Below are 144,179 nucleotides of genomic sequence, written 5' to 3'. Positions count from 1 at the left end.
AACCCCACCCCCCACCTCCCAACTACAGCTCTCACAACAGCAACTTAAGAATGTACCTGCTGTACGGGTTGATGACAAACCACCCAGAGAAACAAGTAAATATGCAGGACTTGCACAAAACTTAGATTTTATATGCATTCATTTTCCAGATTTACAACATTAATATAGAAATATAAATTTGGACACTAGTAAAGTTGCTTTGTGACAACAACTGTTGTAAAAAGCACTATATAAATACATTTTGATTGATTGATTGAAATTCAGATTACGAGTTTTCTTATTAGAAAAAACCTTGGACATCAAAAATGTACAATTACTATACCTGTGTTCTTTGTAGGAGTAGTTGTACTTGTGATTCCTAAACAAGCCATCAACAGAGAAACGTCAGTGTCAAGGAAAGGCGGGCTTATGGGTTAGTTCACGGTTTATCAGTAATGACAAACAAGTACAGTAACCTGTAGTCGATGTTGGGGTAATTGTTGTCTCAGCAGAAGACATTTTCATGACTAAAACATCATAAAATGGTGTGCTAGTGCATCGTTCAGTGTTAAATCACCAGCAAAAAAAGTTCAAAACTACCCACTGCACATTTGATAACAATTCATGAATGTACCTGCTGTACTGGTCGATGATAAACCACCTAGAGAAACAAGGAAATGTGTAGGACTTGTATATGTAGAAAGAAATATTTCTGATTGACAGCACATAAATTAAACTATACAAATACCTTCAGACTGCCAGCTTTGTTATATTTACGAAAAAATGATGTAACAAGACAGAAACTAACAAAGAGAAACAGACCGTCTGAGGACTGTTTAAAACAAAATGACTACATACATACTGTATGTCTTATTATGTTATATTCATAAAAATGATGTAGCAAGACAGAAACTACCAAGAAAGGAAGACATACAATCTGAGGCCCCTTGAAATGATTTTGCTACTAATAATTGCTACTTATTATTTTGCTTATTATATGCTTCATATACCTGTAGTGGTAGATGTGATTCCTAAACAAACCAGCAACAGAAGTCAAGTCAGTGTCATGTAAAAGGTAGGCTTATGGGTTTAATGTGTTTAGTGGATATAGTATAATAGTAATAAACTACCAAGAGTAACCTGTAGTAGTAGTAGCTGGGGTAGTTGTTGTCTGAGCAGATGATGATGTTATCATGACTAAAACAACATAATGAAATTGCATAATGGTTAATAATATTCAGTGCTCCATCACCAGTAGAAAATATTCAACCCCACCCCCCACCTCCCAACTACAGCTCTCACAACAGCAACTTATGAATGTACCTGCTGTACGGGTTGATGACAAACCTCCCAGAGAAACAAGTAAATATGCAGGACTTGCACAAAACTTAGATTTTATATGCATTCATTTTCCAGATTTACAACATTAATATCGAAATATAAATTTGGACACTAGTAAAGTTGCTTTGTGACAACAACTGTTGTAAAAAGCACTATATAAATACATTTTGATTGATTGAAATTCAGATTACGAGTTTTCTTATTAGAAAAAACCTTGGACATCAAAAATGTACAATTACTATACCTGTGTTCTTTGTAGGAGTAGTTGTACTTGTGATTCCTAAACAAGCCATCAACAGAGAAACGTCAGTGTCAAGGAAAGGCGGGCTTATGGGTTAGTTCACGGTTTATCAGTAATGACAAACAAGTACAGTAACCTGTAGTCGATGTTGGGGTAATTGTTGTCTCAGCAGAAGACATTTTCATGACTAAAACATCATAAAATGGTGTGCTAGTGCATCGTTCAGTGTTAAATCACCAGCAAAAAAAGTTCAAAACTACCCACTGCACATTTGATAACAATTCATGAATGTACCTGCTGTACTGGTCGATGATAAACCACCTAGAGAAACAAGGAAATGTGTAGGACTTGTATATGTAGAAAGAAATATTTCTGATTGACAGCACATAAATTAAACTATACAAATACCTTCAGACTGCCAGCTTTGTTATATTTACGAAAAAATGATGTAACAAGACAGAAACTAACAAAGAGAAACAGACCGTCTGAGGACTGTTTAAAGCAAAATGACTACATACATACTGTATGTCTTATTATTGTATGTCTTAGTATGTTATATTCATAAAAATGATGTAGCAAGACAGAAACTATCAAGAAAGGAAGACATACAATCTGAGGCCCATTGAAATGATTTTGCTACTAATAATTGCTACTTATTATTTTGCTTATTATATGCTTCATATACCTGTAGTGGTAGATGTGATTCCTGAACAAACCAGCAATAGAAGTCAAGTCAGTGTCATGTAAAAGGTAGGCTTATGGATCTAATGGGTTTATTGGATATAGTATATTAGTAATAAACAACCAAGAGTAACCTGTAGTAGTAGTAGCTGGGGTAGTTGTTGTCTCAGCAGATGATGATGTTATCATGACTAAAACAACATAATGAAATTGCATAATGGTTAATAATATTCAGTGCTCCATCACCAGTAGAAAATATTCAACCCCACCCCCCACCTCCCAACTACAGCTCTCACAACAGCAACTTATGAATGTACCTGCTGTATGGGTTGATGACAAACCACCCAGAGAAACAAGTAAATATGCAGTACTTGCACAAAACTTAGATTTTATATGCATTCATTTTCCAGATTTACAACATTAATATAGAAATATAAATTTGGACACTAGTAAAGTTGCTTTGTGACAACAACTGTTGTAAAAAGCACTATATAAATACATTTTGATTGATTGATTGAAATTCAGATTACGAGTTTTCTTATTAGAAAAAACCTTGGACATCAAAAATGTACAATTACTATACCTGTGTTCTTTGTAGGAGTAGTTGTACTTGTGATTCCTAAACAAGCCATCAACAGAGAAACGTCAGTGTCAAGGAAAGGCGGGCTTATGGGTTAGTTCACGGTTTATCAGTAATGACAAACAAGTACAGTAACCTGTAGTCGATGTTGGGGTAATTGTTGTGTCAGCAGAAGACATTTTCATGACTAAAACATCATAAAATGGTGTGCTAGTGCATCGTTCAGTGTTAAATCACCAGCAAAAAATGTTCAAAACTATCCACTGCACATTTGATAACAATTCATGAATGTACCTGCTGTACTGGTCGATGATAAACCACCTAGAGAAACAAGGAAAGGTGTAGGACTTGTGGTATATGTAGAAAGAAATATTTCAGGGGTGGGTTTCCCGAAACGTTCGTAGCGCTAAGTACTTCGTAACCTCGTATGAAACGTACGAGGTTAAGAAGTACTTAGCGCTACGAACGTTTCGGGAAACCCACCCCTGATTGACAGCACATAAATTAAACTATACAAATACCTTCAGACTGCCAGCTTTGTTATATTTACAAAAAAATAATGTAACAAGACAGAAACTAACAAAGAGAAACAGACCGTCTGAGGACTGTTTAAAACAAAATGACTACATACATACTGTATGTCTTATTATGTTATATTCATAAAAATGATGTAGCAAGACAGAAACTACCAAGAAAGGAAGACATACAATCTGAGGCCCCTTGAAATGATTTTGCAACTAATAATTGCTACTTATTATTTTGCTTAATATATGCTTCATATACCTGTAGTGGTAGATGTGATTCCTGAACAAACCAGCAATAGAAGTCAAGTCAGTGTCATGTAAAAGGTAGGCTTATGGATTTAATGTGTTTATTGGATATAGTATATTAGTAATAAACAACCAAGAGTAACCTGTAGTAGTAGTAGCTGGGGTAGTTGTTGTCTCAGCAGATGATGATGTTATCATGACTAAAACAACATAATGAAATTGCATAATGGTTAATAATATTCAGTGCTCCATCACCAGTAGAAAATATTCAACCCCACCCCCCACCTCCCAACTACAGCTCTCACAACAGCAACTTATGAATGTACCTGCTGTATGGGTTGATGACAAACCACCCAGAGAAACAAGTAAATATGCAGTACTTGCACAAAACTTAGATTTTATATGCATTCATTTTCCAGATTTACAACATTAATATAGAAATATAAATTTGGACACTAGTAAAGTTGCTTTGTGACAACAACTGTTGTAAAAAGCACTATATAAATACATTTTGATTGATTGATTGAAATTCAGATTACGAGTTTTCTTATTAGAAAAAACCTTGGACATCAAAAATGTACAATTACTATACCTGTGTTCTTTGTAGGAGTAGTTGTACTTGTGATTCCTAAACAAGCCATCAACAGAGAAACGTCAGTGTCAAGGAAAGGCGGGCTTATGGGTTAGTTCACGGTTTATCAGTAATGACAAACAAGTACAGTAACCTGTAGTCGATGTTGGGGTAATTGTTGTCTCAGCAGAAGACATTTTCATGACTAAAACATCATAAAATGGTGTGCTAGTGCATCGTTCAGTGTTAAATCACCAGCAAAAAAAGTTCAAAACTACCAACTGCACATTTGATAACAATTCATGAATGTACCTGCTGTACTGGTCGATGATAAACCACCTAGAGAAACAAGGAAATGTGTAGGACTTGTGGTATATGTAGAAAGAAATATTTCTGATTGACAGCACATAAATTAAACTATACAAATACCTTCAGACTGCCAGCTTTGTTATATTTACGAAAAAATGATGTAACAAGACAGAAACTAACAAAGAGAAACAGACCGTCTGAGGACTGTTTAAAGCAAAATGACTACATACATACTGTATGTCTTATTATTGTATGTCTTAGTATGTTATATTCATAAAAATGATGTAGCAAGACAGAAACTATCAAGAAAGGAAGACATACAATCTGAGGCCCCTTGAAATGATTTTGCTACTAATAATTGCTACTTATTATTTTGCTTATTATATGCTTCATATACCTGTAGTGGTAGATGTGATTCCTAAACAAACCAGCAACAGAAGTCAAGTCAGTGTCATGTAAAAGGTAGGCTTATGGGTTTAATGTGTTTAGTGGATATAGTATATTAGTAATAAACAACCAAGAGTAACCTGTAGTAGTAGTAGCTGGGGTAGTTGTTGTCTCAGCAGATGATGATGTTATCATGACTAAAACAACATAATGAAATTGCATAATGGTTAATAATATTCAGTGCTCCATCACCAGTAGAAAATATTCAACCCCAGCCCCCACCTCCCAACTACAGCTCTCACAACAGCAACTTATGAATGTACCTGCTGTACGGGTTGATGACAAACCACCCAGAGAAACAAGTAAATATGCAGGACTTGCACAAAACTTAGATTTTATATGCATTCATTTTCCAGATTTACAACATTAATATAGAAATATAAATTTGGACACTAGTAAAGTTGCTTTGTGACAACAACTGTTGTAAAAAGCACTATATAAATACATTTTGATTGATTGATTGAAATTCAGATTACGAGTTTTCTTATTAGAAAAAACCTTGGACATCAAAAATGTACAATTACTATACCTGTGTTCTTTGTAGGAGTAGTTGTACTTGTGATTCCTAAACAAGCCATCAACAGAGAAACGTCAGTGTCAAGGAAAGGCGGGCTTATGGGTTAGTTCACGGTTTATCAGTAATGACAAACAAGTACAGTAACCTGTAGTCGATGTTGGGGTAATTGTTGTCTCAGCAGAAGACATTTTCATGACTAAAACATCATAAAATGGTGTGCTAGTGCATCGTTCAGTGTTAAATCACCAGCAAAAAAAGTTCAAAACTACCCACTGCACATTTGATAACAATTCATGAATGTACCTGCTGTACTGGTCGATGATAAACCACCTAGAGAAACAAGGAAATGTGTCTGACTTGTGGTATATGTAGAAAGAAATATTTCTGATTGACAGCACATACATTAAACTATACAAATACCTTCAGACTGCCAGCTTTGTTATATTTACGAAAAAATGATGTAACAAGACAGAAACTAACAAAGAGAAACAGACCGTCTGAGGACTGTTTAAAGCAAAATGACTACATACATACTGTATGTCTTATTATTGTATGTCTTAGTATGTTATATTCATAAAAATGATGTAGCAAGACAGAAACTATCAAGAAAGGAAGACATACAATCTGAGGCCCCTTGAAATGATTTTGCTACTAATAATTGCTACTTATTATTTTGCTTATTATATGCTTCATATACCTGTAGTGGTAGATGTGATTCCTAAACAAACCAGCAACAGAAGTCAAGTCAGTGTCATGTAAAAGGTAGGCTTATGGGTTTAATGTGTTTAGTGGATATAGTATATTAGTAATAAACAACCAAGAGTAACCTGTAGTAGTAGTAGCTGGGGTAGTTGTTGTCTCAGCAGATGATGATGTTATCATGACTAAAACAACATAATGAAATTGCATAATGGTTAATAATATTCAGTGCTCCATCACCAGTAGAAAATATTCAACCCCACCCCCCACCTCCCAACTACAGCTCTCACAACAGCAACTTATGAATGTACCTGCTGTACGGGTTGATGACAAACCACCCAGAGAAACAAGTAAATATGCAGGACTTGCACAAAACTTAGATTTTATATGCATTCATTTTCCAGATTTACAACATTAATATAGAAATATAAATTTGGACACTAGTAAAGTTGCTTTGTGACAACAACTGTTGTAAAAAGCACTATATAAATACATTTTGATTGATTGATTGAAATTCAGATTACGAGTTTTCTTATTAGAAAAAACCTTGGACATCAAAAATGTACAATTACTATACCTGTGTTCTTTGTAGGAGTAGTTGTACTTGTGATTCCTAAACAAGCCATCAACAGAGAAACGTCAGTGTCAAGGAAAGGCGGGCTTATGGGTTAGTTCACGGTTTATCAGTAATGACAAACAAGTACAGTAACCTGTAGTCGATGTTGGGGTAATTGTTGTCTCAGCAGAAGACATTTTCATGACTAAAACATCATAAAATGGTGTGCTAGTGCATCGTTCAGTGTTAAATCACCAGCAAAAAAAGTTCAAAACTACCCACTGCACATTTGATAACAATTCATGAATGTACCTGCTGTACTGGTCGATGATAAACCACCTAGAGAAACAAGGAAATGTGTCTGACTTGTGGTATATGTAGAAAGAAATATTTCTGATTGACAGCACATAAATTAAACTATACAAATACCTTCAGACTGCCAGCTTTGTTATATTTACGAAAAAATGATGTAACAAGACAGAAACTAACAAAGAGAAACAGACCGTCTGAGGACTGTTTAAAGCAAAATGACTACATACATACTGTATGTCTTATTATTGTATGTCTTAGTATGTTATATTCATAAAAATGATGTAGCAAGACAGAAACTATCAAGAAAGGAAGACATACAATCTGAGGCCCCTTGAAATGATTTTGCTACTAATAATTGCTACTTATTATTTTGCTTATTATATGCTTCATATACCTGTAGTGGTAGATGTGATTCCTAAACAAACCAGCAACAGAAGTCAAGTCAGTGTCATGTAAAAGGTAGGCTTATGGGTTTAATGTGTTTAGTGGATATAGTATATTAGTAATAAACAACCAAGAGTAACCTGTAGTAGTAGTAGCTGGGGTAGTTGTTGTCTCAGCAGATGATGATGTTATCATGACTAAAACAACATAATGAAATTGCATAATGGTTAATAATATTCAGTGCTCCATCACCAGTAGAAAATATTCAACCCCAGCCCCCACCTCCCAACTACAGCTCTCACAACAGCAACTTATGAATGTACCTGCTGTACGGGTTGATGACAAACCACCCAGAGAAACAAGTAAATATGCAGGACTTGCACAAAACTTAGATTTTATATGCATTCATTTTCCAGATTTACAACATTAATATAGAAATATAAATTTGGACACTAGTAAAGTTGCTTTGTGACAACAACTGTTGTAAAAAGCACTATATAAATACATTTTGATTGATTGATTGAAATTCAGATTACGAGTTTTCTTATTAGAAAAAACCTTGGACATCAAAAATGTACAATTACTATACCTGTGTTCTTTGTAGGAGTAGTTGTACTTGTGATTCCTAAACAAGCCATCAACAGAGAAACGTCAGTGTCAAGGAAAGGCGGGCTTATGGGTTAGTTCACGGTTTATCAGTAATGACAAACAAGTACAGTAACCTGTAGTCGATGTTGGGGTAATTGTTGTCTCAGCAGAAGACATTTTCATGACTAAAACATCATAAAATGGTGTGCTAGTGCATCGTTCAGTGTTAAATCACCAGCAAAAAAAGTTCAAAACTACCCACTGCACATTTGATAACAATTCATGAATGTACCTGCTGTACTGGTCGATGATAAACCACCTAGAGAAACAAGGAAATGTGTCTGACTTGTGGTATATGTAGAAAGAAATATTTCTGATTGACAGCACATAAATTAAACTATACAAATACCTTCAGACTGCCAGCTTTGTTATATTTACGAAAAAATGATGTAACAAGACAGAAACTAACAAAGAGAAACAGACCGTCTGAGGACTGTTTAAAGCAAAATGACTACATACATACTGTATGTCTTATTATTGTATGTCTTAGTATGTTATATTCATAAAAATGATGTAGCAAGACAGAAACTATCAAGAAAGGAAGACATACAATCTGAGGCCCCTTGAAATGATTTTGCTACTAATAATTGCTACTTATTATTTTGCTTATTATATGCTTCATATACCTGTAGTGGTAGATGTGATTCCTAAACAAACCAGCAACAGAAATCAAGTCAGTGTCATGTAAAAGGTAGGCTTATGGGTTTAATGTGTTTAGTGGATATAGTATATTAGTAATAAACAACCAAGAGTAACCTGTAGTAGTAGTAGCTGGGGTAGTTGTTGTCTCAGCAGATGATGATGTTATCATGACTAAAACAACATAATGAAATTGCATAATGGTTAATAATATTCAGTGCTCCATCACCAGTAGAAAATATTCAACCCCAGCCCCCACCTCCCAACTACAGCTCTCACAACAGCAACTTATGAATGTACCTGCTGTACGGGTTGATGACAAACCACCCAGAGAAACAAGTAAATATGCAGGACTTGCACAAAACTTAGATTTTATATGCATTCATTTTCCAGATTTACAACATTAATATAGAAATATAAATTTGGACACTAGTAAAGTTGCTTTGTGACAACAACTGTTGTAAAAAGCACTATATAAATACATTTTGATTGATTGATTGAAATTCAGATTACGAGTTTTCTTATTAGAAAAAACCTTGGACATCAAAAATGTACAATTACTATACCTGTGTTCTTTGTAGGAGTAGTTGTACTTGTGATTCCTAAACAAGCCATCAACAGAGAAACGTCAGTGTCAAGGAAAGGCGGGCTTATGGGTTAGTTCACGGTTTATCAGTAATGACAAACAAGTACAGTAACCTGTAGTCGATGTTGGGGTAATTGTTGTCTCAGCAGAAGACATTTTCATGACTAAAACATCATAAAATGGTGTGCTAGTGCATCGTTCAGTGTTAAATCACCAGCAAAAAAAGTTCAAAACTACCCACTGCACATTTGATAACAATTCATGAATGTACCTGCTGTACTGGTCGATGATAAACCACCTAGAGAAACAAGGAAATGTGTCTGACTTGTGGTATATGTAGAAAGAAATATTTCTGATTGACAGCACATAAATTAAACTATACAAATACCTTCAGACTGCCAGCTTTGTTATATTTACGAAAAAATGATGTAACAAGACAGAAACTAACAAAGAGAAACAGACCGTCTGAGGACTGTTTAAAGCAAAATGACTACATACATACTGTATGTCTTATTATTGTATGTCTTAGTATGTTATATTCATAAAAATGATGTAGCAAGACAGAAACTATCAAGAAAGGAAGACATACAATCTGAGGCCCCTTGAAATGATTTTGCTACTAATAATTGCTACTTATTATTTTGCTTATTATATGCTTCATATACCTGTAGTGGTAGATGTGATTCCTAAACAAACCAGCAACAGAAGTCAAGTCAGTGTCATGTAAAAGGTAGGCTTATGGATTTAATGTGTTTAGTGGATATAGTATATTAGTAATAAACAACCAAGAGTAACCTGTAGTAGTAGTAGCTGGGGTAGTTGTTGTCTCAGCAGATGATGATGTTATCATGACTAAAACAACATAATGAAATTGCATAATGGTTAATAATATTCAGTGCTCCATCACCAGTAGAAAATATTCAACCCCACCCCCCACCTCCCAACTACAGCTCTCACAACAGCAACTTATGAATGTACCTGCTGTACGGGTTGATGACAAACCACCCAGAGAAACAAGTAAATATGCAGGACTTGCACAAAACTTAGATTTTATATGCATTCATTTTCCAGATTTACAACATTATTATAGAAATATAAATTTGGACACTTGTAAAGTTGCTTTGTGACAACAACTGTTGTAAAAAGCACTATATAAATACATTTTGATTGATTGATTGAAATTCAGATTACGAGTTTTCTTATTAGAAAAAACCTTGGACATCAAAAATGTACAATTACTATACCTGTGTTCTTTGTAGGAGTAGTTGTACTTGTGATTCCTAAACAAGCCATCAACAGAGAAACGTCAGTGTCAAGGAAAGGCGGGCTTATGGGTTAGCTCACGGTTTATCAGTAATGACAAACAAGTACAGTAACCTGTAGTCGATGTTGGGGTAATTGTTGTCTCAGCAGAAGACATTTTCATGACTAAAACATCATAAAATGGTGTGCTAGTGCATCGTTCAGTGTTAAATCACCAGCAAAAAAAGTTCAAAACTACCCACTGCACATTTGATAACAATTCATGAATGTACCTGCTGTACTGGTCGATGATAAACCACCTAGAGAAACAAGGAAATGTGTAGGACTTGTGGTATATGTAGAAAGAAATATTTCTGATTGACAGCACATAAATTAAACTATACAAATACCTTCAGACTGCCAGCTTTGTTATATTTACAAAAAAATGATGTAACAAGACAGAAACTAACAAAGAGAAACAGACCGACTGAGGACAACAAAATGACTACTTACATACTGTATGTCTTATTATTGTATGTCTTAGTATGTTATATTCATAAAAATGATGTAGCAAGACAGAAACTACCAAGAAAGGAAGACGTACAATCTTAGGCCCTTTGAAATGATTTTGCTACTAATAATTGCTACTTATTATTTTGCTTATTATATGCTTCATATACCTGTAGTGGTAGATGTGATTCCTAAACAAACCAGCTGTAACGTTGCATGCGCAACGGAGCGAGGAGACGGACACAATCGCTGAGATGAGCGAGATTTAATACGGGGAATACCAAAAGCAGAGTTAAACGGACAGGCATGGGTCAAACCGGGAGGGCAGCCAGAACAAGAAAGGATAACGGGCATAATCAGACAGGGAACTAAACCGACGGGGAAACACAGAACAGGCAGACGAACACGGATGACGGTAAACACTAAGCGAACTCACAAGCGGGACCAAACAGCGAACAGGGAAGCACAACCAACAGCATGAACAACTGGATAGACAAAATCACGGATGACACGACTGGGGAATGACGGGACTTATATACATAGAACCAAACTAGGGACAGGTGATGGCAATGACACTGGGGCGTGGCAACAAACAAGGAATAAACGCGACAAACGAGCAGGGCGGGACAAACAGGCAGGGAACACGGACATGAGGGAACCCAGAGTGACAGCTACGAGAGGGGGCGTTGCCCTACGTGACAGAACCCCCCCCTCAAAGCGTGCCACTCTGGGGCACGCAAGGGCAGACAGGACAGGGACAGCGGACAGGGGACAGACCGGAGGGACAGGACCAGACAAAATAGGACGAGGGACCCGGGACACGGCAGGGACTGGAGACAGGGAGACAGGCCAAGAGCTGGGCCGGGACACGGCATGACACGGGACACAGGGAGACCGGATAGGGCCAGGGCGAGGCACAGGAGCAGGGCTGGACAGGACAGGACCGGGGACAGACACTGGAGCGGGGCCAGGGGACAGGGCAGAGGTAAACACTGAGGCAAACACGGCTTGGACGACGGCGACAGGGACAGGAACAAGGTGGGTAACAACTTGGGGAACAGACACGGGGACCGGGACAGAGACGACACCACCAGAAACAGACACGGGAACAGGAACACAGACCTTGACAGACACAACCACAGGGACAGGAACCAAAACAAAACCAGGGACAGGACTGGGGAACATGGGGAACCCGGGCACAGGAGCAGGAACACAGGGCGGAGCAGACAGTACACAGAGTCCATGCCCAACAGGGGGCAGCACAGTCTCTTGGGGCACAGGCGCGGCCGGGCGGCGGGCAGCGGGCACAGGCGCGGCCGGGCGGCGGGCAGCGGGAACAGGCGCGGCCGGGCGACGGGCAGCAGGCACAGGCGCGGCCGGGCGACGGGCAGCGGGCACAGGCGCGGCCGGGCGACGGGCAGCGGGAACAGGCAGGGTCCGCTGGCGGGCAGCGGGAACAGGCAGGGTCCGCTGGCGGGCAGCGGGAACAGGCAGGGTCCGCTGGCGGGCAGCGGGAACAGGAGCCGGCGTGGACGACCTCTCCTGGGTCGCGGGGACAGGAGCCGGCGTGGACGACCTCTCCTGGGTCGCGGGGACAGGAACCGGCGTGGACGACCTCTCCTGGGTCGCGGGGACAGGAACCGGCGTGGACGACCTCTCCTGGGTCGCGGGGACAGGAACCGGCACGGACTGCCTACGGGCAGTGGGGACAGGAACCGGCACGGACTGCCTACGGGCAGCGGGGACAGGAACCTGAGGTGAGGAGATGCACTCGGGGGGCGGAGCCACCAAGCCGACGTCCTCGGGGGGCGGAGCCACCAAGCCGATGTCCTCGGGGGGCGGAGCCACCAAGCCGACGTCCTCGGGGGGCGGAACCGCCATACTGACGTCATCGGGGGGCGTGTCCGCCAAGCCGACGTCCTCGGGGGGCGGAGCCACCATACTGACGTCATCGGGGGGCGTGTCTGCCAAGCCGACGTGGCTTGTACTCCCCCCCAAAAAATACTTGGGGGTGTCGTGATGTGTAGCTGGCAGGATCAGCGGCGGTAGGTCCTCTTCCTCAGGGTCTGGGTTGAGCCTGGAAGAACACACAGACACACACGCCCCTCGGTGGCTCTCTCTGCGATGGCTCCGCCTCCTCTGAGGCGTCGGGAGCTCGCAGCCGCCATTGAGAGCCAACCGAGGGTTAAGCCACGGCTCGTCTGTGCGCTCGTTCCGTCTGCCCGTTGCTTGTACCACAGGTTGCTCACCCCTGTGGTGTTCGCCAAGCAGGGCAGACTCCCAGCGCTCAATAGGAGTCTCGCCGCGAAAGCCAGTAGTGAGAGACTGCGCTTTTTTTGGTCTGCGACGAGACTTCCTTGTTCCCACAGCGCCAGGGGTATTCCTGTCTCCGGCTCGTTCGCGCTGTAACACATGAGAGTTAAACTGCACGGAAGCAGCCAACAACTCGTTACAGCGACCAAAGTCACCGGAGTCTCGCTCTCTCGCTGTGTCCTCGTTTGATCCGTGATTATGTAACGTTGCATGCGCAACGGAGCGAGGAGACAGACACAATCGCTGAGATGAGCGAGATTTAATACGGGGAATACCAAAAGCAGAGTTAAACGGACAGGCATGGGTCAAACCGTGAGGGCAGCCAGAACAAGAAAGGATAACGGGCATAATCAGGCAGGGAACTAAACCGACGGGGAAACACAGAACAGGCAGACGAACACGGATGACGGTAAACACTAAGCGAACTCACAAGCGGGACCAAACAGCGAACAGGGAAGCACAACCAACAGCATGAACAACTGGATAGACAAAATCACGGATGACACGACTGGGGAATGACGGGACTTACAGTTGTGATCAAATTTATTCAACCCCCACTGAAATAAAGTGTTTTGGCCAGTTTGACATTGATTTTGATCATTTCAGTCATCTTATTTACAATTATATCAAAGAGGCACTTATCCACCTTTTTCCTGGAATCCCAATGGGGGTTGCCATGACGTCTCACTATTTCCGTTCCCCGGTTTATTAGTTCCGGTCTCGCTAGCGTTTCAGCATCGCTAACCAAAACATTGCTAGTGAGACGAATAAAACTGGCTTTGATACCGATTACGTGCTTCAAGTATGAGCTCAGGCTCGACATGTTCCCTTGTCGGGTGCCATAACAACTCAAAAAATTTAAGTTGTTGTTGGAAAGTATATGCTTTGAACACCAGCAGCTTCGTAAACACTGTCCGCGTCCGGCTCCTTTTGTAGTAACTTGGATATTTTTTTCAACATTACTTAATCACATTTAAAATAATTTTATTAGATGCAGTACAATATAACAAAAAAGATGCCTTAATTGTCAAATTTGATCAAGCCAGTCCAAAAATATTCAAATTTAAATCGTCTGTAGTTTTTAATGCAATTAACCTACATCTTGTGATCAAGAAATGTGCGCTAGTTTTACCATGTGGCTAGTGCCCGCCGTGATCATGGTTCATCGGACCAACACGTTGTCTTGGGACCCTTAAAAACTACCTTAAACTGTACAGACTGGGATGAAACGTCAGGAAACAATAAACAAGAATATAATGTAACGGTCCACGTATCTATTAATATCTTTTGAACAGTCCCACAATGTTTTTGAATGGTCCAAATGCGAAGTTAAAATTCAAGCAGGCTCAAAAAGAAACAGGAGCACGAAATGCGAGTTCTTCTAACGGGATGAGAGAAAGTGGACATTCAATTATGTCATATTACCAAAACTCTGGGAAGAACCTCCTACAAACCGATTAAAACAGCGATTTATTTACAGCGCGCTTGCGATCACTGACCTCGCTTATGCCCGGTTCACACTACACGATCTTAGGCTGGTTTTTCAGTCGCCGACTGTTTTTTGTAGATCGCCGACAGAAACTGTGGTCGGAGGCAAATCGGCGATCACTCGTCGCTCGCTCAGTTCTGTAGTGTGAACTGCTGAAAGACGCTCGCCGAGCCATCGCCGACGACCGGCAGATATCTAGCATGTTTAATATCTAGCCCGGTCGGCGACTGAGAGTCTTTGTGAGCCCGCGTCGCCGATCAGTCATGTAGTGTGAAAGCCACAACAACTGAAAGACTCGCGATTACAGCACAACCAGTCATGTAGTGCGAACGGCACAAAAACCTGACGACTGAAAAGTCGTGTAGTGTGAACCTGGCATTAGACAGCGCGACCGGAGAAAAATGTCCGCGGCTCAATCATGATCATGCGGGGATATCCAAGTAACTACGTTTTGCTTTGCATTCCATACCGAAGGGAAGGAGCCTAGCGTGGCTTGCAGTTTTAAAACTGAAATACCATCCGAAGAGGATATATGTTTGCTCGTTTCACTTTGTTGAAAAGAAGCCTATAGGCTGTATACAGAGCTGTATACAGAGCTGCATCCTGACCCGGAGCTGTATTTGGGTTACGATAGACCACCCCAAAAGAAGAGACGAATAGTTCGCATGAGCCAAACGGATCTACAAACAGTTATAGTAAAAGTAAAACTACAAACAAACGAGATATTATACATATAATTTATTGTTTTTCAATGTTTCACAACATACGTTCTGCAATGCACGAGTAACCCACTGTCTCCACTACTCCACTCTCCCTCAGCATTACCCACGCCTGATGTTTACCTCGGCTCACGGTCTCACTTGGCTCTACCTCAGCTTTAAAAAAATGAAATCACCATGTTTTTTATACAATACATTTCCTATTTTGTTGCTATAAAGGTAGTTGTATGCCTCTGTTCTTTTATAATTCCGTAGCTCTTCGCCATCTACGCCTTCGGGAAAGACGAAGTAATTGACTATATCAATATCGCTAACTTCAGGCCACAGCTTCATGTTATCAACCCACTCTGAGAGCGCGGAGGGGTGGGGCACTGTTAAAACACAGTCACCACAACTTTTTAAATCGCTCGTACTGTGCAGCCACCTAGTATTCTTGGCCATGTTTTATTAATAAATCCGCAACGAACGTCCACTTTCTGATTCACTCTTAACGTAAACACTACAACCGGAAACCAACAACCGGTTTCAGCTACGAATCATGGGAAAGGTTAAAGTTCAGGAAAATCGTGGATAAATTAGACAAACATAACATAATATTTATGATGGAATAACCACTCTTTACTGTGCTCACATCATTATCAGTTTTATTCAACCCCCTAGTGACATTATTTTTTAGTACTTAGTACAACATCCTTTTCCAGTTATGACAGCTTTCAAGCGTGAAGCATAGCTTGACACAAGTGTCTTGCAGCGACCTATGGGTATCTTAGCCCATTCTTCATGGGCAAAAGCCTCCAGTTCAGTCACATTCTTAGGCTTGCGCACTGCAACTGCCTTCTTTAGGTCCCACCAGAGGTTCTCAATTGGATTTAAGTCTGGTGATTGCGATGGCCACTCTAGAATGTTCCAGCCTTTCATGTTCAACCATGCTCTAGTGGACTTGGATGTGTGCTTCGGATCATTGTCCTGTTGGAAGGTCCAACGTCTCCCAAGCCGCAGGTTTGTGACTGACTTCATCACATTTTCCTCCAAGATCTCCTGGTACTGAAGGGAATTCATGGTACCCTGCACACATTGAAGCTTTCCTGTACCATTAGAAGCAAAACAGCCCCAAAGCATAATTGACCCCCCGCCATGCTTCACAGTAGGCAAGGTGTTCTTTTGTTCATAAGCCTGGTTCTTCCTTCTCCAAACATAGCGCTGGTCCATTGTCCCAAACAGTTCTAATTTAGTTTCATCTGACCACAGTACACTGTCCCAAAACCTTTGTGGCTTGTCCACATGACTTTTGGCATACTGCAGTCGACTTTTCTTGTTCTTTGGAGTCAGCAAGGGGGTGCGTCTGGGCGTTCTGGCATGGAGGTCTTCGTTATGCAGTGCGCGCCTTATTGTCTGAGCTGAAACTTCAGTGCCCACATCTGACAGGTCTTTTTTCAGTTCCTTAGCAGTCACGCGGGGATTTTTCTCCACATTACGCTTCAGGTAGCGCACAGCAGTCGCGGTCAGGATCTTCTTTCTGCCACGACCAGGTAACGTTTCCACTGTGCCCTTTAACTTGAACTTGCGAATGATACTTCCGATAGTGTCTCTTGGAATATTTAACAACTTCGCAATCTTTTTATATCCATTGCCATTCTTGTGAAGAGCAATAACCTCTTCTCTTGTCTTCTGGGACCATTCTCTTGCCTTCACCATGCTTGGAAACACACCAGTAGATGTCTAGAAGGAGCTGAGTATCACAGTCCTTTTAAATCTGCCTAATTGGTGCTTATCATGCTTGATTGCTGCTCGTTGACATCCACAGATGTTTTCAATACCTGATGGAAAACACTGGAATGAACCTCTGTTCTTAGGAGTGGTAGTCGTAAAGGGGTTGAATAATTGTGTCAATGAAGAAATCACAAAAAGGCCATTTAATACTTTATGACAAAAAAATTGATGCTATCTTAGTTGCATTTAGTTCTTTAACAAGTCCTTGTAAGATTTCATTATGAACACAATTACAAATGTGCACTGAATTCCATAAAACCCTTCGCAGCATTGGGGGTTGAATAAATTTGATCACAACTGTATATACATAGAACCAAACTAGGGACAGGTGATGGCAATGACACTGGGGCGTGGCAACAAACAAGGAATAAACGCGACAAACGAGCAGGGCGGGACAAACAGGCAGGGAACACGGACATGAGGGAACCCAGAGTGACAGCTACGAGAGGGGGCGTTGCCCTACGTGACACCAGCAACAGAAGTCAAGTCAGTGTCATGTAAAAGGTAGGCTTATGGGTTTAATATGTTTAGTGGATATAGTATATTTGTGACGATGGGGTCGTGGTGAAGGATGAGACACGAATCCCTCTTGTGGCGACAGACGTCACTTTTATTTTAAACAGATATTGCGCAATAGCGCACGATAAACACTCACACAATCAGCACAACGTGCAGACATAGACAACGACGAGCACAGGACACTGCGCGAGCGCACATTAAATAGACAAACCACATTAGCCCCACGTGATCACGAGACGATTCACAGGTGAGACTTATCACACAACAAAACCCTAACCACGTATATACACGGACGCAGACAAAGCACGTGGACAACGTTTACACACGCCCAAAAGGGAGGGGCCGGGGTCCTCAACGTGACAATATTAGTAATAAACAACCAAGAGTAACCTGTAGTAGTAGTAGCTGGGGTAGTTGTTGTCTGAGCAGATGATGATGTTATCATGACTAAAACAACATAATGAAATTGCATAATGGTTAACATATAATGGGCTTCGTCCCACTTACATTACAGATATCTGTAACTACATTACAGATATCTATATATTTAAGATATCTCTAATTATATTTTAACTAGGCAAAATGTCAATATGAGATATCTCCTATTACATTCTGACTAGTATACATTACGTAATATTCACCATTGATTTGTATGGAGGCTCAAGTTCAAGATATCTGCAATTAATTACTGACTATCTGAAACGTACATTTCAGATATCTACAATTAAATTATTACTAGTCAAAAAGTCCATTACAGATATCTCGTTTTTTGCTCTGACTAGTCATTATTCTAATTAAAGATATCTTAAACATGCTCATTATTTAAGATAACAAACATATTTTTAGATATCTGAAACTAAGATTTGACTAGTGTAAATTAAATATCAGATATCTTGAAAGTAAGTAATGACTAGGCAAAACAAAGTTAGGGATATCCAGAACTGCATTTCTGACTAGTCAAAAGTCATTTAAAGATATCTACAAATAAATTACAGATATCTTGAACATTTTGATCTAGACATTTTTTAAAATTCCTGTTATCTTGAATAATTATTCTGACTAGTCGGAATGTGTTTGTAGATATCTTCAATAATCATTCTGTCTAGTCAATACGTCCCAGATTTACGTAGCATTTTGGCGCCAAGCTTGGCACTCTTTGTATTTGCTAATCAGTGGTCTGCATACGATGTCAGGACAGTCGAACTCGCATTCTCGTGTTTTTAACACGATTTTTAGTGCCGCATAATCCATACTGTTGAGCTCTCAAGATTGTGGCGTTTTTCACGACGCTGAAGTTGGTTACTTATTCGCAGTTTGAGATTCGTTTGGTTACTTATTCGGCGGCTGAAGTTGGTTCCTTATTCAAAAAGGGTGTGTTCACGATGCATGTTTGCTGCGCACTTTTTTTAAAGCGATAGATTAAACAAACGAGAGTAGGAGCAAACATTTAAGAGGTTATTGTTTCCCATACTGATTTTGTGAATGTAGAAAAAAATAAAAATATAATGAAAGCATTCCTTTTGTAAATGGTTTCTATTTCAAGTCGTTCCAATTGTACGGGATTTGTACATGATGATTGAATTCGTCAGCATGTCTAACGTAAGGAAACATATTCTTAGATTTAAAAACTAAAAACAATGAAATGCTGTTCTAGAACACAAATTAATCGAAAGAAGAAATACCAGCACACAACATGGCATATTGAGCAGTGGGCATATAGGTGAACGCGTTTAAAGGGGCAGTTTCAGAGGCTTATTGAAGGACTTATTAATGGTGGGCCAGAGAAATAACAAATGCATCATTAAGAACAGGTCACTCTCTAAAGCCTGGTTTATACTTGACGTGTCGCGAGCGGCACGAGGGTCCGCACGGCGAAAATGACGTAATCGCTGTGGCTCCGCCCATGCACGAGGGCCTCACGCGCTGTCGATTTGCGAGGTCGTGCACCTCTCGTATTTTGTAGCTTCAGCGCGATGAACAAAGTCATGTTTGCAGGGTTCATACACCTTTACAAGGTGGAATTAAAGCACTTGTACGTCACTTTCAAGGTCCATTTCAATATTTCCCAGCATGTTAAACTTAATTAAGTTAAATATTTATACATATACTCGAAATGATTCGCTTTTTATCACATTATTTAATGGTTGTTTATTTTCAAAACGCCCAATCTTAACATCTTCACGTTCTCTCATGTTTCGTCCTGGAGTTACAAGAGGCTCGTATTTGTTAACGTAATATAAGAGAACTGTTCAGTCAGACAGATATTTGTTGTGAAACGAAGTAGTCTTTATTTATTATTATTTAGTCTAAATTCCAGCACTTTTCAAACCTGAAACACAAAGCAACATTAAAATTTGTCAGGTAAATGTTCATTCCCCTGTTTTTGAGGGGTGTTTCTTTATACTACCACATATCGTTACGGACAACACCGCAAAGCCATATTTACGTTTGATGCCTGGTGTAGCGTCAAGTAAAAATGTTCTTTCACCAGTTTTGCAGGGGTTTTTTATTCTCCACTGCCACCTATCGTTTCAGAGAACACTGCAGTGAAACTCGCAAAAGTATAAACGCCTACACCGTTCGCGCGAGGTGGGCGGAGTCACGTGCTACGGTCACTCGAGAAAGTATAAACCAGGCTTTAGAGAGGAACCTGATTTACCTCATTTAATACCTCAAATCTATCTGGAAACACGGCATATTGAATAGTTAAGTGCACAGAAAGTGCACTGAAATGATTCAGAGGGGCACGTTCAGAGGCCTGCTGTATGCCTATAAGGCGTCAGGCCAGACAAGCAACACATGCATCATACGTAAACTATTGTTACTATCTGTAAGAGAAACCTCATTTTGGCCTGGCCCAGCATCATTTTATGTCTCAAATCTATCAGGAAACATGGCATATTGAGTAAAGTGCATAGGCAAAATAGTTCAGAGGGGCAAGTTCAGAGGCCTGCTGTATGCCTGTAAGGTCTTGGGCCAGGCAAAACTCAATTGTATCATACATAACTAGTTCCTATATGTATGAGGAGCCTGACTTTGGCCTGGCCCAGCGTCATTTTATGCCTCAAATCTAACTGCAAACACAGCATATTGAGTAAAGCGCACAGGTGGCACGTATTCTGCATGTTTGTATGGAAAAGCAATGCATTTTGTGGATTGCATTTCCATTTTTGCCTCCATTTTTTGTATGGTTTCATCACCATACATGTTGTCTCCGCATTAATCCTATAGTCAACATTAAGTCACAAGAAGTCATTCCAGTAGATGATTTGGATGATTTGGGAAACTGTCCAATTTCAAATGCAATTTTGTAATGTCAGCAGTCAGAGTCTGCTTTTAATTTTGTGAGTGTTTTCCATGTATTCCACTTATGAGACCACATCCAGTCATGTAGAACAAGGTGTGGAGTATTTAATGGAAAGCAGACAAAGTGAGAAAAAAAAAATCCAATGTCAATATTCCTAGGAGCAGAACTCGAGGCGGTAAGACAACAAGATAAGAGGGACAAAGCAAACTTGTGAGAAATAGACAAAGCAGGTTGCACCTTGCTGAGCTGCTGTGACACCCTGCCTGTAGTTTCCTCCATCTGTCTTGTATCTCCTCTTTAGATTGTTTAAAAAGACTCCTTGTATTTTGGTGTGTGGTTGCTAAGTCTTATGCCTTAAGTTCTGAACTTTGTTGTTGTTATTCTTCATTTTGGTGATGTTTATATGAATATTTACACTGCTGCTTCATTTTTTTGCTTGTTCTGCTTCCCTCCCTGTGTTTTAAATCCTGCTGTGTTATCTGGCATGTATTGCATAAATACTCAGAGAAAGCAATAGAAAGTTACATTACTGTATGTACTGAATTCTTCTTAAATGATCAAAATAGACCAAATAGACAATATAACAAAATGATCAACAAGACAAGTATGTAAAAAAGCAAGAAATACCCAAATGTATCAACTTTTAAAATCAGTGGACAAAGTTATTGTACCTGTCGTCTCCATAGTCACAAATGAAGTAGGGATTCCTAAATAAACCAGAAACATACATTTCAGTGTCAAGTATTAAAGTTTAGGATAAAAAAGATTACTATATTACAAAAATAGTAATAGACCTAACCTGTAGCACTTAGTGTTGCATTGTTTGTTGTCTCAGTTGCAAATGAAGATCCATTAATCTCTAAATGAACAATGTAAACAGACATGCAAATCAATGCATCAACCACAGCAAACTAAATATTTTTGTCCATGCAGGAAAAGTTGTACTACTAATTATTCCAAAAATTACAAGTTAGTGTAGTTTTTAGAAGTTTAGTAGAAGTTTTACATTTTAAAGCTTTTATGAACATATTAAGTAATTATGTATTGTAACGCGTGGTGGAGGAGGCAGGCACAATGAAGTTTATGGTGAACATACACTGTGCGAACGCACATTATATAGGTGATTAACACAGACCCTCGTGATCCACAATGCAGTAATTCACAGCCCTACCAAGGCAATTCCATTAGGATAGCCAGTTTGACTTAACGTCATGTTCTTGCACTGTGGGTGGAAGAAACTCACACAGGCATGGGGAGAAATTCCACCTAGATAGGGATTCAAACCTGAGTTTCAAACCCACTCAGAAGCAAATGTGCATTACGGTAGGCCTGTGCAATTTGTATTTCTATTTTCAATAAAATAAATAATAAACAAGAAACCAAATAAAATTTTACGTAACATAAACAAGAGTTGGCAATTTTTATATCAGCAGCAGAAAATGTTGGAATGAAAAACATGTATTGTACATTACTCTGAAACTGCAATTGTAGGTATACCTGTTGAATTTGCAGAAAACAACGTAGTTGTTGATAATTCTACAAGGAAACACAGTAACACAATCAAATTATAAATGATGAAATATGTTTATGCCTGGAATTACTGAATGACAGATGATTAATCAAAATTTTCTACAGGGGGATTGGCAAAAAAAATTAAATACTAAATCCTGGTGATCATATTTTCCAAGCAGCAACTCCCAGTGCTCCCAATGCACTAGAAGCCAGATTTCAGATTCTCACAAATTTCAGGTTCATGTGTAACAGAAAACCGCAAGATTGAAGACAATTTGGAAAAAGCAAAGAGGAATGGTGGGCTAGAGGGAAATCTACAGGACAGTCCTTGAACTACACCCAATGTTGCTTAAAAAGTCAGACGTGTTTGCTGATTGTTATGTATTTGAATACTGGTATACCCTATGTACAGCCAGAACGCCTAATATCAGTTGGATGATTATATGTTCTTATCAAGATTTTCTAAACAAGGTATAATGATTCAATTCTAGACAATGACATTTATAGAACACACCTAGTGTCTTAAAGCTTCAAAATGGTCTCATGCTGGTACTACAAAATGTAAGATGCATACCATGTTAACTTTCAAGATATCAGTTTGTTCTAAAACTAGTGCAACCTTCTGGTGGTGAAAAGCATTACCTGGGTCAGACCTTGGAGTAATGGTTCTCACATCTGAAGAAGGGACACATTAAAACAAATGTGATCAAACACTTGGAACATGCTTAAAAATTATAGTACAGGGATTACAAAACAAGCAACAGTACCTGCGCAGTAAGCTGCATAACACACGCCTGGATTGACAAACTGGTATACATAATAGTTGCTCGGACATGCTTTGACTTGGATGAAGGTGGAGCTGAAGATACAGCAGTGGGTCCCTGCATTTGCACAGACCTGGCGAGTGACAACTCCATCGTCTATCTGAGGGTGAGCGCCATTGAGCCACAGTGTGTAATAAGTACCACAGCTGAATACATTCACACAGTTCTCTGCCATACGGATGTTCATCCTGTAATAGAGGAGGCGGTACCAGATGTTCCCATTGAAGTTGTTGTCACAAAAGTTCTTTCCTGTTGCGTTGGTGGCTCTCCAGGGCTCGTCCAGAGAAGTGTAAGAAATGCAGGGATCATAACTGGGTTGGCTGAGAACAACTGACATGAAAAGAGTGTAGTGAGCTATGTGTTTCACAATAATATGCTATCAGTCATCTTGTCTGTGTCTCATATTTGCCTGAACGTATCTATACGTACGTATTTTGCACTGTGCTAGTGAACATGGGTGGAGGCTATACGGGTGGAGCCTATACGCGAGTGTGATGTCACAAACACCTAGATACATGTGCTCCCTCAGGCCCCGTCCACACGACGCTGGAGATTTTTAAAAACTGAGGTTTTTGTCTCCGTTTTCAAAAATATCTACGTCCACACGACGCCGGAGATTTTTAAAAACGGAGGTTTTTGTCTCAGCGTTTTTTTGTCAGCGTTTTCCTAAACATGCGTTTTCCCCGTCCACACGAATACGCCGAGACCGGAGTTTTCAAAAGTCTCCACCTTGGAAGGCGTTTTCAAAAACCTCCATTTTCGGTGACCGAAAACGCCATTTTCGTGTGGACGGGAGGCTGAAACGGAGACAAAAACCTCTGTTTTTAAAAATCTCCCGCGTCATGTGGATGGGGCCTCAGTCATGCCCTTACTGGTGCCTGGTTGATGCCTTATTATACCACAGTTAGTTCCGACCCTACAATGTGATTGGCTGAGAGGCGATCTAGAAGTGCCAATATTACGTTATAGCACTGTAACCGAAGCTCTCCATGTATTACTCCGCCACATACAGGTAACCTAGCAACGAAGCAGCGTTTACAAGCCAAACAGCGCAACTACAAACAAGCAGCAACATTATCAAAATGAATTACAGGGAGTTTGTTAAATCTATTGGCGTTGAAAGCATTTGTTTCGATCTGAAACTGGAGGATGAAGCTATAAATGACCAGCCTGATTCCTCCAATGAGCCAAGGTTTGTCACGCTTACAAACAATGATTTGGATGAGCTGGAAATGCAGAGAAACTAAGTTAATACCGTAAAACAAAAGTCCGGTGCTCTTAATGTATTTACATCCTGGTTAAAGAGCAATGACATTGCTGTCGATTTTAGTATTATCAACAAAAATGAAATGAATCAGCTTTTACGACATTTTTATGGATCCGTCAGAAACGTGAAGGGAGAGTTATATAGCAAGAGCTGGACTGAACAGATACCTGACCGAACTTCTAATCAGCCGTGGATGGTCAATAATTGTTGTACTTTATTTTTAATAAATACAACTTTATCAACAGTTGTTTTTGTGTATATTTACTGCTATAATATTTATTGGGTAAGGCTGTTCCAGTGTTGTGTAAGTTTAGCAGCAAGCCATTGAATGGAACTATTTTAACTGGCGGAGTATTTTTAACCAAACAGGTCGTATTTTCTCGTCCTCTTTAACTCAAAATCTTTCAATAAACAGCGAAAATTGAACTGTGGTATAATCGCAATAATACACTCGAGGTTCGTGCTATAACGTGTAATATTGGCACTGCTGTGCTGATCAACGCAACGCACTACGACCGCAGCACAGCAGTGCCAATATTACACGTTATAGCACTCCCTCTCGTGTATTATTGCTTCATTGTAGTTACATACAGAAACAGTTGTCTTCCATCTTCCACTAAGGAGAAAGAAGAGGACTGAGTGTCTTCATAAGGATTTAGTGTTATATTGATTACTGATTTAGCTGAAATGTGGTAAGGCAGCCTCTATTCCTTATCCAACTGATCCTAATAATCTCCAGCATATATTGTTGAATATTTGTTTCAAATAAGATACTGAACATTTTCATAGTTGTTTCTAGTGAATAATCCAGTTATTAACAGAACACTACACAGGGGTCCAGAGTGCGACCTAATTTCTCAATGGTGCGACAAAAAAAATCTGAGGTCGCACCAGTGCGACTAGCTGTTTGATGGGGAAAAGTCTCTGTGGTCCCTGTGGTTCAACAACAGACCAGTGTTAATTTCATTGACGAATAAATTGTCAGTTTTTTTCATAACAAAAACTAAATAAAAACTATACGAAGGGATTAAAACGATGACTAAATTAATGGACATTTTCGTCAACAAATAAAAACGAGACAAAAATATTGGCCAGCGACGACATCCAATCACACCTGATTTAGTTTAGTGAAAGGTAGGGATAAGTTAAGAAGAGATCCAACTGTAATTTAGCGTACACGGAGAGGCGGGACAAAGCGGGTAACCGTCCAATCAGAACTAACGTCTTCACATCGCTCAGAACCCTGGAAGACCATACCAGCCTGTGAACTGTGGTCACTCATGAAATTCAACTCGAAGTTAACTCGACAATGTCAGCAGGGATAAAGATGAGTGGCGATATATGGACACATTTCTCCTTTGACTTTGAGAAAAACAATTCAGTGTGTAAACCATGTGGGACGACGACGCCGGGAAAAATACGACAAATGAAACGACATCTGCGGGCTATGGCATTGCTGTTTTTATGGCACACTGTTTTATATAAAATGTAATATGTATTGTTCATAACAAACTCCATGTTTTTTCAGGTAGAGCGGGCCTAATGGTCTTTAATGTTTTGTTATTGTTATGCTCAATAACTAAGTTCAGGGGTGGGTTTCCCGAAACGTTCGTAACTCTAAGTACTTCGTAACCTCGTACTTACGAATATTCTTAAATTTACGAGTGTTTCCCGAAACTCTTCGTAACTTACGTCATTCTTATAGTCGTTCGTAAGTTAAGAATCTCCGGACCCATTCGTAACTCACTAAGTACTTCTTAACTCGAAGCTCTCGTGCAGTTCTACTTCAAAAATAATAGAGGCGCTAATTTCACTCGCGCGGGTTTTAATCACGGCATTACTACATTTGCGTTTATGTGTATAATTAGCCTAGTAGCCTATTTTCTTTTGAAGTATTTACATCACATATACCACAATGTGTCAACAGAAATCAAATGTACTACTTTGAATTATTTAGCATTAGTTTATATCTTCCCAATATTTAATTAAATCTCTCCGTTCATCATCGTGCAGTCAACAGCGTTTCAGACTCAAAATTTATGTATTCTTTGCAAAGAAATGGATACAAGTTGGCCTATTAAGCTTGTTTTAACTTAACCAATAAAATTGATTGATTAATCGGTAGCACATATAAGTAACTTGGATTAAGGCTAGCAATTGTGCTCGTGTGATGAACATAGCAGCTCTTCAGAGTACTGGACATAATTTAAGAAGACGACGTAATCCACTAAGCCATGTAGTTCGCCTGAATACAGAATTTTGCCCTTAGTTCCACGACGCAGTTACTGACCGCCCTCTGATTTTATGCCACAGACTGTTCTGGAGACTGTTGGTGATGCCCACGGACTAAGCAAAGCTGACATCTAAATGTGTGCATGCTGTTACTAAAGCATTGCTTCGCCATGCAGCCCCCTGAGTCCTGCCCCCTTATTTGTGACTTGACTACAGTTTTTTTTGTTTTTTTCTGAATTTGATGAACTTCCTCGAGCTATTGAAAACAGTAGGCTATACGTTTGTTTTTGGCTCAGTTCACTCGACAGAAAGTTTCATTTTCTCTGCTTGTTTGCCATGGTTTTGAATAACGTGTGAAAGGTTAATTGTGTGCCCTATTTATAGCCTTGATAAAAGCCTACAATCGCTCAAAATTGCAAAGGTAATAATATGTTCTACTCATTTTTTCCTTATACTTGAAATGTCAACACTTATTAGTTGTTAGTTTTTATGATTGTCATTTTGCCAATGATGCTTTTGCGGCGTAATTATGAAAAAATTTATGTAAATCGGTGGTTCGGTTTTCGACTAGCGGAGATTTTCCAGTGTAGCTGCAGAGGCGGGGTCAACTAAGAACTACTTAGAACTCGTTCGTAAATTTGGAGACTACGAAGGCTTTTGGGAAACACTCGTAAATTTGGCGTTTGTCACGTATGACCGTGTCCCCCTCCGTTAGCTGTCACTCCGAACCCCTCGTGTCTGTGTTCCGTACCTGTTACCCCGCCCCGCTCGTTTGTCTCTGTGATTACCTCGTTAGTTCCCACGCCCCTTGTTATTACCATCACCTGCCCCTTGTTTAATGTCATTGTATTTAAGCCCCTGAGTCTCCCTTGTCCTTTGTCTGGTATTTTGATTGATTTTGATGTTTGACTGTTTGATCGTTATACCTGGCCTTAGTGTGTTCTTGTTTTTTGATTCATTGTCTGTTCTCGTGTTCCCCTGTCGTCGTTATGCCCGTGTTCGCCTGTTATTCGGACTGCCCTCCCGTTATCGACCCGGACTGGCTAAGTGACGACGAGTATGGTATTCCCTTCAATAAATCTCGCTCTTCTCAGCGATTGTGTCCGCCTCCTCGCTCCGTGGCGCAAGCCTCGTTACAGCGTTCTTAAAGTTACGTCGTTCTTAAAGTTGTTCGTAACTTTCTAAGATCGTTCGTTATCGGGAAACCCACCCCAGGTCAATAAAGTTGTTTGGAAATCTGTTTTTGTATATATTGCACATACAAATGATAATATTCTGTAACTGGTTAATAAATTTCATTTTGTGCAAGTGTATATAATGACCATTTATATTTTAGGCAACTAAATTCTAATGATAATTAGTTGACTAAAACTAAAAACAACTCCAATGACTTGTGACCAAACTTATGACCAAAACTAAATTACATTTTAGTCAAAAGACTAAAACTAAATCAAAAATTGCTGTCAAAATTAACACTGCTCCCCTCTGCCTTTTACCGGCAGGCAGCAGCACACAGATCATCAGATGAGACAGAGATGATAATCAAGTTTAACGTTGCCTACAATATTGCAAAAGAAGAAATTCTTCAGAAGAAAAATGGCTTGAACGTAAACCCGACATACTGCAATGATGTCGCGTGCGACAAATTGTTAGTTAATTATTTACAAGTCAATATTGTCTATATGGACAGCAATAAAAAAGTGAAACTGGTAAAACTGCAGTGTTAAATGTGATTCAGTCGAAAATTTGGGTGCACCTAACTTTTGTGCTGGTGCACCTAAGAAAAAAAGTTAGGCGCACCAGTGCAACCAGTGCAAAAAGTTAGTCTAGAGCCCTGCTACATCTTGGTGCATTTTGGCTAGTGTACTGAGACATTTTCAATTTAACAAACACAGCCTGCTTTATACAGGTATAGGTGAAGGTGTAGGTGAACCATATAAGAGCACTATAACACTAACAGATGCGAGTTTCATGATTTGATCTTTCTGTAACTAAATTTGTATATATCATTACTAGGGGTGGGACGCGATAAAAACATTAATCTAATTAATCAGAAGCTTTGTAATTAATTAATCAAAATTAATCACATTTTAATCGCATTTCAGTATTTAACATGAGAAATATTAATTTAAGTTTGAATGATGAATGAATCAATGAACATAATCATAAATTTCAACATCTTGTTTATTTTTCCACCAGTCTACTACACAGACCAATAGATGAGTGCAGAAAACAGTGCAAACAGTTTTCAGAACACTGGAAATTCTGACCAAAAATTTTGTTTAATTTTGGGAGTTTTGCTCAGGATATTGGAAGAATAAGAAGAACTGAAGTAAATCAGAAGATGTTTTTTAATACCATTTTAGATGGTGGACGTTTTCTTTTATTTCCCAGGCCTCTGCTACAGGCATCTCCATAGTGCCTAGAAGTGGTCTTCTGCATGATCAAAGCCAATGACTGGATCTTCCATTCATCATCTATAATATGAGCTGTCACACCGAGATAATTCTTGTTGCTAACAGAAGTCCACTGATCCCCAGTCAGAGCCACATTTGTGGCGCTCTTCACAATAACCCGTTTTACTTCCCTTTCCTCATCATACAGCTGCTGGATTTTCTTCGACATTGTCTTTCTGGATGGCAGTTCATAACTTGCATCAGTTGACGCAATTTGCAGCACTTCTTGTAAGCCTTTATCTTCGACCACAGAGAGCAAACAACACTGCAAATAATGTGACGCGTCAAGTTTAAACGCCTCTGCCGCTCACGCAAGGTGTGTGGAGTCGTGCGCTACGTCCACTCACGGAAGTTTAATCCAGTCTTAATGGTCCAGTGAAGGTAATTTAAAAACCAGGACATTTCCTCACTTAAAAAAACCCGGGACGCCCTGGACAGGATGTGAAATACGGATGTTTGGTCATCCTATTGTACTAGGAATTCATTTAGCAGCTAAGTTATCATTACTGACCTGCGCGTTAGCCCCAACATGTTTTGCGTTGAGGTGATAACAAAGGGTGGAAGTGCTCCTGTGATAAGCGAACTCCTTCCTGCATAAAGTGCACTTTTTGTGTTTGTACTTCCATCTGGAAGTTTCTTATATTTAAATTTCCCATCCTCCAGCGTAGCCTCTTCAGTCATCTCCATCATGCTCATCTTATTGTGCGTCCATATAATCTGTATGTCTGGAACTCGTGCACTGAGAAACATTCCACGATGCGAAAGTGCCTCATGCGTTAAATGGCGTAAATTTTTTTTTGTTTGTTAATTTCCCTGTAATTAATTAATCGAAATTAATGCATTAAAGTCCCACCACTAATCATTACTTATATTATTTTGTTTGATGATGGTAACAAGTTGTTATAATGTCATAATGTTTAATGGGGCTTAATAAATAAGCAACTAGTCAACTGGACTTGTCCTTGTACCTAACATTAAGGACCAGTGACTGACAGAGACCATATAAACTTGCCTTACTGCATTATTAGGTGATAACTTTAATGGGGCTCAGAATCCCTGATGGTGTCTCTAAATGTCCTGCATGCACCTAGATGATTCCTATTTTGAGACAGTCCTTGTCAATGTTGAGCTGGGATGAAGCAAAAATTTTAGCCTTCTAAAAATCTCTGATGACTGAAAGCTGTAACGGCGAGGTGGCAGCACGATGAGGCGAGTGCGATTTGGATAAACAGACGTTTTTTTGGCTGCAGGTTGCGTGGATAGCACTCAATGAACAGCTGACACATAAATGTGTGGACTCCATGGACGTAGTTTTGATTTCATAAGTGGGGGGGACACAACCTGGGGTGGCGAACTGTTGAGCGGGGGGGTTGAATGAAAATTGTTGAGCGCTGTGAACAAAAATTGTTGAGCGGGGGGGGGGGGGGGCTCGGAGCTGCATGATCCTAATGCTAGATTTGTCGCTATTTGGATATTGTTTTTTTAACCGTTAAAAAGTGGGGGGGACATGACTTCGTCGCTACTTAAATATTTGGTTTTAACTGTAAAAACTGGGGGGGACCAAAACCGGCTTTTGAAAAAGTGGGGGGGACATGTCCCCCCCGTCCCCCCCCAAAACTACGTCCGTGGTGGACTCGGATAAAGTTGAGCACAGGACATTGTGTGAACACACTAAACGAGACATGCGTGATGACGAGACGAGCCAGGGGAAACGGATGAACACATGCATGTTGAACCACATAAGGTCAATACACATATGAACATAACCAGATGTAAACTACACCTACACATGCATGTTGAACCACACCCAAGGTCAATACACATATGAACATAACCAGATGTAAACTACACGTACACATGCATGTTGAACCACACCCAAGGTCAATACACATATGAACATAAACAGATGTAAACTACACCTACACAAAAGGTGTACATGCCCAAAGGGAGGGGCAAGGGTCTGTAACGTGACAAAATTTATTAATTATTTATTAATTATAAATTATTAATTTAATTAAAAACTTATTTAATTCAATTTTTAAAACTTGTTTGCATCTTTGCAAATAACACGTATAATCCCATCCAAATAAGCCATATTCTTTGCTCAGTTTTATTTATTTAATTTTATGCAAGTAGAATAAGTTTAAAGAGACTGAACTAAACCTAAAACTTTTAAAACAGAGAACAGAAATAAGCAGACCTTACCTGTACAGTATGTTGGCATTGGAATAGAATTTTTTGGTTTGACAAGTCTGTAAACATAGTAATATCCTGGGCAGGCTTTAACTTGTACTGGGTTTGACCTGTAGTAATTACACTGGCCATCATTAGATCCATACACATCTCGGGTGACAATGCCATCCTGCCGTAGTGGGTGAGAGCCACCCAGCATAAGTGGAGTGTAACCACCACATGAACTGGAGCGCACACACCACTCAGGAATCTGGGCACTGCTTCCCTGAAGATACAGACGATACCAGCCACTCCATTCAACAAGGGTGTCGTCATGACCACTGTAGGAACTGCTGGTGCTTCTCCAGATGTCACCAAGAACACTGTAGTTATAGCAGGGGTCAAACGTGGAATTGCTTGATGTGATTACTGTAAAAACAGCACGGGGAGCAGATTTAGATAACCTCCCTATAATCTACATTAGAATCACCGGTGTAGATGTAATGTTTTTCAGAAAAGAGTATAGAAAAATATGGCAAAAGCCACTGGAGTACAGTGAAAGAAAAATAATTCAGTTATTTTCTGTACAGCTGACACCAGATTACATACAAAGCCCCATTCATAGCAGATAATTTATATCATGCATCATGGAACCAAACTGTATCTACCAAAGTAGCAAGGTGTCCCCCTCAGGCAAGGTGTCCCACCCCCTCAATGTAAATAATAAGACCCATTTATTTTACAAGAACTTACGTTCACCACCACCCCCACCCCCGCTAAACCACTTACGTTCACCACCCACCCCCGCTAAACCACTTACGTTCGCCACCCCGAAATGTTCTGACGCCCCCCCACTGTATATGTTCTGGCACCAGCCCTGCTTGCAATGCTGTTTTGAATGACTTTTGTGAACAGAATGATTAATTAAAGGAAACTCCATACAAAAAGGACATGGAGAATGATAATACAGTTGTAATATGTAAAATTATATCAGGAGTTAGCTGAGGTTTTCACTTCCATGCATGCAATCCAAGTAGCTCATTTATTGTTTGCCTAAATAACAAGACATAAGACAAATCCCTGCTGTTGAAACTCTGTGTCAGACCCCAAATCTAGAATAATTAAACATGTTATACAGAATGTAACACTGAGAAACACTTTCAACCTACACATTTCTGAGTTTCCGCTGAGTTCAGTTGGCACAGTCACTGTGGCAATGGGAGTAATGCTATTCACATCTGAAGATGACATTAAAATTAGCATGAATAAATGAATATTTTGACAATATATGTAAAACATATATAAAGCTTAAATAACACAATAGACAACAACACTACCTGCACAATAGGCTGCATTGCAAAAAGATGGTTTGATAAATTCATAGACGTAATAGTTGTCTGGACAGGCTTTGACTTGTATTGAGCTGATCGAAGAACAACACCCAATCTGATCACTCCCACAGACCTGTCGGGTGACCTGTCCATCATCAATCTGGGGATGAGAACCATTGATCCACAGCGTGACCTCCGTCCCACAGCTAAATGGATGAGTGCAGCTCTCTGGCATATGAATGCTCTTCCCGTAATAGAGCAGTCGGTACCAGCCGTTCCAGTTGAAGTAATTGTCACAGATGTTCAACTGAGTTGAATTAGTGGCTCTCCAGGGTTGGTCCAAAGAACTGTAGTTACTGCAAGGATCATAACTGGGCTGGCTGTACACCACTGTAAGGGTAAAACAGTGTTTCTTAATGCCTTCTCATAAATGTTTTTTTAATAAAATGTGTTGATATCTTATTGCAACACAGTCTTTTTTTTGTATCTATCCATCCAGTGTTACTCTAGTTCAGTAATACTCTACCCTCCTCTGCTAAACCTGTATGATCTGCTCCATGTTATCGTTGTACCTCATGCCTGATATGAAATGATAATTTAGTTTATATAACTGTGACGGGCAGGGAGTGTGAAATAAAATGGAAGCGGTCATGCCAAGTCTCAGGGAAAAAGGAGGGTTTAATGAATAAAGTGTGCAAACCAAAAACCCGTGACTCGATCCGAATTAAGGATATAATAACCAGCAGTCAACTAGTACAAAGACAAGACATATATAGACAGACAAATGACCATCAGGTGAGGCAGATCATAAGCCCCGCCCAACTGAGAGACGAACACAATGCAACAAAAACAGGACAGGACGGGGGCGACCGGCAGGGGGCCCTCCGTACTGTGACAATAACACATTAAGGAACACAATACATGTCAGGAAAGTACTGCATTATAAAATCAACTCATTATAAACACTTAACTTGAACAAAAAGTAAACAAAAAAACTAATATTAAAAACAAGTCCCACCAATAACTACAAAATAAATTTCACTAATCATGTAACAGATAACAAAAATGCCTAAAAGCAACTGGATGGAAAACCATAGTGTTTAAGAGGTGGAATTAAACGATACGAGATCAGAGAAGTAGTTACGCCATATAGAGCTACAAAAACAAATGACGAAACCTTCAATTCAACTCAATAATGCCTGGTTACCAGTGCAGAGAGGCACTTACAGGGGTAATGGTTTGCCTTTTCCTGGCACCTATCACATATTCTTGCAACTACATTTGATTCAGCCACAGGCAGGAAAAGTTCAGCTGACTGGTACCCATGAAAACCTTCATGAGGTCCTCACATGGTTCAGCTGTAGCCACTGCGGTGACTAAGAATCTACTATTGTAACGCGGCGGGTATGGTGACGTAACCACCGCGTGAATATACTGAGAGGCGGACCCAAGTGCCGGCTCGGTCTGGCACAATAATATGCGAGAGTAGTAAATGTGGAGTTAATGCATACACACACAGTGTGGCAAAAACACCAACACAAAACGACGTGGAAAAACAACGCGCAAAATGAAACTAAACCGTAGATACTCGGTAGAAAAAGGAAACAAAAACAACGCGGAAGACTGACGCAAGAAAAGCAAAACTCACTCGTAGCGAGAGGGTGGAAAAAATAATAAAGGCAACTAAAGGACGCGGAAAAAACTCGTCGCGTAAAACCGAAATAAGAACACCAGGAGAAGAATCTGGCTACTGGCAAAAATGCCGCAACAAAACAAAACCTTCCCAAAATAAATGAATAACGGATAGGAAGAGAAACAGATGGAGGAAAACTTGAGATTGGCTAGAAAGCAGCGCAGGAGACAGAGACTCGAATAAGTGAAAGAACAAGAGAGAGGGAGAGAGAAAGAATAAGGTGGCGAGACACCTTTAACTTGAGAATGAGACAAGAGAAAGGGCTGAGAACGTACCGGCATAACCAAAACGAATCAGCAATGATCCGTCTCCAAAAGCTTCCCTAAAAAGCCATGGCAACAGGTGAGACGGATCATTGCTGATTGCGTGGATGTAGTCTAGGGCTGACTCGGGTGCCCCTAGTGGAGGTAGATGGTGTGGAATCCGAGCCAGCCCTGACAACTATAGTATATTACAATATAGTGTGCTATATACCAAATAGTACAGTAACGCTTTAATTGCAATTAAAATAATATAGGGACTGGGATTTAAAAAAATGATTATATCTGCATTATAGAATGTGTGGAATTTATATGGCATGTTTGTAGGATCTGGCGTGGTAATATTAACCAAGCTGGGTATGTGCTCGCCCTGTTATTGTGGGTTTGATATTTTGAGTCCTGATGATGACATGTCCACCCATGGCCAGGAGTCAAGCTAAACATTTTGCTGCAATCAATTAATCAATAAAGAAGCTCTTGTAATTAATCCATCTACCAATAACTTTTACTGTACATGGATACCTTAGGGAACAGCATACATTACCTGTACAGTATGAAGGCATCAGAATGGACAAATCTGGCCTGACAAGTTTGTAGACATAATAATGTCCTGGGCAGGCTTTGACTTGTACTGGGTATGACCTGAAGAAATGACATCTGCCACGATATGATCCATACACATCTCGGGTGACAATGCCATCCTGCCGTAGTGGGTGAGAGCCACCCAGCATAAGTGGAGTGTAACCACCACATGAACTGGAGCGCACACACCACTCAGGAATCTGGGCACTGCTTCCCTGAAGATACAGACGATACCAGCCACTCCATTCAACAAGGGTGTCGTCATGACCACTGTAGGAACTGCTGGTGCTTCTCCAGATGTCACCAAGAACACTGTAGTTATAGCAGGGGTCAAACGTGGAATTGCTTGATGTGATTACTGTAAAAACAGCATGTCAAGTTAAGTCAGTTTATTTGTATAGCACATTTAAAGACAACGAGTGCCAGCCAAAGTGCTGAATGGGGAACAGATTTAGATAACCTCCCTATAATCAGTGGGGAACTGTCAGGGCCCTCTATGCTCTCTCAGAGGGCCTAAAATATTCTTAAAACATTATATATATATATATATATATATATATATATATATATATATATATATATATATATATATATATATATAATCTGTATAATATATAATTATATATATATATATATATATATATATATATATATATATATATATATATATATATAGTGCTGAATGGGGAACAGATTTAGATAACCTCCCTATAATCAGTGGGGAACCGTCAGGGCTCTCTCAGAGGGCCTAAAATATTCTTAAAACATTATATATATATATATATATATATATATATATATATATATATATATATATATATATATATATATATATATATATATATTAGGGGTGGGACGCGATCAAAAAAATTAATCGAATTAATCGGAAGCTTTGTAATTAATTAATCGAAATTAATCGCATTTTAATCGCATTTCAGTATTTAACATGAGAAATATTAATTTAAGTTTGAATGATGAATGAATCAATGAACATAATCATAAACTTCAACATCTTGTTTATTTTTCCACCAGTCTACTACATAGACCAATAGATGAGTGCAAAAAACAGTTCAGAACACTGGAAATTCTGACCAAAAATGTTGTTTAATTTTGGAAGTTTTGCTCAGGATATTGGAAGAATTGAAGTTAATCAGAAGATGTTTTTTAATACCATTTTAGATGGTATATTTTTCTTTAATTTTCCAGGCCTCTGCCACAGGGATCTCCATAGTGCCTATAAGTGGTCTTCTGCATGCTCAAAGCAAATGACTGGATCTTCATCATCTATAATATGAGCTGTCACAGACACCAAGATAATTCTTGTTGCTAACAGAGGTCCAGTGATCCCCAGTCAGAGCCACATTTGTTTCTTCACAATAACCTGTTTTACTTCCTTTTCCTCATCATACAGCTGCTGGATTTTCTTCGACATTGTCTTTCTGGACGGCAGTTCTTAACTTGCATCAGTTGACACAATTTGCAGTGCTTCTTGCAAGCCTTTAGCTTCGACCACAGAGAGCGAACAACACTAAATAATATGACGCGTCACGTATAAACGCGTGCGGAGTCGCGCGCGACGGTCACTCGCGAAAGTTTAATCCAGTCTTAATGGTCCAATGAAGGTAATTTAAAAACCAGGGGTGAGTTTCCCAAAACGTTCTTAGCGCTAAGTACATCTTAACCTCGTACGTAAGAACGAGGTTACGAAGTACTTAGCGCTAAGAACGTTTTGGGAAACTCACCCCAGGACATTTCCTCACTTAAAAAAAACCCGCGACGCCCGGGACAGGATGTGAAATACGGACATGTCCCGGAAAATACGGACGTTTGTTCACCATATCGTACTAGGAATACAATTAGCAGCTAAGTGGCTAAGTGATCATTACTGACCTGCGCGTTAGCCCCAACATGTTTTGCGTTGGTGTGGTAACGAAGGGTGGAAGTGCTCCCGTGATAAGCGAACTCCTTCCTACATAAAATTTAAATTTCCCATCCACCAGCGTAGCCTCTTCAGTCATCTGCATCATGCTCATCTTATTGTGCGTCCATATACTCTGTATGTCTGGAACTCGTGCACGGGGAAACATTCCACGGTGCAAAAGTGTCTCATGCGTTAAAATGCGTTAATATTTTTAGTGCGTTAATTTTCCTGTAATTAATTAATCGAAATTAACGCGTTAAAGTCCCACCACTAATATATATATATATATATATATATATATATATATATAATCTGTATAATATATAATCTGTATATATATATATATATATATACAGGCCCGTTGACAGTCTTGCTGGGGCCCGGGACAAGAAAGATTCATGTGCCCCCCCCCCCCCCCCCCCCCGCTTCGCGAAATTGACGTAATCGCAGTGGCTCCGCCCGTGCACGAGGGCCTCGCTTCAGCGCGATGGACAAAGTCATGTTTGCAGGGTTCATACACCTTTATAAGGTGGAATTCAAGCACTTGTATGTCATTTTCAAGGTCCATTTCAATATTTTCCAACTAATATTGTTAATTAAGTTAAATATTTATACATATACTCGAAATGATTCAAAATAATTCGCTTTTTATCACATTATTTAATGGTTGTTTATTTTCAAAACGCCCAAACTTAACGTCTTCACGAGAACTGTTCAGTCAGACAGCTATTTGTTGTGAAACGAAGTAGTTACAATTTCAAGCATTTTCAAGTACTTTACCCTAAATTCCAGCACTTTTCAAACATGGAACACAATGCAACTTTAAAATTCGTCAGGTAAATGTTTTTCCTTTCTTTTCTGCGCTCCAGATTTCAGTATTTACTTTAACTATCCACCACTGTATTTCCCGCTGTTGGGCGGATACCGGCCCTACAGTCGGTGCTGGATCAAACCATTTTCCAGTGGGAGGCGGGGGAGTATGCACTTAATGGAAAATATGCAGATAGGTAAAAAACATATATATTTGAGCCATTGAGCTTATTATGAGTACATAATTTTATATTAATGAAAGATTTCAAGATTATTTAAAAATTATAGACTTTAAATAAAAAATAAATTGCTGGGCTCTTTGATGGGCCCCCCTGGCCCTAGGGCCCGGGACAACAGACCCGGTTGTCCCCCCCCCCCGTCGACGGGGCTGTATATATATATATATATAATTATCAAATTTTATTTTATCTACTTACAGTTTTACAATCGACATATAAACAATTACAAAAATATAAGCAAATAAATTATTCAACCGTGTCTATTCAATCTGTGTTGGAAGGTGAGGGGTTAAGTGGAAGCCTGTGAGCCTGTGTCTCCCCCTATCAGGACTGTGGTGCCCGCTGTTCGTTTACAGAGGGCCTGGCAGTTATAATTCAGCGCAATACCAGTTTCAAATGACAGTAAAATTGACCAATCATATATTCCCTCTTAGTGCGCGGGCTTAACTGTATGATAATTTCCGCCCGCTGTGGCGATGCTAGCTGTCGTTAGCCTACCGCCGCTAGCTGACTCCTGACTTCCACCAACCCAACTACATGCCCACTGGATCCAATTCCTTCCACTCTGTTCCAGACAATTTCAAGAAGTCTCCTTCCATTTATCTTTGCTATCATCAATAACTCCTTAGTTTCGGTATATGTACCCACTTGTGTTCAATACAGCAAGGATGGTACCAGCGTTGAAGAAAGCAACACTCCACAGCTCAGACATCAGAAACTACAGATCAGTATCACTTCTCTCTTTTCTATCAAACACTCTGGACGAGCAGTCTATGACCAAAAATCTCTTTTCTTCACTGAGAACCATATAAGCTTAAATGACTGTTTTGAATGACTTGTGTAAACAGAATGCTCTAAAAGAATCTCTGTCTAGAAAGATATGGAGAATGATACTAGTTGTAATAGGTAAAAGTATATCAGGAGTGTGCTGAGGTTTTGATTTCCATGCACATAAGCTAAGTAGCTCATCAATTATTTGCCTACACAAGAGGAAATAAATTTACCTACAAATCCCTGCTGTTGAAAGTCTTTTTGTCAAAGACCCCAAATTGGGAATTCTGTAGTACATAATTACTAGTATAGTATATAATTACTTTGAAAAGGTATACTCTTTACCAAAGTGTTTATGATCATTTAATATTAAACCATACATGTTTTCATAGTAACATTTAACATACTTATGTCTAAATTGAACTGAGCACTAACAGTCATTGTGCTGTTGATCTGAGTGATGGTGTTCACATCTGAAAAATAAAACAAATCAGGATTAAAATATAAAAGTATTAAAAGTGATGGAACATATCAGAAATGTTATAAATCAAAGTGGATACCTGCACAGTAAGCGGCATTGCAAAAATTAGGTGTGAGGAACTTGTAGATGTAATAGTTGCCTGGGCATGCTTTTACTTGTATTGAGGTGGAATTGTGGTAACAGCAGTCACCACCTGACTTTCCACAGACCAGGCGAGTGACGACTCCATCCCCTAATTGAGGGTGAGGACCATTGAGCCACAGAGGGATCTGAGTTCCACAGCTGAATATGTTCACACAACTCTCTGGCATATGGATGTTCATCCCATAATAGAACAGCCGGTACCAGCTGTTCCCGTTGAAGTTATTGTCACAAAAGTTCATTCCTATTGCATTAGTAGCTCTCCAGGGTTGGTCCAGAGAGGTGTAGTTATTGCAGGGGTCATAACTGGGCTGGCTGAAGGCAACTGTCATGGGAGACATTTTTTGGAAACCTCAATAAGAGAACAATTGCTCTCTTATAAAAAATGTACACATTTAGTTTTGTAGGAAAGTCACAGGAGTCACTTGAATTCATAGGCTTAAAAAAACAAAAAGGTTGAAGGCAAATTATTGCAGATTTTTAGGTATTGCTTGACATTGACTCATTTGCTGAAGATTATCCCTGGCATTACAGTTCTTTACAATTTTAAGCATAGCTAAACTAAAATTTATCAAGGAGAAGTAATGAAGAAATGTGATGAATTTTGAATGCAATCCCTTGTAATCCCCATGATTAGCAAGCTTTATGTTATTATCCTTGGTTACAAGTTACAGACAGATCTGATGGTCAGTAATCCAGTACACCTGGGTATACAGTGGAGGAAAAAAGTTATTTGATCCCTTGCTGATTTTGTAAGTTTACCTACTAACAAAAATATGAACAGTCTATAATTCTAAGGGTAGGTATTTTAACAGTGAGAGATAGAATATTTAAAAGAAAATCCAGAAAATTACATCCAGAAAAATACATATATAAATATATACATTTATTTGCATTTTGCAAAGAGAAATACGTATGTTATCCCCTACCAAACATAAGAGTTCTAATCAGCTCATTACCTGCAACTGTCTTAAATCGTCATCTGTATAAAAGACACCTGTCCATAGAAATGTGCCATATTTGTCAATTGTGATTTTTCACCGCAATTGAAATTTGTCCTCCACTTTTTACCCATCTGTGCAGTTAGAATACACACACACACACATACACTAGTGATTATCTAGAGGGCTGTGGTACACACGTGCCCAGAGCGGTGGGCAGCCCTAGCCTGGCGTCTGGGAAGCAGTTGGGATTAGGTGCCTTGTTCAAGGGCACCTCAGTCATGGCCTCAGGCCTGGGATTCAATTAATCAGTCAGACTCTAACCTCTCCAACATGGGCAAGACCAAAGGGCTTTCAAAGGACAGGGTCAAGATTATAAACCTGCACAAGGCTGGTATGTGCTACAAAACCATAAGTAAGATGCTGGGTGACAAGGAGACAACTGTTGGTGCCATTATAAGAAAATGGAAGAAATACAAAATGACGGTCAATCGACCTTGATCAGAGGCTCCATGCAAAATGTCACCTCATGGGGTATCCTTGATCATGAGGAAGGCTAAAACTACATGGGGGACCTTGTTAATCATCTTAAGGCAGCTATGATAATAGTCACCAAGAAAACCATTGATAATACATTATGCTGTAATGCAGGGGTCGGCAAACTATGGCACGCGTGCCACCGTTGGCACGTCGAGGCATAATCACTGGCACGTGACACGCTGGACCAGCATCAGCAAAAAAAAATTAATAATGAAAAATCTCAGACAGAGCACGATCCTCCAATCGAAATCGCTTCTCAACGCTCTGCACTCAACACCCGCCACAGACCCATGTTTAACTTTGATTATTTTTTCATTTCTTACTTTTTGAATAAAAACCCTTTTTGTATCACTACCCCTCTAATGCACAACATGGGTCTAAAATGACCCGCATTCATTTTCTATGTTACTTCATGTTTGGCTGAGTGTTTCTATGGTATATGTTTTAAATTAATAAATCATTAATCATTTTCTATACCAATTTTGCAGTAAATATCTTGTTTTTGTTTAATACAAATCTTGATTCTTATTTTCCTTTTTTACTTTCAGAAAAAACACATCTTTTGTATTTATACATCAAGTTTAGACACATGGGTCACAAAAGACCCACATGCATTTACCATTTCATAACTCACCACAGCTCCCATCACACAAGTATTGTTTTTTCAATTGTTCTAACATTACTTTAGAAAATATTTTGATGATCTTTGGGAAAGACAATTGTACATACTGTAATATTTTATTAGGTTTAGGTTACCTTGAGGGTGAGTACATTACTTGTCAGAAGGTCACAAGTAATTATTATTTACTAGCTAACTGCTGAACCTTGAGGAGGCCTGTGGTTCTCTAGTACAACATGGTGGGTGTTTCCATCCTCAATGTCTACACCAACTTCACCTGCACAACACCCTGGTGATATGGGTGGTGTGAATTCACCTGCACAACACCCTGGTGATATGGGTGGTGTGAATTCACCTGCACAACACCCTGGTGATATGGGTGGTGTGAATTCACCTGCACAACACCCTGGTGATATGGGTGGTGTGAATTCACCTGCACAACACCCTGGTGATATGGGTGGTGTGAATTCACCTGCACAACACCCTGGTGATATGGGTGGTGTGAATTCACCTGCACAACACCCTGGTGATATGGGTGGTGTGAATTCACCTGCACAACACCCTGGTGATATGGGTGGTGTGAATTCACCTGCACAACACCCTGGTGATATGGGTGGTGTGAATTCACCTGCACAACACCCTGGTGATATGGGTGGTGTGAATTCACCTGCACAACATCCTGGTGATATGGGTGGTGTGAATTCACCTGCACAACACCCTGGTGATGTGGGTGGTGTGAATTCACCTGCACAACACCCTGGTGATATGGGTGGTGTGAATTCACCTGCACAACACCCTGGTGATATGGGTGGTGTGAATTCACCTGCACAACACCCTGGTGATATGGGTGGTGTGAATTCACCTGCACAACACCCTGGTGATGTGGGTGGTGTGAATGCTGCATGGCTGCTATTCATCAAGGAACTGAGCAAAAATCTTGTCATGCCACATATGAAGAGGTACATGGAGGGCTCACCCAAACTCCAACAGCATGTGCTTGAGGCAATGGGAAGATGTGGATTACAAAAACAAACCACAGCCACCACCCATCCTCAGAAAGACATCCCCAAGGAGGGCCAACGAAAGAGGAAGAGGTGCGCTCGCTGCCCTCTTCCCAAAGACAGAAAGAGGAAAAGGTCCAAAGACAGAAAGGCCAGCCAGCCCAGGGGGCAGGTGAACCAAATGCCTGAACCACCTTAACTGACTCCTCTCTACAAGATGGAGCAGCGAGACTACTCCGAGTCTCTCCCGGAGGACCGTACTCCTCACCTTATCTCTAAGGGAGACCCGAACACCCAGCAGAGGAAACTAATTTCAGCTGCTAGTATTTGCAGTCTCATTCTTTGTCTCATTGTATTCATGATCTCATACTAGCCAAAGCTTACAGTATGACCATAGGTGAGACTTGGAATGTAGACCAGTAAAAACCCTTCACTACAACGGTCCGTTACAGCGTTCGCGACACTGCAGAGGCTGCACCGATCTGCCGGTCACCCACCTGTTTTCTGCTCACTGTCCTCACCCGAGCGTCTTTTCACCTGTCCCTCGTCCCCTTGTCTGTGTTTGTATTCAAGTCCAGTTTTCTGTTCAGCCTTTGTTGCATCATTAGTCTTCCACACTAAGTGTTGCGGTATTTATCTTATAGTCATCATAGTCAGAGTCATAATCTTAAGGTCTTGTTGTCCTGCTTTCCCTATTTGTCTTGTTCTTCCATTTTCTGTTTTTGGATCTTGCCTATACCCTTTATTGGTTATTTTGAAGATGCTTCGTTTAAATTTCCTCTTCCTTTGATGTCTGCATTTGGGTGGTCACTTTGAAAACCTGACATTGTGTGTGTGTGATAAAATGAAAAATATGTGGCAAAAACCAAATAAATGTTTGACCCCACTCACTACTAAAGTAACAGCTTAAAACTAGTTATTATTGGATTATGTTACTTTATTTTATATCACATTTGGATGAAGGGGTCATTTTGACCCATGTGTGTAAATTCAATGTACTATTATAGAAACTATTTTTGTTCAATAAGTATTAAAGTACAAATGAAAATAATGATCACCAGTGATCAAAAACAAGATATTTAATGAATACTTGAAATATTCAATCATAAAAGGAATAGATTCAAAAGACAGGAACACAGAAAAACCCTACCAGCATTATATGACACTGGATATGAATGCGGGTCATTTTTGACCCATGTTGTGCATTAGAGGGGGTATGCATATGTTGCGCATCAAAGAGTTAAGAAGCATTTCGAGACAAACGAAAGACACAACAAGACATATAAAGATCCTGAAGAGCCGAAGCCGTTAAACGTGCCATGGCTAGGTATGGCAAACAGTCCAGCTATCCTAAAATAGGGTGACTAAACGTTCGTATTTCCCGGGACACATCCGTATTTCACATCCTGTTCCGGGCATCCCGGGTTTTTTCTAAGTGAGGAAATGTCCTGGTTTTTAAATTACCTTCATTGGACTATTAAAATTAAAATTTACAGGCACTAAGGCCGCACGGAGCTGCGTGTGACGTAATCTCTGAACCGCGTCAAGGCTGGATTATTTATTATGGATTATACTTTTGCGAGTGACCGTAGCGCGCGACTCCGCACACCTCGCGTGAACGGCGGAGGCGTTTAGGCGTTTATACTTGACGCATCACATTCTTTGCAGTGTTGTCCGAAATGATATGTGGTAGAATAAAGAAACACCCCTCAAAAACTGGGGAAGGAACATTCACCTGACGAAATGTTAATGTTGCATTGTGTTCCAGGCTTGAAAAGTGCTGGAATATATGCTAAAGTGAGGGCAGCGTGAATGCAGACAGCGTGACTGTCAGTACGCAACATGCAATACACCCCCCCCCCCCCCCCCCCCGCTTTATTTGTTGATAGTGGCACATTCATTGTTTAGTAATGTTGAAGTTGGCACTCCATGTCTCAAAGGTTGCCGACCCCTGCTGTAATGGATTAAGATCCTGCAGTGCCTGCAAGGTCCCCTTGATCAAGAAGGCACATGTACGCAGTGTTGTATAAACTATTAGAGGGCCATACTTGAGTAAACGTACAAGTACTCTATCAAAAAATTGACTTGAGTAGAAGTTGAAGTGTTCTTTAAAAAATTTACTTAAATAGAAGTACAGAAGTATTCAGCATTTTTTGTACTTAAGTATTGCAAGTTTATTCTAAAATGTATTACTCAAGTACTGAAAGTAAAAAGTACAAGTATTGTGTTTTGAATTAATTAAAGAAAGCCATCAAAGTTTGATTATTATGTGTTTTATATATCACTTACAAATCAAATATGTCAAAGACCACAAATACAAGCGTTCTGTAGGCCTATGTACTAAAAAAACTGGGCTTAACACTTCGTACACAAAAAACAGATAACCTATGTCCCGCTATGTCGTAGGTTTGGCGCAGAAGTACAAGTTCACCCTAATTTAGCTGAGAAAATGAGGTGTATTTTGGACCTAAAATTCGTCCGTCGGATTCTAAGGGTGAGCCTACTGCCCTGCGTTTACCCTCAATAAATGCCCTTCCCCTATAAAAACACTACACTATAAAAATTTGTCCGCATGAAAAGAGACACGGCTTACTGTTGCTAAAAACACAACTCAGCGTGACATCGCCTTTATGATTGCCAGTTAATGTTAAGTGAAAACTGCAGCACGTCATGAACATAATTAGGTTAGTTAGCTAAAATATCTAACCTAACTAGCGCTTACTGCACTTTTCTGCTGTTACCAAACACGGTACCATCTCTTTTAATGAGATAAAAAGCTAATTATTTGGAATAATTTCGAGTATATGTGTATTTGTATAAATATGTAAATTAAGCTGAAGGTGCTGGAAAATACTGAAAATGGACCTTCAAAGTGCCGTACAAGTGCATGAATTCCACCTTGTAACTTCGCACACACAAAAATCGAGAGGTGCACGACCTCGCGACGCGACAGCGCGCGGGGCCAACGCGCATGGGCGGAGCCACCGCGATTGCGTCATTTTTGCCACGCGGACCCTTGCGGCAGTCATGACGTGTGAAGTGAACCTAGATTACGGAGCTCAAGTGTTCAGTGAAGGCAGCAGCAGAGTAAACGAGACGCGACCGTCTTCTCATAAGACAGTCTTATCGCTTGACCCGGTGACAGCGCCAGCTAACATGTTTATAATTGTAACGAGTAACTTATACAGCACGTAAAATATGTATCGGAGTAAAAGTATTAAACTAATGGAAAATATGTAGTGAAGTAAAAGTGGAAGTAGGAGAAAAAAATAATACTCCAGTAAAGTACAGATACAGCATTTTAGTACTTAAGTACAGTAGTGAAGTAGTTCTACTTCATTACTATACAACTCTGCATGTACGCATGTCTGAAGTTTACCAATGAACACCTGGATGATTCTGAGAGCGATTGGGAGAAGGTTCTGTGGTCAGGTGAGACAAAAATTGAGCTCTTTGGTATTAAACCAACTTGCTGTGTTTGGAGGAAGAGAAATGTTGACTATAACCCAAAGAACACTGTCCCCACTATCAAGCATGGAGGTGGAAACATTATGGGAGAATGGATGGAGCCATGTACCATAACATCCTGAATGACAACCTCCTTCCCTCTGCCAGGACATTAAAAATGGGTCTTGGCTGGGTCTTCAGTCATGTCAATGGCCCAAAATGGGTTTTGGCTGGGTCTTCAGTCATGTCAATGGCCCAAAATGGGTCTTGGCTGGGTCTTCAGTCATGTCAATGGCCCAAAATGTATTCAGGGAGCAACACTGATGTTCGTATTTATTTAGGTGAGCTGTACGGATAGCGCACATTTAACACAATGTCACGTGCGGCTACGCCCCCTCTCCTAGCTGTCACTCTGGGTTCCCTCGTGTCTGTGTTCTTGCCCGTTTGTCCCGCCCTGCTCGTTAGTTTTATGAATCCCTCGTTTGTTACCACGCCCCTGTGTCATTGTCATCACCTGTCCCTAGTTTAGTTCTGTGTATAAAAGCCCCTGAGTCTCCCTTGTCCTTTGTCCGGTATTTTGAATTCATTTGTGATCGTGTTTATCCCACCGCTGTTCTCTGTGCCTGACCGTTTTCGTGTTTCTCCTGTTTTCCGTGCCCCTTGTCTTGTGATGCCTGTCTTTGCCTGTTTTACGGACTGCCCTCCTGTTATCGACCCTGCCTGGCTATCCGACGATGATTACGGTATTCCCCTGAATAAATCTCGCTCTTCTCAGCACTTGTGTCCGTCCTCTCGCTCCGTGGCGCAAGCCTCGTTACATAATACCGGACCCATCAAGGACACAGCGAGAGAGCGAGACTCTGGTGAGTTCAAACACTGTGAATGGATGTCGGCTGGTTTAATCCGGTTCGACTCTCCGGTATTTCAGTGCGAACAAACTAGAGACAGGAATACCCCTGGCGCTGCGGGTACAAGGAAGTCTCGTCGCCGACCAAAGAAAGCGCAGTCTCTTTCTACTGGCTTTCGCGACGAGACTCCATCTGAGCGCTGTGTGTCTGCCCGGTTTTGCGAACACGACAGGGAAAAACCTCCTGTCGTGCGAGCAGCGGGCAGACGGTCTGAGCGCACAGACGAGTTTTCGCTTAACCCTCGGTTGACTCTCTCTGACCACCGTGAGCTCCCGGCGCCTCAAGGGAGGCGGAGCCGCAGCAGAGAGAGCAACCGAGGAGCTTGTGTGTCTGTGTGTTCTGCCAGGCTCACCCAGGACCCTGAGGAGGAGGACCCACCGCCTCTGACCCTGCCGGCTACTCCACATGACAACCCCAAGTATTTTTTGGGGGGGAGTACGAGCCACGTCAGTATGGCGGTCCCGCCCCCCGATGACGTCAGTGTGGCGGTCCCGCCCCCCGATGACGTCAGTATGGCGGTCACGCCCCCCGATGACGTCAGTATGGCGGTCACGCCCCCTGAGGACGTCAGCCCGGTGGTTCCGCCCCCTGAGGACGTCAGCCCGGTGGTTCCGCCCCCTGAGGACGTCAGCCCGGTGGTTCCGCCCCCTGAGGACGTCAGCCCGGTGGTTCCGCCCCCTGAGGACGTCAGCCCGGTGGTTCCGCCCCCTGAGGACGTCAGCCCGGTGGTTCCACCCCCCGAGGGTGTCTCATCCACGCCGGTTCCTGTCCCCGCGACCCTGGAGGGGTCGTCCACGCCGGTTCCTGTCCCCGCTGCCCGTCAGCAGTCCACGCCGGTTCCTGTCCCCGCGACCCTGGAGGGGTCGTCCACGCCGGTTCCTGTCCCCGCTGCCCGTCAGCAGTCCACGCCGGTTCCTGTCCCCGCGACCCTGGAGGGGTCGTCCACGCCGGTTCCTGTCCCCGCTGCCCGTCAGCAGTCCACGCCGGTTCCTGTCCCCGCGACCCTGGAGGGGTCGTCCACGCCGGTTCCTGTCCCCGCTGCCCGTCAGCAGTCCACGCCGGTTCCTGTCCCCGCGACCCTGGAGAGGTCGTCCACGCCGGTTCCTGTCCCCGCGACCCTGGAGAGGTCGTCCACGCCGGTTCCTGTCCCCGCGACCCTGGAGAGGTCGTCCACGCCGGTTCCTGTCCCCGCGACCCTGGAGAGGTCGTCCACGCCGGTTCCTGTCCCCGCGACCCTGGAGAGGTCGTCCACGCCGGTTCCTGTCCCCGCGACCCTGGAGAGGTCGTCCACGCCGGCTCCCGTTCCCGCTGCCCGCCAGCGGACCCTGCCTGTCCCCGCTGCCCGCCAGCGGACCCTGCCTGTCCCCGCTGCCCGCCAGCGGACCCTGCCTGTCCCCGCTGCCCGCCAGCGGACCCTGCCTGTCCCCGCTGCCTGTCTGCCGGCTCCAGTTCCCGCTGCCTGTCTGCCGGCTCCTGTTCCCGCTGCCTGCCGCCCGGCCGCACCTGTCGCCCCAGAGACTGTGCTGCCCCCTGTTGGGCATGGACTTGGTGTTCCCCCTGCTCCGCCCTTTGCCTCCTATGTTCCGTTGCCCGTGTTCCCCTTGCTCCCTGGTCCCATCCCTGGTTTTGTTTTGGTCCCTGTCCCCGTGGTTGTGTCTGTCAAGGTCTGTGTTCCTGTTCCCGTGTCTGTTTCCTGTGGTGTCGTCTCTGTCCCTGTCCCCATGTCTGTTCCCCAAGTTGTCACCCACCTTGTGCCTGTGCCTGTCTCCGTTGTTCATGGTGTCTTTGCCTCTGTGTTTGCCTCCGCCTTGTCCCCTGGCCCCACTCCCGTGTCTGTCCCCGGTCCTGTACTGTCCGGCCCTGCTCCTTGCCCTGTCCGGTCTCCATGTGTCCTGTGTACCGCCATGCCCCAGCCCAGCTCCTGGCCCGTCTCTGGTCCCCCTGTCCCTGCCGTGCCCCGGTCTCCGTGCCCTGCTTTCCCCTGGTCTGTTCCTCCGGTCCGTCCCGTGTCTGCTGTCCCTGTCCCTCGCCGTGTTCCGTGGTTCCCTGTCTTGTCCTAGTCTGGTTCCCTGTCCTGTCTGCCCTTGCGTGCCCCAGAGTGGCACGCTTTGAGGGGGGGTTCTGTCACGTGCGGCTACGCCCCCTCTCCTAGCTGTCACTCTGGGTTCCCTCGTGTCTGTGTTCTTGCCCGTTTGTCCCGCCCTGCTCGTTAGTTTTATGAATCCCTCGTTTGTTACCACGCCCCTGTGTCATTGTCATCACCTGTCCCTAGTTTAGTTCTGTGTATAAAAGCCCCTGAGTCTCCCTTGTCCTTTGTCCGGTATTTTGAATTCATTTGTGATCGTGTTTATCCCACCGCTGTTCTCTGTGCCTGACCGTTTTCGTGTTTCTCCTGTTTTCCGTGCCCCTTGTCTTGTGATGCCTGTCTTTGCCTGTTTTACGGACTGCCCTCCTGTTATCGACCCTGCCTGGCTATCCGACGATGATTACGGTATTCCCCTGAATAAATCTCGCTCTTCTCAGCACTTGTGTCCGTCCTCTCGCTCCGTGGCGCAAGCCTCGTTACACACAACAACGTACTGTGAGACTCTAACAAAGACGAGCAACAGGATGTTACACACACACGCTTTATACACACAGTCTAACAAGCACCACGTGAAACTCATTAGACTAACGACACGAGTGAACACACACACACACCCAGCCACACCCCCCAAGGTACACATACTGACTACGTAGACCAGGGGTACTCAACTGGCGGACCGCGGTCCGGATCCGGACCCGAACGCAGTCCTGTCCGGACCCAATCTCATTCCTGATTAACTGGATACGGACCCAAAAAAACCGTAGCATTTATTTCAGGGCTATTGAAAAAACACTCCGTCACGAGTGTTACGTTCGCCACCCCTCTCAACAACTTACGTTCGCCACCCCCGCCGTACCGGACCTCAGGTCACAGGTATCTGCCAAAATTGGACCGCGGACCAATTTAGTTGAGTACGCCTGACGTAGACACATGCCCCAAAGGGAGGGGTCCGGGGCTATAGCGTGACACAAAACATACAGCAAAGGCACCAAATGAGTAGCTCAAAAAGAAGCACATTATGATCATGAAGTGCTCTAGCCAGTCTACAGACCGTAATCCCATAGAAAATATATGGAGGGAGCTGAAGCTCAGAGTTTCAAAATCTTAATGATTAAGGGATGATCTGCAAAGAAGAGTGGACCAAAATTCCTCCTGACATGTGTGCAAACCTCATAATCAACTACAAAAAACTGATGTTTACCAACAAGGGTTTTGCCACCAAGTATTAAGTCTTGTTTGCTAGAAATAAATAAATACTTATTTCTCTCTGCAAAATGCAAATAAATGTGTATTTTTTATACAATGCAACTATCTGGATTTTCTTTTACATATTCTGTCTCTCACTGTTAAAATAAACCTACCCTTAAAATTACAGACATTTGTGGGAACCACTATCCTTCATCATTAATTGATAAAGACATCTTAGGAAACATCAGACCAGACTTGTTTGCATCTTTGCAAATAACACGTATAATACCATCCAAATAAGCCATATTCTTTGCTCAGTTTTATTTATTTAATTTTATGCAAGTAGAGTAAGTTTAAAGAGACTGAACTAAACAAGTAACTATTAAAGCAGAGAACAGAAATAAGCAGACATTACCTGTACAGTAGGTTGGCATCGGAATTGAATTTTTTGGTTTGACCAGTCTGTAAACATAGTAATATCCTGGGCATGCTTTAACTTGTACTGGGTTTGACCTGTAGTAATTACACTGGCCATCATTAGATCCATACACATCTCGGGTGACAATGCCATCCTGCCGTAGTGGGTGAGAGCCACCCAGCATAAGTGGAGTGTAACCACCACATGAACTGGAGCGCACACACCACTCAGGAATCTGGGCACTGCTTCCCTGAAGATACAGACGATACCAGCCACTCCATTCAACAAGGGTGTCGTCATGACCACTGTAGGAACTGCTGGTGCTTCTCCAGATGTCACCAAGAACACTGTAGTTATAGCAGGGGTCAAACGTGGAATTGGCTACAGGGCAAACAGATCAGTTTCAGATAAGTTACATTTAGAATTCCAAATTTGATATTTGCCATATATATGCCCCATATATATATGGGGCACCGGCTCTGCCCACTGAGAGGCAGGACTGGGGGTTGGTACTTGAAGAATTATGTGAAATGCTGATGAATAAAGAAACTTGCAATGTTAAGCTAACATGGGATGTCATCTCCTTATGTCATATAAAATAAGTACGGACAGTACATGGTGTCAGAAGTAGAAGTTACTCATGTCTAAAGGAAATTTACATCATGGCGAAGTTTAATCCACCAAGCGAATTCAAGTTTCAGAAACAGATTACATTGCGTAGTCACTGATAGCTTGGGAATTGTTGGAAATTAAATTGTGTTTTATAAGATAAAGAAAGCAAGTAAATAAAAGTACTTGCTAACATTTTACTAACATTCCATATGCTGGTTGAAAGTGTGTTGCTGATGTCTTGACAGCAAGTGAATGTTCGGTGACAAAGACGAAGTTATTTTGCATTGTAAATCTTTCTTTTAAATTACGAGTTACAATGTCATGTGATATGTTTTACAAGACTACTGGCTGAGTTTGGATTTAGAGGCTGTGTGATGAGAGCAGTGGTAAAGGAGTTGTCAGCGGTAACTGAGAGATCTAGTCAGTGGGTGTGGCTAAGAAGGGCTGAGGTTAGGTGGGGTAAGGATAGTACTTGAAGAGATAAATTGTTTGATGTGTGTGATGTTGGGATATGGGTAGGATTGTCACTTGGCTTTTCCGATAGCCGTCTGGTAGCAGGGTTGTTGGTAAATCTTGTGATGGGCTACATTGTGAGCTTGGAGGGGGGTGGGTCTGGGACGCCAGACTCTACTGATGAGCCTTCTGGAGGTGTTGGGGGCTCAATTCATCAAAACACCAACGAAGGGAGGTGCCTTCCTGATGACCCCAAGGAAAAGCTTGCAAGGTATTGTGTGTGTCCATGTCACTTTGTTTTGAAGGTCAGTCCAGGTTTGTTTGGTGGTCTGAGTACTTGGCAGTTGAGGCAATGGACCATGAACAGAGTGCGCTTTGCTTCTGGATCCTTGTCGAGCCAGTATCAGATTGTAGCTGCTGCTGTGTTCTGTTCAAGCAACTAGTGTGTGCATAGGGTGTGTGAAATCTATCTTGTCTTCTTAGTAGTGTTGGTAGTTGAGACGATGGGTCATGGGCATAGTAGTAGGTATTATTAGATCATAGTCGTTGGTTGGTTAATACATGCTAGCCAAGCCTGTTGCATGACTCCGGATGTTAGGTGCAGGATTTTATCATCTTCCTGTATTATGTTACTTTACTGTATATAGCATTCAAGGTTTTTGGTATGAGGAAAATATTTAAACTAGGATATCTTACACATATATATAGCAAATTCTTCCTCAGTAGATGCAGTTGTTGTAGGAGTGACTGGGGTTATGGTGTTCACATCTAAGGAGAGAACATGTTAAACAGTGTAACCATAATCAGCTTAATACCAATTAGCAAAACAATATACATCATCAATACAAAAACATTAAACAAAGTACCTGCACAATAGGCGGCACTGTGGAAGTTTGGACTGACAAACTTGTATACGTAGTAGCTTCCTGGACAAGCTTTGACTTGAATTGAGGTAGACCACCAGCAGCAGCTAAATGTAGAATAATAATAATTATAATTATAATTATAATAATAGTCTGTTCCACAGACCTGGCGGGTGATCACTCCATCCATTATCTGTGGGTGAGGGCCATTGAGCCACAGAGGGATTTGAGTTCCACAGTTAGATAAAACACAGCTCTCTGGCATATGAATGCTCATCCCGTAATAGAGCAGTCGGTACCAGCCGTTCCAGTTGAAGTAATGGTCACAGATGTTCAACTGAGTTGAATTAGTAGCTCTCCAGGGTTGGTCCAGAGCAGTATAACTATTGCAGGGGTCATTTAAATCAGCTGGCAATAAAGACAATAAAGAAATACATCATGGATCATGTTGAATAATTCTAGTATCCTCATTGACCAAGCAGCCAAAAGCATTGACTGAGTAAAGTTTTATTTCTTTTTCACTTACATTTCTTTCTTTTTTTAGATTCAGAAATAACCAAGATATAATGATAGAACGATATAACCAAGATAGAACTATTTAATTTCAAAATATTTCACTTGGAACATGGAAGAGACTGTGGCTCAATAATTACATTATTTTACCAGCATTATCAATATGAACAAGACCAGTATTTGTTCTGCTCCATGATTGCTTTACTGGTAGTGTATTGCTGGGTTGGATGGGGTTTGATGCAAACACGCTGTCAAATACAGTGTATTACAAATGCAATAATAAACAAATAGAGAGATAACAAGGACTGCAGGAAATATACATACAGACAGAGGAAAACTAGAGTGAGAGAACCAGGACAATAACAAATGCCAAAGAGTAGAAGGAATGAACCCTTGGTTTAAATAACCAGGCCTAAGGTGCGAGCATAGCACCTTACACCTGCAGGGAATATCTGGGAAGGCAGATGTAACAGGTGGGGGCTTGTCCGGGATATTTTCCTGGGTTTTTTTTTTATGGATGTGTGTTGTTCGATGATTGGTGTTGTTTGGATAGTTGCTTTGCAGTGCACCATGCTATAGGGTTGAGGGTTTGTCGTAGCTGTGTTTAGCAATGTAGCTTTGTCTGTGGTTATTGGACTAGATGGCTGTGTCTGTCTTAGATTTAGGTAGGTACAACCTCTGGACATTCTTTGCCTGGGCTAACACTTTCTTCTGAAAGGGAGGTTTTGCTTGATAGTGGTAGTTGAATGAAGAGCTACTCTGCTACACTATGATTAGAGTGGTGTAGCGCCAGTAAAGTTACTGATTTTGACTCCCTGAGAGAGGTCATTTTTTCTAGAGGGTTAGGGTCTTCCTGAACGGGGTGTGATGTACCTGAATGGACATGCAGTTTTAACTGTGTCTCAAGCTACAGTTGTAGCATTATCACTCATAGGCAGGGTTTATATCCATTAAGGCTGAACAATTGTCTGAAAATAAATTAAAACAAACTACTGATAGTAGATCACTTCTGCGATTGTATGACACTATGGACTGCTGTTACTGTCACCGACCTGGACACATAGCTGTTAACTGCTTTATAGTGAAGAAGAAATGAGAGAGCTGTAAGCAAAATGTTGGTCCTGCTCTTTATGTTCTAGTGCATTTGGCGTTTGTTCATCTGAAGCACTGGGTATAGATCCATGTTATGACCTTTCTTATTCAAAGGCAATGTGGGTTTGGAGGATGACACTAAACTTGAAGCTATAGAAATCTCAAGGGACACTGGGGCTACTCAATCCTTTATATTGGCTGACGTGCTGCCAGTAACTGACTTGTCTTTCTGTGGCTCGTTTACTGTAAGTCAAGGGGTTGATATGGGCTATATTAAGGAGCCGTTACATTTCATTCAGCTGTGTACTAGCTTGTGATCTGGTACCCACAAAGTAGCTGTGCTGTTTTGACAATAGGTCTGAGGTCTTGTGTAGCGCAGTTAATATTAGTTTGTGTCAAGGAGACAAACAGCCTCATCATGATCAGATTGTAAAATCACAGAGGATCATAGTTTACTCGCATTGTGTCCATCCTTCCATCCGCAAACACGTACCACAAGTTACACCCCCTTCACTAGAACATCTATGGGAAGGTGGACGTAACATACGGAAACAAACTAGACATAGGTTAAAACGATAAGAATGGAGAATTTAATAAGGGGTGTGATAACAGAAATCTAATCATAGAAGCACACGGAGACATGAGAACATGGAAGTGAAAACCAAAGGCACAATGGAGGTAATTAATGAACCATAGTAGGGGGGCAAGATTGACTGGTGTTGCTGAGAACACCAGAACCAGGCCATAACACATCTATCTATGTATTGATTTAGGATTTACTTACTAGAATCTGCAGCTGTAGTTAAATGGATCCCAGTGAACCCTGGAAAAAAAAGAGTGCTTAAACACTAGGTTCCAGTGCATGTCCTCTAAAGAGAATTACAAAATTACTGACAATAGAACAATCAGAAATGTGTTTCCTTGAGGTTATGAATAAGTGAGGATTTTACATATAAAGTAAAGCACGAGGTATTAGCATATGAGCCACTGCCACTGTACTAAGAGCACTGTCTTTTAAGTGCATTTTCAGTGTGTTTTAGGCACATCTTCTGTTGGCTATAGGTGTACATAAGAAACAGTTGACTGTTTCCAATAAATGTCAATATGTATTGACCTTAACATTGTCAGGAAGCAATCAGAATAAAGTTAAACAGCAAAAATTGTATTCTCACTTTATTTGATTTGGCATGGAATGATGATTCAGTTTGTGGTTGGGAACTGGTCTTTTGACCAGAGGGTTGTGGGTTCGATTCCCAGGCCTGAGGTGCCCTTGAGCAAGGCACCTAACCCCAACTGCTCCCCAGACGCTGGGCTAGGGCTGCCCACCGCTCTGGGCACGTGTGATCCACAGCCCCCTAGTAATCACTAGTGTATGTGTTTGTGTTCTAATTGCACAGATGGTTAAATGTGGAGGACAATTTTTGATTGCGGTGAAAAATCACAATTGACAAATATGGCACATTTCATGTAAAAAAAAAAGTTGAAGCAAATTAATTTTCTGCTCCTTTCTGAGGATGCTACATGCTTGCAAAACATTTTTGTACCTAAGGATATCAAACTCTGAAATTTATATTTGAAATGCATACATTATAAAAACATCTTATACATTATAAAACTTCATGACACTGCATATCCCATGCACTCATTCTCCAAGTCATGCCTCCCTTTGGTTGATGTCGATGATAGAGCTCTCATCATCATTTCACCCTACCAACATTCATTACTGTTATTTGAGGATGCTCAAATAAGAAACTTCAAGTTCAAGTTCAAAACTTCAAGTTCAAAATGCTGCAGTCAGAGTTCTAACTAGAACTAGAAAATTTGATTATATTAGTCCGGTGTCATCAGCCCTGCACTGGCTCCCAGTTAAATTCCATATTGATTTAAGAAAGGTTTCTATTGCTCTGTAAAGCATTACACGGACATGCTCCATTGCCGATTACCTCAAGGAACTTATCTCCAATTATGAAGCCCCACGTCTACTAAGATCACAGGTGCTGGTCTCTTTTTGTAGTTCCAACAATTAATAAGGTAACATTGTTAGTTCCAACAATTAATAAGGTAACATAAGGTGTAAAATAATAAGGTAACAGCAGGGGGAAGAGCCTTTTCTTATAAGGCGCCCCAACTATGGAATAATCTTCCAGAATGTGTCTGGGACTTTCACACAGTCTCCTTTTTTAAATCTATTTTGGAAACTTACCTATGTAGTTTAGCATTTGGTAATTAATGTACCCCATTAGATAAGAGTTACAGATCCAGGGATTCATGGGCTATGAGTTTATGGTCAAATGGGGCACTGGTGCTGTCGCCCTGTCACTGCACGTGATCTCTCAAGTTTGTTGACAGTGCAGTGAATGGATGCCAATGTCTTAGGATGCTCCCAAGTCTGTGTTACCTTCTTGTTTTACCCTTTTAGTTAGGCTGTAATAATTTAATGCCGGAGTTGCTGCCACACTTCAGAAATGTTTACATTTCCTCTGTCCCACATATATATCCCACATTCCTCTGTCCACACATACAGAACTAATTGTCCCTCTTTTCTCTTTCCAATTGACTCCCCTCCTACCTGAGAAATACTAAGACGAGGAGAGATGAGCCTTTCCACCCTGGGCCAGCTACCTCCTGCCTAACCAACTATGGATGAAGCATCAGCCCACTGCCCTGGCCCCTCTCACCACTCCAAATTCTCCCCTGCTATGGCTGCATCTCCCCAGCCCTGGACTACTATTACTGACCATCAAGAAGTCTAAGACTCTTAAGAAAAAGAATTACACAGAGAGTAAATGTTGTGTGTGTGTGTGTGTGTATATATATACACACACACTCACACACAGAGCCGGCCCTGACCAATGTGGTGCCCTAGGCAAGATTTTGGTTGGTGCCCCCTGCATAATCAATCATCGGGTTGATTGTATCAGTATTAAAGAAATAAATAAAAAGCAAATGAATTATAAATATTACCATATAACAAAAAATAAATATAAAGGTGTTGCACAACATTTTTTTTTTAAGTATTTTACATAAAGTGCAGAGAACAACTTTTAAATATTTTAAATAATAAATAAAAAAATAAAGAACAACAACTACCACCAGTGCAAATCAGGGCAATTTGCCTACTGCAACATTGTTATTATTTCAAAAGTGCATCTGAAATGAACAGAGGAGCATGTGTGTCATGTAGAGCTATGCCCCTCTCTCTTAGCTGTCACTCCATTTGCCCTTTTCCTTGTGTCTGTGTTACCTTGCCCATTTATCCCACCTTGCTTGTCTGTTTCTATGGTTTCCTCTGTCTGCCACGCCCAGGTCAACATTGTGTTCAGCTGTGTCTAGTTTAGTCCTGTGTACTTATATCCCTGTGTTTCCCTAGCCCGTAGTCGGTGATTGTAGTTTGGTGTTCTATTCGGTTTGTTTGGCATTGTGATTATTCTGTTATCGCTGTTCTCGTATTTCCCGTCTCCGTTTTCCCTCAGTTCTTGTTTCCCTGTCTTGTTCATTTTATTTTGTGTTATCATGCCCCTGTATTTGTCATGTCTGAATGGCTCTCCGGTTACGACTCCTGCCTGCCCTGTTGACTTCGATTATGGAATTCCCCTTATTAAATCTTGCTCCTCTCAGCGTTTGTGTCCGCCTCCTCACTCCACAGCGCACGCTGCGTTACAAAATCACCGACCATACAAGGACACAGTGAGGGAGCGAGACTCTTGTAAGTTTAATCGCTGTAATGAGTTGTTGGCTGGTTCAATTCAGTTTAACTCTCCGATATTACAGTGCGAACGAACCAGAGACAGGAATTCCCCTTGCGCTGTGGGTACAAGGGAGTCTCATCACTGTAAAAACAAAGCGCAGTGTAACGCGGTGGGTATGGTGACGTAACCACCGCATGAATAAACTGAGAGGCGGACCCAAGAACAGGTGTTGTGCCGAATTCAGCACCCCCGCTGTGAAATGCATCCCCTTCTCATGAACGCGCACAGTACAGTCTGCTTTCGAAAACGGATACCGGATATTGCTAAAAATAGAGAGAAAAAAATATCTTATTTTTCAGTTAACATTGATGGAAATTGCTGATTTACAGAAAAGAGCTCAATGTAGTTTTATACTATGATTACACGAGAATATGTAGTTTGTGCATGTACAAAATATGTACAAAAACGATGGTTTCAGCGATGTGATTACCAAAAGGTAGTGACTTTAAAATTATTTTACAAAACGTTGGCATATTATAGAGTTTACCAAGAAATGTTTTGATTGATTGATAGCATTAACAACAGCTGCAATCAAGGCATGGATAGTTATGTCCTGTGTTCGACAGATACTGTGTTGTATGTGAGTGCTGTGCTTGTTTTAGTCTGTTAGAAAAACCATGTAGGCCTACTGACGAGGCTTGACAGCAGTGCATCCTGTTATATTTAATACTGATATATAATTATAAAATTATTTTCTAACTGACATGCATATACATTTTATATTAAATTTATGGTGTTGCATCTGTAAAGCTGGTTGGTTGTGTCTATATGGCTACAATGATTTTGAGCTAGAATCAACAACATTCAAACAAAAAGTGAGAGCTATAAGGGGGTGCTTTTTACGGCAGGCCACCTGCCGAGAAAAGCCCCAAATATTGGCTACACTGGTCCTACATTCATGAAACTCATGGAATCAACATGAATTGGTCTCAACTGTGTCATTTTAAAGTGAATTTGACCTACCATCAACACAGACTGAGTTACAAGGGGGTGCTTTTTACGGTGCTTGTGAAGAATTATAACAGCAACAATACCACTCGTGCAGCAATGATCGACACGTATGCAATGACTGCAGTCTGGATGAGGACATTTTCCAGAATTAAGGTGTGTACTGCATTGGTAAACAAATGTAATGTATCTCTTATATCCAAATACAGCATTCACTACCTTTGGTCACATTTACAGATAGACCCCAAGGACTACAAAATTATTGTGGGTGTTGTCAATGAGCACCAGCACTGGATGCTGACGGTAAGAGTTACCATATTTTAAACTCAAATGTAAGTGCTCAAGTCTTTTCAGTTAAGCTGATAATAGTTATGTTCTGCAAGTCAAATTAAAGTTAAGTTCTGCAAGTCAAATTAAAAGGAAAAAGATTTGGCAGCAGCAATCATTCTCCTTATATCATTATATAATATAATAATATTAATATTATAATCATTCTGAAAGCGGAACCTAAGATCAGGTGGAGGAAGTTAAAGGATGAGGACTGTGGTGTAAAATTCAGGGATGAGGTGAGGCACGTACTGGGTAATGGTGGTGGTGTTCTGGATACCTGGGATGAGACTTCAAATGCAGTAAGGGATGTGGCTAGGAAGGTACTTGGTGTAACCTCAGGACAGAGGAAGATAGACAAGGAGTTGTGGTGGTGGAATGAGGAAGTTCAGGAAAGTTTGAGAGGAAAGTGTTTGGCTAAAAAGAATTGGGATTTTCAGCGAGATGAAGAAAGTAGACAGAGGTACAAGGAGATGTGTCGTAAGGCAGAGAGAGCAGTGGCAGAAGCTGAAGAGAAGGCATATAGCAAGCTGTATGAGAAGTTGGACACTAAGGAAGGGGAAAAGGATTTGTACAGATTGGTCAGGCAGAGAAACCGTGATGGGCAGGATGTGCAGCAGGTTAGGATGATAAAGGATAAAGGTGGAAATGTGTTGTCTGGTGATGAGTGTCTTGGGAAGGTGGAAGGAGTATTTTGAGGTACTGTTGAATCAAGAGAATGAAAGGGAAAGAAGGTTAGAAGAGGTAGAGGTTGTGAATCAGGAAGTGCCTCAGGTGGGCAAGGAGGAAGTAAGGGCTGCAATTCGGAGAATGAATTGTGGTAAGGCAGTTGGACCGGATGATATTTCAGTGGAGGCATGGAAATGTTTGGGAGAGACAGCAGTGGAGTTCATGACTGGGTATTTAACAGAATCTTGGAAGGTCAGAAGATACGGAAGAAAGTGGAGATGAAGCATAATGGTGCCGAATTTCAAGAATAAGGGCTGTAATCATTACAGGGGAATAAAGTAGACAGCCTGAAAATCTGGGAAAGAGTAGTGGAAGCTAGGCTTAGAGGAGAGGTAGAGATCTGTGAGCAGCTGTATGGTTTCATGCCAGCTAAGTGCACCACAGATGCTATGTTTGCTTTGAGAGTGTTAATTGAGAAGTATAGGGAAGGACAGAAGGAGTTACATTGTGTGTTTGTTGACTTAGAGAAAGCTTATGACAGAGTACAGAGACAGGAGTTGTGGTATTGTATGAGGAAGTCAGGAGTAGCAGAAAAGTATGTGATGGTAGTGCAGGATATGTATGTGAACAGTGTGACAGCAGTGAGATGTGCGGTAGGAATGACAGACAGGTTTAATGTGGGGGGTAGGTCTACATCAGGGATCAGCCCCGAGTCCCTTCCTGTTTGCAATTGTCATGTCGGACTGACGGACGAGGTTAGGCAGGAGACCCATTGTACTATGATGTTTGCTGATGACATTGTGATCTGTAGTGAGAGTAGGGAGCAGGTGGAGGTGAGCTTGGAAAGATGGAGATATGCTTTGGAGAGCAGGGGAATGAAAGTCAGCAGGAGTAAAACAGAGTACATGTGTGTGAATGAGAGGGCAGACGGTAGACAGGTCCAGTTACAAGGAGTTGATTTGGTGAAGGTTGACGAGTTTACCTACTTAGGGTCAAGGGTACAGAGTAATGGAGGAAGTGAAAGAGGTAAAGAAGAGAGTGCAGGCAGGGTGGTGTGGATGGCATAAAGTGTCTGGGGTGATCTGTGATTGAAGGGTGTCGGCTAGAATGAAAGGAAAGATCTATAGGACAGTGGTGAGACCTGCTATGTTGTATGGACTGGAGACAGTGGCACTGACAAAGTGTCTGGATGGAGGTGTCTGAGATGAAGACGTTGAGATTCTCATTTGGAGTGACGAGGAAGGATAGGATCAAAAATGAGTTTATTAGAGGATCAGCACATGTAGCATGTTTTGGAGATAAATGGCGCATTTCCACACGGGCCTGCTTGGCGCGGTACGGTTTGATACGGATCGATTCGCAACGGAGCGGTACGGTCGCGTTGTATTTCCATTACAATGGTGGACCACCAGAATGTGGGTGGAGTCGCTGTTGGCGCGCGGGTTGTAGTGTTGTGACATCATTTGTATGCGACCACAACACCATACAACAATGGACGAGATGGCGATAGCGGAGGAGTCGCTCTCCTGTGACGCAACCTGTGACGACACTCCCTGGCCAATCAGTGTCATGCTGTTCCTCCACGTCACAGAAGTTTTCCGCTTTGGAACGGTTAGAACCTCGAGCGAGTAGGTACGAAAAAAGTACCTGAAGGTATCGGCAAACTTGTACCTGGTACTAATGGAAACACTCACAAACCGTCGCGAATCGAACCGTACCGCGCCAAGCAGGCCCGTGTGGAAATGCGGCAAAAGTTAGAGAAGCAAGACTGAGTTGGTTTGGACATGTACAGAGGAGGGAGGAGAGGTATATTGGTAGGAGGGTCTTGAGGATGGAACTTCCAGGCAAGAGGAGGAGAGGTAGATCTAAGAGGAGGTTTATGGATGCAGTGGTAGAGGATATGAGAGTGGCTGGTGTGTCAGAGGAGGACACTCAGGACAGGGCCAGATGGAGGAGTTTGAACCCCTAAACGGGAAATGCCGAAAGAAGAAGAAGAAGCGTACATAATGTCATAATATAGCATTTTCTGAGGGATCCTTTAAATCCTAAAAACTGCAAATTATACTCATTTATAATTATACTCAGTTATACTGTGAATTAGACCCATTTGCTCAAATTTCTGTCAGAGACCTTGAAACAGGCTGTCTTTTCTCAGTTTTATTTGTATCTTGAGATGATCAAATTTCTTTAAGTCAACCATCTGTTGTACAGACCAGGGTATTCACTAGATATTGCTGTCTTGTCAATAACAAAACCTCCCCACAAAGCCAGGAAGAGGTTGTCTTCTGTTCTCATCCTTCTAGATTGATCTACTGTTTTTGATATTGTAAACTACTACATGTGAATTTCATCACTTTCTTGTGATGCTTGGTTCTCATCCTACCTTCAGGGTTTATCTGCTCATGTAGCCTGGAATGGCTCACCCACAACCTCACACAACCTCACCTTCAAGTGTCATTGCATGAGTTCATGAGTTTGATCTTTTCTCTTGAATTGCCAAATCAATTGCCAAATCAAAAACATCAGTAAGCTCTAGTCATCTTCAGACTTGACTACTGTAACTCACATTTTGCTGGCTTCTAGAAAGCATTCAAAATACTGCAGCTCATATTGTTTGTCAACATCTGATTCTTGTTGAAAACACCATGCTGGCTTCTTGTTCAAGTAAGGAAGGTTTAACTCTTTACTAGGGTGACTAAACGTCCGTATTTCCCGGGACATGTCCGTATTTCACATCCTGTCCCGGGCGTCCCGGGATATTTTTTAAAACTGTGGAAATGTCCTGGTTTTTAAATTACGTTAATCGGGCCATTAATTCTACAGGCACTAGGACCCTGAGCACGGCGCTGTATGACACGGAATCCCTGAGCCTCATCAGTTGTGGCTCATCATACTCAACTGGCGGAGAACCAACAACTTACGTTCGCCCCCACCCGTCCTGGTTTTCCCAAACAAAAATATGGTCACCCTATCTTTACTGCACTCATTTGCATGTCATTCTCAATCATTTATTTTGTAACATCTTTGCACTTTAGAAAAGCTCCACTTATCAGTAGAGCACTGCATCAAATCTTTGAACTAAAAATGTAAAGCATGATTCTACATTCTAGATGGGCACCTTTCAGTTAGACCTTCTTTTCTTTTGTTCCAGATATACTGTGACAACTGTGAGAGATGTTACCACTATGACTGCATCCAGAAGCCTCCAGTTGATAAAGATTATACGTGTCCAGCTTGTAAATAGAATACATTAGTGGCTGGTTATTATTATGTATTATTATTGCTGATGTTTATTGTTTGTGATTTTAAATGATTGCTTTTTTAATTACTGTTGTTATTATTGTTGTAAATACTTGGCCTAACCTTGCACTGTTGCTGTTTTTTTTTTCTTTTGCAAACTTCTTGCCTTAGGTTCTGCTGTTATTTATTTAACTGTAAAATAAAAAATATTACCAATTATTCTTGTTTTTTTGTTAAAAGAATAGAAAACCAGGAACTAAAACAAAAAACTGTTATTTCAAAAGAAATATAGTAATGGATGGAATTGACTCCAAAACGTGAATCTAAAGCAGTTTTTTGTGAATATATCATTATTTATTAGTTAACTGAATTAATCAGTTTCCCCCCTTTTATCACAGGTGTAACACCAGTGTAGCCAAATTTAGGGGGGGGGGGGGCATTTCTCGGCAGGTGGCCTGCCGTAAAAAGCACCCCCTTATAGCTATCAATTTTTGTTTGAATGTTGTTGATTCTAGCTCAAAATCATTGTAGCCATATAGACACAACCAACCAGCTTTACAGATGCAACACCATAAATTTAATATAAAATGTATATGCATGTCAGTTAGAAAATACAGAATAATAATTTTATAATTATATATCAGTATTAAATATAACAGGATGCACTGCTGTCAAGCCTCGTCAGTAGGCCTACATGGTTTTTCTAACAGACTCAAGCAAGCACAGCACTCACATACAACACAGTATCTGTCGAACACAAGGCATGGATAGTTATGTCCTGATTGCAGATGTTGTTGATGCTATCAATCAATCAAAACATTACTTGGTAAACTCTATAATATGCCAACATTTTGTAAAATCATTCAAGTCACTACCTTTTGGTAATCACATCGCTGAAACCATCGTTTTTTACATATTTTGTACATTATGCACAAACTACATTTTCTCGTGTAATCATAGTATAAAACGACATTGAGCTCTTTTCTGTAAATCAGTGATTTCCATCAACGTTAACTGAAAAGTAAGATATTTTTCTCTCGCTATTTTTAGCGATATCGAAGCGGATTGTATCCGTTTTCGAAAGCAGACCGTACTGTGCGCGTTCACGAGAAGGGGATGCATTTCACGGCACAACAGGTGTTCGGTCTGGCACAATAAGCTGTGATATAAGTAGTTAGTGCGACGGTAAAGCACACACACGCACCAACACAAAATGACACGGAAAAACTCAACGCGCAAAATGAAACTAACCGTGAACACTCGGTAGAAAATACAAACAAAAACAACGCAACGAACTGAAACTCGACCGTAGACACTCGGGAGAAAATAAAAACAAAACCGATGCAAAAAACTCAACGCATGAAAAGCAAAACTCACCCGTAGCGAGAGGGTAGAAAAAAATAACAAAGGCAACTTAAAAGACGCGGAAAAAACTCGTTGCGTAAAAACTAGGCCTGTGTTGAAAAAATCGATTTTCCGATTCAGAATCGATTCGATCTGATAATCGATTCGTACATCCAAAGATCGATTTTTTAAAATTAAAATAATTTTTTACATTTCCCCCAGTGAACTTTTACCCCCGCCTCGTCACTGAATTCACGCAGGCGTGCTTGGTCTAACTAACTGTAAAACAACATGGCGTCGGACAGTGCCGGTAACGACGATAGTCAAATCGGAAATCTAAAAACAGAAGGACAGTTTATCCAGTGTCAGTGACTGTTTACAGTTAGTCCATGTCACTGACAGTTTACCCAGTGTTTTTACAGTTTAAAAAAGTTTAAAATGTTCTTGTAACGTTGGGCGCAAGGCGACGGATGAGACAGAATCCTTTGCACTTTCCAAATCATTATGTTTATTACATTTACCGAAGCACAGACAGCACACATAAAACACGTTTACATAGAACATGTAGGACTCAAACAAGACGAGCACAGGACACTGCGCAAATGCACATTAAGTAGACAAACCACATAAACCTCAAGTGATGACGAGACGAGCCACAGGTGAGACGAATTATCACAAGATGCACCTGCATCCACGGAGATACACAGACAAGTAGATGCAGACGACGTAAATACACACCCAAAAGGAAGGAGTCGGGGACCATAACGTGACAGTTCTGTTCTTATATTCGCACTTTAAAGAAAAATACACGTTTACATTTTATACTTTCAGTTTATTAAGTGTCAGCACTTTTTAAATAAAAATGTATTTGGTAGCTACAGCTTTTAGGTGAATTCTTAATTATTTCAATCATAATAATAATGCACTGGTTAGTGTCCCAGTAGGAGTCCACTGTTGCAGATATAGACACCTCAAAGATGTCCTCTGTTTATTGTCCTGGATTACCTTTCTTGAAGGTAGATTTATGATTACCCTTTTCACCAGTCTTCCAGCCATCAGTAACTACCAACTACCACTAAGTATTTGCTGATTAATATCAATATAATTCTAGTTTTAACATGTTGCTTCTGTACACAGTCAGGAAACAGCTCAAATACATTTTTAATAACACTAAACCCTGAATTGGATCGAATCGGATCGAATCGATTAAATCGAAATAAATCGATTCTTAATTTTCAGAATCGGAATCGGATCGATTCTTGGAATTTGAATCAATACCCAGCCCTAGTAAAAATGAAAGCAAGAACACCAGGGGAAGAATCTGGCTACAGGCAAAAATGCCGCAACAAAACAAAACCTTCCCAAAATAAATGAATAACAGATAGGAAGAGAAACAGAAGGAAAACAAAACTTGAGATAGGCCAGGTAGCGGCGCAGGAGATAGTAACTCGAATAAGTGACAGGATTAGCAAGAGAATCAAGAGAGAGAGGAAGGTGGCGAGAAGCCACGGCAACAGGTGAAACGGATCATTGCTGATTGCATCGATTCAGTCTAGGGCTGACTCGGGTGCCCCTTGTGGAGGTAGAAGGTGTGGCATCCGAGCCAGCCCCGACACGCAGTTACTTTCGGTTTCTAGCTTTACCGACGAGCTCCCTGATGTGTCTGCCCGACTTGATAAACACTACAGGGAAGAGCGACCTGTAGTGCAAGATTCGGGCAGGTGGAATGAATATGCAGACGAGTGTTGGCTTGGCTCTCAGTTGGCTTTCAAAAGCCATTGTGAACTCCCGATGCCTCCGACAAGTCACAGTGAAATGAGTCACATGAAAGCCACAGAGAAGCGGTTGTGTCTGTATGTTCTTCCAGGCGCAGACCAGAACAGGGAAGAAGAAAGACCACACCCCCGAAGCAGATCCCCACCGCCACAGCGTTTCATGAGGTAAGTACCTGGCCTGAGCACACCTCCCTCCTCTGATCCTCCCAGCCTCTCCCCTAGAGACGACAAATAATTTTTTGGGGGGGAGAAGTGGCCAGCCCAGCCCGAGAACATCAGCCCGGTAATCCCGCATCCCGAGGACATCAGCCCAGTTGTCCCGCCTCCCCGGCTTGGCGGCTCCGCCACCCGAGGATGTCGCCTTGGCGGCTCCGACCCCTGGCTCCACTTCCGTGTCTGCCCCTGGTCTGCCCCCCTTGTAGTTATCCGTGCGTGCCCCAGTGTGGCACGCTTTGAAGGGGAGTAATGTAATGTATTGATCCATTCCTAGTGGTAGCCCTGTCCATTTTTTTTTACCCTGGTCTGGATCCGCTTCTCAGTCAGTCCTTTCCGTGTCTTCTGTTGTTCCGTCACGCCCCTCTCGTTATTCGTTCCCAGCCTTGTCTTGTTTGGTTCCCCTGTAGTTAGTGTTTAAAAGCCCCATGTTTGCCCTGTTCCCTTGTTGGTTGTTCTTTATGTGTGATCCTAGTAACTCCATTGTATGTTCCCATGTTTCCTTGTTTCTTGTGTAAGATACTTTGATGTTCTCTGTTCAGTCTGTTTTATATCTGCCTTTTGTTTGTTTAGTTGAGTATTGTTTGGTCTACCTTAATACCTATTCAGTAGTGTTTGCTGTTTTAATAAAAAGACTTCCAGAGTCCGCATCAGCATCCAGCCTCCTATTCCCAAACGTTACAATGTGTTTTAATATATACTTATTGAGCTAAGCTAATAATAGCACCTATTAGGATTGGGCAGTATGATGACTACTGTAAAATTGTGGCAGTATATTAACCACATGACGTTACGCAACGTGCTAAATCTGCACTTTGAAAAATGGGGCATTTAAGACATTTTGCACATTCATTTAAAATATCTGTGTAAGGGGTATGCAGTTGGAGGTCACTGATTGGCTATGGAGTGGCGGTGTTCACTAATATAGAGGGGGGGGGAAAGCCACAATGGCGATGAGTGTTAGTTGTGAGTCAAGCGAACTGGTTTCAAAGAAAACACCACTGCTACAGATTGGCAGCATTTTGGATTTGTTTCAAATAAAAAGGAGAGCCTGCAAACCTATACGAGTCAGTGTACAAGATCTGCTTACAAAAATTCTCAGCCAAAGATGGAAACACATCAAACATGGATTCTCGTATTAAAACGAAGCACCCTTCAATTACAATTCAGCAGGAGCTAGAAAAGTCCCTACTCGGTTGCCACTTTAATTGGAGCTTTTGCCAAATACCAAAAATACAAAAAAGACGATAGAAGGCGATTACACTACCTTTCTGAAGAGGACTTTTACTGTACAACATACAGTATAGTGTTAATTGACCATATAATAATATATATTACTTCTGGTTTTTTCCGCCTTTCTTCCTCCTCTTTTCTCCTTTTTCTGCCCTGGGCACCAGAGGATTTCTGCCTTTTTTAACATCTTTACAGGGAGATTTCACTCACTCTATGACACTGTCATTTTTCCCCACAGAGAAACAGTAACAAAGTGCTCACAGCGCACGCAGTGTTGCCAACTCCTCAGTAAGAAAAGTAGCTATTGGCTGTCCTAAACGTCGCAAAATTACAGCATCGCCTAATTTGCATAATACAGTTTTTTGAAAGAATAACGTGGGAGAGAAAAGTAAAAAACACCATAAATATGTTAGAACTACAAATGAACTCTTTGAAATACGCAGTCACTTCTCAAAAATAACTTCATGACTTTAATGCTTTATATAAATAATTTTTACGTAAATTAATTACATAAATCAATTTGTTGCCATGTTGTTAAATGTTAGCATAAGAGTAGCAGCAGGAACTGCTATTCTACGTTCAACCCTACTCCTTTATCCAGGCTTGATGTTTAGCTTTTCACAAAGAGGCGCACACAGTGGACCAGGTGAGTGACAGGCTACGTGGTGAATGAGGTGAGTGACAGACTGTAAGTTAAATGCAGTGATTTATCATGTCACAATGAAGACGCATTTAAATTTACATCCAGTTGTAAAGACGGGGCAGAGTCAGTCAGCGGCAGCTTTGGGCATGTGCAGTTCATTTGCAGTGTGGACGTGGATTGGTGAGGGTCTGCTCTGAGTGTGAGACTGCACTGAGTGTTGTGGGGCACGGGAGCACCTGCCCCAGAGGACAGCAACTGAAGAGTGTGTGTGTTCAGAGTCTCCAAAAGTCTCCAATAACAACACAAAATGTCGCTAGATTTGTCGCTAGTTGCTTTATATTACAAAAAGTCGCTAAATATAGCGACAAAGTCGCTAAGTTGGCAACACTGAGTGCACAGGCAGGGGGGTTTATTGTGATAGGTATCGTGTGTTGTTATAATATTCATTAATGTGACTAATATTATTAAACAATTAAATAATGATTATCTGGACTTTGCTTATTTTCACATTTATTAATTTGTTTTTAAAAAACAAAACAAAAAAATATATATGCATGCATGCGAGCGCCCCCCTGGACAGATGGCGCCCCTAGCATTTGCCTATATTGCCTAATGGAAGGACCGGCCCTGCACAAACACACACAGATACAACGATGAGAATTACTTATCATTCCCATCAATTCTTCGTTTATGTATATGTCTAATTATTAATGTCATGGTGATCGGTGCCAGCCAGAGTAGGATGCACCCCAAGTGTCTTGGTTCCTTTCAAGGTTTATTCCTCATCCTCTTAGGGTGTTTTGTCTTGCCACTGTCACCCTTTGCTTGCTCACAAGGGGTTTGGACTCGCACACTTGCAAAGATGCTTTGTGACAACAACTGTTGTAAAAAATGCTATATAAATATATTTTGACTGCTTGATTGACTGATATTTCTGATGTTCTAACAGCATTTGTATATATGTTAAATGTTCACATCTCATATACATGGCAAAATCAACATTTACATAACAAAAGGTAGTTTTTGATGTATTCAAAATCAGTAGGTTTTGATGTACTGAAAATTATACCTTCACAGATTTACAGTGAGTTATGTGACTTAACCATCATCAAAACATCCTGTAAGCTCATTAAGCACCTGCCTTTCTCCAATAAGACAACACTATATAGATCCCAAAGGAAATTGCACACTTTTAATTAGCAAGTAGCAGTACAACCAAAAGTCATTTGTGCACTACTGCAGGTTAGTTGCTTTTATGGTCATTAGTAATGACAATAACAAGGCATTAGAATGAACCCTCTTTACTACATAATGTTAAAACAAACCAATTCCAGCAAGAAGAATTAAGAATAAGGCATGTGCAGATTAACTCTTATTACTGGAGAACTTCAAATTCTAACAACAATAAAATATTAATTTCTAAAGCAAGAAGAACTGTTACAATTCCGATTTACAGAAGCAGATTCTTACAGACTCTAATGTACCATGATCCACTATGATCACAAATGAAACAAATACTCACATGTCAAAAGGTGTAATATATTTCTCTTCATTTTTGTGGAACAATAGAAAGATAGTAAGATATTGTTTCCAAGATTCAGCATGTAAGTGATGCTTTTGGATTTTAAATGCAATGCATTTTACACAATAATTTGCATTTTACTGTCCCAAATGTGGGACTTTCCCTATAACTGTCATCATTTGTCCATTTCCTTTTGACTTCATGTGTACAACCATAGAAGACAACAACAACGTCCAGAGTCAGGAAGCATCGGTCCACTTCCTTTTACATAACCTTTCACCTTAGGTGAACGCTGAGAGCAGCTATAAAATACCACCACTGTCTTCCTCCAGACCAGATACAATCCTGTAGGAAACTATTTAAACTTTAATTTATTGGCACCTTAGCTCAAACATTCGGAGCGCCATTTAATCAGCTGTGATGTCTTATAGCCCACTGGAACCTAAATTTTCCAGTCACCAGTATTGTCTTTAGAAATCTGTTAACTCCAGATTACGCCTGACCCTTATACATTGTGCTTGTTGTGTCATGGTATCTAACATATATCATCTGATTTTGAACAAAGGTGTGATTTAGGCCACTTTAATAAAATAAAATTGGAACATTCAGCAGACAATCATGTCCAGAGTGACATACTCAAGTAATTTCTAGTCTCCATGGAACTGATATTAGGCCAGTACATTTAAGCATGTGTCGAAGGATACCATAGAGCACTAGAATGTCCCAAGAGCATTTTTATTAACATATTCATAGTAAGATGACTCATTTCTAGATTGGTTAATCAATTGATCAAGCTACATCCAGAAACTCCTCACAATGCATGGTGCACTGCACACAAGCTCCACCATCCGCAGATCCACTGTGCAGAGTGAAACATGAATGCTGCTTCCCAAAGGATAATTTGAACAGTCATCTGGGGGACATGAAAGACAGCAGAGGATGCTAAGATAAGACCGTTCCACCAAGGAAAGAACATGTTGACTGTGCCAGGAAGCCTCTGAGACAATCCAGCACATAGTAGCTGAATGCAAGATGCTGGCAGGGAAAAACATACTGAAATATATGACCATGTGGCATGAATCACATACAGGAACATATGCAAGGCATGTGAGCTGGACACTCGAGTTCAAATGGGAGGAGCCACAGATAGTGGAAGAGAACAACAAAGATAACATTCTGTCATGCCTCCAGACCCATATCTAAATTAACAATTAGTGCAGACCCAACCAAACATTGTGATAGTGGACAAGATACAGAAAACAGCATTGGTAATAGGTGTGGCAGTCTCAAGTAATGTAAATCCACTAAAGGCAAGAATTTGATATGAAGATGGAAAAAAACAGGACCTAAAAAAAGAAATAGAGCGAAAGTTAAAGGATAAGACCAAAGTTGTCCTGGTGTGCACTTGGGGTGTGACTCCAGCAGATTCAAGGAATGACAAAATCAGTCCAGTAGAGTACAATTATGCTTGAAGGCCTGAATGTAAGGTAAAAAAGGAATGGTGAGACACTGTGTGCGTGTGTGTGTGTGTGTGTATGTGGTTTTTATTGTTGAGGAAATATACTCTTAATATTCTGAAATATCATTTAAAGTTTGGCACATGGTAAACACAGACTAGCAACATTGTTAGAGGTTACACTGGTTTTTAAAGTATATTTTAATGGTATAAAATTAATACTGGAAGTCATTTGCATAGATTTTCCTTATTCTTTTCCTTATCTTCTTGATGTTATTCACACCACAGCAACAACACTGAGTTGGAGCAGCATGGTAAGCACTATTGTGCTGTTGAGAGTTTTATATACACTCCAGTGTTGAAAGGTTGAGAGAGATCTGCTTTTCCAAGCTAACATCAGTTCAGGAGTGAATTAATATGTTTCTTTCAAATGTGAACTGGAAAAAAAGGCTTGGACACTTAAATTTTTTATTATTTACCTGCTGAAATGTCACTGTAAACAGTAATATTTCCCTGCCTCTCCAGGAAAACCTTCCAGGAAAAAGTGTCATATGCAAAAAAGAAAACAAATTTAGGGGTGGAATAATTTGGCACAAACTGTGTCTACCAAAGAGAATGAGAGTGATGGAAAAGTGCACAAAAGGTTACCCTGTTCATTTACTCGGTATGGCACATTGTGCCATGAGGAACTGGATGACGGAGATCATTGAGTGGAGCCAGACGTGACACACACCGACAGGAAGTAGGCCTACATAGACACAAACTACATGTAAACACATGAAAGGAGTGTGTCCAGGGCTGTACAGTGACAGTATAGCTTCCAACAAAATAAGGTTCACAGCTCTGTGTTCCTTGGAATATGTAAACAACGCGCACGAGGGCATCAAAGGACTGAGTCGAAACTAGCTAGCGGTGGTACGCTAATGACAGCTAGCGTCGCCACAGCAGGCAGAAATTATCATACAGTTAAGCCCGCCCACTAAAGGCCCATTCACACCCTACGGTAATTACGGATATGGACCCTTTCGTCCGGTTCCGGAGGTCGTTTCATCCGTCAGTGGGTCCGTTGCCAGAGCGCTTACGAATCCGTAGCAACGGAGCAATATAAACCAGAAATCAGGGGGCAGTAGAGAGTCAGAAGCATCGGACGTACACCAATTCGGGAAAATCAATGAAGAGTACTGGACTTTAAAAAATGACGCTCGAGTTAGAAGAGAAACTTTGCGAGTTGGTTAGAGGGTACATTCTGCTACGGTGCCAGGTCATCGCGATAAACAGCGATCCAAAAACAGCTGGGAGGAGATTGCTGGTGCGCCGGTGCCGGAAATTTGACTATACTGCCCTCTAGAGGATGTATTTTAAAAAATCATAACAACGTTGGAACCGGAAAGAGGTATAGTGGCCCCCTACGGAGGCTACGTTTGGTACGGACGGACGAAATTCGTCCGTGTCCGCAGGTATAAAGCAGGCTTAAGAGGGAAGATATGATTGGTAACTGCCAGGCCCTCTGTAAATGAACAGCGGGCCCACCAATCACCAACATTTTGCGGAGGCATCACCGTGCTGATAGGGGGAGACACAGGCTCACCCCAGCTAACAAAAAAACGTCCCGAGGACGTCCCGCGAACCAACACAGCGAACGTCCTCTAGAAGTTTTTTTGTAGGGTCGCCAAAATGTTACAGGGGACGTTCAGGAGACGTTTGTAGGACCACCTGGAAACATCCAGAGGACAATGAGCGGACGTTTAAGGAACGTCCTTTAAACGTCTCTTACGTGTTAATTTGCTTAGGTCTACTTCTTATGTTACTTCTAAAACAACTTTGATTTTATTGATTTAGTAAATCGAGGTATTGTATATGGAATAAAAATTAACACACAAGTAGTGATAGGCTGTAAACAAGTTATTATTTTTAATTTGAAATGCGAAAAAAAGTGTCTGATGTGCACATTTTGAACGCCGTTTCAAGCCTCCTTTTCACGCGTTTTTTGGGGTGAAGCCTAAAATAGACAAAGATACACGTTTGTTAACATTTAATTTTGTGACCTCTGGTTATAATAAAGCACTTGATAAATGAAGTAATTTGAATGTTTTGCCTGAAGAACATCAGCTACTCAAGTCTAACAAATGCTAACCTAGCTAGGTAGCTATAGTTGGCATTAACTTGCTAATGTAGCTAGCTACTTATAGCGAACGCTATCGTCGGCTGTTATCTGTGGCTGAGACCTTCAACATCAGTTAACGTTACTATTGAAGTCTTAATGCGGTGATTCATATAACTATCATTTGGTAGCGTAGCGTAGTGATAATTTCCCAGATAGCAAATCAACGTTGAATCAACGTAATCTATATTAAAATGGCAAGAAGAAGGCTAAACGACGTCACGCCTCTTCCCCTGCGCGTCGCCACGAGGTACCAGACCCGGAGGAGGAGATGCAGAAGGACCCCGTCTGCGCGTGCCTATTGCGCCAAGTTCAGGCGGCCGAGGACGAGGCGGAGTACTTCCGACTGGCCGCGAGCAGGGTATGGAGCGAGAGGCACGGAGCTCCGCCCCTGGCATACCCTGCAGAAGGGACCTTCCCCCCGGCGGACCTGGAGGAGACTGAACCGTTTATGGTGGGGGTAGGCGCCTTTGCCCTCACTCCCCCCGAAGATGAGTTCGGGAGTGAGGACTCCGGAGAGGAGGAGAGTGACGGTGAGACCAGCTGCCCTTCCCCCACGTCAAAGGCTTCCCCGACGTCAGACGAGGAGAGGGAGACCAGCCCCACGCCATCAGTCTACTCCGCGCCGACCGTGTACTACGGCGAGGAGAAGGAAGACACCAGCCCTCCGCCGTCGGAGTGGTCAGAGTACACTGAGCACTCCGATGACGAGGAGAAGGAGGTCACCAGTCCCCCTCCGTCGTGGTACTCAGCCCTGTCAGGAGAGGAAGAGCAGGGCGAGGAGAGTGAGGGGGAAAGTCTCCGGTCAGCGAGTTCGCTCCTGACCATTTATAAAGGGGATAGGAGCGGACCGGACAGTCTGCCCGCGTCGGTGAGTGGGGACTCCTGTGGGGAGGAGCCCATGGACCACTCCCGATGCGAGACCCTCGCACAGTCCATGGACTGGAGTGTGGCCGAAGAGGAGTTGCCGGCGATGGACACTACCCCCGATACCGGATCCGGAGGAGGCTGGCCTGGCGGAGGAGGGAACCGCGGACCCGCCGGTCGCGCTGCACCTCGCGCGTCCGCCAGACGGGCCACCCCCCAGCGGTCAACCAGTCGCGCTGCACCTTGCGCGTCCGTCAGAGGTGCCACCCCCAAGCGGTCGACCAGTCGCGCTGCACCTTGCACGTCCGCCAGAGGTGCCGCCCCCAAGCGGTCGACCAGTCACGCTGCACCTTGCGCGTCCGCCAGAGGTGCCACCCCCAAGCGGTCGACCAGTCGCGCTGCACCTTGCGCGTCCGCCAGCCGTGCGGCACTCGGCGGTGAGCGGGCGGAACAGGCGGGAGGAGTACCGCCGTCTGCGGCATCTCCAGCCCCCGGGGCTTTCACGCCGCTATAGGCGTCGCACAAGGCGGGAGGCCTGGCTCCGGGGATGAATGTGTGTGTTCCTGTGATTCTGTCTGTCCCTATGTGTCTCCCGAACCCACTGTTCCCGTTTGTGCCCTTCGTGTTTCCTGTACCGGTGTGCGTGTTTGTACTTGTGCCTTTGTTTAATGTTTTCTCCCCTGTCTTCCCAGGGAGGGTGTTCTAGAGCTGTTCGCGGCGGTTTCCACCATCGGGGAGATGGCTCTCGGAGGCTCGTGAACCCGGCGGCTCCGGACCTGCCCGTTGGTGTTGGTTCGGGGCTTTCCAGCTGTGCTGGACGCTCCGGGAGTAGCGAGCCCCTGGTGGAGGGTTCTGTCACGGTCACAGCTCCGGACCCTTCCCTGTGGGCGTGCCGCTATGTCGTCTGTGTGCTGTTATGTCCATATTAGTAGTTCCGTGGGTGTGGGTTGTTTGTGAGCGTGTTCGTAGTCTCACCTGTGCCTTGTCTCAAGATCACGAGGGTCTGTGTTAATCACCTATTTAATGTGCGTTCGCGCAGTGTCTTGTGCTCGTCTTTGTCTAAAGTTCATGCCCGTGCAAGCATCGCGTCAGCGTGCTTGCTCCTTTGTGCTGGACTTTTCGTGTTTGTGTTCAAATAAACGTTGTATGTTGCACCTTGCAACGCTCGTCGTGCATCCTTCCTGCGAGTGTTACAGGTGCATTAGACCAGGGGCTCATCTCCTGTTTCCAAAATGCATCAATGACTGCTTGAGGAAGCTGTTCTACTTTGATACTTGAAGAAAAAAAACATGCTCAATAAAATGTAGGCTACTCGTGTTCAACGGTTTATTCAGTTAAACATGAATTTGTAAGCCTACATACTGTACATTAAATAACATGTTTATTCAGCCTCTGTAGTTTTAACGGTTAAAAAGAAATATTTAAATAGCGACGAATCTAGCGCTAGGACCATGCAGAAAACGACCGATCCGAGCTCCGCTCCGGTAACACTTGACGTTCCTAAAAATGAATTTTCCATGAAGCAAACCTGGCGACTTCATGGCTGCATCCATGTAAAAACACGTACGATTTGTAATTCACAGGTTTAAAAACTCGTTCTCGCCCCTACTGTGCAATTTGGTTAGGAATACAGCCGAGCTAAACTATCAAGTTGAAAGTCATCATAGTTTGCTTACCCATTTTGACCCAGTTCCCAACCCAACTTTAAGAATAGATTAACGGCGATAATTTTTATATCGCCCGATAAGAATATCAAATTAACGACCGCCGTTAACGTCGTTAACGGCCCACCACTAATATTTATATATTAGTTGGGTTTGCAAATGCCCGGCTAATGTGTTTCATGTGCATGCATGAACTTACCAAACATTATGTCATGAAGGGCAGTATCTTTGAAAGCCCTCTTGTGGCCTTTACCAGCCCAATTCAGCTGACTTGCCAAACCATTAAAAAGGGCATGGGTCAGCATCCATCTCATAACCATTTCTTGTGTGTGTTCACCCATGATGGAAAGGTAAGACACCTAAGAAGACAGCATTGATGAGACTTAACAAAAAACTATGTAATAACAAAGGCAGCTTTAACAATGACATGTAAGGAATGATAAGACAGTCAAAAAGTTTCTATTATATGTCTTACTGACCCGTATACTAATAAGAAATGTTTTTATTTTTAGCACTGTGCATACTGAGGAGAGGATGGAAGAGGTGAGTTATTGGTTCTAATTTATTACTCTTGCTAAATCCTGTCACAAAGTTTTAATTTTATGTAAGAAAAAGTACCATCTTTTGACGTTCCTTCGGATCTCTTAGGATGACCTCTGCCTGATCCAAATCTGCCATGGTTCTAAGGGGGAGACTGATGACAGAAGGCGGTGTGTTTTCAGTGTCCTGCCTCACTAAGTCTCGTCTCAGGGCATTTACATCATGGGTGAGCTTTTTAATTTCTTCTCTCATCTCTCTGTTTTCCTCCATAATTTGTGCAAGCATTTGCACCACTTTGCTAAGTCCAATGTCTATAAAGCAAGATGAAATTTATTCAATGAATGAAACTTATACAAATTATCACAGTACAGCCCCTGACCCCTCCCTTCGGGCGTGTGTAGATGTAGTCTGTGTCTAAGTATAAGACTGAAACAGTGATCTTTTGGTTCATACCTCTGAGCATTTGTCTGGGTTGTGGTTGTACCTCTGGATATAAAACATTAAAGGTTTATCATTATACTATGATTTCATTATGTAAAGTCATACAATAGAATCAAAACACCCTTCTTATGAAACCATATTTTTTAGAAATATTTTTTAAACTGCTAAGTGCCTCCACTTGATGGATACTATTATAATATTTTTAAGGTCTTGGAATTACACATTGTTGCACAATAATTTGATTGGAATCTGACTAACTTGTATCGTTATCACAACTACTTGACTTTTGCAGATGGTGATGGCTTTCACCATTACTATGATGGGTTGAAAGGACAATGAAAGCAAACAAAATTGTACAGTGCAGAAACTAGAGCAATAAAACAGGTAATGAAGTATTTTAGATCTCCTATAGATAAAGAGCAGAGTTCTCAGGGTTCTTACCAAATAAATTCCCTTCAGGCCAGGTATGGCCCAGGACATCAGATGCTACCCTGTAATTTTGATAGAAATCTGTAGAGATAATTAAGTACATAGTGTTACGGTGTGTAACGCTTTGGTGGTGGGTATATCAGTATCCACTCCAACCCGGATAGAACAGTCTTGCAACTGAGTTCAGGGGATGAGTCGTGGAGGAGGGAGGAGGCCAGAAACAAACGTGGCAGTCGTGTTTACTACAAGAAGCCTAGTTTATTTGGCACAGTCTGGGCTCCAGCTCTACGGGACCATCCATACATGAACGAAAATCACCGTTACACCATTACAAGCTCTCTTGCGTTACTCAATGAAAACAACATAAATGAGCAAGGGCCAAGCAGTCTGTCGGTGAGTCGTACCAAGGGAAAAACTAACAAACTCTCTCTGCGCGCTGCGTACTGATGCAGGCGTACTCGCTGTTTCTTAAAGAGACAGTGTACAGTTCTGTCTGTTACAGGTGAGAAGAGGCAGGCACAACGAGTGTTTAACAATCAAGTCCAGCACGAGTAGCACAAGCATTTACATGGCATGAGCTTTAGACAAAGACGAGCACGGGACATTGTGCAAACGCACATTAAATAGACGAACTACACGATCCCCAGTGATCACGAGACGAGGCACAGGTGAGACTGGTGAACATACCCATGAATGACCCACACCCATGGAAATACAAACATGGACATAACCAGACGCAGACGACATAAACACAGGCCCAAAAGGAGGGGTCCGGAGCTGTCCCATGACACATAGATGTTTTGGCACTTTTACAGAACCATTTGTGTTTCAACCAAATCCACTATTTTTGCTTATTAATTTGGTTTGTGGCTATAATTAATAGAGAAGAGAATACATTTGCTAAATATTGTTGCCAATAATGAATATTTTAAAGAAGCATTAGAGTTCACAATATGTTTTTCCAAAAAAGTCTACCACAAGTATTATCTTTAAATTCTACAGTCACCAGACTATGTTCTCTGTAATTTGAGTTGGTAGAATATGAAGGCACGTTGTCACGTGTGGCTACGCCCCCTCTCCCCGCTGTCACTCCAACGTCTCTGTTCCTCGTGGTTTTGTTATTCCCTGCCTGTTTATCCCACCCAGCTGGTTGTCTCTGATTCCTCGTTGTTACCACGCCCCTGTCGTCATTGTTTGCACCTGATCCTTGTTTGGTGTTCTGTGTATATATAATCCCTGAGTGTCCCTTGTCGGTTGTTTTGGATGTTGGTGTTTGTACCAGTTTGGATTGCCGTTCGCCTGTGGTTCGTGTTCTTTGTGTTTCCCTGCCTTGCTCGTGTTTGCCTTGTTTTCGTTATGCCCGTGTATCTGTGTTATTCGGACTGCCCCCCCGTTATGACCCCTGACTGCTTTAGTGACGACGAATATGGAATGTCCTGCAATAAATCTCGCTCTTCTCAGCGTTTGTGTCCGTCCCCTCGCTCCGTGGCGCGAGCCACGTTACACACGTGTCCATGTCCTTTATTTGTTTTTTTAGTGTTTCAGATGAAAAAGAAACATGGAGAAGTGAAAAGATAAGACATGAATAAGACAAGTCATCAACTGGAGGAGTCATTAAACAGCATCGTCAACCATGCAGTTAGGAACATGTAAGTACCTGGTGAAAGTATTGATGAAGGTTTGGGAATGCATGTTTTCCTTGTACACTCCTCTTCTGCTTCCATGTAAATATTATACTTTGGGTTTGGTCTGCAAGATTACAACAGTTACAACTGCCAAAACATACCAAAAAAGTCTAACATGTGGCACAACTGAATTAACCTTACTTTGATATCCTTTTTCTGCGTTCTGCATTTTCCTGTTCAGATTCTATATCTGTTGTGGCACAGCCAGGTTCCACTGATCTCTTTAAACAATCTATAGCTTTCTCATATGTGTCTGGGCGAAAAAAGGAACATGGAAACACCTTTAGAAAGCAGAGGTATATAGAATTCTTCACTTTAAAACTTTATTGTTTGCTTAAATGACATTCCAATCAAGTTCTTTAGTAGCAGACTTACCACAAATTGCTAAGCACCAAATCTGCTCATGAACTGTCCAGTCTAAGCTTGGTTTGATTTGTTGTTTCACAGCTCTGTGAATGTTGACACTGTCACGTGGCCAGAGACATTGTCTATTTTGGACCCATGAAGTGGGCACAACTGCTGTGCTCTTGTCGGCAAACTCCACCACGTGCCAAAATTGTTCCATCTTCTTGGACAGGTAGAAGCTATTTTTAGTTTTTCAGAACAAAATGTATTATGCTTATTTTAGTATCTAAAATTGTGTCACTAGTACTATTTGAATACTGAAGGATAGAGCCAGAACACTCCTGAAACAAGATAACTGAGCAAGAAATAAAATCTGAAAAAAAAAAATTTTAGAACTATTTCTCTTTTTCCAAAGATGAACTGAGCATAACTGGAGGTATCTAAATGAACATGTGGAATAGCTATAAAACCATCCCCATCCTTATAAAGCGCACACTTTCTTTGGATGTGATCAAGTCTACAGCTACCTAGGCTACTGTGCAGCCTAGATGCCTAGATACTTTGAAAATACTGAGGTAAGATGATGCACAAGGATATGCAAAATAATTATCCTTATGTTTGAATGTTTGATAGATGACAAATATAACATCATCTGTTTTCACTATGTTTTAACCACAGCTATCTCGTCACCAACTTGTATGCAGTTGTCACCTAGCTCAGTGGAAAAAGTACTCTCATTCAGAATGGCTTTTTTGTACTGTTCTGCTGTTCCAAACTGTGGAGGTAGAGGTCCATTACAGTGCATATTGTATACAGTTACTGAGTCTACTGGAATTGGCACAATTGCTGTTGGCATTTCAGAGAGTCTCTTCACTATTTGCTGAAGTGGGTGATGTGGTTTTCGCACAAGCCTCTTAATTTTTCCCCAAGTAATTTTCAAAGGGAAATGCTGAAATGTTGTCCAAAGCCCCAAAGTTGCGGTACTCATCTGCTAGGTGGAGTAGTTGATGGACATTAAACACAATTTCCTCCTTTCCATACAATTGACCAAAATGTCTAACAAAAGCCACAAGCATATTATGATCAAAGATAACCTTTTCATCTGGTATATCTGGTGTCAACAGCAAAAACATGGCCACCGAAAACAACATGAAATTATCATAAACCCCATGTGGCATGCAATCTTTAAGCACTACAGGACCAGTATAAATCATAAACTGACGTAGTTCTGTTGCCTTCCAACGATCAATTTCTGTTAATTCCCTTGGTTTACGAGAGAATTCACAGGGTGTGTTGGGCCTTTGCATTAACAGTTTATATTAATGCCACGGTTTGAGAAGGAAGCCTGGTAGCCAAGTTCTTGCCCCTTAACCAAAAAACCAGCAGCTTTCTCATAACTCCAAGACAACACAGGTGCATATAATCAATTGGAAACTGGGAGACCATTTTTACAATGCCTGTCAAAGGGCTGAGTTTCTGCTCCAAATGGTGTTCTTCATCAACCATAGCACAAAAATCCATGTCTGTTCTAAGCTTGGCTTTAGTTTCAGGGAATGTCATTTTGTTGTGCCATTCACCTACACACATTTGTCACAGCCAGAATAACCATTATGTCCCTTTATGTGCTTAACAAATGCTCTGGCTGGTGCATCACACAAAAGCGGACACCAACACCTGTAGCTGCTTGCTATTATAAACAATGCCATGGTGTAACACATTAGTCAGGTCCTTCACAAATTCATTGAGATACTCATAAACACTGACAGGCTTGCTTACTCCACAATATAAACCTACAATGAAAGGAGACTTGGAGTAATCACAGTCGATTAAACAAAGAATTGGCCAAAGTTGAGTTCTGGAACTTTTGAAAAGTGAGAGACCATCAATGTTAAACTGTAATTTGAGTCTTTTGAGACTAGTTTAGTTCGGAGGTTAAGATGGCTCAGTTTTTGTTGTATTGCATGCTCTAGCCCAAAATGGTAGTACTCGCCATTTCCCATTTTTTGTGTGGCTACTTGTGATCTCTGGGAAGTGTTGAATGACACACACGCAGAATGCTAAGCAGTGCATTTAGTGCAACCAAGGAAATGGAGAAAGTAGTAGCCCAGTCTTTTAACTGATGGAGGAGCATGAGATCATTTGATTCGTTGAACCTACAATAATTTAAGTCTGAACTGTCAGAACTGACATTACCAGGAGACATATGTTCAAAAGGTGGAATTTTGACATTTGGTTCTTTACAGTCACTCAAGACTAGACCTCCAGGACCAGTGCTACAAGAAGGTTGCACATCTGAAATATGAGTTGGTTCATATACATCATACAGACTAACATTTGCTCCCTGTCTCTCTCTGACTCTCTTGTCTTCAGTAAACTGCTGAGCTATATCGATCTCTGTGTTGTGCACAAGTTTCTGAATTCTACGTCTCCTTGCCCAGAAAGATGACATATTTAGACTTCAAGTATTATTCTAATCAGAATAGCTTCACCAATAGGGCGAATAAAAAGGGGGCAGGATGCAAATTAATTTTAGAGGATTGGCTAATAGCAGGATTTATAGTTGGTTACCCTGCCTACGTATCCCAGTTCTGAGCAAGTTTACATAGGTCAAGTGTAGCAGATCCGGGAGCAAGATTGTGAAGTTTGGCGTGGGTGAGCTTTTACTGTGTTTATTTATTAACAACTAACTAGTTAGCATGCATTGATTATAAACGTAGTTTCCGAGCAAGGTGTGAGTTTTTTTTTTTTTTACTATAGGTGCCTTTAGGAACCTGAAATTAGACTTTACTGATGTTGTGAGATTAAACTAACCTTTATTTTCCCCTTCAGGCTAAGTCTAACCCTATGCTTCATGTATGTTTGGAGTTCAAGGTATGTCCCACTGTGTTTAATGAGTTATCTAGTTAGCTAATGAGCTAACCATATAATTAACCGAGAGACCTGTTGTCATTATAGCTACTGTAGCTAGTTAACTAGCTACCATTAATTTCCAAGCTACCATTAATAGCTTTGTCTTGTGTGTGTTTTTATATATTTCTGTATAACGTTTCTCTGTGGTAAACTGCTAAAACTTAGCGTTTCTCATTTCTACAGCCCGTTGGTTAGGCTGAAGCAGAGCCGTTCTAGCTGCCCTTTTGTGCTACACTAGCTAGCTAACTGGCTCTGTTTCTATGGCGACAGCACAGCTGCTTGTATCTCAGTAGCCAGCGTTAGCTAATTAGCTAGTTAGCTATCTTGGCTGAATTATTCGAAATATTTAACAGCGAGCTTTGGTTAAGACATTCGTCGTGAATTTATAGAAATTTAGTTGATAGCTGCCATAGCGATTACTAGGTAATGTTATCGTTTGACGTTGGCTGTAACTTTTAGCTTGTAGATTAATTAACATGTCAACTCAAATTATTATTCTTATTATATTATATAATAATATATTTTCTTATACTTAAATTAACGTTTTCAAATTAATTTGTTTGTAGACATTTGGAAATTTGATCTCAACATTGTTCAACCCACCTTGAAACTAGAAGTAATAAACCAAGAAGAATAACATTTATTTTATGACACCGATTTACTGCACGAGAAGAGGCTGCTCGTGCGTTCTTTCCCGCTCCTTCCCCAGACCCACTGACTGGGCAAACAGACATCACACTTTAACTGCTTTTACCACTCGTGGGTATTAAGTGAGGTATCATAGTAAGGATGAGGAGCAGGACTGCAGCAAGACTGTACATAGCTGGGCTAAAGTTGCTTAAGTAACACCTCATTTGCAATCTTTGGCCGAGTTGCCCCTCTGAAGGGGAAAAATTACTTGTATCGACACTTGTATTTTCTTTTTCAGTCCTTATTGACGATGTTTGCAGTTCCTGATCTGCTGTGTGCACATCCTATAACCTCTGTGGATACTTCTTACCACCTGTGTGGACATTACTCCATAATCTACAGGGATGTTCAACTTCTCTTTTGATGTTTTTTGGTTTAAATGGTCCCACATCTAAAATGCTGTTTGTGGAAAATGTGCTCTGTGTAGCTTTGCTTAGCTGTAAATGAAATGTTAACTGTATCTTATTCTTTTTAACTTATTGTTTATTGGGGATCAAGTAATATTCATAATTTTACAGTCAGGGCTTAAAGTTTACAAATGATTAAGCACTTACCATTGGCAATCACATACACCTCAAATAGATTAGGAAAGAAAGAACGTCTCAGACTGTATGTTTTTTTTTTTTGTTTTTGTATTTGACCCTAGGGAGAATTTATGTAATTGCTGTTCTCTATTCTATGACTGAAGCACACACTACATGCTCAGATATGCATGTGTGTCTAGATGTTCATACTTGGAGGCTACATACAGCTTGTCAAAATTATTTCTAAATATGGTTATATTTCATACTTGCATGGTCAGTAACAGTCATGGCCTGGCGGTTAGGAAACTGGTCTTGTGACTGGAGGGTCGTTGGTTCAATTCCCAGACAGGCCATGACTGAGGTGCCCTTGAGCAAGGCACCTAACCCTAACTGTTCCCCGGGCGCCGGGCTAGGGCTGCCCACCGCTCTGGGCACGTGTGATCCACAGCCCCCTAGTAATCACTAGTGTGTGTGTGCGTGTGTGTGTGTGTGTGTGTGTGTGTGTGTGTGTGTGTGTGTGTGTGTTCTGACTGCACAGATGGGTTAAAAGCGGAGGACAAATTTCGATTGGGGTGTAAAAATCACAATTGACAAAATATGGCACATTTTACATTTAAAAATTACAATATAACTGACAATGTAAGCAGTTTATTATTTAAAAAGTGTGCAATAAAATACATTGGGAACAACTGGTAGCAAAAGCAGATTTTCTTCTAAAGAGGTAGGATCTTTGAAGTAAGGATCTCATGCATGGTCAAGAAAGGGTCATGGAAAAAAATTGTCAACATAGATATTGTAGCGTCGCAGGCTAGACCTGTTGTTATTTAGTAGGGGGCAGGGCATTCATCTACCCAGAATGCCCCTTGAGTTCAGCTTAGTCACCCTTACCATGCCTAGTAGCTAGAATAGAGAGAAGAGTGAGGCTGTCTGTAAGAATAATTTCTTCTCTTTTGCGATATTGATGCACTCAGTTGTGGGAGCGGGCATTATTAAAATGCAATAAAAAGAGTGAAAATGAGCAACTGTTTTGGCTCCGGTTTTTTTTTTTGCTTCACCACAATGTGATATGAGGAGCCTGAAAAATTGGCCAACTATATTCTGTGTGCAAAACAAATCCATGATTGGTCCAGAAAAAGGCTTTGCACAGCAATGAGGGGAGTTATAAGGACTCCGAAGATCTTCGTTTGAGAATCAAAACTTGTTTGAATTGCTTGAACGACTCTGACTGATTTCTCTCTACACATCAAGCGATCACTTCAGCGATAGCTTTCCTGGAAAATACCGTAACTGTACGGAGACATGGTGCAGGTCAAATAAATGGTTGATATCCACCACCTCCCACATACATGTATTTTTTCAGTAGTATAACTAACCAAATGCAATGTTTGCAACATATTTTTTTCAACGTTAACAATCTTTTAAGAATTCAACCTTTTAGAATAATGATTTATAGTTGGATTTAGGTTGTCAACCATAAATGACGAAAAACGATGTCATTTCAACATTGATTCAATGTTCATTTGCTATCTGGGTTAGCTCTAGCTAGATAGGAACAATATTCCATTTGTTCACGTCGCTTTAATGAGTATAACAGTGAAATTACAATAATCAAACAAGTTATCGACGTGTCTCTGAATGCTATACGGCATCACTTTAACATGTTGTACACTTCCTGTTTTCCCGTGTCACAGTATAACGTAACGTAGTGCAACATTCTCTACTAGCCATGACCATAGAATTAATGTTCAGCCAAAGATGGGCATCCGCTTTTGGTACACCTGTTTGATTTTGCTGATCAAGTTTTATGATTATCCAGAGGGGTAGCTGAGGGTTTATTAAAAATCACCTCATACATTAGCCGCAACTCAGAAGATAAATTTACTAAGATAAGGTATTTACTAGCAAACCATATTTTAATAAAATGTAGGTGACTCACCTTGAATTTATAATAACGGCTTCTGTTAGAATATTCATGTTAGCTAACGTTCCTACGTCACGAGAAGACGGCTCGTGTGTATGTTCCCGCTTGCTAATCCTTGTTGTGATTTTCATCTTAATCCCTTCATAGTTTGTTTACATTACAGTATAGAATCAGCTTATCATAATTTATATATTTTGACAAGTCAAAGTATTAATCAAATCTCTAATATTAATCACTATATGTTTTGCTTACATTATATTATTGATCAAGTTGTTTATTAGTAAGAATGACGGTGTAAGCGCTTGTGTGCCACTTCCAATACACCATGCGTTTGCAGTAGGCTAAAAATGGGATGTGTAAGAGGAGGCCCACTGTGGCCTTATGTGGTGAGGCCAGGTAGTAAGACCTCGCTTCCAGAATAGTGACAGCTGTAGGAACGTGCAGCTCCTATGTTTAGAGGAAAGCATATATAATGGTGAAGAGAGCAAACAGCTTCAGAGCTGCACATGGGGTGACATGATTAGGTAATGTGAGCTCTCCAGAGATCTCTGTATTAAATTAATTAATAGGCCTATGTGTATTTTTAATAAAAGGATAAAGACAAGACTGGTAATGTTTTCTTTTGCAATCAACGAACACGCTGTGCTAAGGTAAGAAAAGGTTAAAGCGCAACATCCTCTAGTGAGTAAAACTTAAAATCAGCTGACTGCCTTTCACGCACGCACCATGACAACTGTCGCAGGACCACGTCCGGACATTCTCAAATGTTCTCAAACGTTCTCTAAAGGTAACAAAAATAACGTTATTTCAACGACTATACGAGGACGTCACTGAACGTCCTGTGAATGTGTCTGTGGGAACATTCCGCCAGGACTTCGAAGGGACCTGCTGGGAACGTCCATTATGGCCTAGGAACATCTTATCGCGAACGTTATAAAAAACCTCTAATAAGAACGTCCACAAACGTCCCCAGGACGTTCGCTGTTTGCTGGGGCAGGCTTCCACTTAACCCCTCACCTTCCAACACAGATTAAATAGACATGGGTGAGTAATTTATTTGCTTATATTTTTGTAATTGTTTAGATGTCGATTGTAAAACTGTAAGTAGATCAAATAAAATTGGATAATTATATATATAATGTTTTAAGAATATTTTAGGCCCTCTGAGTAAAAATGTGTTTTCTTTAGCAAGAAAGTGGTAAGCTGAAAACCACTGTTTTCTGTTTCAAACTAAGGTTAAAAAAACACAAACAAATCAAATCAAGATTTTAATATTTAAAGATTTATTTAAAAAAAAACTTTTTACTTTTTTTCACAAAATGCAATAAATCCATGCAATGTTTTTTTCAAAATGTCTTATATATCCTTTGGCATCAATAGAATTTTTTTTTGACTGAAAATGTGCAAAATACAATAATAAATAACAGTAAATTGTAGGCTACATCTTAATATAATAGTTTGACCATTGGGCCTAAAAACACAAATTTCAAAACATTTCTTTTCGAAAAAAAAAGCCAAATTTCTTTTAATGGCTTTCTCTTTTTTCCAGTAACTGCTATACGAACAGGTTCCTCTATACCAGGGGTTAGCAACCCGCTCTAGAGCCGCATGCGGCTCATTGCCGCTGCCCTAGCGGCTCTCTGGAGCTTTTTCAAAAATGTTTGAAAATGTAAAAAGATGGGGGAGATAAATATATTTTTTGTTTTAATATAGTTTTTGTAGGGGACAAACATGACACCAACATTCCTAACGTTTTCCAATGTTGTAAGAATGTGTAGAATAAATGAAAATAATTTCAACATTTATGTCAACGAAGATTTGCATCGTAGCCTGCGACACACGTTTCTATTAGCAGGGCGAGATGAGGCAGGTGGCTGTTGGAAACACACCGGCGGCGAGCTTGAAGAGTCACTCCCCAGAAAGCTCAACTTGGCCAAAGCCACAAATGGAGCGAAATTGAAAGCCTCCCAACACCCGAGAAACTTGTCTATGACACATGAATGCTCTTCCTGACAATTATAGGAACATGAAGACATGCATTTGGGGTATTATCCATCTTTGGATCAACATACCTGTGCGAACAGATATTTTCAAACATGAACTACATCAAATCAAAATATTGCACCCGCCTGACTGATGAGAGTTTGCAGTCCTGCATCAAGATTAAAGTTACATATTACATGCCCGATGTTGAGAAGCTGACCAGTGATGTCCGAAAACAGAAGTCACATTAAACGGGTTGCGGTTTTATTTATATAAACGGAGCTGCGTTTTATTGCACTTTGTTTAGTGCTCAAATAAGGGGCATGTTATGCACGTTCCATTTTGTTGTTTTGTCGAATTGTAAAAAAAAAATTACATCAAAAATCAGATTTATTTATCAGGGTTGCCAACTCTCACGTATTGAGTGTGAGACACACGCATTTGACTGTCTTCACATGCTCACACGCCACACATCCGATTTCTCACGCTGAAATAAATCTAGTTTAATTACCTCTGATCCACATCTATCATTCAATGAGTTACTAGTTCGCTCTGGCGCCAACCACCGGCGATCGATAGATCGCGATATGGGCCATTCTACGAAATGGGTGCCATTTGCATGTCGAAACTTTTCAAAATTCAAGTTCTCTTTTTTCAAAAACTAATATGGATGTATCGTCCTCAATCCTGTTACCAAAGTACATGAGCCATTTTAAAAAGATTTTTGAATGGAAGATGAACCATTTCTTTTGTTTTCCTCCTGAAACATTCTTTATTTTAAAGGAATGACAAATTGTATTTTTCTCTAAACGTAAAGCAGGGTTCCCGCGGGGTCTTAAAAAGTCTTAAAATGTCTGAAATTCAAAACTTTAAATTTAAGGCCTTAAAAGACTTAAAAAACAGCCAGATTTTCATCCAAGGTCTTAAATTTAATTTAGTCAGGTCTTAAAATTTTACCTTAGTTAATTTTAGAAAAGTGTAGTTTAATCGAAACGTCCGGAAGTCAGTTCTGTGTTGTCTGTGTTTGTGCGGGGCTACAGGTGTTGGTACGTGTTAATTAATTAAACTACAAAACCCATAATAACCGCAGGCAGGAAACGGCCCTTGTCACGAAAAGCCTTCACGCAATTTTGTGCCTCATCCCCGCCGTTTTCGCTATCGTCAGTGCCGGGTCCCGCCGGACTCCACCGCAGTATCACTAGTGCTTCGGCTAATGATATTCGGGCTACATTAGGATAGAGTGACGGCAATGTTCCCTGGTTCGAATATCGCGAAAAAGTTTTCGTGTGGACTAAACAAATCGCATATATAGCTAGATTTGGCTTGGCAGACTTCATCAAGAGAGAGTTGATACGCTCTTACCGGGCCGTATGTGTTAATGTTCGATGAAAGCTTTAATTCAACCACAAAATCCAAACAGCTGGATCTTCATGTTCGGTTCTGGAGCAATGGATATGTGCAATCGAGGTACATGGGCTCTCATTTCATGGGCCATGAAACAGCGCAGGATCTACCAAAACTTATCAAAGTAAGTGATCCTTACTTATGCTCCACAGTCTTCTTTTCAATGTGTTAACCATTTTATACAATTAGGCTACAATACAAAAACATCTCAGAACCATGTACTGTCCATGGCATTGAGTTAGAGAAATGTTTCAATGCATGCTAAATCCCAGCTAGAGGAAATACAAATATATTTACTGTGTTAAATCATGTAAAATGTAAAAAAAAACAACTATGCCCTGTAGATGGGTTATGTCATGTTTTGAAACATGTTCCACTGTCCCATGCTCTGTTTCATGGATTGCAGATGGTTTTATTTACATTGTACTGATGTATTGCCTTTTAGTGGGCATAGGGTAAAAACAGGTAGTGTGTCCCAACGTTTTCAATGTTAACATTCAAATTCATATTCAGCATGGCTAGACAAAGTAAGTTGGTTTCATCGGGATAATAAATAGAAAAGAAGGTAGGGGGTTAAAAAAGTTTTGTGTGTTTTAAGATACAGATGGCCTGGGGAAATAAAATTCTGAGCCTTTATTTAATTAGTTAATTTTATAATTTCATTTATTTCAGTAATTTAACCAAAATGTAACATTTAATAAATTTTATCAGCTGCAGGGTGTGAGGATTTTGGTCAAACCATGCCTTAGACATACTTGAAGATAGGCTGAGTCTACATGTTGTTAAATGTATAATGTGTGTATGATTATTTAATTTGATGGTGTACGTCTATCTTTTTATTTCTTATTTTCCAACAAGGAGGTGGAGGCAGAAAACATGCAAGAGGACACAACTGGCACACACAGACTCATATGTGACTGTCACAATGCATGGAGGTGTCACAGGTTCCCCTCACCAAGGAACTCTTAGCATCTGTGGGTGCAGCACGGTCAAAATACTGACTCTTTCTGGATCAGGAATGAATCAGGAAAGAAAAGGAATCCCAGAGCCAGAAAAGAAAGCTGACTGAGCAGTCTTTAGAGGACCTTAAGAAAAGGAAGAAAAGCTTGGAAGACGTATCCACTTGTCTTGCTAGAGTGGCAAATTCTCTTGCAGAAGAAGCTGAGGGCAAGGCTGGATCCAAGATGGCTCAGCTCCTTTCCAAGTCAAATGCTGAGATTGGTACTGAAAAGGAAGAACTCAGAGATATGTAGGGTGAGGTTGTATGTAGATATGCTAGTGTTGTGTTGGTAAGGTTGCTTGGGTTGAGTGTTACTATTTTGATTGTTTTAATATTGAATTAATGTAATCCTGTAACTAAATTAATCAAAATAAAATGTTTTAAGAGTTTCTGGGATCATTGGATTGTTTGTGGTAATATGTTGTGTTGGTCTTAAATTTCACTGAGAATGGTCTTAAAAGGTCTTAAAAAGTCTTAAATTTAACTCACTGAAACCTGCAAGAACCCTGTAAAGCACTTGTTATAGTTGCCGGAGACTATAAACTGTAATTAATATTAAATTATTTAACAATAACATAAATCATGGACCAAACATAGTTAGAGGAAGGTCATTTTTTCTTTATTTTTTGTCAAAAAATGATTCAGTAACAGGAATGAACTGTTGATAACAGGAATGAGAATTGGGTGATAGGAATAACATTTCACCAGTACTACTATAATATGAAACAAACATACAAATCTAATTTACTTATACAAACTTTATATAAGTAGCTTTAGTGTGTGTGTGTGTGTGTGTGTGTGTGTGTGTGTGTGTGTGTGTTGCAGACTCATGGCGGAAAAGGTAAAAAATGGAACAGAAAAGTTCATTTACAGCATGCGTGTTCGTATGAGAAGGCTATGTGTAAATGTGTATCTTGTATGAATGTAAATATGCAAATGGATGTGTTTGTGTTTACACAGATCATTTAAGAATCTGATTAAAGCAGAAATTGAGACGTGGTTTAGGATCTATAAGGCTAGTTCCAGTTTGGCCCAGGTTTCTTTTTCTATCTCCATATGACGACCTGTCACTGGCTTTGGGGGTGGAATATGGCAAACAACATCCTCAATCAGATATCGGAGGATGTCCTCTCGAGCTGGCCAGAAATATCTGTTCTGGCCAATTTTCTGCATGCATCGGACCTCAACATGTGTCTCACTGGTGTCAGTGATGATTCCGGGGTACAGGTCTCTCTCATACCTTACCACACACCATTTACCAACAACTTCTAGATCTTGTCATTGATGTTGTGGGAGCTGTGGGGGCTCTGTGGACATCATGTGTTGCTTCTTAAATGTGAATGGCTTGGAATTGAAGCACTCACAATTCAGGTTTTGCACTGTTGTGCATAAGCAACTGACATTTCTGTATGTCAGTTCTCCAGGGGCAAGAGTGACGACCTGATGGATCCTCAAGGTGGATGGAACCACGGGCAGATCTTGTGGAATCTGTGCCACAGCCTGATCCACAGCCTGTTCGTCAACAAAGAAGCACTGTACTGTTGAGCCTGTCTTCTACAATTCAGAAAAAAGCATAGCAGCATCAGGGATATCCACTCCTTTGCTGGCTAAGCTATCAGCAGTTCGCTTCAGGGCCCCTCCAACACCATCTGGGGCACCCTTTCCAGGACTTGCTTCAAAGAAATTCCATGTCCCAGCACAAAAGCCTCTCCTGAACAGCTCGGTGGTGAACAAGAAGAAATTTCCTCGCTGCTTATATTGGGTACATGGACCGTCACTGTAGAAGTGGACTGTCGTGATATCAGGGTGGTTATTCCGCAGATGGTCAAACACTGGGGACATATACTCCCAAATTGCTGCTGGGCCTTTCTGCCTGGATAGCGATATTGTGCAGAAGGACATTGGGTGAGGAGTTGAGCTCATGTAAAGCACACCAGTGTGAAGTGTTGCTTGCTGGTGTTATGCCCCAAAGTGAACAGCTTGTATTTCTGAACTGTATTTGCACAGGTAATTTTCAGAAAAATCAACATGAATTAGGCATTCATGTGCCTTCATGTTGTTTTTTAAAGCTCTGTAGTGGGAGAACTGACGCCTGATATTAAACATGTGCCGCTTAAACCTGTGCAAGTGCTCAGTGAACTTTGCAAGGAATTCATCCTGTGTGGTCTCACACACTTGTTTAATCGTGATTCTTGACTTTGACAGTGGATCATTTTTGTGTTCTTTATCTACCACTCCCCACTGGAGAAAAGACACCTTGCTCTCAGCACTGAACTGATCCAAAACTGGGCAGAAGAGGTCCTTGCACACAGCACAGTCTCCATACATGCACTCGATTTTGTCTGTGTCGCATGTGATTTCTTTCATGAGGGCCTCTACATTACCAGTACTGATCACTTTGAGCTGCTGAAGCTTTTGCACCATGAACTCAAGATTTTCACGTGTCTTGCACATGCATGTATCCCTATCGCTAAGTGTGGGATGGACGATCCAAAAGGGGTGGAGCCTACAGAACAGTGAGTAAGAAATGGCGCGTTCTTCTTCAGATATTAACTTCTGATGGAGATTTTTCATTGTGTCCTGAAGGAAGCGTTTCTGCATTTTGATTTTTTCCCTAGTGATGGTTTGCCTTTTTCCGGTGGTGATTCGACACACATCTTCTCTTTTGAAGAAGGTTCTGACTCTAGTGGTCATGTTCGATCCTGCTGTTCCCCTTCCTCTGGTAACTTAAGTCAGATGGTCTGTCAACTCTCCACCTTTTTTTGGAAAAGCCCAATGAATCTTGTGCCAGGCGTTGCACCCTGTACTTCTTGAGAACCTTCCGTTACTATTCTTGAAATTATTTGCTTCTCCTTCTCCCCCTTTGCCTGTTTGTACTTGTTTTTGATGGTGTCAATTAGGGCCTTGTGAAACAAAAGGGTCTTCTGGATGGCTGTACTTGAAATCTGTTTCAATGTTTTGGTTGCTGTTGTTTGGGGACATGCACTTTGGGTTTTCAAGCGTTGGACTCGTTTTTTGTATTTTTCTTTTTGTTTGGTTTCTTTTGACAACAGAATTTGTAGTTCTTTGATTTGTTTGTGGAGGTTCCTTATTGTTTTTTTTTTGTTCTCTTCTTTCCATGAACTTGTTGCCTACAACACAAAATTTTTGAAAAAACGAACACATAGCAATAGCATGCAGCAAAACACAAGTCATAAATATGAACTGTGACATAATTTCCAGTGATTCCCCCCAGAGCATTTGTTAGCTAAGGTGGTTGGGGTGGGCGGGGGGTGCATTTGCCAGTATCAGTAAAGGCTATTTAGTGCAATTTCATATGAAATATGAAAGCATCCCCTTATAAAAGCTTATAAAAGTGCTGGGGGAAACCCTGATAAATATTGGGCAGCCAGTTTGCACCCAGGGAGTGGGTATGGGGTATGGGGTTGGGGGGGGGGGGCAATATCCTGCTCAATGGTGTCACCATATTGGAACCTGTGACCTTTCTTAGCCATATATACTGCATAGTTAATGAGTCCAATGGAATCATGTATTTTGCTACATCATAAGTACACCAGAACTGAAACTAGACCTGGAAGTGCTTGGCTCAGCGCTCATGGCTTTCCTGTCCTTGAGTCTATGATACGTCTCCCTCCACTTCTTGCCCTGTCTCCGCTTCTCTCTGGCACTGACGTCTTTGATGGATTTTTTTCTGCCTGTCTCTAGGTCCTCCCTATACTTCTGCTGTTCCTGCTTTAAATATTTTGCCCTACGTTCTGGGTCAGCATCGCACCGAGCACGATAGCGCAGCTGCTTTTCAGCAGCACTCAGAGGTGGATTGGCTCCCTGAAATCATGCATTCATATCAGAAACACGATTACTTTATGTCAAGGGCATATATAGTTTGAACTGTAAATGATAAAACTAGCTCTATAGTATTACATTGATAGATGTACATGCAATTTTACAATAAACCAGAGAATTCTCCTCATTCCTGTTACTATTTCTCAGTCATGTTACCGTTACCCAGTGTTCATTTAAGTAACAGGAATTAAAGTAACAGTAAAGAGTTTTTAGCATTAAGCTAGCAAAAACATGAAACTTAGCAATGTAGCGGTTATGCTAGCAGTACAAGGTCAATCTGCACATTGTAGTGATTTACCAAAGTAAATGTTTTTAAAAATCAACAAAAATATCAGAGACATAATTTTGGTAACATGATTAAGTACTGAGAGTGACCAGTCATGGCTTTAGCTACAGTTTTGTCAAGAATATTGACCAGAGCATCAGAGAACTTACTTTTGGTCTTCCCATGTCTTCAGATCACCAGAAGTGATGTAACTTCCTCTTGAATATCTAAATTGTGGGTGGTCCCTACATTTTCAGGGCAACGATAATAATAATAATAATAATAATAATACATTTTATTTAATGGCGCCTTTCTGACACTCAAGGTCACCTTACATAATAACAATAATAAGAATTAAGACAGAGAAAAGATACAAATAAATTAAAATAATGGAAAAAATAGACAGAAGATCAGAATCATACATTAAAAGCAACTCTAAACAAGTACGTTTTCAGACCTGACTTAAAATATGTAATAGAGTCAGAGTTTCTTAAATCGGGTGGTAAGACATTCCATAGCCTAGGAGCAGAGTTACTAAAAGCCCTGCCCCCCATGGTGCTTAAGCGGACAGCGGGAACAGACAGGTGAGTGGAGGCAGACGATCTCAGAGATCGTGAGTGAGTGGTAATGTTGATGAGATCTGTTATATACGGAGGTGCAATGTTATGAATAGCTTTGAAAGTAAGAAGTAAAATTTTGTAGATGATGCGTTGCCTAACCGGGAGCCAGTGCAGCTGTTGTAAGACAGGAGTGATGTGGTGAGAAGAGGGAGTTCTTGTAATGATACGTGCAGCTGAATTTTGAACCAGTTGAAGTTTGTGAAGTGATTTATGTGGTAGACCAAAAAGAAGGGAATTACAATAATCTATGCGGGATGTAACAAGGCTGTGGACCAGAATAGCAGTAGTGTGGGAGGAAAGAGAAGGCCTTAAACGATTGATATTTCTAAGGTGAAAGTAAGCAGATCTGGTAATATTGTTGATATGTGACTGAAGTGATAAGGTACTATCCAGGATGACACCCAAACTCTTTACCTGAGCAGAGGGAGAGACAGAACAATTATCAATGGTGAGAGAAAAACTGTTAGCTTTGGATAGATTGGATTTAGTGCCAACAAGTAAAACCTCAGTTTTATCACCATTTAATTTGAGGAAATTGAGAGAGAGCCATGTTTTTATTTCAGCTAAACAATCTGTAAGGAAGGGCAGAGGAAGATTGGAAGTAGGCTTACTTGAGAAATAGAGCTGTGTGTCATCCGCGTAACAGTGAAAGTTGATATGATATTTACGGAAGATGTTACCAAGGGGAAGAAGATAGATTATGAAAAGAAGGGGGCCTAGGACAGAACCCTGAGGCACACCAGAAATTACAGGAGAAGGTTGAGAAGTGAAGGTTTTGAGCTGAATAAACTGTGCGGTTTGACAGATATGATTTGAACCATTGTAACGGTGTGTCAGTTATGCCGATGGAGGACAGTCTATGAAGAAGAGTGGAGTGACAGACAGTATCGAAAGCAGCGCTCAGATCTAAAAGAATAAGAATAGAAATTTGACCGGAATCAGCTGTGCAGAGTAGATCATTGGTGACTTTAACAAGTGCTGTTTCTGTGCTGTGAGAGGAACGGAAACCAGACTGAAATTTTTCATAAAGATCATTGTGTGACAAATAGGAGTGAAGCTGAGCTGTTACAACTTTCTCAAGTATTTTTGAAATGAATGGGAGATTGGAGATAGGGCGTAGGTTATTAAAATCGGTAGGATCAGCACCAGGCTTTTTTAAAATTGGGTTGATAGCTGCAGTTTTCAAAGCCGCTGGTACAGTCCCAGTTGTGAGAGAAGAGTGAATGATTGCAGTAATAAGAGGAAGCAGGGAAGAAAGACAGGATTTTACCAGTTTAGTGGGAAGAGGGTCCAGTGAGCAGGTAGATGGCTTAGCCTTAGTAATGAGATCATAGAGTTCTGAGGTAGGAGGAAGAGAGAAAGCTGAGAAGGATGTAGAAGAAAGTAAGGAAAAATTAAAATAATTAGGGATAGTCAATGTAGTAGATGGAGATTCGAAAGACTTGTAAATCTTCTTAATTTTCTCATTGAAAAATGACATAAGAGAATTGCAGAAAGAAGTAGAACAGAGATACGATGGAAGAGAGTCCGGAGCTTGCACAGTTTTTTTATAAAATGCATACAATGATCTAGTGTCTCCATTCATAGAATTAATTAATCCAGTATAGAAGTCCGATTTAGCCTGTGATAGTGAGTCCTTATAGTGAAGCATATGGTCCTTATACATGTTCTTATGAACGGATAAACCAGTTTTGCGAAACAATCGCTCATATTGTCGTCCCTTGGTTTTCAAGAGACGAAGCTCAGGTGTAAACCATGGGGCTGAGCGTGAGAAGTGAACCATACGCGTTTTCAACGGGGCAAGAGATTCCAGAATGGCCTGAAGACCAGTGTTATATGATGACATTAGTTCATCAGGGACCATTTGTTGTTGGAAATCCAAGTGGGAGATTATATTGGAGGACAGAGAGACAGAATCAATATCCTTAATATTACGGAAGGTGATGAGACGGGGAAGCTTCGTGATGAAGAGATGCAAACTGACATTAAAGGAGATGAGAGAGTGGTCAGATATAGCTAGCTCTTCAACCGAATGGTTAAAAGGAGTGACACCAGAGCAGCAAACGAGGTCAAGAACGTGACCTTTACAGTGTGTGGGAACGTCAATATATTGTTCCAGTCCGAAGCTCCCCAGACATGATATAAAGTCTTTGGTGAGGGGATTGTTAGTACTGTCCATATGAATATTAAAATCACCCATAACTATAATAGCAGGTGAGAGAGTGATCAGATGAGTTAGCAGCGCAGCGAATTCCTGAAGAAAGTCTTTGTTACCTTTAGGAGGCCGGTAAATGTTCACAATGATGGTAGGTGTGGAACCAGCAAGTTGACAGACCAGTGACTCAGGAGGCGAAGACAGGCGCAGACACCGGAGAGATTTTTCGGTCCTCCCGGTGAAATATCGCAAGACCTCCTCCTCGGCCAGCGTCACGTGGTTTACAGATGTAAACATATCCAGCAGGAGCGGATTCATTAAGTTGCGTAAAGTCATTTTGTTGTTGCCACGTCTCAGTTAGACAGAGAATGTCATACTTACGGTCAACAAGGAGATCCTGGATAAGAAGTCCTTTGCTCGATAACGAGCGGATGTTAAGCAGACCGATGTTTATGGTACTGTCCGCTCCAGCAGAGATGCTAGCCAACCGGTCTGGGCACACTAGCACACTGTGGTCAACTACCCGACTCGGTCCACAGCGGGTTCGATGAGCAGTAGATCTGATGGATCGCAGTGGAGCAGTTATGTCCTCATATAGAGACCGGCGGGACCCTCGATGGATATATTTTCGATGGGGGATATAAATCAAATCCGCGTTGGAAAGCAGAGACGCCGGTAGTGAGAGCAATGGAACAAACGATGTGTTTGGGTAACAGTACTGAGTGATAACTAGGGGACAGGACTAAAATGCATATTTTAAGTTAAATACTATAATTTCAAATGTTTCAAATGTATTTAAAATAAATGGGGATATGGAATTACACAAATTTTTTTTTTAAAAGTTTAATTCTGAAGGATTTTATTCACTTTTTTCATGGTTAAGTGTAGCGTTTTAACATTGGGACAGGTATGAAATGCATGTTTTTCAGTTTTCTGGGTAGCTTTTAAAAATGTTTTTAGATATTTATTTGAGTTTTTAGTTTAATATTTACCCACAACACTAATTTATTATCACATGCAATTATCAGCTATTTTACAGCTATTTTGCATCATGGTTAAAGGCATAATGTCACTGGGACATAAAAAGCACCGATTTCGTAGAATGGCCCATATAATACTTAATTTGTGTCCATTATACACCCCGCCCGGTAACAATTTACGTTCGCCACCCTCTCCAGGTTCAAATCTCACTCCAAGTGATCTTGAAAAGTTGGCAACCCTGATTTATTGAATTTCTTTAATTTCATCAAATCAATGAAACATAATTCATTAATATTGTAATGAAGTTAAACTTGAGGCGGCATCCTACAACAAAGCAGTCACGTGGTGCATCGTTCTCTACAGAACACACTGCAGGGAGAATAAACATTTAATCATGAATGCTCATTACGCATTTGTAGCTAACTTAGTCATTTTGATGGTAGGGTAATATAGATACATACAGCATGTGTTGCCTTCATTATGAGGCTTATATAAGGCTTTTAATTTTTTGCGGCTCCAAACATTTTTGTTTTTTTGGTCCAATATGGCTCTTTCAACATTTTGGGTTGGCGACCCCTGCTCTATACCATCAAAACCGTTCATTTTTGCGGACTTTGAGAGTGAAAAACGAGATATATTTTAACAAAGTAGGCTACAAGAAATGCCGGGCGGCTCAACAGGTCGCGTGCTATGATGTTTACATTCTGTATCTGGTGGTGCACTGTGATTGGATGAGTGGAGATGTGGCGTACTACAGGAAATCAGGATTGGCGTTTGTTGCATTTTGGAAGGAAAGAGAGAAAGCAGGGCAGTATTACATGGCCGATGTGGCGTTTTGATAAAAATTGAATATTGGCTTTTCAAGAGTGGTCACACCATTCTGATTCTGGCTTTTTTTTTTTTAACGGCATTTATCGCGCTTTGGATATATATATATATATATATATATATATATATATATATATATACAGGGCTCTCAAGTCTCACGCATTGAGCGTGTGACACACGCATTTGACCGTCTTCACACGCTCACACGCCACACTTCCGATTTCACACGGCGAGAAAAAAAATCTAGTTTATTTACCTCCGATCCATATATATGTCGCCCTCCACTGACGATCGATCGCGATATACAAACCCCCCACCCCGCTTAACAACTTACGTTCGCCACCCCCCGTCAACAACTCTCACACTCTGACATGAATCCAAAACTTGAGAGCCCTGTATGTGTGTGTGTATATATATATATATATATATATATATATATATATATATATATATATATACATATATTGAGCAGTAATATATACACTGCTCAATAAAATAAAGGGAACACTGTCACGTAGGGCAACGCCCCCTCTCGTAGCTGTCACTCTGGGTTCCCTCATGTCCGTGTTCCCTGCCTGTTTGTCCCGCCCTGCTCGTTGGTTTTGATGATTCCTCGTTTGTTACCACGCCCCTGTGTCATTGTCATCACCTGTCCCTAGTTTAGTTCTGTGTATAAAAGTCCCTGTGTCTCCCATGTCCGTATCGGTCTTTTTGTCAAACCTGTTCGTTGTGAGTATTGTTTCCGCTGCAAGTATTCCTGCCTGTTCCGTGTTTCCCCGTTGTGTTTGGTTTATTTGTCCGAGTATGTCTGTTGTCATTTCATGTCCTGATTGCCCACCTGTTATGACCCATGCCTGTTATATCGACGCTGCTTTTGGAATTTCCTGTAATAAATCTCGCTCTCCTCAGCGTTTGTGTCCGCCTCCCTGTTCTGCCCCGCGCAGAACGTTACAAACACTTAAACAACACAATATAACTCCAAGTCAACCACACTTCTGTGAAACCAACCTGTTCAGTTAGGAAGCAACACTGATTGTGAATCAATTTCACCTGCTGTTGTGCAAATGGAATAGACAACAGGTAGAAATGAGAGGCAATTAGCAAGACCCCCCCTATAAAGGAGTGGTTCTGCAGGTGGGGACCACAGACCACTTCTCAGTACCTATGCTTTCTGTCAGCATAGTGTCCCGAGGCTGGAGGCACTACCAGGAGACGTGGAGGAGGCCGTAGGTGGGCAACAACCCAGCAGCAGGACCGCTACCTCCGCCTTTGTGCAAGAAGGAACAGGAGGAGCCAGAGCCCTGCAAAATGACCTCCAGCAGGCAACAAATGTGCATGTGTCTGCACAAACGGTTAGAAACCGACTCCATGAGGATGGTATGAGGGCCCGACGTCCACAGATGGAGGTTGTGCTCACAGCCCAACACCGTGCAGGACGCTTGGCATTTGCCAGAGAACACCAGGATTGGCAAATTCGCCACTGGCGCCTTGTGCTCTTCACAGATGAAAGCAGGTTCACACTGAGCACATGTGACAGACGTGACAGAGTCTGGAGACGCCGTGGAGAGTGATCTGCTGCCTGCAACATCCTTCAGCATGACCAGTTTGGCAGTGGGTCAGTAATGGTGTGGGTTGGCATTTCTTTGGAGGGACGCACAGCCCTCCATGTGCTCACCAGACATAGCCTGACTGCCATTAGGTACCGAGATGAGATCCTCAGACCCCTTGTGAGGCCACATGCTGGTGCGGTTGGCCCTGGGTTCCTCCTAATGCAGGACAATGCTAGACCTCATGTGGCTGGAGTGTGTCAGCAGTTCCTGCAAGATGAAGGCATTGAAGCTATGGACTGGCCCGCCCGTTCCCCAGACCTGAATCCGATTGAGCACATCTGGGACATCATGTCTCGCTCCATCCACCAACGTCACGTTGCACCACAGACTGTCCAGGAGTTGGCAGATGCTTTAGTCCAGGTCTGGGAGGAGAACCCTCAGGAGACCATCCACCACCTCATCAGGAGCATGCCCAGGCATTGTAGGGAGGTCATACAGGCATGTGGAGGCCACACACAATACTGAGCCTCATTTTGACTTGTTTTAAGGACATTACATCAAAGTTGGATCAGCCTGTAGTGTGTTTTTCCACTTTAATTTTGTGTGTGGCTCCAAATCCAGGCCTCCATTGGTTAATAAATTTGATTTCCATTGATGATTTTTGTGTGATTTTGTTGTCAGCACATTCAACTTTGTACAGAACAAAGCATTCAATGAGAATATTTGATTCATTCAGATCTAGGATGTGTTATTTGAGTGTTCCCTTTATTTTTTTGAGCAGTGTATATATATATATATATGGTGGCGAACGTAAGTTGTTGGTTCTCCGCCAGTTGAGTATGATGAGGCTCAACTGGTGAGGCTCAGGGATTCCGTGTCATACAGCGCCGTGCTCCGGGTCCTAGTGCCTGTAGAATTAATGGCCCGATTAACGTAATTTAAAAACCAGGACATTTCCACAGTTTTAAAAAATATCCCGGGACGCCCGGGACAGGACGTGAAATACGGACATGTCCCGGGAAATATGGACGTTTGGTCACCCTATATATACACACATTTTATGGCAAGCCGTTCAGGAAAAAACTATATATATATAGAATGACTGCTAAGTGAATATATGGAATGAAACCTGAGAATATGGAATGAAGTCTGAATATATGGAATGAAAACCTGAATATATGGAATGAAAGTCTGAATATATGGAACGAAAGTCTGAATATATGGAATGAAAGTCTGAATATATGGAATGAAACCTGACGTCACTTGCGCCATTTTGTGCTTTCAGTCTGTGGTACCAGGTATGGTGGCAGGCTCGTTTGTTTGGCAGCATTTTGGGTACCTGGCAGAAATGATAAATGGCAAGAGAGTGACTGATAAGACACTGACCATATACAAACATTGTATGAAAATAATGCCGCACACCGCGGCCAATACGAGCACGATACAGAGACATTTACAGCACCACCACAGCTCAGTACTCAGATCAACACATCTCACTTGAACAGGTAGCAGGGACAGAAAGGCGCTTTGGCAAGTTGAGACAGCAGGATATCGGGAGCAGTGTGGCGATGTTAATATTCTTAAAAATGAACATGGCAGTGTAGTTGCAGCAAATTCAGTGACATACTTGGTCAGGCTCTGTTTGCACTATTTGCACTCTGTATTGACAGAGAAAAACTTTTTGTTTTGCACATAATAAAGTGAGTCCCCGCTTAACGACGGGTCTGGTTAACGACGGACCGGAGTTACGACCGACTTTTTATGTTATTTTGTGTGGTGCGCGGAGGAGCAGTGGCAGCACAGTGGAGTGTTGTGCACGAGAACATTGTTCGTTTTTTTCTATACTGTATTTACGATCAAAGCATATCTAAATCTGGGGTCGCGCTTAACGACGGACTTTTCAGTCTAACACCGTCATTAAGCAGGGACTCGCTGTATTGTTTGCTCTTGAAAAAAGGAGAAATATTTTAATTTATTTTATTTTAACTTTTATGAAATTTTATTTTAATTTCAATTTGTAGGACAAGTTTATTAAGCTCATGCTTGCATCATGCATGTTGAGTTCTAATAAAACATTTCAAAATGCATGTGTAACTCAATTAAATAAAAGTGTGTTGTCCAGTCATATAATTTGTCATTTTAGTTTTCTTAAAATCTCGTCACGTCTCGTTCTCGTGAACCCAATATCATGTCTCTGGTGAGCTGAGTGTATCGTCACACCCCTAGGTAGCAGTAATCCTCAGTACGGAGGACATGATAAACACCCTGACCAGTGCACGAGCTATGGTGGCGTACTGCTTCAAGCAGAATAAATAGAACATTTCTCCATAGTACTGCTGGCTAGCATGCTACCAGCGGTGATTAGCTTGATTCAGAGCTGCGGTGTTTGTGTAAATTTACTCATGTTCAAAGGGCTTCCAAATGGGAAGATACAACTCTCATAGTCCTCCTCAAACCGAACCAGTGTGCATGTCCGCGCAGCGCGGACGGTTACTTGTGCAATATGACTTGACCTACAGAACAGACATTCATACAGTGCCATTCATTCAGTAGTATTGTAATAGTGCATATATATGTGTGAATGGCTGAAACACAGTCACTGATGTAAACTATGGGCCCGCTTTGCGCGGCCCACTGATCAGCTGATGTGTGCTGTGTTGTCAGTCAGTATGTATGTCCAGACACAGTGTACTGCGCAGGTAACCAGTCCGTGCTGCGCGGATCTGCACACTGTTCAGTTTGAGGAGGACTGAGAGGTTTATCTTCCCGTATGGAAGCCCTTTGTGCCGCATCACGCGATTCGGTTACCGCTTCTGGTGTAATGTTCTGAGGAATTCAGTGTGAATCTGAACATGAAGTATGATTACACATACAAACTGCACCTCTGAATCAGGCCAGTCACAGCTGATAGCACGCTAGCCAACAGTACTATGGAGAAATTTTCCCTGAATTACGAGATGGCTCACTCATAACGAGCAGCCTGTCGCCATACCCAGCATCACAAACTGAAAGCACAAAATGGCGTCGATGACGTCAGATTTCATTCCATATATTCAGACTTTCACCACTTGAAAGTCTGAATATATGGAATGAAAGTCTGAATATATGGAATGAAAACCTGAATATATGGAATGAAAGTCTGAATATATGGAATGAAAACCTGAATATATGGAATGAAAGTCTGAATATATTGAATGAAAACCTGAATATATGGAATGAAAGTCTGAATATATTGAATGAAAACCTGAATATATGGAATGAAAATCTGAATATATGGAATGAAATCTGACGTCTTCGACGCACTCGTGCCATATTGTGCTTTCACTTGGAGATACTGGGTACGGCTGCAGGCGGTGTGTTATGGGTGAGACAGCACGAAATCTAGTAGCAGCAATCCTCAGTAATGAGGAGATGATTAACACCCTGGCTAGTGCATGCACGAGCCAAAATAATGTTGGTAACCGATTTCAATTTCGTTCAAACGACGACGAAGTTTTATCACTTTTTCGCCGCGGAAGGCGGACTGCGCCGAACCACACAGGCCAGACAAATCCAGAAAGAAACATGTGTTCCACCTCTCAGGAGCACCCCCCAACAGTCTCTAGTTACAATCTTCGCCCGTTTGCTAGAAAGGGGAGATACAAGAGGTAAGACATACAGCCGAATGCATTGCTTGTGAACATGTGTTCCATTCATAACAATAGGCATAACCCAAAATATCAGATACATCAGGGTTGCTAACTCTCACGCAATGAGCGTGAGACACGCATTTGACTGTCTTCACACGCCATACATTCGATTTCTTACGCTGAAAAAAATGTAGTTCATCTATCTCTGATCTACATCTATGATTCAATGAGTTACTAGTTCGCTCTGGCGCCAACCACTGGTGACCCCCCCATCCCGGTTAACGTTTGACAGACACACACATACACACACATAAAGTTATGGCTGGTTGGTGTATGTGATAAAGTGGGGAAAATAAGTATTTAGTCAGTCACCAATTGTGCAAGTTCTCCCACTTAAAAAGATGAGAGAGGCCTGTAATTGACATCATAGGTAGACCTCAACTATGAGAGACAAAATGTGAAAAAAAAAAAATTGAGAAAATCATTTTGTCTGACTTTTAAAGAATTTATTTGCAAATAATAGTGGAAAATAAGTATTTGGCCAATAACAAAAGTTCATCTCAATACTTTGTTGTATATCCTCTGTTGGCAATGACAGAGGTCAAACGTTTTCTGTAAGTCTTCACAAGGTTGGCACACACTGTTGCTGGTATGTTGGCCCATTCCTCCATGCAGATCTCCTCATGTTTCATCTTCATTGCCCTTGCTGATGGAAGGAGGTTTGCACCCAAAATCTCACAATACATGGCCCCATTCATTCTTTCATGTACACGGACCAGTCGTCCTGGTCCCTTTGCAGAGAAACAGCCCCAAAGCATGATGTTGCCACCCCCATGCTTCACAGTTGGTATGGTGTTCTTTGGATGCAACTCCGCATTCACTCTCCTCCAAACACGACGAGTTGTGTTTTTACCAAATAGTTCTACTTTGGTTTCATCTGACCATATGACATTCTCCCAGTACTCTTCTGGAACATCCAAATGCTCTCTAGCAAACTTCAGACATGCCTGGATATGGACTGGCTTAAGCTGGGGGACACGTCCCTGGCGTCATAGTGTGTTGCTGATGGTAGCCTTTGTAACGTTGGTCCCAGCTTTCTGCAGGTCATTCACTAGATCCCCCCTTGTGGTTCTGGGATTTTTCCTCACCGTTCTTGTGATTATTTTGACCCCACGGGCTGAGATCTTGCTTGGAGCCCCAGATCGAGGGAGATTAGTAGTGGTCTTGTAGGTCTTCCATTTTCTGATTATTGCTCCCACAGTAGATTTCTTCACACCAAGCTGCTTGCCTATTGCAGATTCAGTCTTCCCAGCCTGGTGCAGGTCTACAATTCAGTTTCTGGTGTTTTCTGACAGCTCTTTCGTCTTCACCATAGTGGAGTTTGGAGTGTGACTGTTTGAGGTTGTGGGCAGGTGTCTTTTATACTGTTAACGACTTCAAACAGGTGCCATTAATACAGGTAATGAGTGGGGGAAAGAGGAGCCTCTTAAAAAAGAAGTTACAGGTCTGTGACAGCCAGAAGTCTTGCTTGTTTGTAGGTGACCAAATACTTATTTTCCACCATTATTTGCAAATAAATTATTTAAAAGTCAGACAAAATGATTTTCTCAATTTTTTTTTCACATTTTGTCTCTCATAGTTGAGGTCTACCTATGATGTCAATTACAGGCCTCTCTCATCTTTTTAAGTGGGAGAACTTGCACAATTGGTGACTGACTAAATACTTATTTTCCCCACTGTATATGTAGCACAGTTTCTTATTGTACACTGTTAAGACACAAATGACAATGACAATCAGTAATTAAAATAAACAGATATAAAGGCAGTGATGTTAATAACCTGAAAGATAAGTGCAATTTATTGTTTTTTTATGTCTCTAAGGTTTCAGGCACTAAGCAGTTCATGTTCAGTGGCTCAGTCATACACCAAAGAAGTAATTCTCCTGCCAGATCACACAATCACGCTCGTGCCAAGGCGTGCCACAAAAGCTTGGCTTTTTGAAAATGGACATATAAAATCTGCTTTGGAATTTGGCTGTGACTGGGACTCTGACAAAGTAATGCAGGCAATAATATCAGCCTTACAGCCAGTCGTGGAGGGATGCAGGTAAGCAATTGATCTGCTTTGTCACATAATACTGGTTCTTTTCATTTTTGCAATAATAAGATAATGTACTATAGTTTGGAAGGTTGTGTGAAAAGGTGTATGTGAATTTAAAGATTTATAGATAATTGAATGCTGCTCATTTTAAATACAGTCTTGACTTTAATACTTCAATACTATTAAGAATTATTATTATTATTTTTTATTAACTTTAGTTTGTCAATATAAAATTTGCCAAATTGACTTACTGGTACAACTATCAGAGCACATTTTTTGTGTGCAGACCAATTACGTACTAAACCATTTTTTTTCCAAATATTGTAGTGATGTGTATTAACTTTAGCAGAACATGTATTTTTTTTATTTACATCTATTCATTTATCCATAATCATCTGCATTGGACAACCTTTCTGTAGTTGCATAGTTTCTATTGTCACTAAGCACTATACACTTAATTCTTGTCTGGTCTCTCTGTCACAGTACTGCATGTACTAATATTTACTATAATAGTGAACTGGCAATATTACTGGTAAAATAACTGTACCTACCAACCTGTATACACCAACATCTATACACATTGCACATATGCCTACTACACATGCTGCATTGTAGTAAAAATAAAGTACATCAATGCAATCTTTTTATTTTCTTTTATGTAATGTCATGTCATATAGAGGGTGTTATTCATGCTTTCAGGTTGCAAATTCTGACGCCGTGCCACAACAAAATAGTTGAGCCATCCCTTACCTCCAAACTGACTGAGTGGAGACCTTGTGAAAAAACTTTTTCATCAAAAGTCCATTTATGTCCGGCCTGACAAGGTCATTTTAAGAGAGGCAAAACAATCTGTAATGCTGAAGATTTTAAGAAATGTATATGACATTATGTATATTAGTACAAAGCTGTTTTACACTGGCTGACTTTAAACTCTTTTACTTGTAGTTTTCACTGACGTAATATACTATGTTCTCCCTTTGACAGTCATGTTCAGAAGGATACAGTAGCAACACAAGCAGCTGTGATTTGGCCGAAATGTCAGACTGTGATAAACATGGTAAATATTTTTATCTAAATAATGAAACTTCAGATTCATTGACATTGGATTTGTATTTGTTTCTGCATCACGTTTACATAGTTATATAAAGTGCATTTTAAGACACATTTAGATTTAATTGAAGTTGTTTTTATGCTATACTTGTTTGTAAATTATACAATCACAAAATTAATTCAGATGGTTACTGTCATATAAGTTAGATGCTACTCACAGGTTAAAAATGTTAATCTTCTATTTCTTCATGCTGTTACAGTCGAGGAGAGCATGCCTGACATTTGAATAGAGGGTGTCTCAGCCATGTCCACTGATGAGGCCCTCAGCAGTAAATCCATTTCTGGTATTGATGAAGTTATCTGGTGTGTCACCACCAAAGATCTTTGCACTGAGTCATCTTCCAACTCAGCTGATGCCACCACCTTGCCCACTGCACATGTTATCACTATTGATGACAATGACACCTTGCCCAGTGGAAGTGCTGTGATCTCCAGTGCCCATGGCTCATTGATTGATTCAGCTGTCAATCATAGTGCTGGTGCACATTGTTTTTCTGCTGATAAAGTCTGTGTTGTGTCCTATGGTCACACCCAACCTAGTGCATCTGGCAATAGTTCATCCAGCACATCCTACAGATTTGTATATTTCAGTTTTGTAAAAAGGGCCTTATTTATAACTTCGCACTAGATTACTGTGCCCCAACCCTGACGGACCCGTTTGTATAGTTTACATGCTTATAACTACTACATAAACTTGTTTATAACATCAAGATTTTTTCACTTTGTCAGGAAATAAAATTTAAACAAAATCATAAAAAAAAATTTTTTTACTAAATTACAAAATGCTTTTGTTGAAATTGTTACCTTTCTATTGTTAGGGTCCCTGTGGACGCAGGTATAAAAAATCTTGCATTTAAGCTTACTATTTTTGCTTGTTTCGAAAGGCAAGGGAAGGATGGACATGTCCAGACATGTAGGCCAGGTCAGTTTGAGTTGGCCTTTTGTGGAGTGCACATCTCCAGTGCAACAATGAAAAGAAGATTTAATATTGGCCAAGCTCTGGATCATATCTTTTCTGATAACGAATCAGAGGTTAGGGTCAAAAGAAAGGCCCAGGGAGGCACAACAAAAAATTAAAACCAATCCTTTCATGGATAAGGAAGCCTAACAAGATAAACAAGAGGTAAGAAACAAATTGGTTGATAATTAATTGATTTTTAGAGTATCTTATGGCTGATTTAAAACACGGGTCCACACGGACCCATTAGCACCCCAGATTGGACCGGAAAGCTAACAGAAGTACCTGTAATGCATTGTTCATTCGAGAACATTAGTAGTTCTTAGTTCTGTATTAATACAACTGGTTTTTATAAGTGAACCTTTATGATGTCTTTTATAAAATGTTGCTATTTATGTGCAGTACATACCTTGACCTGTTTGAGGACGAATACGTCTCTGATGATGCTGATCTCATCAGAAGCCATAACAAGGTCTTTAGATTCCAGCATAAGTGAGAAGTGAGTTGAAAAGATTTTATGAAATACCATTATTCAATTTGTAATGCAGGCTAGCACTGACTTCTAAACGTGTAGCTAGAAAAGTAAGCAAGCTGCAGGTAATTGTGTTAACAGTAATATGTTTATTTTTTATTAATTTTTCAGGGAATTAAATATAACCTTGGAGAGAATAATGGAGCAGATTGCTACTAAAATAACAAATGACAGCACTGTACGCTTCAATATCATAAGACGAAATGTGTGGGATGGAGCTTCCAGAGCCATGGGCAGGTCAAATTTTTTACCCGAGAAGAAGGTAGTGTAACACATCGTCCAGCCCCCCCCCCCCCCCCCCGTCAATGATTTTCGTTCTTCTGTTTTAGTGGGTTTTCCTTTCTCCGTCTAGATCCGCCCCCTGTTGTAAGTGCATCACCTGTGTCTCGTTTTCCTCATTTAGATCTTCTATTTAAATCCTTAGTTTGGATACCGTCTTTGCTGGTCGTTGGTTGTGTTTGGTGTGATACATGGTTTCTTAGAAAGTCCAGCCCCTCGTCCGTAGCCGATCGTTGTCTTGGTTGTTTCTTGTGTTTTTTGTCTGTGATGTTTTGTCCTTTAGTTGTGAGCAGTTCAGTTTGAGTCATTAGGTGTGTGTTGAGACATACAGCGGGTTAGTTCGTTTGGTTGATTCTCTGCGTGGTAGTTGTATGTTGCGAGACTGCATTTATTGTATTGATTGTCTTTTTGCGTTTTGGTTTTATTCATCGTGAATGTGTCAGGTTGAGTGTACCGCCCCGGTTGGTTCCCTGTGTTTGGTTATTGGATTCTTAACCCATTAGTATGTTTTCCTTATATCCTTTCTTTAAGTTATAGCGTGTATTGTTCGTTAATCTTTAGTCTGCTTTGTTCAGAATGGGTTTCTTTATTATTGTACGTTTGTGATTCTTGTAACCGCTGTGCAAACAAGATGCCCCGTCGATCTCGTCGTCGTGCTTCCAGATTGTCTGTCAGTCGTGAGTCTCCAAGTTTGTCTGTGGGATGCATATCTCTGGATTCTAACCCCATTGATGTTGAGTGTATTAATAAAACCCCTGACTCTTTGCATGTGTGTCCGTCTCCGGTTACCATCGAATCTAGATCGTTACAGGTAGATGTTAAATTTACTGATGATTATGGAATATCTGAGGGTGCTGTGGACAATGGAGGACCTACTCGGGAGTTTTTTTCGCTTGTGTCTACATGAAATCAAGGACAAAATTGGCATCTTTGAGGGTCCACCTAATGCTAAAGTCCTTACATGCAACTCCAAAGGTAATTGCGTTTACAGTAATTATATTAGTGTAAGAGACCACTTTCATTCCAATTTCTTTTGTGTCAATACATAGATTTATTTCAATGATATGTATGAAAAATTAAGAATTGTCAGTGTTTGTATTGATCAATCTTTTTTTGAGAAAGCAAAATTAGCAGTTATCATGGCCGAAAACTAACCCTTATACATATGGCATATTTTTAATGTTAACATTGACATGTGATGTGTTATTTCATTTATCCATAGCAATGAAAGACAATGGATACTTCTATGCTGGTCAGATCATGGCAATGTCAATTGCTCATGGGGGACAGAGCCCTTGTTTCCTGTCTGAACTCTTGTATGAGTGTCTTCAAAAGGGGCCAGACAATGTAAAGGTCAAAATTGAACATATAGCTGATGAAGAAACAAGGTCACAGGTGCAGTCGGTAAGCATATACACAAATTTTAACTCCATATGTACATGTTGGTTAACCTCTTTGAGGCTCCATTTTAGAACCCTGTTGAGAAGGTTTTAAAATGACTGCACCTGAAAGAGGTGATAACCTCTGGGTTAGGTCACTGCTAATTACACCCTTATTTAAAAATGAAATATATAAATACAGCATGTGTGACAGCATTTAATACTCCTCATGTGTGGTTGCAAGTACTCTTGGTTGGAATTCTTAATCTCTCAAGAGAATCTTCTCACAGTGCCAAGATGGAACATTGAAAGGAACAACCAATGCCTATGTATTTGTGCAGAAACCAGTTATTTGCATAGAAAAACACTAATATTAGAAGAAATACATACAGAGCAGTAAAAAGTAAGTAGTGATTTTTTATATCTGATATGTGATTGCATTTGTAATCACCACTCAGTACCTGATCAAACTAGCTCACAAGATATCAACTACTTTCTTCAACATAACAAATGATTGTTATTGTTAATGTGTTCTTGCATCCCGTATATTATGTGGTCTCTGTACACACACAAAAATAAAAAGATAAATAAAAAAAGGAATAATAAAGATTATTTAAATAATCTGCTTAGGTGCCTAAGACTTTTGCACAGTACTGTGTATATATATATATATATATATATATATATATATATATATATATATATATATATATATGTATGTGTGTGTGTGTGTGCAGAGCCGGAGTGGCTAATCGGGAGATTAGGCCGGCTCATGTCAATCTCTAATTTGGGCCGGGGGGAAAATAATTTTGGGCCGGATTTGGGCATGAAACTCCCGGGCTGAAAAAGTGTCCCACTCCGGCCCTATGTGTGTGTGTTTGCTACTTTATTTCTTTTAATATTTTTAGATCTTACTGGCTGAGACTGAATCCCAGCTACAGAATGCAGTTATAGTAATGCAGACTCAAAATTACACCTGTGACTACTTAAAAAATTTGTGGCAACATATTGCCTTAAATTAACATAGTTCTACTAACTCTAAATATTGACATACACAAAACAGATTCAAACTGAGCTTTATTTATGAATTAAAGATCAGGTTTTCTGAGCCACATGTTTTCCCAAACATAAATTGCAACTTTACATAAGTGCAGGAGCTGACCAGAGCAGTTAAAAATTACTGCAATAACAAAAAGTTATCCAAATAATTTTGATAATAAAAAAATGAAATAAAGAAATCAGCCAAATGACTAAAACTTGTTTCTTTCAGTTCAAAAATGAGTGGCTCGTTTTTGTTTTTTTACATCAACAACATAACTGCAAGTCCCTCAACAGGACTGACAAATAAGAAATAACTATTGCTGATGCAATAAAGACAGGAAAAAGTTGTTCTCCTACATTTGTTGTCATCCTACATACAACCTCGTAGTTCCTAGACCATTAGATCATTCTTTATGGTCTGTAACTTAGGTGACAGTATCCCATCCTCCAGTCCAAGTAAAATTTTTTGGACAAATTCAAAAGTGCTGGTCAGTCCCTTTGGATAACTGAGATGAAGGCCATAAATAAGGCCAAACAATACCAGAAAAGCATCTGCAAGCCTGCAGAACTTGGTTACCACATCACTCTCCAGGACAATGGAAACTTTCACAGGGTGGTAGTGAACAGGATCATCAACATTTTCACTACCAGTGATAAATAGAGCAACTGGAACATCTCCAAGCTCTATTTCATTGGGATCGTCCTGGTGGATATGAGAAAGAGAAAGAAAGACAAAGGAACATATAATACCAACTTAAACATCATTTTAAATTATTTCCAGGCCTGATAGTTTTCAGGCACCACGCCTGAATTCCGGCGTACTGACAAATCCGCGAAAAAAAAAAAATTGAGGGGGGGAAAAATCCATCAAATCATAATGATAAACCACACGCGCGCGCATGCTATCTGTTTTGAGGCCGAAATATGATCCTTATGATCCTTACGAGGTTCCCAAGTTACGATTTTTTGTGGTTACTACACATCTCCCATTTACTGTATAAGCCTTGTTTGGACCTAAGTGGTTCTGCGTCGTAAACGGAACTTGGTGTTTGGTGTGCGCGGCGTCAGGATTAGTTAAACACAGCTATGGATAAAGGTATTTGCCAAAAGGCTATAGCTTTAGGATAGGATAACTGCGTATAGTATGTTATTTACGTACAGTATGTACGTATGTTCCGATTTACACCGAAAATCGATTTACGACGGATCAACGTCGTAACCCGGGGACCACCTGTATTTCAGACATCGGAAGAGCTTCAGAGGTAGATACAAGATAAATTCAGTATTTTATCTTTATTCTGATTAAGTAAAATTTTTATCTGAAATATGAGTTTTTTTTGAGCCGGTACAGGTGGTCAGACGATCTGGTTCATCCTGGCCGCCTTACGGCATAAGGTGTAATACATGAACAAAAGCACAAAATGTATGTCCTAATAAACCAATGTAACGTTTCGCAACTTGGAGACGGACGCAAATGCGGAAGAAAATTCAATTTATTGAGAGAAACACTCTGAGCCTCTTGGAGGCGAATCGTGCCAACCCTTAACGCACGGGAACGGCGAGGCATGTTAAACACGAGACAGCTTTACTTTAACAGACAAGCAGTACTTTAACAGACATGCAGTATAACTCAAAGCCTTACATAGGCCAGTCGTGTCGAGACAGATCTACGTTAACAGACAGGCAGTATAACTCAACGCCTTACATAGGCCAGTTGTGTCGAGACAGATCTACTTTAACAGACAGGCAGTATAACTCAAAGCCTTACATAGGCCAGTCGGGTCGAGACAGCGACACAACACTAAACACAACCCGTTAACAAAATGACATACACATCATGAACCAAAACATCCAGGGACTCACACAGGTACAACGCCTGAACATCCAAATCAAACAAAAGTAACACAGAATAAAATAAAAGAAAGAACAACCCACACAATCACAGGATTACAGAAATACAAAACTAAACTCCAAACGTAATAAACACTCAACCAAACCAAAGACCCTAAACGTGTTAACACGATCTAGCACATGTACACAGAAACCTCGCAGAGAATAAACGGCTCTGCAAACCTAACAACCCCAGAACCTCAAGGACCAAAGCGAGAGACTACTTAACTTTGGTAGCGTAGATAAAGAAAGCCGGAACGACAGGTGAGCACGACTCAACGACCAGAAATGGAAGAACAACAGAACCGGACTAGACAGACGAAATCTACCCACGGAGAAACGGTGAGACTAAGCACGGGTAACGAACAGGATGACTCACGCCAGGAGATTAGACATCGAAGAATATAACTGGGTACTAATCATCCGAGAACTCAAAACAGCTGAGTGACTCTAGGAACCAAACTAACACAGAGGGCGGGGCTAACACTTCACAAAGACTATTGAAACGTAAGAAACAGAAGAGACGGAACATGACCATGTAACAACCAACACAAAATATTTATTAAATTTATTAAATTTTATATATAAAAACTAACGATAATCATAATACTTGTAATTCTTTTAAACTTTATTTGCATAATTTCTTTGAGTTGTCTGGTATCCTATAATTTACTAACAGTAATGAATAAATAATTAATCATGCCTGTTTTTAACATATTGTGTCTAATCTAAATCTTTAGGTTACAGCATTTTCTCTGAATATTAATAGAAATTAGTTTTTTATTTCACTATAATGATTACCTGACTTATTTATTATTAATTAATTTAAAGATTAATTATTAAATATTCTAAATATGGTACACTAACACTCCACACACACACACCTCAGAAAAAGTTCAGGCTCAGGAATTTTTCCCACTATCACCCCTGTATTTCTGACACAAAGTCTAACACAAAGCTGATTAATAAAGAAGTTAACTTTTTATGCTGTATTTAGTGAAAATTGCATAGTTCATCTGGACTAAATTTGACAGTACAAGTATAAGACTTACCATGGATGTCTTGTAAAAACCTAAGACGTCCTCACGCAGCAAGACTGGCAGAGCACGAAGAACTGTAGTTCGCCTGGTGTGCACATCATGTAATTCCTGTAATGAACCACCATGATAGACTTATCGGGTCAGTTAATCACACTTTAAACATTGTTCCTGTATCACACAAAACCACACAAAACCCAACCTGTTCATCGTGCGCCTTTAAAATGTCAACCAGAGCATCTGAAACTCGCTCTGTCTTGGAAGCTTTTTGCCGGAACATGGTCATCAAACGAGGTGTGTAGTGATCCAGTTGTGCATAGAATTTGTTGGGCAAGTTTTGGTTTGTGATCCTCTGAAACTCTGCATACACCTTTAGTTGACAAAAACACAACAATCAAATGGGATATATAACAAATATATTTTATAGTATATCACTGGACAAAATAAATACCTCAGACTCCATACACAGAGCAGGCCAGAGTTTAAGGAAATGTTTAACTGGTGGGCTGGTGGTGACAATGATCTGCCGTCGGAATGCAAAGGTGGTCTGCATCATTTTACTAATGAGGGGTGAGTTTCCCGAAACATTCTTAGCGCTAAGTACTTCTTAACCTCATACATTTCATACGAGGTTACGAAGTACTTAGCGCTACGAACGTTTCGGGAAACCCACCCCAGAGCTGCATTTTTGTCAGTCTTTTTAACCTCTTCTGCAATTTCACATCTGAGGGTTTCAAGGGTTACTTGGTTGTGTCCCTGCGGAAAGTTTGGTAAGAAGTTGACTTCGGCACGCTTTGGTCTCTTTAAGTGTGACCAAAGTGTGATGGCTCATTTTCAGGATTGGTCCGACTTCTTTTCCCAGCATTAACAGCCACTTCCAAACATCCTGCTCTTCTGAGTTTGTTTCTGTAGTTGCCAAGCTTAAACTTAATGCTGTTCTTCCATCCATTCCAGCCTGTGTCAGATCCAGCTTCTTTCAGACAGGGATGTTTGGTAACCAGTGAATCAGCTACACGTGCTATTTCTCTGTCACTTGGGTAAGCCTTATACCCATAAATGGCAGAAGCAAGCTTTTCTAAAATGTCATGTTTTTGGTCTCGGGTCAACTTCATATGTGTTTTATTCTTTTCAAAATTAGCATTACCTTCTCTGAGACACAGTTCAACATCAAAAGAGAATGTTAGAATTGGAAAAGGATCTGGAGGCCATCCTCTAGAACGCTCAGGGGATGACACATCTGAAAATGTTTCTGAAGAGACAAGAGAACTGTTCGATTCTGAACCAGACTGTTCTGTAAATGAAATATGTACTGCCTATTTTTTTTTCATTTATTTAAATGAAAAACTGCCTTTTGGGGTAGCTCATCAATATCCACTAAAGAGGTTAGTTTTCCATCAAAATCTGGATCTTCGTAGTGCAAGAAGAAATTAGGATCCAAGTTTATCTGCTCCGACAAAATGCTGATCAATTCTTCAACAGATGCAGGTCAAGAACTGAGTTTTAACTTCCTTACACACTGTTTTTCAACAACACGAAGTATCATTGCTTGGGGTTCTGAAGCTGCCATTATTCTGGTAAGACAAAACAAAGTAATTATAGCTTGTATTAAGAACCTAACCCTTTGCATTCAGTCTACATGGCTCTTATGGATCTTATGATAATGGAAAATGATACACCTAGGTTTCTTAACTAGCTCAGGATAATGCTCCACATAGTGATGCTTAGGCCGAAGTCTAAACATAAGGAAAACCTCTTGCAGTGTTTGCCTGTGATCACAAATTTTGCATTGAAAGTAGTCCAAGGTTTCATCTGTAAAAGATGGGCACAAAGACAGTTCTCCTACATCTTTCAGCTCCATTAAAACTGCTCATGACCCATCTCCCTCTGGCACCAGATTGCCTACAAGTAGCGGAAACATTCTTAGCAGAGTGGCATTTTCATGTCCATTGCCTCCTATTGTAGCTCTGGACATAAATGTTTTGGGAATGGGATGGGGTTTGTCAACTTTATCTGAGTGCTGATAGGGGAATGACATGATCTGTTGATTCAGCTGCTCTAGTGTGAAATACTTCATTCTGACCATTTCTTTAATGCAAAGAGCAAATGATGGGCACAATACCTTCAATATTCAATGGGCACAATACCTTCCAAAATATCATGAAGTACATCTGGGGGGAAACCAGTAATTGGGTGGAAGTATTGTAGTGACTCATGAAGGACACAGTCTCCCTTCACACCATACTGGCTTTTAAGTGTGTCATTCATTACAACATTGTGAACATGAGAGTCATGACTAACTTTGGTTCTCTGGATAAATTCTCCATCCCCAACTCCATGAACTTGAAAATCTTCACTACTGGCCAGGCAGAATCTGCAAACATAATCTGCTCTGAAAGACTCAAGAAATCCACCTAATCCATGAGCAGCCAAATTGTCAGCAGAAACACATATAACGGTACCCTTGACACTTTGACCGATTCAAGAAAGTCACCATCTTGTTCAAGAGTAGAGAGATTATGCAACAGTGGTGCAAGTACAGCTCCATAGCCATACATGTTAAGGTCGTTGTGTTTACACAACACAGCTAGCTGTATAGTGTGTAGACCAGATCGATACTTAGGGGGTAGATTGGCCAGGACCCAATATACTGCACACATTTTGTGGTCAGCAATTTCTAACTCATCAATATACAACTGAATTGCCAGTATCAGTTCATCAGTAGAGAGTAACTCATTTTCACGGTAGTAAGTCCCATCACGGTATGACATATACTGACTCACATGAGAGTTAGGCTCAGTGATCTTGCTGTGAATGTCACCGTTTTTGAACAACTCCTGGATCATTCGGAGAATTGGAACATACATGATAGTATGTCCAGGTTGCCCTAAACTGTATTCTACTGGTGTTACAACTGGATAGTTCTTTTGAAAAAATGTTTTTCTCAGTTTCAATGAAGACAAGTCTGCACCTTTAGATGTCGCACTAAAAAAGACATTAGAATTCATGACAACACTGACCACTTCATTCAGTGTACAGTCAGAAACAATGTGATCATGTCTCTGCAGTGCCTCAGTAGAGGGTTTTCCATCCACCGAGTTTTTGCGCATTTTGAAAATGCGCATGAAAAAAGCTGGATAGAAAAAGACCAAAATTCGAAAAAAGCCCCAAATATCGCAAAAAGATTTTTACGCTAGGAGGAGGTGGAAAAGTTAGACTATCTCATCGCCAAAATTCGGAAAAACTGGATGGAAAAGGGTTTTTCGCATAAACGATGAGGTATCATGCCTCAAGTCATGTGGTTCTGTACATGATTGCAATGTAAAGATGGCAAATGCATACAAAAACAGTTCTGGAGAGAGCAAAAATTGAATTTAACTTCTCCATGTATAGAAAAGAAAAAGAAAAAATGTTTCAAAACCTCAACGTGCAAAAATGCGTAACGCCCAGATGGACGTAAAACCACTATTGTTTGGCGTCCTCTCACGTGATCTAAAGTTTATTCGTATAACTGTAATGAATGGAAACAAGGCTTAATTCGCATTTTTTTCTGCCGAAACTTGGAAATTGCGCATTATTTTTTCGAAAGGTTTGGATGGAAACCCGGCTAGTAACTGCTTCCTTAATCAATGGTTGGGACAGTGTGTGCAACAAATGTAAATGATCAACTATTTCTTGTGTAGCTTTATTTGACACATGCAGGATTGCCTGCATTTTTAGAAATAATGAAGCTACATTAAGTTTTAACTGATTTCTCAATTTATCAGTATTGCAGGGATCATCCTCCTCCACTTGTCTGCTGTGGCTAGGGGAATCCTGAGACAAATCATTAATGGTTTCAAAACCAAGAGATGCAGGGCTTGTAGAATATAAGACACAAGAAAAATATGACCAAGCACTTGCCTGGTGTGCTCTGCTCTTGTGTGAGTTGAATGAAGAATAAACATTTGTCCTATAATTACAATTTTTATATGGACATGCCACAGTTTCGTGATTTCTTAAATGTCCTCTGATGTGACTCAAAACCACAGATTCAGAAAAGGGCTGTTGAAAAGCACACAATGAACATTTAAAAGACACATGCTCCAGACTCTGAGTTGTGCTACTTTCAGGGGTATGGTGATATCTTGACAAGTGTGTTTTTAAACCATTTAGTGATTGAAATGTACACATGCAATCACTATCAGGCATGAAAATGGGTCAGGGGTTAAAAAGGTGAGAAGACCGGGGGGCGGGGCATGTGATGTCATGGGGATACGGCAACGGGGGGGGGGGGGGGGGTTGGGGTTTGCTGGTGTACGGGGATACAGCGACAGGTGATGCCAAATATTACGGAGCCCGTAAGGTGACATCATGTAAAAAAATATAATAACGCGTGGCCACATCTTACTAACGCGTGCGAACGAGATAATTAACGTGTGTGAACAAGATAATTAAGTATTACTTTTAGGGGTGGGCATAGATAAATTTTTTAAATCTAGATTAATCTCACTGACATCTTGAAATTAATCTAGATTAATCTAGATTAATTTATATTAAAATAGCTCATATGTGTGCTACCCAAGTAATGACTAAAAGTCCGTTTTTGAGATAGGGTTTCTTAATACAGGGGGTGCATTAGACCAGGGGTTCATCTCCTGTTTCCAAAATGCATCAATGACTGCTTGAGGAAGCTGTTCTACTTTGATACTTGAAGAAAAAAAACATGCTCAATAAAATGTAGGCTACTTGTGTTCAACGGTTTATTCAGTTAAACATGAATTTATTACGCCTACATACTGTACATCAGGGGTGCCCACTGTTTTCAGCTTGCGAGCTACTTATAAGATGACCCAGTCAGAAAGATCTACCGGGGGTGGCGGCGAACGTAATTTGTTGAGCGGGGGGGGGGGGGGGGGGGGGGGGCGAACATAATATGTTGAGCGGGGGGGGGGGGGGTGGCGAACGTAATTTGTTGAGTGGATTGCAGATTGGCTGCCGTGAATGTCAATCAAAATACAACCGTCAGTGCAGATGTGCGATTCATCTACTACTATTTTATGTGACGCGATCTACGCACATTCCTTCGCGATCGACCGACAGTTCCTTCGCGATCGACCGGTCGATCGCGATCGACGTAATGAGCACCCCTGCTGTACATTATAAGGGGTTGATAACATGTTTATTCAGCTAAACATGATATTTGAAATGTAATCCAACATTTAGTACATTTAACCTCACGGACGTAATTTGGGGGGGTTACGGACACTTTTTCAAAAGCCGGTTTTGGTCCTCTGCAGTTTTAACGGTTAAAAAGAAATATTTAAATAGCGACGAATCTAGCGCTAGGACCATGCAGAAAACGACCGCTCCGAGCTCCGCTCCGGTAACACTTTACGTTCCTAAAAATGAATTTTCCATGAAGCAAACCTGGCGACTTCGTGGCTGCATCCATGTAAACACACGTACGATTTGTAATTCACAGGTTTGAAAACTCTGTAACGATCTGCGCTGGGCAGAACAGGGAGGCGGACACAAACGCTGAGAAGAGCGAGATTTATTACAGGGCATTCCATAATCGTAGTCGAAGTCACAGGCAGGGGTCACAACGGGAGAGCCATCCAGATGAGACAGGTACAGGGGCATGATAAAGACAGACACGAAACAAAACCAGGCTGAAATAACACTGAACAGAGAATAAACCAACAGAGAGTATAACACCGGGAACAGGGCACACGAATTACAACAGCGCGAGGGAGAGAACAACCAAACATCCAAAACAACCGACGAGGGACAAGGGACACTCAGGGACTATATATACACAGGACTTTGAACAGGGAACAGGTGCGGGCAATGACACGGGGGTGTGGTAACAAACGAGGAATCACGGAGACAAACGAGCGGGGCGGGATTAACGGGCAAGGAATAACAGAAAACACGAGGAACAGACATTGGAGTGACAGCGGGGAGAGGGGGGCGTAGCCCTACGTGACAAACTCATTCTCGCCCCTACTGTGCAATTTGGTTAGGAATACAGCCGAGCTAAACTATCAAGTTGAAAGTCATCATAGTTTGCTTACCCATTTTGACCCAGTTCCCAACCCAACTTTAAGAATAGATTAACAGCGATAATTTTTAAATCGCCCGATAAGAGTATCAAATTAACGAACGCCGTTAACGGCCCACCACTAATTACTTTATATAAAGCCAGGTTTACCTTCCTTGGGCAGTCAGTTCGCGAACATCCCTGGGGTCTGCTTGCTTTGCTGTGAAAAAATAAACTTTGTTGCCGCATGTGAAAGGCGGCATTAGTATCTCGTTCCCACGTGTTAATAAGTCGTGGCCACGCGTTATTTTTTACATGATGTCACCTTACGGGCTCCGTAAAATATAGTAAAATCCATAAAAAAAAATTTTTTGACTGTATTGTCAATGGATTCAATGTATGGAGCCAGATCCGTAAACGAGAAGCCGCTTTCGCCATTCCAGATGGCTCAGTCAAAACCATTACGTCTTAATGAACCAATAAATACATCAGCGGCGAAAATGAGTGTAAAAATACCAGGTTTACGTGTTTTTATTTTCTAACATGGGCTAAAGCACAGGGTAGACTCAAACAACAAGCGTTTACAACTTCATCTTCAACCTTTTCAGCCCTGGTGCGAATGTTATCCTCACACGTCCCTGGATTCACCAGTTACAACTACAGACACACTAGAAAAAAAATCTTTTTTCTCATTTTGTGTCACCGTTAACTACACAGGGTTGACGCGAACTTAATAGGCCCGTCTACCTATTTCACAAGAGCTTGTGGCTAGATCTGACAGTGTTCAACGCTGTAGCGAACGGCAGTAACTTTGTTTTACCGCAAAATATAAAAACGATTGAAACCATTCATAACCCAATTAAATCCACTGGGAAATGTACAATCTGTTAAATGTAGTGGTAAATGTATGATCTGGTAAATGTAGTGGTAAATGTACGCTCTTCAGCCTTGTCCCCGGTGTAGCACTAGGTCCTGCTTCTCGTCCTGCTTAGCAGTAAATGAATAACATGAATGAAGAACGTTCGTATTATTGAAACGCTATTTGAACCTCTATGAAGGTTCTGGGCGGAAACTGCTGGCCACTGTGTCATTGAAATTGCCAATTTCGGAAGTGCTCTGTTTGCTTATTAAGTCAATATTATAATAAAAAAATATACATATAATCTCTCGACCCCCCCAACAAAAAACTCCTCGGATCTACACGATTCACGTAGGTCACCCTTTTCAACTTCAAAACGGAGAATTTTGCCGAAAAGTGACAGATTTTCATGCCTGACTATACAGGCATGGTAGTGGACTAACTTGACAGAGATGACTGTGCTGTAATTTGTAGTGTTTAAGAAGCTTTGTTGCTGAATTGAACAACGTTCCACAAAACTTACAGTTCCAAGTCATGCCATGTAGCCATAACCTGAAAATATACGACCTTATTTTAGTCAATAAATCAAACAACACTACCCAATATAGTTCACAAGTGATCAACCAACCTAACACGCATGTCTTTGGACTGTGGGAGGAAACCCACGCAGGCACAGGGAGAACATGCAAACTCCACACAGAGCAGCCCAGACCGAGAATTGAACCCAGACCGCTTTGCTGTGAGGCGACAGTGCTAACCACCACACCACCGTGCCACCCTGAAGTGTGTTATATTATCTAAAAAAAAACACAATAGTGAATCAAAAATTGATTCATACACTTTACAATATACTTTGATTCAGTCTGATCTGATCAAATATGTTAAATGTGACCTGAACTGAGAGTTCTTGATTTTGTTGAACAGTTGAACACATTTTTGTCTTAGATTATTCCTACTTTTTTCTGCACATTACATAAATGTTTAATACTACAAGACACAAAAACACAAAACTACTATGATTTACAATCTATTATATAGGTACTAATAAGAATAATTCTCAGCATCTTATTTAATAAAGCTAATGTTCTTTTAATTATGAGACTACATTACCTCTCTCTCTCCCAACCTCTTTCTCTCTCTCTCCCTCTATTCACTTTGATTATATTTATTTAATGATATATAATGTAGGGTGACCAAACGTCCGTATTTGTAAAAAACGTCTGTATTTTTTTTTAAATGAGGAAATGTTCTGGTTTTTAAATTACCTTCATCGGGCCATTAATTCTACAAGCACTAGGACCCTGAGCACGGCGCTGCATGACACGGAATCACTGAGCCTCATCAGGGCAGTCCTGTTTTTAATCAGATCGCAAGCATGCCGAAGCGCAAGTGTGTTTTACATTCGCCACCCCCCCCCCCCCCCGCTCAACAACTTATGTTCGCCACCCCCCCAGACCTCAGGGCACAGCTATCTGCCAAAATTGGACCGCGGAAAAATTTAGTTGAGTACCCCTGTTGTAGGATTACGTGGGCCTATGTTAAGTGAGGGTGTGCACACACACACACACACACACACAGTGTCCTGGTTTTCCCAAATAAAAATATGGTCACCCTAATATAATGCCTTTTACGATATCAACAATCTCTCAAATCTCTTCTTCCCTCGCTGCTCGCACACACGCTCTCCCTATTCTCCCGCCCATCGTTGAAACAAGCTAACTCTCAATTGCAACGGTCGCCAGTCGTAATCATTAAAAAAAATATATAAACATATCACGCATGCTTAGAGGAAGGCTGTCTATTCAACCATTTGAACCGAGTTTACATTGCAAACAAATAACACGAAATTCTGCTTACCTAACCGTTTTTGGTTGCAACGTTGCTCCGAAGAAATAAAGTTGATGGCCCCGTTTTGGCGCTCTCCAAGTTAGCACCAAGTACACAGTCCCGATGTTAGCTTAATGACTATTATGCGGTCTATTCTAATAAAATACATGAAAAAAATGTTTTTTTTAGTCCATTAAAACATGAAGTTTGAACAATGCCCTTCAAAACAATTTATTTTTGTACCTTTTAATTTCAAAAACGAATTTGGCTATGTTGTGAACTGTATAACGGAACACTATTCTTCCAAAGTCCACACATTAGCAAAGACTGATAAGTCATATAATGTAACTTACCTGTTAGAATAAATTAATACATAATCGAGGCAAATAAATTCACTGAAATAAATGCATGCAAACCATCCGCCATCTTGATTGAAAATTGCACACGGTGATTTTACGTCTATGACGTCAGACGTCATGGTGCTGTGACGCTGGGCGAAGGATGAGACACGGAATCCCTCTTTGCAACTGACGTCACTTTTAATGAACACGTATATTGCGCAATAGCGCACGAGCAACACAAAGACGTTTAACACAACGTGTAAACTTAGACAATGACGAGCACAGGACACTGCGCAAGCGCACATTAAATAGACAAACCACATTAGCCCCACGTGATTACGAGACAAGCCACAGGTGCGACATATTATCACAGGACATAACCACAACCACACAGATTCACAGACGCAGACGATGCACGTGGACCACGTAAACACACGCCCAAAAGGGAGGGGCCGGGGTCCTCAACGTGACAGACGCCCCCTCCAAGGGCACTACCTGTCCCGGGGTGCCAACAGGACTAAGTGCCCCGAACCCACGTCGATGGGTGGATCCGACGCGCTCAGTCCTGCGTCTGGGAGATGATCGCCCTCGGCGAAGCGTCTGCCACGAACCGTCTAGAACACCCTCCCTGGGAAGACCGGGGAGAAGGCATTAGACACATTAAACGGAACGTTAACAAACACACAGACTGGTACATTCACACATAGAGGAACAAAAGGGTAAAATGGGTTTGGTACACACACGGGAAGACACACAACACAGGGACAGACAAACATGTAACAGGTGCCAGGAGGAGAGTGATGAGGGGGGAGAGATCGGGTGCTGCTGGTACTGCAGGCGCTGCGGTGGGCGGTCCCCCCCTGCCCTCGTTGCAAATCCTCCACCGGGCGCGGGTGGCGGACGTGTCTGGTGCAGCGCGGCTGGCGTACGCTCCTGGTACAGCGCGGCTGGCGTACGCGCCTGGTGCAGCACGGCTGGCAGACGCTCCGTGCGGGTCGCATGTGAGTTCCCCGTCAGTGTCCATTTCCTCCTCTGTCCCCCGGCTCCACTCCATGGACTGCTCCGGGCTGCCACCCTGGGAGTAGTCCATTGCGCTCTCGCCGGAGCGATCGGAGGGTGGACTCCTCTCCGAACTCCCTTTAACGGTCCCGGCAGATCTCTCCGAGGGGGGCGGACTGTCCTCCTCTTCCTCCGTATAGGAGTCCTCCTCCACCTCACCGTATTCAGCACTCCGATGGAGGGTAGTCCTCCTCTTCCTCCCCGCCTTCCTCTACGGTGGGAGAGGGACCCATGGGCGGAGGGAGGTAGTCGTCTTCCTCCAACTCCTCCTCATCCTCTTTACTGTAGTCAACGGTGGATGCATCGCTCACCGACGGGGGGTAGGCCTCCTCCCCCTCCCCACCGTAGTCGATGGTGGAGGCGTCGCATATCGACGGAGGGTAGCCTTCCTCTTCGTCTTCCTGCTCCTACTCCTCCTCAGAGTCCTCCTCCCCGAACTCGCTCTCTGGGGTGGACTGGGTGGCACCGATGATGCATGAGCCCACCCTCAGAGACGAGAGGGCGCGGGAAGGAGACGGGTGTAATTGTCTCCAAATCCTTACCGCGCCCTCGCGGAACAATTCCGCCCTCTCGGGGTCCAGGCTCTCACGAGCCACGGCCAGCTGAGCAGCGCACACTGGGTCCTGCTCCAGCTGTTCCTGCGTGGGCGTGGTCTCATGGTGCGGGGAGGAGTCCTCCTCGAGCTCGCCCTCTGGTGTCGTCCCAGTCCCATAGAGCTCGGGGACGCTAACCCGTATGGGCGAAAGTTTCCGGGAAGGTGAGGGATGTTTCTCCTGCCACACCCGCGCCGCTGTCTTGCGGTACTCCTCCGACAACTCTGGTATAGTGGTCTCCCGAGCCGCACACAGCAGATAGGAGCACTCGGGGTCTCGCTTCAGCTGCGCCAGAGTCGGCGTGGAGTCGCGGCGCTGGGGGGAGGAAGACGCGTGGTGATGCCGCTTACTGGGCTTCTTGCCCTTCTTCGGCCGGGTCTTGTAGCCTGGCATGTTGGTGTCTCAAACGGCTCGTCGTTTCCTGGTGTCAACAATGTTTTCCAACTATGTTAATTTCCTGTTGACTTGATTACAATTTTTTGGCCTGTATTATCTGATGACTGTTCGGTCATTTATGCCTCAACTGATTTTATTGTCATTTTGTAGGGGTTTTAGTTATTTAACTACCTTACCTGCTTCCCTACAACCAAGGACAGAAATAGGTGTAGAAGGGTTAACGAGCATAAAACTTAATAAAATAGTTTACTCCAAACTGTAGTTGGTAAGAATATAAAAGAAGTCACTTCTGAAATAGCTCAGAGCAGGCTATAAAATATACCTAACCAACTTTATAAAAGATCCTTTGCTATATACAATAGCCTGCTTTGTCAGAAGTTTATCATAAACATGTGCAGCCGATGGGATACTTTATAGGAGAATTGTTGTTAGCATACATTTTCTTTTATTTGATACTAATTATGACCTAATCTGGCCCAGTATAACTACAACCAAGAGAGACTGTGGCAACAAAATTAACCAGATTAATTAAATATCCAACAAAATATAAAAAAAGCACCCCCAGTTAGCTAAAATGTTTGACCTGTAGTATCTGGATGTTTGGATTGACCTGTTAGCTCTGCTCATAGTGGGGTTCTTGCTGAGTCTTGTGTTACCTTTAATTCAATCATGACACAATGAATGTCTTTTTAATATATTTTTTATACTGTTTATTAAACAAAGGAATGAATCCATGAATATCAAACTATTACATTACACTATTACATTAGAACATTTCACATCTTCTGTTACAATTTTTGAGAAATAAGTTTAAAACTTCTTTCAAAAGTTCACAGCTAAAGTACAAATAAAACATATAACCCAAGGATTCTGTGACGGATGAGAGAGTGCAAATAAAAAAGAAGAGATCACGCCAGTCTCAGGAAAATGTGAGGACTTAATGAATAATGTGCACTGACTGAAAACCCGTGACTTAATCCAAATGAAGGATACAATAACCAGATAAACAGACCCTGTGACCAGCCAGCAGTGGCAGCACAACAAACACACAACAGAGGGGCAGGAGAGCAGAGTCAAGGAAGGGACACACCTCCTCTAGTCCCGGAGCTCCCCCTCCATAGGCCATCAACAAGAACCCTCATGTCCTAGCAGGCACCTGGCTGCTTATCCCTACAAAATAGTGCATTAGTGTGCAGGCTATCTCCCTAGGGAGCGGATATTCCCTCCTGGTCCTACCTCTCATCTCGGGGTGACCCCTGTATCTAGCATGGGGTCACCCTAACCTCTTGGAGAGACTGCTCCTCACTCATCACAGAGTGAACTGCACCTCCCAACCCAGGAGTGCTAGGGACCATGGCCCTGGGTACCCCTATCTGGCCTGGAGAGACTGCCTCTCACGGGGAAGCTCTTTGCAGATCATGGATGCCATCTCTACCCAAGGCCCTCCTTCTGGTCTCCCTGAGTATGAGGGGGGATCCCAATCCCACACCCACCTGACGGACGAACACAACGCAACAATAACAAGACAACATAAAATACTGCGACTGCAAATGGAGGCGGCCAGAAGGGGGCCTCTGTACCGTGACAAATTCTTTGTGAGACTGGACTGACTGTTGATCTCTTTTGATGCTCATTCTCTGCACAATTTTTTCTATCCACAATAAAAAAAATTAAAAATAAATAATACATTCATAAATATAAAATGTATTATGTTAAACCACACACAAACAGTATGTTTTCCTCACTGCCTGCCAAAACTGGTTCATATGGTACCACTGAATTTATTTGCCATGTGGAGGTGGAGCTGACTGCTGTCAGTTCTGACCATCTGGTTTGGCAACAGATTTTCTGGAGAGGTACAAACCACACAGGAGCTTCCTGTACTGCTGTCTGATCTGAAAAGACAAAAGAAAGCACTGTGCAGAGGGGATGTTTCAAAAGGATGTTTCCATGCTTGGAAATGTGTACAGTATTCCCAACTGGTTTAACACCAACTCCAGCCCAGACCTCTACCAACAAACCTTCAGGATTAATCTCCCAAAAAAAGTGCCAATAGCAAAAAACACAATTTAAAATGTACCCACCTAATTACTACAATATCTACTTTAATGTCATAACAAATGGATTGCCAAAATGTAATTAATAGAGGAGAAGATCATTTAAACATATTTTGGAGACTGCGACACTATAGATGGCTATTTTTCAACTGCCATCGTGATCACATGTGATTGTTACAACAGGGGCTCATTGTCTAATTGTGACGGGCAGGGTGAGCGAAATAAAATGGAAGCGATCACGCCAAGTCTCAGGGAAAAAGTATGGTTTAATGGAGAAAGTGTGCAAACCAAAAACCCGTAGCACGATCCAAATTAAGGATATAATGACCAGCAGTCAACTGGTCCAAAGACAAGACATATATAGACAAACAAACGACACTCAGGTGAGATGGATTGCGGGCTCCGCCCACCTATTATTTTATTATTATGTTAATTTCCATATCATAAAATTCGTAGTAGCTAATATGATTTTTAAAATAAAAAATAAAAAAAGAGAAAATGAGCCACTTTCCTGCCTCTTGTTTCCTGGATTTGCCACAATATGTTGTGATTTCACTGCATTTTGTGACGGGTAGGGTGAGCGAAAATAAATGGAAGCGATCACGCCAAGTCTCAGGGAAAGAGGATGGTTTAATATGTAAAGTGCGCAAACCAAAATCCGTGAACTGATCCGAATTAAGGATATAATAACCAGCGGTCAACTGGTACAAAGACAAGACATATATAGAAGAACAAACGACCCTCAGGTGAGACGGATCGCAGGCTCCGCCCACCTGAGGGACGAACACAACACCACACCCACAGGACAAGCTGCTGCTGTAGACGGGCGACCAGTAGGGGGCCGCCGTACCGTGACACATTTAACATTTTTATGCATGTTTTGTGTCAGAAATTAATACTATAATAAATAAAATTTGGCAGGTAAGCATTACTGAAGAATTTCAAAATTACTACTACTACTATTATGTCAGTGGTGAACCGTCAGGGCCTTCAAGGACTTCTCTGAAGGTTCTTCTTCAAGACTTCTCTTGAAAAAGATGCTTTATCTATTATATGTAATATAACTAATGCAATGAGGTCTTATAGAATTGACAAAATATAATTGCTCAAAAAACGTATTTTACGTGTAATAAAAATTCAAAGTTTCTCGTCCGGCCCGTTCACTTAAGCCTGGTTCACACTACACGACTTTTCAGTCGTCAGGTTTTTGTGCCGTCCGCACTACACGACTGGTTGTGCTGTAATCGCGAGTCTTTCAGTTGTGGCTTTCACACTACATGACTGATCGGCGACGCGGGCTCATGAATTACACGACTGGGGAATCGCCGACTCATCTGGCTGCCGTCCAAAAACGTGAGAACACGAAAATGAAACTCTCGCGAGAACCAGCAACACCACGTAGAAGAGAAAAAAAAACAATGTACATGTACTCCACATTTTCGTTATTATTATTTTTTTACCGTTTAAACACTCCATAGTCCCAAGTGAACATAAATATAATCAATCGCACTATTTCTCCAGTGCTGTCACAATAACTTAAACACAGTGTTGTAGTAAAGTTGTAAGAAAGGTGAGGATTTTGTGTGTTTGCTGGGTTACTGTTTTGAAAGTATTCTTGAAAGTTTTTTACATTCTTCATAGATATCTTCAGCGGTGCCGCGGTTCTCTCTCCGCGTTCCCATTGGCTGTAGCTAGACGCTGCTGCCGACTCTCAGTCGCCGACTGCTAGATATTAAACATGCTAGATATCTGCCAGTCGTCTGCGACCAGTCGGCGACGGCTCGGCGAGCGTCTTTCAGCAGTTCACACTACACGACTGAGCGAGCGACGAGTGATCGCCGATTTGCCTCCGACTACAGTTTTTGTCGGTGATCAGTCGGCGACTGAAAAACCAGCCTAAAATCGTGTAGTGTGAACCAGGCTTTACATGGGAATGGGCGGGGTTAAAAGTTGTACTGCAGGCAGCCACTAGAGGGCAGCTGCCACATGGAGGCTTCACTTTTCACTCGTGTCATCCAGTCCACTTATATATATGGTCTCAGGTCGCATACCCTTGCCTTTTACATTAAGAGAGCTTTTAGTATGGATTGGCATATTTCGAAATAGAATCGTGGGGGCATGCTCCAATGTGCTCAGGGTATTCTCGCTGGTCCTCGTATATGGATCAAATTCAAGTAAAAAATCTTGGAAAATCACTGCGCGAGAAAAACTGCTTATTTGTGAGCAAAAATGGTCTCACACGCAAGGAGAGAGCTGCTCGCATGAGCAAAAATGCTCTCGCGCGAAGAGAGCTTCCTTGTGTGAGCAAAACTACTCTCGAACGAGGAGAGAGTTGCTTGCGCAAGGAATATTTGTCACACCCTTTCTGCTTTCTGCTCCTGATCTTTTGAGTTTTGACAGTCGTTGGAGGGACCCAGACAGGATTGGTTGCGGCTGTTTTCCGGATGTGAATTGTGATTGGCTGTCAGTAAGGTCTGTTTCATGTTTATTTTTTCTAAATATCAACGCATTTAGGCAGCTGGAAGCTCCAAATACTACGAAATATGGTAAAACAAATAACCAGCTAGCTAGCTAACCTAGCTAGCTATTTATAAGTCCAACTAGCTATGCTACCTAGCTAACTATGTATGCAATGCTAACGTCGGACTTATTTTAACATACACAAAGAAATGTTTTGCTGCAAGGTATTGTTCGTTTTCTCATTAACATCTAAGGATTTTTACCTCACAAACCATCCATCCATCCATTATCTGAACCGCTTAATCCCGCTAGCCAGGGTCAAGGTGGGGGCTGGAGCCAATCCCAACATCTCCGGGCGACACCATGGGCAGGTCGCCAGTCCACCGCATGGCCAATACACACGCACGCACAATCCGTGTATCATTCGTTCATTTAATATTCAACTGAAAATCAAAATCGGAAAATCAAAAAACTTCATTATTTTGTTTTTCGTTTTGAAAATGAAAACAAAAAAACAAACCAGGCTTGTATTTTTCTTTATTTGTTTTATGATCTTATGATGCACTGTTTAAAAGCTATTAACATAATTAGACAAAAACTGACCACCACAAATTGGTGCAAGGTAGAAATACCCATATAAATGTGCCATATTTTGTCAATTGTGATTTTTTTTCACCGCAATCGAAATTTGTCCTCCACTTTTTACCCATCTGTGCAGTTAGAACACTCACACACACACACACACACACTAGTGATTACTAAGGGGCTGTGGTGCACATGTGCCCAGAGCAGTGGGCAGCCCTAGCCCGGCGCCCGGGGAGCAGTTGGGGTTAGGTGCCTTGCTCAAGGGCACCTCAGTCATGGCCTCAAGCCTGGGAATTGAACCCATGACCTCCGGTCACAAGACCAGTTCCCTACAATCAGACCATGACTGCCCGTTGTATTACAAGTTGTATTACACAAAGTGCATCCTAAATAACAACGATATAAAAGTTGCAGATTGTTATTTAGGATGCACTTTGTGTAATACAACTTGTTTGGTGGTCTTACGATGGACCATTGAAAAGATATTGAAATTATTGAAAAAAAAAAAACCAGTGCGCAGTGCTCTTGGGCCTTTACTACCGCCACTTGCGTCCATGTTAACCGTGTTAATGTAATTTGTAGACGGTGCCTTAGACGTTGTAGCGGTCACAATAGTACATTTTAAATAAAATGTTGTATACAACTTAAATATGTATATTCCTGGCGTATACAAAGTTGTAGGTATTTATTTTGTTTGCCAGAAATGAGAATTTGCACATTTTGGCACTTATTATTGAAGAAAGAATTCCGAATATGCGTACGTGAAACCAACTTTACCGCAGTCAAACGAAGACCACAAACAACTTCCGGGGCACACAAATGGGTCGAGTTAAAAAATCTAAATCAAGTTCGGCTCCGAATCCGATTTTTAATTTAGCTATTTTTGTTTGGATCATCAAATAAAAACTGAAAAATACAAGCCTGGTTTGTTTTTTGTTTTTATATTCAAAACGAAAAACTAAATAATGAATGGTTTTTTTGATTTTCTGATTTTGATTTTCAGTTGAATATCAAATGAACGAATGATACACGGATTATGCACTCACACCTACGGGCAATTTAGCATGATCAATCAACCTATCACGCATGTCTTTGGACTGTGGGAGGAAACCGGAGTACCCGGAGGAAACCCACGCAGGCACAGGGAGAACATGCAAACTCCACACAGAGCAGCCCAGACCAAGAATCGAACCCAGACCGCCTTGCTGTGAGGCGACAGTGCTAACCACCACACCACCGTGCCCCTCACAAACCAAGTTTCCACATATGTCGACATTATGCAACAATGGCAATACGTTGAACGATGTACCATGTCATAGATTTTTAAGCCGATCATATAAATAATAATAGTACATTTCTACAAAAGGTGTTGTTGCTGTAAATAGAAACATATAAAATTTGCCATTTTTTAGCTTGTGTGCTAGTTAGTTAACTAGTACGGTACGCCACTGTATTATGTAAATTAAAAAAGCCATGGGAGAATTTGGTGCTACATTGTAGTAAAATCTACTAAGGTACTATGAGAATAAATGTGTTGCAAAGCAACATTTACTGAAACATTTGTAGTTAAATACACTGAGAATTATGAGTAAATGTTACTTGAATATATACTCTGTTAAATATACTTGCTGTTTGTACGTGGAAAAAAACTTTCCTAGGTTTTTTTAAGTAAACCCTGCTCCACATTTTTTCAGTAGCCTACATGTAAGCTGGAAGTGGTTCATCATGGTTGTATTTTTTTTCTTTAGGTTTAATTATTTTGAATGTAATTTTCTAAATTGGAACATCTTTATAGAGAGTATATGATAAATACTGGTAGTGAGGGTGATAGATGAGCGAGTGAGGGTAGGTAATGCCTGACCTCTTGGTTGAAGACACAGTGGAGCAGGAAGATAAAGGTGCCCTGCTGGGAGTTGAGGACCAAGTAGATAATCTGCACCTCGTAACTGCTGAAGAAACCCAAGATCCATGGGCAACCGAGGATGACAGATTGAGCCAAAGTTTTAAGGATGACACGCTTTTTGAGCTCATTAGCTGTTCTGTAATTGTTGTGTAAGATCTCACGGTCCATGTGCTTCAGAGTGTAAGTGACGATGACAAAGATAATGATGAAGAGGATCCAATTTGCCTGCACACAAGTGAGAAAATAATTCTGAAGTAATTAAACTAAATACTGACAGGGTGGGGTTAGCATAGATGGAAGCAATCTTGGCCTCTCTGCTGTTTTTCTCTCCTCCCTACTGGGATTTCTTAGTAGCGTGTCACTGCTGTGGTTATTCTGCACCCTTTGAAAGATGGCTAGTCCCAATTGCCCAAAGGACTTTTATATGGATTTTAACTAGTAGTGGGCCGTTATCGGCGTTAACGGCGTTCGATAATGTGATATTCTTATCGGGCGATCTACTCTTAAAGTTGGGTTGGGAACTGGGTCAAAATAGCAAACTATGATGACTTTCACCTTTATAGTTTAGCTCGGGTGTATTCCTAACCAAATTACACAGTAGGGGCGAGAACGAGTTTTCAAACCTGTGAATTACAAAGACTACCACAACAAATCACATATGTGCTTACATGGATGCAGCCACGAAGCCGCCAGGTTTGCTTCATGGAAAATTCTTTTTTAAGAAGCTTCCTAATGGAGACATTGACAAGACTAAAGTTGTTTGCACCTTATGCAATGCGGAATTAGTTTATTGTAGGAGTTCTACCAGTCTAAAGTGTAACCAACACTACCAGGAATCAGTGCAAGTGTCAATAACCCCTAGATATCCCACAGGTTCCCTTATGTGGCGGTGTCACAAAAGTACCATTTAAACGCAAAGCACCCGTTTGCTAATGCTGCTGACACTGGGTCAAGCACTGATGCAGCCCAGGGGAAGAGTCACCGCCAAACTACTCTGAGGCAAGGTCAGCGCAGCTCTATCAGACAAGTTGACCAATCTCTTTGCTCAGTGGATTGCCACTAGCTGCCGGCCCATAAACATGGTTAGAAACCCTATCTCAAAGACTGAATTTATTGGGTGGCATGCATATTCTGAATGAGACATTTTAGTCTAGATTAATTTCAAGATTTCAGTGAGATGAATCTAGATTAAAAAATTAATCTATGCCCACCCCTAATTTTAACCCATTTGTCAGTTTCAAACTTAAGACTGAACTGTATTCCAGTCTGCATTTGAGATACAAAACTTTCACCAGCATCACTGTCCTCTGAATGAATTAAGCCATCTCAATGTGGACTTCTACTATGCAAACTGAGCAGGTCATGTGGAAGAGGAAGTGTTGTAGCACCACTTCCATTCCTGTATCCTGTAATGAAGGTCTGGTCTTAATTTTTCTCAAAGCTGAAGGCATCATCCTTCTATTACAAAACTGTCCCTGAAACCATTAAAACTATCAAGCACATTCTTGTACTTTAAACCAAAATATCATAAAACAAAAGCTAAAGTTTCAGAAAGTCAAAACCAATTCACTACAACAAATAAAACAATAAAATAGTTAGGAAGTAGCAGGAGAGCTGTTCCTATTATCCAGTCCAGTTGTCACCACAGTTCCTCAACACAGTGATACTGGTCAATTTTGTAACTCCCATTTAAGATACAAGCATCTTTATAACTAAGCATAAAAACAGTTTTAGTGTTAATGAAGTATCTTCACAAGTAAATATAAAGTTTTTTTTCTAAAAGTTCTATGAATGTGTCACGGAACAGCTCCGGACCCCTGCCTTTAGGCATGTGTTTATGTTGTCTGCGTCACGTTATAACCATGTATGTGTTTCCGTGGGTGTGGTTGTGTGTGTGCGCGTGTTTGTCGGTCTCACCTGTGGCTCGTCTCATGATCACTGGGGATTGTGTAGTTCGTCTATTTAATGTGCATGTGCGCAATGTCTCGTGCTTGTCTTTGTCGCAAGCCCTCATCAGTTTTGGTTCTGACAGTTTATGTGAGTGTTATATCTTTGTTGGTTATTTGTGCTGTGTGGAATAAACGTTGTATGTCTGCAACACACTTGCCTTGTCGTGCCTACCTCCCAGCCTTACAGAATGTTTAATACACAGCATTTTTCCTTTTTTTTCAGTTACTGTGACTGAGATGTTTTTTGACAGCGGCAAAATTATATATTATTTTAAGCACTTACTGTGAGAATAAAGCATACAGGGCCCAGAAAACTCCAGAAGAATTGTTCATCTTTCTTAAGCCAGCAACTACCATGTAGATGAAAAAAGTGCATATAGGTTCTGATTATAGATACAGGTTCTGTTTGCTGATTGAAACATTGGTATTTAAATTAACTTCCACATAGACTGATGAATCCCAGTCCACACTCACTTGTCACTGCCAAATCCATCAGGAAACAGCCCAGCAGACACGGATACTATAACCAGCGGAATAACATATCCAATTATAATCAGCCATTTCCAGCTAAGCACCTCCTTCTGCTTTGATCTGATGTTTGATAGGTTCCTCACAGCGATGAAGAGCAGTACAGCCTCTATGAACATCCACACAAATGCAGAGAGGAAGAGGAACAGTAGAACACCTGCTAATGTAACACATGCCAGCTGAAGAGAGGAAGAGAGAGAGATGTAAGAGCATATTTCACATTGGTAGGGAGATATGTTACTAAGTATATTCACCTAATGAAGATATATGGATAATAACTGTGTAAGGGTGTATTTAGATACAAGTACTCACCTGGATAGGTTGTATGTACTGCAGGAATTGTTGTGTGAGTAGGAAGAGGAGATGAGCTAACAGCAGGCTTAAACACAAGTTGATCTGAGCCGTGTTGGTCAATCTTGTATTCCTCCGACAAAGGGCAAAGGTCAGGAGAGCCAAACTCAGGAAGACCAGGCCTACTGACTCAGCAATAATATCTAGTAACTCCAGGGTGGGATCACTCTAAAAAACAGCAATGCATGTTTGATTTTATGTATTAATAACTGCACTGTGAGCATTATGTGGTGTGTCCATCAAACTAATGTTTTCTCCAACTAATTAATTTCTCACAACACATTACTGATACCAGTGGAAGTTGGGATATTGTGAGAAAAAGCTCATACTTTCAAGTGCTAGTTACAGTCAAACAAATCTAAATCTTCTTTACCAAAGAAATAATTTCAGAGACCAAGCTGTGTATTGTCACAAGAATTTAGTAATGTGGTGGTTTGATGTGGAAGCAAATCTGTCTCATCAGATTTAGTAAAAGTCTGAATTCCTGGCAGACAATTGCTTTGAATCAAATTTGTGTATCTTTTTGTCTTTGAATTCAGCTCTTCAAATATTCAGTAAATTTTCACTTATATTTTTCAATGTTCATGTAACAGAGCAAGGTATGCAGGATGCAGAAAGTATTTCACTTAAACATAGCTTTTAATAGCCAAAAACACGAAACAAGTATGACATGTAGACTCACAAAGGGACTCACAAAAATGAGTATGGGACAAGGCTAACTCAAACAACATATACTTAACATATAACAAGCGCCATGTGCACTAACGAGACGGGTGAACACATACACAAACAGCCACACCCACAGGAAGTACATATATAGATGCGGACTACATATACACACACCCAAAGGGAGGGGTCTGGGGCTGTAAACATGACAGTTCTCAAGTCAATATTTAAATAATATATGTACATGTTGTTTGAATTTGATAGGCTTTTTACATATCCCGAAATTCACATTCAGAAAATTCCAATAAACACCAGGATATGAAGGATAATTAAGCAATTCTGTTGCCATTGGCTATGCTCCAATGCTCATTATATTTTTCCTAATTCCATTCATGTTTTGTGATACAGCTTGTATCTTTATGTAATTACAGTCAGGACTTCCTTGGTAACTTCATGTTACAGTTACATTTGTCTCTGATCTTTATGCAGTCTTCCTTACTGCTTTGTCTATTGTTTTAACATGAGTGTAGGGAGTGTTAATTCCAACACAACACAACTCTGGGTGGAGACAGGGCAGAGGGAAAGGAATGTGTAAAGGAAAGGTGTGAACTACCTGAACTGGTTTTGTAAATTCTGACAGCCTTGTGCATATGGTTTTTAAAATTGTTTTAAGTTTCCTACAGTAATCCCTTTGTCTCTTACCACTGAGTCTTCTATTTGCATGAGGAGCGCCAAGGTTTCTGGGTGAACACAAGAACACACTGTGTAACTGTCATTCTTCCAGGTGACATGACAAAATCCATTAACCCATTTAGTGCCGCTCCAGGTCACGCAGGATGCATCATAATGCTGGTGATACTTCTAGGCCATTTACATAAAACAGAGATCAAAATGTGTGATTGGTTAAAGAAAATAAAGTCTAGACAAAACAAAGCAAGCATTCTTGAAATTGTCAACTTTTCAGAAATCAAAAAGACAAGTATAAAAGTCAAATAAGAGGTCCCTTGATTTTGTATGTCTCTACAATTAAAAAGAACAGTCAACACCAGGTGACAAATATAGTGTGTATAGATTGACTGGCAGTGATCTGATTAGGCAATGCATCATACATAGTAATTTGATAGGGTAAGGGCAATGGTAGAACAGTGTAATACTGCTCCATTATTGACTATGGCTTCATCAACTATCATGAGCCTTTTGAGGTTCTCTTGCAAAAGTAATTGATTAATCCTAACGTGTTGTAGGGGGTGCTATTCCTTGGACTACCTGTGTTTTTTTTATTTCACTGTACTCTTGACTTCCTTTAAGGCAGGGATGTCAAAGTCAAATACACCAAGTGCCAAAAAAACTCATTTGCTACAAGCCGAGGGCCGGACTGGTTCAATGTTTATTAAAACATATTAAAATGATTGCACATAGCCTATTGAACCAAGACCTAACACAGTGTATATTATTTAATGCCTAAATGAATAAAGCAATATTTTCTCATGGATCTGTCAGTAATTTCAAGTGAAAACATTTTTCAACAAGCAAACATAAATAAAGTAATATTGAAAAGTGCTGGAATTTAAGCTAAAGTACTTGAAAATGCTTGAAATTGTAACTACTTCGTTTCACACCAAATAGCTATCTGACTGAACAGTTATCTTGTATTACGTTAACAAATACGAGCCTCTTGTAATTCCAGGACGAAACATGACTTCGCGGGCTACCGTTGCATTGTGGGGAATGTAGTGTTTGTGCGTGCAAAACACCATCAGGCGGCTGTGGCCTGCGGGCCGGTTCTAATAGTAATTAAATATCATCCAGGGGGCCATAGATAATCAATTCGCGGGCCGGATCTGGCCCGCGGGCCTTGACTTTGACATATGTGCTTTAAGGGATTTTGTTCCCTTCAGCCTTATTTAAGGATTAGGTTGTTAAACTTTATATTTCATAGATTATTTTCATATTCATTAGAACTCACATCAGGATTATTCAGGGTGACATTGTAAGGCACTTGCAATGGCATCTTAGGGTCATCCGTGGTCTGTGACGTGTGTGGATAGTCAATGTCTCGACTAGGTGATGGATTGTGATTGACAGTACTTGGATTGTTACTGATTGGCAGCACCATGACTGTTACCACAATGGACATCATAGTTTTCACAGCATTGGTATTTGTATCAGGTTTCAGCATATTTAACATGTTGGAGTAGGTCATGAAAACCACAGCAGTTGATCCTAAAGGTAGACCAAGTATAACAAATAAATATGACGTGATCTGCATCTCCGGATTATTTACAGATTAAACAAAACATCATCAGCCCATTTCATGCCATGAGTTTGAAATTAAGTTTTATAGTAAGATGTGGACTTCATAAAAACAGATATACTGGCTACTACAATGGTTAAAATTAACAGTTGTTACTTTACCATTGTTGTGCTTTGAAATTGCAATCAGGTCAATATCCAAGAAAGCAGTGCTTGTTTTGATTTGGGGGATTTTTGTGAGTGTGGTATTAGGTCCAACCTTAAATATCCCAATATCTAGATCAAAACAACAAATCAAGCATGTTGATCTCATGAAATATCAAATGTCTGTTTGTTCCAGTATATTATTTATGACAAAAGGAGATACATGGCCCTGGTATTTGCCAGGTCAAATGAGGTGCATCATACCACTAAGTACATCTACTAACCTATTGTATACTACATCAGTATAATTAATATTAAATGTTGTTTACAGGGTATTTGCAACTCTTAGTTTTAAAGATCCTTTCACATATGCAGAGCAAATGAAATGTTGGGGACGAGTTTCTCTTCAAACATTTTGCCCAGCCAACCTAAATAACCATAAGAGATGCTGCTGTGGTGTCCAGGTCAGCTGTAGTTTTATTGTGGTCTCTCACCTAAATTTGGGAGATTGATGCTGGTAGAGTCCATTTTGACATTGTTCACCATTATTGACACCAACTTCTCAGTGGCTTTAAGGATAGAGTTCCCATAGTTTGCCATGGTACTTTGTGCAGTAGATTCAAAACCATTCAAAAGATATGTATTATTATGTATTGTAGCCAGAATGTTGACCATGACCTAAGCAATCACAAAGGAGATTTACATGACATCCACACAAAACTGCCCAAACACAGATGTATTAAGGTAAATGAGAGAGTGAAATATTCCTCACATTTTGTGGCATCACTTGAGCTGTGCTAATTTGAGATTCGTTCAGGAGATTCACTAAACACTCTAATGTGAAATTCACCTAGAACAAAAAGTATCTCATTGATGTTTTATATTGTGCAGTATAACTGTTATAACTGTTATCACACATCTTAATGTGTGATTATTAAAATAGTTTATTCAAGGTCACTGTCCTCTATACATACCTCGCATGTTTGAGGTTGTTGAATTTGGAAATCTGAAAATCAGAGTTATGTTGATTTATACATACTCAAAATGCTAACTAGTACACACCTAGGAAGCTATCTAAAATCTACAGGCAAAGTTTGTGAGACTGAGGAATGCACTGATCTAGATGCTACATTTTAAAAACAATACTGTTGGCCATCACATGTTGTTACAGCTATGATCCAGGTAGGTGAGATGTTGGACTTGCACAGAGTGATTCATTGTTTTTACTATAATCACCTAGACGTTTCAAAAAGTTAAAGGCAAGGCAGGTTTATTTATAAAGCACTCTGGCAATTCAAAGAAAGGAAAGAAGCTTACTACGACCCAAGGTCTATCACCTTAGGAAGGTGTTAAAGAAGAAACAGCACCTGTACAGCACCTGTACATCCATAGGAGTCCCCTGTGGGCAGGAATCCATCAGGTATGGAGAGTCCAGTATCACACACACAGCTGCCATTAGAAGGATTACATTGAGCATGCTCACCACAGGGAGATGGACTACAGGAAGAATGGCCTGCAGAGACACAAACAGTAAAATTATACAATTTATGTAAAAATAAGAAAACAATTTTTTATACATATATAATAATTGTTGCATTTGGCTCTGTCCCACCTCCCAGCCTCATCCACGTCTCCCATTATGGGAGTTATGTAAGGTTCTCTTATTACTCTGGTTCTTTGTGTCTTGGACTATTAACTCTGTTAAGTCTCCCAAGTGCTGTGAATCCTGACCTATGTCTGTTGTTCACTGTGTTCACTGTGCAACAGTTGTTGTTCAATGTGTTCACTGTGCATTTGGCCTACGTTCAAATTTTTGCCGTCCGGCAGCCTATGTCATAAATTCAATAATATGTGGCTCACCAGCCCAGTGGACCAGAGTATAAAATACACATACAATAGAGCTATTTTATATTTCACCAGAAGATGGCAGTAGACTTAGTCTATACTGCAGTCCCCTATGTCCTCACCCATCATGTATCTGCCTGTATATGTATCATGTACAGTGATGTCAGTAACGCGTTACTCTAATCTTACCACTTTTTTCGGTAACGAGTAATATAACGTGCTACTATTTCCAGTCCAGTAATCAGATTAAAGTGTTAAGTGACACTGGGGGGCGGCGACGGCGCGCGCCAGGGTTGCGTTATCAATAAAGTTTCCCTCCTCGGGATTTTTGGATTAATCATTTATTAAGCTGATTAGTCTTTGCAATACATTATTCTTATCATTCTTCCGTAGTGCAGCTAGGCTACTTCCGTTATGCTTTCCATTCCACAATCTAGAGTCTTAAAGAATTCAAATTCCTGCTGTGTGACCTTCAGAGTCGCCTGCTTCACAACCCATGTGAGCTGTCTAGAAACACACAGGTGCTTCACTCTGGTAACGTTATTTACAGGTGGCAAGGGCAGCATATTTCTCCAGCAACATCTTTAGAGTTTGGCTTCCAATACCACTGACCATTCTCATGCGCTAAAGAGTCACAAGCATATTTTTACAATCACAATGATTGGCACCTTTCATGACACTTTTAAAGCCACCTGTGTTGAAAATCGTGCCCATGTCTCTAAGCAGCCATGTCTCAACACAGAAGATACTTCTCCAAAGCTCATGGGCACACCACACCAGAGACATGAACTCTCTTCAGCAAGATCACAGCCTCCAACATCTTTCAAGCAATTCCATCACATAAACCAAGCTGTTTGGGCTAGGACAAACATTCACAAGTTCCTGATCCAAAGAGACCATAAAGTCTACATACAAAGCCATAAATAACCCATGAATAGTCCATATACTGTTCACTAATTATATTTCTTATTACATTATATCCAGTCATCTTACAACAGTCCTCAGGACACGTATACTTCAAAAACGATAATAATTATCATTGGTCATTCTATAAAAAGAAGAAAATGTGAAATGTATTCTCACTATACCTGTTTAGAACAGTTTTGTATATGTCAAAACTCATTACAAAGGCACAGACTTTATCAAAATGACAAACTTTAGAGGTTAGAAAGTTAACACTATTTAATTTGTAAATGAACAAAAATGCACGAGTGTCGCTTTAATTTGAAAAACGAATTGTTTTGTCTTGATTTGTTGTCCCGTTGCCTTGGTAAAATGCCTATAGCCTAAGGGCACGGCCTCCTTTTGATTATTCTTTTAATAATCTACAAAATAAAACTTTTCAGTCACATAAACAGACACAGGGCAAGGTAAACTAAATAGCACACATAATTACAGACATATTTAAAATAATTGTACATTATCGTAACGTAATACAGATGAATAGCGCAGCCACGGGGGCGCATGGGTAAGTGGGGCATGCCCCATTGGACCGAGGCAAATTACCCATGAGGCCCCAGCGCGGCTCAGTTAAAAGATAGGTTTATGATGGTTAGGTTGTACAATTATTAAATACGTGTGTAATTGTTAGTATCATTTAGTTTAGCTTGCCTTGTGTCTGTTTATGTGACTGTACAGTCGTTGTCACTCCCGCCATGTTTGTGTCGCCATGTCATTAGACGTGTTCTTATATATCTTTTATGTGTAATTTAAATAAAAGGCGGAGTTTTCACATATCGACCGTGTGTGCAGCTGTTTTCCAGTGACTACAATCAAGTCCGTCTCCCTTTTAATTTGTAGATTTACAAAAACGCACGAGTGTCGCTTTAATTTGAAAAACTAATTGTTTTGACTTGATTTGTTGTCCCGTTGCCTTGGTAAAATGCCTATAGCCTAAGGGCACGGCCTCCTTTTGATTATTCTTTTAATAATCTACAAAATAAAACATTTCAGTAACATAAACAGACACAGGGCAAGGTAAACTAAATGGCACACATAATTACAGACATATTTAAAATAATTGTACATTATCGTAACGTAATACAGATGAATAGCGCAGCCACGGGGGCGCATGGGTAAGTGGGGAATGCCCCATTGGACCGAGGCAAATTACCCATGAGGCCCCAGCGCGGCTCAGTTAAAAGATAGTTTTATGATGGTTAGGTTGTACAATTATTAAATACGTGTGTAATTGTTAGTATCATTTAGTTTAGCTTGCCTTGTGTCTGTTTATGTGACTGTACAGTCGTTGTCACTCCCGCCATGTGTGTGTCGCCATCTCATAACACCTGTTCATATAAGAGTTTTATGGGTAAATTCAACATCATTAAAAGCTCCTACTTGTTTACCCTGTGTGCTACCATATTCCACCAACCACAATTATGTCTGTTATTCTTTTAAGAACCCATATGTCTATCAACTTTTACTCCAGTGCAAACCACAATATAGCAAAATGCACATGTTTAATCATTTATTAAGCTGATTAGTCTTTGCAACACATTATTCTTATCATTCTTCCGTAGTGCAGCTAGGCTACTTCCGTTATGCTTTCCATTCCACAATCTAGAGTCTTAAAGAATTCAAATTCCTGCTGTGTGACCTTCAGAGTCGCCTGCTTCACAACCCATGTGAGCTGTCTAGAACCACACAGGTGCTTCACTCTGGTAACGTTATTTACAGGTGGCAAGGGCAGCATATTTCTCCAGCAACATCTTTAGAGTTTGGCTTCCAATACCACTGACCATTCTCATGCGCTAAAGAGTCACAAGCATATTTTTACAATCACAATGATTGGCACCTTTCATGACACTTTTAAAGCCACCTGTGTTGAAAATCGTGCCCATGTCTCTAAGCAGCCATGTCTCAACACAGAAGATACTTCTCCAAAGCTCATGGGCACACCACACCAGAGACATGAACTCTCTTCAGCAAGATCACAGCCTCCAACATCTTTCAAGCAATTCCATCACATAAACCAAGCTGTTTGGGCTAGGACAAACATTCACAAGTTCCTGATCCAAAGAGACCATAAAGTCTACATACAAAGCCATACATAACCCATGAGTAGTCCATAAGTAGAATATCAGCAAAGGCTCCTGCATATAGAGCATGTGTGCTGCAATATTCCACACACCACAATGATGTATGCCATCCTTTTAAGAAAGCACTTGTCTACCAACTTTTACTCCAGTGCAAACCACAATATAGCAAAATGCACATGTTTAATCATTTATTAAGCTGATTAGTCTTTGCAATACATTATTCTTATCATTCTTCCGTAGTGCAGCTAGGCTACTTCCGTTATGCTTTCCATTCCACAATCTAGAGTCTTAAAGAATTCAAATTCCTGCTGTGTGACCTTCAGAGTCGCCTGCTTCACAACCCATGTGAGCTGTCTAGAACCACACAGGTGCTTCACTCTGGTAACGTTATTTACAGGTGGCAAGGGCAGCATATTTCTCCAGCAACATCTTTAGAGTTTGGCTTCCAATACCACTGACCATTCTCATGCGCTAAAGAGTCACAAGCATATTTTTACAATCACAATGATTGGCACCTTTCATGACACTTTTAAAGCCACCTGTGTTGAAAATCGTGCCCATGTCTCTAAGCAGCCATGTCTCAACACAGAAGATACTTCTCCAAAGCTCATGGGCACACCACACCAGAGACATGAACTCTCTTCAGCAAGATCACAGCCTCCAACATCTTTCAAGCAATTCCATCACATAAACCAAGCTGTTTGGGCTAGGACAAACATTCACAAGTTCCTGATCCAAAGAGACCATAAAGTCTACATACAAAGCCATACATAACCCATGAGTAGTCCATAAGTAGAATATCAGCAAAGGCTCCTGCATATAGAGCATGTGTGCTGCAATATTCCACACACCACAATGATGTATGCCATCCTTTTAAGAAAGCACTTGTCTACCAACTTTTACTCCAGTGCAAACCAC

The 144,179-nt window shown here is 41.1% G+C and overlaps 3 protein-coding genes and 4 long non-coding RNA genes across 7 annotated transcripts; 3 read left to right on the top strand and 4 right to left on the bottom strand.

Moving 5' to 3' along the window:
* Nucleotides 1-22,597: 22,597 nt before the first annotated feature.
* Nucleotides 22,598-40,162, bottom strand: LOC143490849 (uncharacterized). Its single transcript, XM_076989356.1, has 9 exons — nucleotides 39,760-40,162; nucleotides 39,607-39,672; nucleotides 35,421-35,816; nucleotides 32,930-33,313; nucleotides 32,762-32,830; nucleotides 31,626-32,021; nucleotides 23,409-23,795; nucleotides 23,284-23,316; nucleotides 22,598-22,665 (listed from the first exon to the last, which is right to left on the bottom strand). The coding sequence occupies exons 1-9, from the start codon at nucleotides 40,160-40,162 to the stop codon at nucleotides 22,598-22,600; spliced, it is 2,202 nt and encodes a 733-aa protein (XP_076845471.1).
* Nucleotides 40,163-43,411: 3,249 nt separating this feature from the next.
* Nucleotides 43,412-70,252, bottom strand: LOC143490848 (uncharacterized). Its single transcript, XM_076989355.1, has 6 exons — nucleotides 70,166-70,252; nucleotides 55,287-55,325; nucleotides 52,901-53,305; nucleotides 52,731-52,802; nucleotides 50,967-51,350; nucleotides 43,412-43,539 (listed from the first exon to the last, which is right to left on the bottom strand). The coding sequence occupies exons 1-6, from the start codon at nucleotides 70,245-70,247 to the stop codon at nucleotides 43,412-43,414; spliced, it is 1,110 nt and encodes a 369-aa protein (XP_076845470.1). The 5' UTR covers nucleotides 70,248-70,252.
* Nucleotides 70,253-77,306: 7,054 nt separating this feature from the next.
* LOC143490905 (uncharacterized) lies at nucleotides 77,307-79,623 on the bottom strand. Its single transcript, XR_013125031.1, has 4 exons — nucleotides 79,550-79,623; nucleotides 79,381-79,472; nucleotides 77,736-77,804; nucleotides 77,307-77,339 (listed from the first exon to the last, which is right to left on the bottom strand). It is a non-coding gene; the product is annotated as an uncharacterized LOC143490905 (long non-coding RNA).
* LOC143490904 (uncharacterized) lies at nucleotides 77,629-79,930 on the top strand. Its single transcript, XR_013125030.1, has 4 exons — nucleotides 77,629-77,678; nucleotides 79,261-79,372; nucleotides 79,590-79,704; nucleotides 79,856-79,930. It is a non-coding gene; the product is annotated as an uncharacterized LOC143490904 (long non-coding RNA).
* A 373-nt stretch (nucleotides 79,931-80,303) lies between these two features.
* Nucleotides 80,304-83,007, top strand: LOC143490884 (uncharacterized). Its single transcript, XR_013125021.1, has 3 exons — nucleotides 80,304-80,328; nucleotides 80,432-80,536; nucleotides 81,997-83,007. It is a non-coding gene; the product is annotated as an uncharacterized LOC143490884 (long non-coding RNA).
* A 5,597-nt stretch (nucleotides 83,008-88,604) lies between these two features.
* Nucleotides 88,605-90,574, top strand: LOC143490903 (uncharacterized). Its single transcript, XR_013125029.1, has 2 exons — nucleotides 88,605-89,309; nucleotides 90,044-90,574. It is a non-coding gene; the product is annotated as an uncharacterized LOC143490903 (long non-coding RNA).
* A 20,961-nt stretch (nucleotides 90,575-111,535) lies between these two features.
* LOC143490906 (adhesion G protein-coupled receptor E1-like) lies at nucleotides 111,536-141,432 on the bottom strand. The gene is made up of 15 exons (XM_076989459.1): nucleotides 141,309-141,432; nucleotides 139,754-139,888; nucleotides 139,350-139,381; nucleotides 139,148-139,225; nucleotides 138,870-139,053; nucleotides 138,394-138,507; nucleotides 137,945-138,201; nucleotides 136,681-136,839; nucleotides 135,274-135,480; nucleotides 134,908-135,140; nucleotides 134,717-134,783; nucleotides 132,443-132,709; nucleotides 114,585-114,752; nucleotides 114,398-114,493; nucleotides 111,536-112,158 (listed from the first exon to the last, which is right to left on the bottom strand). The coding sequence occupies exons 4-15, from the start codon at nucleotides 139,157-139,159 to the stop codon at nucleotides 111,847-111,849; spliced, it is 2,076 nt and encodes a 691-aa protein (XP_076845574.1). The 5' UTR covers nucleotides 139,160-139,225; nucleotides 139,350-139,381; nucleotides 139,754-139,888; nucleotides 141,309-141,432; the 3' UTR covers nucleotides 111,536-111,846.
* Nucleotides 141,433-144,179: the final 2,747 nt, after the last annotated feature.

The sequence above is a fragment of the Brachyhypopomus gauderio genome, unplaced genomic scaffold (genome assembly GCF_052324685.1).
Source record: "Brachyhypopomus gauderio isolate BG-103 unplaced genomic scaffold, BGAUD_0.2 sc67, whole genome shotgun sequence".
NCBI lineage: Eukaryota > Metazoa > Chordata > Actinopteri > Gymnotiformes > Hypopomidae > Brachyhypopomus > Brachyhypopomus gauderio.
This window is presented reverse-complemented; position numbering and strand designations above follow the sequence as displayed.

Bases quoted from the DNA above. Each gene is read 5' to 3' on its own strand.
- LOC143490849 (XM_076989356.1), bottom strand. From the start codon at position 40,162: ATGTCTCCCATGACAGTTGCCTTCAGCCAGCCCAGTTATGACCCCTGC. The intron at 33,314-35,420 runs GTAATGTATGCT...TTACCCTTACAG, and splicing joins GATGCCTTCATACTGTACAG to TGGTGTACAGCCAGCCCAGT. The intron at 22,666-23,283 runs GTAATGCTTTTC...GTTTCCTTGTAG, and splicing joins TACTCCAAGGTCTGACCCAG to AATTATCAACAACTACGTTG.
- LOC143490848 (XM_076989355.1), bottom strand. From the start codon at position 70,247: ATGCTGAATCTTGGAAACAATATCTTACTATCTTTCTATTGTTCCACA. The intron at 53,306-55,286 runs GTAAGTAAATCC...CTTTATTGCCAG, and splicing joins AACTACAGCTGCAGATTCTA to CTGATTTAAATGACCCCTGC. The intron at 43,540-50,966 runs GTAATGTCTGCT...CGCAACACTTAG, and splicing joins GATGCCAACCTACTGTACAG to TGTGGAAGACTAATGATGCA.
- LOC143490906 (XM_076989459.1), bottom strand. The intron at 132,710-134,716 runs GTAAGTGCTTAA...ACTTGTGTGCAG, and splicing joins CTGTATGCTTTATTCTCACA to GCAAATTGGATCCTCTTCAT. The intron at 114,494-114,584 runs GTTGGGTTTTGT...GGTTCATTACAG, and splicing joins TAAAGGCGCACGATGAACAG to GAATTACATGATGTGCACAC.